General features: G+C 40.5%; 6 protein-coding genes and 1 pseudogene across 9 annotated transcripts in view; 3 read left to right on the plus strand and 4 right to left on the minus strand.

The window, feature by feature from the left end:
- TAF7L (TATA-box binding protein associated factor 7 like) overlaps positions 1 to 15696 on the minus strand; it is a 19518-nt gene extending 3822 nt beyond the window's left edge. The window contains exons 1-12 of one of the 2 annotated variants that reach the window (XM_036840215.1): positions 15441 to 15696; positions 11622 to 11689; positions 10709 to 10787; positions 9247 to 9380; positions 8476 to 8602; positions 8181 to 8236; positions 5518 to 5559; positions 4583 to 4655; positions 4134 to 4247; positions 3483 to 3704; positions 3174 to 3286; positions 1807 to 1866 (exon numbers count right to left, since the gene is read on the minus strand). In XM_036840215.1, coding sequence (XP_036696110.1) covers positions 1807 to 1866; positions 3174 to 3286; positions 3483 to 3704; positions 4134 to 4247; positions 4583 to 4655; positions 5518 to 5559; positions 8181 to 8236; positions 8476 to 8602; positions 9247 to 9380; positions 10709 to 10787; positions 11622 to 11689; positions 15441 to 15696 — 1344 coding nt within the window. Of the gene's footprint in view, positions 1 to 1806; positions 1867 to 3173; positions 3287 to 3482; positions 3705 to 4133; positions 4248 to 4582; positions 4728 to 5517; positions 5560 to 8180; positions 8237 to 8475; positions 8603 to 9246; positions 9381 to 10708; positions 10788 to 11621; positions 11690 to 14808; positions 14830 to 15440 lie in introns of those variants that run through there. The other variant, XM_036840216.1, reaches the window with a different exon arrangement.
- Positions 15697 to 40880: 25184 nt separating this feature from the next.
- Positions 40881 to 43643, minus strand: TIMM8A (translocase of inner mitochondrial membrane 8A). The gene is made up of 2 exons (XM_036841120.1): positions 43399 to 43643; positions 40881 to 41946 (listed from the first exon to the last, which is right to left on the minus strand). The coding sequence occupies exons 1-2, from the start codon at positions 43528 to 43530 to the stop codon at positions 41785 to 41787; spliced, it is 294 nt and encodes a 97-aa protein (XP_036697015.1). The 5' UTR covers positions 43531 to 43643; the 3' UTR covers positions 40881 to 41784.
- A 660-nt stretch (positions 43644 to 44303) lies between these two features.
- On the minus strand, positions 44304 to 72747 carry BTK (Bruton tyrosine kinase). 2 transcript variants are annotated; one of them, XM_036839874.1, is made up of 19 exons: positions 72617 to 72747; positions 64046 to 64215; positions 63400 to 63498; positions 61417 to 61485; positions 59838 to 59919; positions 54649 to 54777; positions 54267 to 54334; positions 53204 to 53391; positions 52723 to 52785; positions 52077 to 52131; positions 51707 to 51786; positions 51400 to 51527; positions 50508 to 50582; positions 49837 to 50008; positions 49118 to 49334; positions 47993 to 48057; positions 47266 to 47384; positions 46601 to 46758; positions 44304 to 44809 (listed from the first exon to the last, which is right to left on the minus strand). In XM_036839874.1, the coding sequence occupies exons 2-19, from the start codon at positions 64184 to 64186 to the stop codon at positions 44738 to 44740; spliced, it is 1980 nt and encodes a 659-aa protein (XP_036695769.1). In that variant the 5' UTR covers positions 64187 to 64215; positions 72617 to 72747; the 3' UTR covers positions 44304 to 44737. The 2 variants fall into 2 exon arrangements, with proteins under 2 accessions (XP_036695769.1, XP_036695770.1); XM_036839875.1 differs by lacking the exon at positions 72617 to 72747 and adding an exon at positions 66081 to 66144.
- Positions 72748 to 75912: 3165 nt separating this feature from the next.
- LOC118889246 (60S ribosomal protein L36a-like) lies at positions 75913 to 79027 on the plus strand. The gene is made up of 5 exons (XM_036841074.1): positions 75913 to 76023; positions 76439 to 76544; positions 76750 to 76817; positions 78443 to 78565; positions 78873 to 79027. Exons 1-5 carry the CDS (start codon positions 75913 to 75915, stop codon positions 78891 to 78893), a joined length of 429 nt encoding a protein of 142 aa, XP_036696969.1. The 3' UTR covers positions 78894 to 79027.
- A 1480-nt stretch (positions 79028 to 80507) lies between these two features.
- GLA (galactosidase alpha) lies at positions 80508 to 89152 on the minus strand. The gene is made up of 7 exons (XM_036841013.1): positions 88781 to 89152; positions 85869 to 86043; positions 84556 to 84733; positions 83894 to 83985; positions 82298 to 82459; positions 81655 to 81852; positions 80508 to 81298 (listed from the first exon to the last, which is right to left on the minus strand). The coding sequence occupies exons 1-7, from the start codon at positions 88984 to 88986 to the stop codon at positions 81032 to 81034; spliced, it is 1278 nt and encodes a 425-aa protein (XP_036696908.1). The 5' UTR covers positions 88987 to 89152; the 3' UTR covers positions 80508 to 81031.
- Positions 89153 to 89305: 153 nt separating this feature from the next.
- Positions 89306 to 95163, plus strand: HNRNPH2 (heterogeneous nuclear ribonucleoprotein H2). Of its 2 annotated transcripts, none has more exons than XM_036840685.1 (2): positions 89306 to 89432; positions 92871 to 95163. In XM_036840685.1, the coding sequence occupies exon 2, from the start codon at positions 92924 to 92926 to the stop codon at positions 94271 to 94273; it is 1350 nt and encodes a 449-aa protein (XP_036696580.1). In that variant the 5' UTR covers positions 89306 to 89432; positions 92871 to 92923; the 3' UTR covers positions 94274 to 95163. The 2 variants fall into 2 exon arrangements, with proteins under 2 accessions (XP_036696580.1, XP_036696581.1); XM_036840686.1 differs by having other exon boundaries at positions 89317 to 89420.
- An 8561-nt stretch (positions 95164 to 103724) lies between these two features.
- Positions 103725 to 118618, plus strand: LOC118888327 (annotated as a pseudogene).
- Positions 118619 to 123113: the final 4495 nt, after the last annotated feature.

Below are 123113 nucleotides of genomic sequence, written 5' to 3' on the forward strand. Positions count from 1 at the left end.
TGAATTGTACAATTTAAATGGGTGAATTGTATGGTATATGAATTATATCCCAATAAAGCCGTTATAAAACACTTTTATTGCAGTTAAATATATATATATTCTTTCCAAATGAAATAATGCCATTTGCAGCAACATGGATGGACCTAGAGATTATCATATTAAGTGCAGTAAGTCAGAGAAAAACAAATATCATGATATCACTTACATATGGAATCTAAAAAAATGATACAAATGAACTTATTTACAAAACAGAAATAGACTCACAGACATAGAAAACAAACTTATGGTTACCAAAGGGGATAGCAGGAGGGTGGAGGGGAGATAAATTAGGAGTTTGGGATTAATATATATACACTACTATATATAAAATAGATAAAAAATAAACAACATGGACCAACTGTATAGCACAGGGAAGTATACTCAATATCTTGTAGTAACCTATAATGGAAAAGAATCTGAAAAAGAATATACACACACACACACACACACATACATATATATATAACTGAATCACTTTGCTGTACACTTGAAACTAACACAACATTGTAAATTAACGATATTTCAATAAAAAAAGAAAAAATATTTATTCTTTCCATCTCCATTGCCACCTCCTTATTTCAAGTTACCATCACCTTTTATTAGACGACCCCACAGCCTCCTAACTGGCCTCCCTGCTACTAGTCTTGCCCTCTCACAATCCATTCTCCAGATAATAATTAAAGTGATCTTTAAAACTTCTAAATTAGGGGCTTCCCTGGTGGCGCAGTGGTTAAGAATCCGCCTGCCAATGCAGGGGACACGGGTTCGAGCCCTGGTCCGGGAAGATCCCACATGCTGAGGAGCAACTAAGCCCGCACGCCACAACTACTGAGCCTGTGCTCTAGAGCCCGCAAGCCACAACTACTGAGCCCACGTGCCACAATTACTGAAGCCCGCGCACCTAGAGCCCGTGCTCTGCAACAAGAGAAGCCACTGCAATGAGAAGCCCGTGCACCGCAACGAAGAGTAGCCCCTGCTCGCCACAACTAGAGAAAGCCCGCATGCAGCAACGAAGACCCAATGCAATTAAAAATAAATAAATTAAATAAATATATATTAAAAAAAACTTCTAAATTAAATGTGACTCTCCTGCTTAAAGCTCTCCAAGGGCTCCCCATTGCACTTAAGACTAAAACCCATCCTCCTTATCATGGACTGCAAGGGACCATACAATATGGCCTCCGCCTACTTCTCCAACCTTACGTTAAGTCACTCTCTTCCTCGCTTTAAATACTGCAGAGGTTCTCAAAGAGGCCAAGCTCTTTTCCGATGTGGGACCTGGCATACGCTCCACCCAAGAAGCTCTCCATACACTTTTTGCCTGGACTTTTCCTTCAGGTCTCTTAAGTATCATTTCCTTAGAAAGGCTGATTATGATCTCCCCAATTTAATTCAGGACTCTATTCAGATAGCACCACTGACTCTTTCTCCTTCACAGCACTTCTTTATGATTTGCACCTTTATATTTGTATGATAATTTGTTTGCTGTTGATCTTCCCTGCTAGACTGTTAGCTCTATGAGGACAAGTATTGTATGTGTCGTCTTATTCAACACTGTGTGTACATCCAGTGCTTTCCACTTAATAGACATTCAATATCTGCTGAATGAACGAATTTTCACAAAGACTTTGTTCCAACCTGCTACCCTCATTTACAAGATTTGGCCACTACTGTTCCTGTGAAAAGAACAGCCAGAAATGAGATTGGGGTGGGGTGGGGTTCTTTGCATCAAATGTTTTCTGGTTGATGTGAAAACACACTTCTCACCTGCTCATTTTTTTGTTTTTCCTGTAGCTTAAGCTGCTCCAGCACAGACTGTAAATGACTCTGGAAAACAAATTATATAAAAGATGAATGCTGAGTCTCAAAGGAAAAGAGAACCAAGAGAGACAAAGAGTTTGGCAAATAATTTGATAAGTAAGAAAACTGTCAGTCGTAACAAAAGAGTACTTTTAAAAAAGGATTTAGAAAAAGAATGTCTCTATGTGTATAACTGAGTCACTTTGCACAGCAGAGATTGGCACAACATTGTATATCAACTCTACTTCAATAAAAACACATTTTAAAAAGGATTTAGAGTATAAAAACTACACTCTCCAACTGCAGGGCCATTTGATTTGATTTTATACACCCTACACGGCATTTTTTTTTCTTGCCCTAAAACAAAGAATTAGAATGCCTTCATGTTACCTTTTTCTAGTTTAGCACAAATCCTTTGACTGTGGTGACCTACTTAAAGAGCTGGCTTGGAATCTGGTGCTGACTCCTTCATTTCCCTGCTCTAGGTCAGAATATTACCATTCTTAACTAGTACTGCACACGACAACAGTCATAATACCATATATCTGTATCTTTCAAAGTATGTCCACATCTATTATCTAACTTGGTTATTCTGAAGGACAACACTCTAAATAAGTATAGTTCTGTGTCAAGTTGCTCCCCTTCGATGACAACAGCTCTACAGAAAAAGAAATCTGGCAAGGAATTCTCCAGATGCTTCAGAATTTCCCTCACTATAAAAAGGGAAGCAAACATGGCCTAAACATACATTTTCCTTTTGCTGATATGTGTAGTAATAAAATATGTATTAGTGTGTATTAATAAAAATAAAGCATGATATTAATTTTTGTTCAAGCAGGCATCATAAAATTTTTAAATTAATTTAGTTTCTCTTTCATTGTAATGAATACATTTTGGTACAGAGCAACAGGGTTCAATCTATGCCCTACCACTTACTGTGGTCCTTGGCAAGTTACTTAATCTCTTTGAATTTCAATTTCTTATCTATAAAACGGGAATAGTGACAGCACCTATATTTCAGGGATGTCAGGATGAAATGAGATAATACACGTAAAATGCTTAGCTCTGTACATGCCTTTCACATAGTTAAATGTTCAATATTGGCAATTATTATCTCAAGTCTCCTGGACCCCTCCCAAAAATGCTTATATAGATGATCAAAATTACTCAGGTAAAAGGAAATAGGGCTATCTTTTATTAGGGGTACCTAAGAGGTTGTTCAGGTTCATGAATGAACCAGAATGCTGCACAGAGATGACATGAGTGGAAACACAAAGATGGGATTTTGAAAGTAAGATATCCGGATATATTTATACCAGCCAACAAGAATTTACCTTGAGCGTTAGGTTTTCCACTTTCATAATGAGCTCCTTCTGTCTTTGTGCTTTGTGCTGAATCTCTTGGAGCTTTTTCTCCATGTAATGAGTCTGCTTCTGAATGTCCATGACTAACAGAGATAGACAAAAACTTCATGTATCTAAACATGGCCTAAACTAGTGGACCAAGATCCAAATCAACTAAAACTCCACTACGCATCTGAGCAATAATTTCTCAAACTTAACTTTGCAACTAACACGTGTTTAGAGTCAGTCTTTAGTACTGCCACCCACTCTGTCCCACCCCTTTGTTTTTCCCTAACTTACCCATTGGGATGGTTTCCTCCTTTGCCTCATACTGGCCAGATTCAATGAACTTGGCCTGTGGCTCACTTTCCATATACACTTCATAACGATCTTCCTCCTCTTTCTTGTCTTCATCCTCATCATCATAGTCATCCTCTCCCTCTTCATCTTCCTCCTTATCATCCTCAACTTCATCACTGTTACTGCCAGAGTCATTGACCATCTCCCGAAATGCACCATATTCTATGGGTTTTAAGCAAAAGGAAGGTGGAACCATCTGAAGCTTTTCAAATGACTCCCACTCCAGCTGCAATTATATTCCCCCTCAAGTTTACTGGGCAACCAATGAATTTTAAAAATAATTTTTCTCACAGGAAGATTATTCCCTTTATAAAACAAGGACAGGAAAGGCAAAACACTGTAACATTCATTCATGTATTCAATGATCAAAATATTCAGAGAATCCAAGGGCCCACAGGAATTTAGAATAGCAGGGATGGATGGGATATTAGAACCCCAATCTAAAACCCCTAAACTTGTGGGACCAATACGAGAAGAGAAGGGCAAAGGCATCCTTTTTCTGTGATTGGCCTGTGAGTTTACGGAGAATGGTCCTACACACAGTCAACACCTGCCCTCTCTGAAGCTCCTGCTTTGCCTTTATTAATGCACCTGGTGAGGTATGACGCTGCTTATAGCCACTCATTTCTGAGGCTATCTCAAAGCCTGGAATGAAGCCTTGACTTTCTATTTCCTCGGTTTCACCTTCAGCAACGACCTCCCATCCTGAAAGGAGAGGCAGTCAAGGAAAAAGCAGAAAGAAAGCAGAAGGCAAACTTGAAAGAGAAGAGGCTCTCTGGCTGAAAGTGCTATTTAATTTAGTCCAACTTCAGGCCATTTGTATCTGGATTCCTAGTATAGAAAAGTGCCATATACTGAATTATGCAAGTAAATAATTTCTATTACATGAATGTACTGTTCCTAGCTAGAAAGTAACATTTCCAAAAATCATAAGTTCTGTACATTAACATCAGCACACAAATATCAGAAATGAGAGCTTGTCACCAAGTGCATTTGGGGTGTAACAGACTACACAGAAAATATTTAGTATAAAAGGATACGGACACTGACAGCTTCAGTATCTGAGCACAGCAGTCTTTTCACTTGCCTCTCCACATCAGGAGAGTCAACGTGCTGAACCAAAGTTGGAGAAGGAATACCAGTAACATCACTTAACACCCTGTGTCTTGCAGAAATGTCCTCTTCCTACATACAAATGAATTCAAATAATTAGGCCTCTTTAAGATACATCCAATCAAATTTCTACTTTAAACAATGCTATTTATGAAGGAAACTTTGATCAGTGTCTATATTTTTATACAGTAAGCTTATTTTTTCCCAATCGAATTACTTGAGACATTTAATCTTTTCAATCTGCAACTCTATATTAAAGACCTCCTCAGAGGCACGACCCTTAAGCCTCAGTTGTTAATTATTTGCGCTGACCCACACTGGCAAAGAACTATAATTTTTTTGTTACTTGGAAGTAATTTGGTTTAAAGATCCAAATTCCCAGATTCCACTTCTCCACATCTTTATTATTAGACAGTTTCCTATAAAAACTGTGTCTTAGCCACATATTCTCCCTTAAATCCAGTTTTAGACAATTATCTCCACAGCAACCAATTCATCATGCCACAAATAGAAATTAGAACTTTGAGGGGGAATAAGTAATTGCAAACAACTGCTGGTAAGAGTGAACCCTGGCTTCCAAGAAATGGTTTTTAAAAATAAATATCACAGAAAAGAAGCAGATTAAAATACACAGGGTCACTGATCAAATTGTATCTTTTGCTCTAGGAGTCGTCAGACATTAAACAATGAATTCATTTTTCAGTGAATCAAATTCAGTGTATGTGTATGGGAGCGGGGGTTACAGGTGAGAAGGAAGGCTTGAAAGTAATCTTTATGATTTTTTTGATTTGTTTGAAATTAAAGAGCTGTGAAATAAAACACAGCATAGGTTAACAATAAAGTTATATTACGATTCGTCTACCTCAGGAGAGCTGACTTTTTCAATTTGTTTGAAATCAGGGACCTATGAAATAAAACACAACAAACAATGAAGTTATATTATAATTGTTCTACTTTACTAAAGCTTAAAGAGTTCTAGAATCATTCTTAATGTAGTTTTATATTTAGTAGGCACTCAATGAATGCTGTTGACTGACAGTATAAAGCCAAAGCAACCATGTTCATAGATTAAACATAGTAAAGCTATTGATCTATAGGTTTAATGCAATTCCTATCAAAATTCCAACAAGGTTTTCTACAGACATAGACAAACTTACTCTAAAATGTATATGGAAAGTTACAGACTCTAGAATGGCTACAACAATCTTGAATAAAAAATAAAGTGAGATCAGTCTTCCTGATTTCAAGGCTTATTACAAAGCTACACTGTGGAATCGGTGATCAACACAGATTAATGGAACCCAGAAAAAAAACTCACACAAATACGCCCAACTTATTTTTTACAAAGGTGCAGAAGCAATACAATGGACAAAGGGTTGCCTTTTTAACAAATGGTGCTGGAACAATTGGACATGCAAAGGGGAAAAAAAAAAGAACAACCTTGAACTAACCCTCAAACCTTTTACAAAAATTAACTCAAAAATGGATTGCAGACTTAAATTAAATGTAAAACTTTAAAAAGATAGTTAGGAGAAGTCTTCAGAATCTGGGCTAGGCAAACAGTTCTTATACTTGACATGAAAAACAAGATCCTTAAAAGGAGAAATCAATAAATTGGACTTCATCAAACAAAAAAAAAAACTTTTGCTCTTTGACAGACCCCGTGAAGAACATAAAAAGACAAGTTACAGACTGGGAGAAAATATTTGCAAACCACATATCTGAAAACTAGTATTTGGAATATAAAAAAGAACTCTCGGGCTTCCCAGGTGGCGCAGTGGTTGAGAATCTGCCTGCCAATGCAGGGGACATGGGTTCGAGCCCTGGTCTGGGAAGATCCCACATGCCGCGGAGCGGCTAGGCCCGTGAGCCACAACTACTGAGCCTGCGCATCTGGAGCCTGTGCTCCGCAGCCAGAGAGGCCGCGATAGTGAGAGGCCCGCGCACCGCGATGAAGAGTGGCCCCCACTTGCCGCAACTAGAGAAAGCCCTCGCACAGCAACGCAGACCCAACACAGCAAAAATAAATAAATAAATAAATAAATTAAAAATTAAAAAAAAAAAAGAACTCTCAAAACTCAACAATAAAAACAATCCATTTAGAAAATGGGCAAAAGGTATGAACAGACACTTCACTGAACTGGACATATAGATGGCAAACAAGCACATGAGAAGATGCTCAACATCTTTAGCCATCAGGGAAATGCAAATTAATACCACAATGAGATCACTACACATCTATCAGAATGGCTAAAATAAAAAATAGTGACAACACCTAATGCTGGTGAAAATGTAGAGAAATTGGATCACACGTACATTTCTGGGGCAAATGTAAAATGGTGCAGCCACTTGGAAAACACTATGGGTAGCTTCTTATAAAACTAAACATGCAACATACCTAGTAATTGCACTCCTGGGCATTTATGTCAAGGAAATGAATACTTACGTTCACACAAAAACCTGCTGGCAGCTTTATTTATAATAGTCAAAAAATGGAAACAGCCAAGATGTCCTTCTATGAGTGAACAATTAAGCAAACTGTGGTACATTCAGAACAGGGCATACCACTCAGCAATACAAAGGAAGGAACTATTGATACATGCAACAATCCACATGGACCTTAAAGGAATTAATCTGAGTGAAAAAAAAGCCAGTCTCAAGTGTTATACTTTGTATCATTCCATTTATACCACATTCTCAAAATAACAAAATTATAGAGATGAAGAACAAATTAGTGATTAGCAGGGGTTAGAGCCTGGTGGTTTGGGGTGAGGAGGAGATGGGTGTGGCTTTAAAAGGGCAAGATGAGGGATCCTGGTGGTGACAATACTGTTCAGTATCTTGACTGCGTGGGTGGATACACCAACGTACACATGGGATAAAATTGCATAGAACTAAACACACGCACACACATACACAGGAGTAAGTAAAACTGGAGCAATTTGAATAAGATTAGTGAATAGTAACAATGTCAATTTCCTATTTGTGATATTGTACTATAGTTTTGCAAATGTTACAGTGGGAAGAACTGGGTAAAGGGTATACAGTATCTCTTTTCTATTGCTTACAGCTGCATGTAAATCTACAATTATTTCAAAATAAAAAATTTAATTAAAAAAGAAGCCAAGGCATAGTACTCCTGTAGTTTGCCCAGGGTTCTACAAGTCTGAGGTAAGGTTAGAAATACAACCACAATTCCCAATTCTCAGGTTCTGGATGGGTTCACTTTAAAACAAGATTTTGCAGTTGGAAATTTTTAAAAGCGTTAGCAGAAGTTTCAAGTTCATGACACATCTAGATCCCTAAGTGACTACCTTATAACTTCAAGGGTCAAGTCTGTTTTTGTTCGTTACATATTTCCAATTGTTAGCACACAGCGCCTGGCATACTGCTCATACTCAACAAATGTTTATTGGACATATAAATGTCTGAACAAATGAATACCCAACGGACTGTCTCCCTTCCCCCCCATTCATAATCCTCTTCCAATCCAACCAGTAGACACAGAAATAGCATGCCACTAACCTTTTTTGTTGCTTTGCAGAACCTTCTCTTCCTGACATTCCTAAGTGGTGGAGTAACTAAAATAAATTCAACATGGTGAAATATATATATGACTGATGGTAGTCACGTATCTATCTGAATTTGATAAGGTCATGCTCTAAGCCACTGGCTCATGACACGACTCGTTCCTTTAAGAGTGTCTGGATGCCTACTGAACCAAATACCTAAGTGTGGTAACAGATCCCTGGCTCACAAGTAATTAGGATCCAGCAGATAAATGTAGTTAGACAGAATGAGCAAGGGACTGATGACTTACTGCCATGCTTCCAGACATATTTTTTCTGTCTCTCCTTTTCACTTTTCCTGATTGCTTTATGATCAGTAGAGGTAACCAGTTCTTCAGGATGAGAGTGGACACCACCATCAGCAGTGCACACAAGCATCTGCATTTAACAAAGACAAAGAAGTTGACTGTGGCCACAAATCTTGGGTTAGTAATGGATGATGATCATTCTTACCACCAGAAATCCTGGAGCACAAAAGTAAGGAGAATGCTACTTGGCATTTCCAGAAAACCAAGTATTACATACACTCATATGCATTCTCTCTCTATCTCGGCAGCACAGCATATGGACTCTGAGGTTGTTGTTGTTTTTTTAGCTCCAGTGCTTACCACTGCAGAAGGAATGTGTTGAAAACAAGATATATCTTAGCATTTTGATTTATAAAGGAAACAAAAAATCAACAGTAGAGATGATGAGTAAGAACCAATGTAAACCTCCAGAGTTAACAGCACACTGCTTTAACAGGAATTTCAGACAAAGATCCCAGATGCTCATATTTTTCAAATAATGAAAGGCACTATAAATGGCAAACAGGAGGCTCTGAAAGCTATTTGGATAAAATAAAGTAGTGAAAAGTGATGGATCAAACACCAAACCAGAACATGACATTGTATTCCTGTGCAATTGAGCTGGAAATTAGAAATGACAAGCAGGTGAAAGGAGAATTGAAAGAAAGAAAAGGAGGGAGAAAGGAAATCCTTGAAGGATGTGTGGGCGAGTAGATTAAGAAAACTTGTCCATACCTGGGAAATATCTGCCGTTTTATAAAAGGTTTTTTTATCCAGAGTTTTCAGGCTTTCAATAACACAAGGGAAATCAACCAGCTTAGCAGGTAGTGAGACACCTTCAACCCCAACAACTGCATGACGTCCACCAGCTGAACAGAAGTAGAAAAGATTAAAGCTGACATCTTCCCAATGTACTCTCAAGACTCCTGGGGTTTGAATAATGAAGACTTATGGGGGACAGATGAGTCTTTCATTGAAACTTACTATTTCTCACAATGCCAGAATTGTGTACACAATTAGTAACTTCCCACAGCAAAGAAGGCAGAGTATATGAAGCTCTTTTTTTTCTAGTTTATGTCATTCCATCAAAAGTAGCTAAGTTTCTTGGTCATGGTTGTGAACTAAAGTGAATGAAGTGGTAACTGTTTCATTCTCATCTTGAAAGGCCAACTCCATTCATTCAAACCCATTCGTTTGGACACCATTAGGAGCATTCGATCATGTCATTGTACATGGGTGTTTTCAAAGGGTTGGGTAAGGGGAGGGTTGATTCTAGAATAGTACTAATAAGTCTCAAGTTATAATCTCTAGTTAGTTTCACAAAGATAAAATTCTACACAATAGCCAGAGAGAGAGAGAGAGAGAGAGAGAGAGCGAGTCAGCCATATACTGACAACTCTGAATCCTGCCCAGATGTCTCAAACATGAATGTCTCTTGATACAAAAGGATTCAAGTGTAATCTTCTAATATTAAGTGAAAAAATAAAGATGCAGAACTATGTTTGACATGATCCTTTTTGTGTAAATTATCTTTAAAAATATAGAGAGATTATTTATATGTTGGTATTATGCATAAAAGTTTTGTCTATAAGGAAACACAAGGAGAAAAGGCCAATATTAGTTATCTTTGGCATTGAGATTGAGGCACTGTGAAGGAGAGTTTCACTTCTCCTTTTGAACCTTTCTGTTTTATTTGAATTTTCTAGCCATGCATTTGTATTCCTTTTTTTTAAAGTGTCAATAAGGGCTACCGGAGTGCTGGGATTATGGGCCATTTAAAATTTTATTCTTCATATACTTCTCTGTATTTAAAAATCTAATAAGTATTATTTAAAAGAGATAAAGATATGTCACTTTTGTAAACAAAGAATAGTACATCCACCTGTCATTCCCCTGGACAGTCAGAAATCACAAAAGTTTCATATAGGAGACAATCAGCAGTATGCAAATCTCACAGTTGACCTCCAAGTTCTTCCTTATACACACCATGATAATTACCTCAAGTTGTATAAGTTCTACTTCCTTTCCTCTTAAAAGGAAGAGATGGAAGTGACTGAAGCCTCTCTTTGAGTCCATCAAGACGGAGACCACATTCTATTCTTTGTCACATCCTTGGTATCTAGTATTGTGCCTGGCACATAGCAATCCCTTAATAAATTACTGTTCGATGTACAGTGAATGGATATTAACTACTTACAAAGTAAGTCAATTTTCAGTTTATCCTTCATGGCAGCACTTCCAGAACGTACTATCTTCCTGACAGTAGAAACATGTTCCTAAAAAGGAGGTAGATTGAAAAATCAGAAGGATGAATTGTCTACTTAGCAGCTAATAGAACAGATATGTCAGAGACAGTCCTCCCTTAAATAGAACCTTAAACTTCCCAAACGTTAGGAACAATGCCGTGTACCATGAGATACTGTGCACTGGGTAAGTCAAATTAGGATGAGGTTGACTCTAATCTCATTGTTGTCTTTCAGTAGCTACAGATAATGCCTTCTCCTAGCTGTACATTCCTGTTTCTCACTGTTACCCTTCAAGTTGTAGTTGCTAACGGAAGGCTTAGCTGCAGTTTACTGGCTATATTAATTAACCTTAATTGGGGAAATACCTTTCTGAAGCCCATCCTTAATATACCTTTCTTAGACTAAATAATACTTAAATATAGGTATCAATAGGGGAAGAGACCCTAACACAATGCTGAAATGAGCTTCAACAGCCTTGCATGATGATGAATTTGAGGAGACAGTGCTAACCCCTCCATTGCCCCTTTTGAGGTGACAGAAAGGAACTCTCTTTTAGAAGAGTCTTTTCTTGGCTGTCCAGTGAGCAAGGCTGTTGGCATCTGTGATAAGTGACTGAATCCATCATTGTCCCACCTGTTTGCCAGGAAATCAACCCACACAGTAGGTGGCATGTGCAGGACAAAAGAAATGCTGCTTAAAAGAGTACACGCTAGGATAGGATTGCTAAATAGAACACAACTCCTGGGAAACAAATGTTCTTGGTTTTTATAGCCTACCTTAAATAAACAGAAATGCTACAGAATACAAGCAGAGCTAATACTTACGCACTGAAGATATTTGGCCTCAGATACAAGGGTTTCTTACCAGAGGCAGACGCAATATAAACTGGTCCTCAAGTTCGCAAGGAGGTTCATCCTGGCTTCTACTCATCTCTTGTTTTTGAATTCACGAAAACAAAAACAAAACCAACAGAAAGTTACCAAAAACTGCTCTTGGTCCCTCTACTGACCACTTCTGGTAGTACTGGTTAAATTATACAATATCTTGCTGATAACCCTCACTGGAATGATATGTGTACAGCTTCAAAACATTTTTTTTGACATAACTTGATTATTTATAAAGTCACCTTACCTCCCCTCCCATATGTGCAGATTTTCCAACGTTAATACTAATTACATGATAACAAATGAAGTAAGAGCTGTTACACATGATTTAGTCTTCTTGATATTCTTAGACTCTCCGGTAAAGGATTAACTCATCAATACAGTGGTGACTACCAAAGAAAGCAAGCTACATACCTCTGCAGAGAAGACTGCCAACCAAAGGCCAAAATCAACCCAAAAAACCACTGGCAGAAATGCTCTATGATAATTTGAAGGAAACAGAGCTTAATTTTCAGTATTTCACCTTAATGATCAATAAAATGGTAGGAATTAAACAGTCTGTGTGAGAGCAGGCAGCTTTTCATGACTCTAAAGCCAACATCAACAGCTCCAAGCTACCTCGGGGAAAAGTTAGGAGTCCCAGTCTTATGGCTGGGCTATCTATATAAGTACATCTAACTTCATGGAATAGACTTATTTCTGAAGGGATGATAATGAAAAAACGTAAAATCTAATTTGATTTATTCATCACTAACATTTACTACATGCATTCCATGTGCCAGGCTCTACATTGAGGTCTATTATTTCATTTAATCCTCACAACCACCACTTATGTGAAATACCTCTAAAAGCCATTTGAAGGAATCCTACGATGAATCCATATATATACATACATATATATATATATATGTATGTATATGCACACACACATACATATACACACATATATATATAAAATGCACCTTCTGTAAAGTGAATAATCTCCAAGTTGATCTTCATTTTTTCACCTTATTTTCCATCTATTAGGGATATATCTGTAGTGGCTTGCATTTTGAGTTTTAGGGCCCACACTACTTCTAAGGAAAGTTTTTCTCAAAAATGGAAAAAAGGGCACTTCGCTGGTGGTGCAGTGGTTAAGAATCTGCCTGCCAATGTGGAGGATGTGAGTTTAAGCCCTGGTCCAGGAAGATCCCACATGCCGTGGAGCAACTAAGCCCATGTGCCACAACTACTGAGCCTGCGCTCTAGAGCCCGCGAGCCACAACTACTGAGGCCCACGCACCTGGAGCCTGTGCTCCTCAACAGGAGAGGCCACCATAATGAGAGGACTTCGCGCTGCAGCGAGGAGTGGTCCCCACTCGCCGTAACTAAAAAGAAGGCCCGCGTGCAGCAGTGAAGACCCAGAGCAGCTATAAATAAATAAATAAATAAACAAATAAACAAATAAATGGAAAAAAGCAGTGTACATATATGAAAACTGACAAAGTTTTTTTATGTTCTAAGGACACTATGCTATACACCAAGTTATAAAATCTTATAATTTAAGTTAGATGAAAAGCTCCAGATAATGTATAGCTCCTAATACTCTGTAAACCATTAATTGAGTTCTGAGTTTTGAACTCGAATCTCACTTAAAAGCAGTGGAGCCTTTTTTAAAAACACATACAAGTGAATATAACAAAAAAGAAGCAGACTCACAGATATACAGAACAAACTAGTGGTTACCAGTGGAGAGAGGGAAGGGAGAGGGGAAATGTAGGGGTAGAGGATTAAGAGGTACAAACTATTAGGTATAAAATAAGCTACAAGGATATACAACATGGGGAATATAGCCAATATTTTATAATAACAATAAACAGAGCATAACCTTTAAAATTGTGAATCACTGTATTGTACACCTGTAACTTATATAATATTGTACATCAACTATACTTCAATAAAAAAATTGGAAAAAGTGGGGGGAGGACAAAGAATATTTAGCACTACCAGTTAAAATAGAGAAAAGGAAAAACAAACAAACAAAACCTCATACAAGTGAGTCTGAGACCCTATTACAGGTAAATCATTCATCAGTTATGATTTCAGTCCTTTAGGCTGACTTCAGAAACTACCAGAAAGGCATAGAAAGCACAAGAGAAATCAGGAGTGAAAAATCAGACACCCAGGATGGGAGGGCGGGGCGGGGGGGGGGGAGGAGAGAAAGAGAGAAAAAGAGAAAGGGAGAAAAAGAGACAGACTGATTATTTGTGATAGCCATTTCTCTCCTTTTCCTGCTTCATACAGTTATACACACACACACACACACACACACACACACACACACACACACAAATACAAAAACTAAATGTAAAGGTAAGGGGGAAAGTTAATTAAAATAAAGTAAATTGAATAAAAAATCTTGGGACTGGGTACATTGCCTAACATAAGAGTAACAAACATTTAAGGTTGGGAGCAGAAATACAGATTTGAAGAACTAGCTGCTAAGCAAGATTTTATCAGATCAGTAGTAACTTTTAGATTTCTCAGCAGAATTAAGACTAAGGCATTTTGTTCATTTCAGTGCCTTTCTGGCAACTCCTCTCTTATGAAAGAAAGAATGTAAGAACTGGAACCATTTCAGAGAAGGTAGACACCCCTGGTAGAAATGAGTTTTAATGATTTTTTAGATTTGCTATCTGCATTTATACAATGAACTGGTTGCATCATATTTCTTTTAAGAAAAGCCATCCACATTTTTCCAGCAAGCACTCTTTGATACCTAATTAAATTAACAGGACCGCTCTCCACCATTCACCGCCCCCACCCAGCCAGCTCCATCTCACTTCATCGGAATTAGAATTGGAATCAGAATTATAACTAAATGGAGGGCGCCTGACCGCAAGCTCCCAGCAGCACAAGTCAGCACAAAACTAAACTGGTAGTTTCTCAATTTCATAGCCGCTAGCTGCAGTTTGGAGGCAATGACCACTCCCTCCTTATCCCAGGTGCACTAAGCTCCCAAGGGAAGACCGCAGCCCTAGGCTTTGATCCCATTTCCCTAGAAAACCTCCTACCAGGCCAAGGGGCCCTAAGCCTTTGCGCCACCCCAGGTGGGCTGGGAAGGGAAGAGCAGCGCGCAGCCCTTGGCGCCAACGAGGCGCCAAGAGCCCTCTGACCGCCGGACTCACATGCTCCTCAGCCGACTCGCGCCGGGACGGCCTCTCTGTACAGGGTGGTTCCAGAGGGAGCGAGTGCGCTCCGGGCGGCGGACGGACTGTGTGGCGACAAGTAGGAGCCTCCCGCGCTACCCCTCCCCACGCTTCCGCCACCGCGGATAGGCGGATGGCCTCGGGGCGGCGGCCAGCTCGCCACGTGCCCGGGCGGTAGACTCGAAGGGTGCTGATTGTGGCCGCTCAAGGACCTCGCGGAGCAAGGCTTCAGAACAAATACCCTTTACACAGGAACGACCCTTGGGACGGCCACGGGAGTTTTACCAGCACACAGTGATAACTGTAAAAGGAGTGGCAGAATCGGTTGCTCCGCAAATCGTTTAGGTTGGACCGATTTGTTCCTTGGTGTAGTTGTCACCTCACCTGATGACAACTACACCACCGCGCAAACCCATTAAATAACTAGAATCCGCGCCCAAACTAATTAGCTGATCCCTTCGAAACAAAGTCACTATTTTACATCTTTTGGACAGAGATACAGCATACTCCACTTATTTCTCTTAAATGGGCATCACGGTTCAAATAAACTTCTAGCAGTTCGCTTCTCCCACAGATCCTTAACTTACGGGAAAAATCTTAAAACCACTTACCTTCCCCTTCTCGTAAGTTTTCCAGAGGGGTTCTGGCAGCAGCCTGGTTGCCGATGGCGGCACGAGCTTGGGCGCCATAGCTGGCAGGAGTTTGGGCGCCAAGACAAATGGCAGTTTGGACGCCAAGACCGCCGGCAGTTTGAGCTCTACGGTCAACGGCAGTTTGGGAATATCGGAGGCTCGTTACTTCTGATGTTGAAGTTGGTGTTAAATCATTTCCTGAGGAACCGCGGCGCCGTCCCTTAGGGCGCTGCATGGTCTCTCGCTGAGGTAATAAAATGGCTTCCTATTTAGTCATGTGACCTAAAAGTTTCCAGAACGTTCCTAAAATGGTCTTCTTAAAGACACAGGGGTAATATTAGAGACATTAAGTGGTACCTCTTAGAGATTATAGACTTGAAGTCTCTGTTGCCTTCACTTATCTAAACTTCATGGTAAGGAATAAATATTTTTATAAGACTAATTGTTGTACAGTCATTTCTTCTGGATACGTGATATTTTTTTTCCCTTCAGTGGAGCTAAATTGCCAGAGCTTCAGACCGAGACAAAACCGTTTTTCGTCCCTTTGAGAGTTCATCCACTGATCTTTACTTTAGCATAATGTGGTGAGGTATGTTGAAGATTATAATACAAAATGGACCAATGAAACTCGTTTTTCATGTACTGTAGAAAATTCTTGATGGCATTTATATCAAAAATAATAATAACTCAAAGGAAAATTTCTATTCTCAGTAACTGAAATACCCGAGTAATTGTGTGTTTTGAATCATTGGACAATGTGAATTATGTAATTAACTTTCCTTTTGATGGCTGCTAGGAAGCTCAGAACCAATTTTGCAACCCACCTCTAACAACTGTGAACCTCACTGGCATATGTTGATCTCTTGTTTTGAATCATCACATTGTCTCCCAATCCCTAATTATTTTTATCTGGTGTGGTAAATAACATTGAAAACTGCTTCAAAAGTTTTTGTGAAGAGAATCAGATATAAATAATAGATAAATAAAAATAGTGCTCTGACAGAAGTGTCACAGGGAGTATCCCTATGGGTGAAGGAGGGGAGCATAGTAAGTAACTGCTTACTTATAAATTAAATCATCCAACAAATGTTAATTGATAATCTAATATGCCAGACTTGATTTGAAATATTTATTAAATGCTTAAACTATGGTAAGACTTTCATGAAAGGAGGCAAAAATTAAGGCACAAACATACATATATGTAATTTTTTCCTTTACTGCCAGATTTCCAGCCCCTTCTTGAGGAAGAATGGAATGAAAAGTGAAAAAAAGGAAAAGGTACGAATTATGGTTTCTCTTGGTAGGGGAGAGCAGATCCAAGAAGTAGCTCTGATGTACAGGTAAAAACCTGTCATATACATACTGTCATATTGTCAGAATATTTTTCTGGGTTTTGTCCTGTCATGTTGCCGTCTTTCTGATATGTTCTTCTGAACCCCCATCCCCTCCAAAGCCTTCCTCCCTCTCCCTTAACTATGGCTTCAGTCAATTTCATCATTATAGCAAATATGCAGTTGCATGTATTCCTTCAAAAGAAGTTTGAGTTATGTGCCAGGAACTGTTCTAAGGTTAATAATCATTAAGCACTTATTAGGTGCTAAGCTCTTTACTAAGTGTTTTTCATGCATTATCTCATTTAATGCTCACAACTGCTTTGTGAGTTTGATGTTACTATGATCCTGTTCTTGTTTTTGTTTTTGCTTTTTTCAGATGAGTAAACTGAGATTTTAAAAGGTTATCTTGACTCATGTCACACATCTAGTAAATGGCAGAGCCAATATTTAATTTAAGCTCAGTTCTATTTGACTCTGTGTCTATGTCTACATATTCAGACTTCCCCTAAACAGTTGTACAGTTATTCTCCATTCCCCCACGCCCCCCAGCTCCTGGTAACTTCTACTTTCTGTGTCTATGAATTTGCCTATTCCAGGTACCTCATATAAGTGAAATTGTGCAATATTTGTCTTTCTGTATCTGGTTTCTTTCACTTAGCATAATATTCTCAAGGTGCATCCCTGTTGTAGCATGCATCAGAGCTCATTCCTTTTAAAGGCTGAATAATATTTCATTGTATGGATATACCACATTTTCTTTATCCATTTATCTGCCAATGGACATTTCGGATGTTACTACCTTTGGCTACTGTGAATAATGCTGCTATGAACATTGGTGTACAAGTATCTGAGCCCCTGCTTGCAATTGTTCAGGTTGTATACCTAGAAGTTGAATTGCTGGATCATATGGTAAATCAATGTTTAAGATTTTGAGGAACCACCAAGCTGTTTTCCATAGTGGCTGCACCATTTCACAACCCACTAACAATGCACAAGGTTCCAATTTCTCCACATCCTCACCTACTCACCAACACTTATTATTTTCCATATTTTAAAAACAACAGCTATCCTAATGGGTATGTAGTGGTATCTCACTGTGGGTTTTTTTTTTTAGCACTCGTATTCATCTTTATTAGATGTATTGTTGAACAAATCCCTAGAACATTACAAAAGAGCAATCACATCCATTCCTTGAAGAAACAGTCTTGTCAAAGTAGCTTGCACAGAACACATATAGCCATCATTTTCATTGTGGTTTTTTTTAATTTTTGAATTTTATTTTAATTACTTTTTTATACAGCAGGTTCTTATTAGTTATCAATTTTATACACATCAGTTTATACATGTCAATCCCAATCGCCCAATTCATCACACCACCACCACCACCCCCCCCCCACTTGGCTTTCCCCCCTTGGTGTCCATACATTTGTTCTCTACATCTGTGTCTCAATTTCTTCCCTGCAAACCGGTTCATCTGTACCATTTTTCTAGGTTCCACATATATGCATTAATATACGATATTTGTTTTTCTTTTTCTGACTTACTTCACTCTGTATGACAGTCTCTAGATCCATCCACGTCTCAACAAATGACCCAATTTCGTTCCTTTTTATGGCTGAGTAATATTCCATTGTATATATGTACCACAACTTCTTTATCCATTCATCTGTCGATGGGCATTTAGGTTGCTTCCATGACCTGGCTATTGTAAATAGTGCTGCAATGAACATTGGGGTGCATGTGTCTTTTTGAATTATGGTTTTCTCAGGGTATATGCCCAGTAGTGAGATTGCTGGATCATATGGTAATTCTAGTTTTAGTTTTTTAAGGAACCTCCATACTGTTCTCCACAGTGGCTGTATAAATTTACATTCCCACCAACAGGGCAAGAGGGTTCCGTTTTCTCCACACCCTCTCCAGCATTTGTTGTTTGTAGATTTTCTAATGATGCCCATTCTAACTGGTGTGAGGTGATACCTCATTGTATTTTTGATTTGCATTTCTCTAATAATTAGTGATGTTGAGCAGCTTTTCATGTGCTTCTTGGCCATCTGTATGTCTTCTTTGGAGAAATGTCTATTTAGGCCTTCTGCCCAGTTTTGGATTGGGTTGTTTGTTTTTTTAATATTGAGCTGCATGAGCTGTTTATATATTTTAGAGATTAATCCTTTGTCCGTTGATTCGTTTGCAAATATTTTCTCCCATTCTGAGGGTTGTCTTTTCGTCTTGTTTATGGTTTCCTTTGCTGTGCAAAAGCTTTGAAGTTTCATTAGGTCCCATTTCTTTATTTTTGTTTTTATTTCCATTACTCTAGGAGGTGGATCAAAAAAGATCTTGCTGTGATTTATGTCAAAGAGTGTTCTTCCTATGTTTTCCTCTAAGAGTTTTAGAGTGTCCGGTCTTACATTTAGGTCTCGAATCCATTTGGAGTTTATTTTTGTGTGTGATGTTAGGGAGTGTTCTAATTTCATTCTTTTACATGTAGCTGTCCAGTTTTCCCAGCACCACTTATTAAAGAGACTGTCTTTTCTCCATTGTATATCCTTGCCTCCTTTGTCATAGATTAGTTGACCATAGGTGCGTGGGTTTATCTCTGGGCTTTCTATCTTGTTCCATTGACCTATGTTTCTGGTTTTGTGCCAGTACCATATTGTCTTGATTACTGTAGCTTTGTAGTATAGTCTGAAGTCAGGGAGTCGGATTCCTCCAGCTCCATTTTTTTCCCTCAAGACTGCTTTGTCTATTCGGGGTCTTTTGTGTCTCCATACAAATTTTAAGATTTTTTGTTCTAGTTCTGCAAAAAATGCCATTGGTAATTTGATAGGGATTGCATTGAATCTGTAGATTGCCTTGGGTAGTATAGTCATTCTCACAATATTGATTCTTCCAATCCAAGAACATGGTATATCTCTCCATCTGTTGATATCATCTTTAATTTCTTTCATCAGTGTCTTACAGTATTCTGCATACAGGTCTTTTGTCTCCCTAGGTAGGTTTATTCTTAGGTATTTTGTTCTTTTTGTTGCAGTGGTAAATGGGAGTGTTTCCTTAATTTCTCTTTCAGATTTTTCATCATTAGTGTATAAGAATGCAAGGCATTTCTGTGCATTAATTTTGTATCCTGCAATTTTACCAAATTCGTTGATTAGCTCTAGTAGTTTTCTGGTGGCATCTTTAGGATTCTCTATGTATAGTATCATGTCATCTGCAAACAGTGACAGCTTTACTTCTTCTTTTCCAGTTTGGATTCCTTTTATTTCTTTCTCTTCTTTGATTGCCGTGGCTAAAACTTCCAAAACTATGTTGAATAATAGTGGTGAGAGTGGGCAACCTTGTCTTCTTCCTGATCTTAGAGGAAATGCTTTCAGTTTTTCACCATTGAGAATGATGTTTGCTGTGGGTTTGTCGTATATGGCCTTTATTATGTTGAGGTAGGTTCCCTCTATGCCCACTTTCTAGAGAATTTTTATCATAAATGGGTGTTGAATTTTGTCAAAAGCTTTTTCTGCATCTATTGAGATGATCATATGGTTTTTCTTCTTCAGTTTGTTAATATGGTGTATCACATTGATTGATTTGTGTATATTGAAGAATCCTTGCATCTCTGGGATAAATCCCACTTGATAATGGTGTATGATCCTTTCAATGTGTTGTTGGATTCTGTTTGCTAGTACTTTGTTGAGGATTTTTGCATCTATATTCATCAGTGATATTGGTCTGTAATTTTCTTCTTTTGTGGTATCTTTGTTGGGTTTTGGTATCAGGGTGATGGTGGCCTCTTAGAATGAGTTTGGGAGTGTTCCTTCCTCTGCAATTTTTTGGAAGAGTTTGAGAAGGATGGGTGTTAGCTCTTCTCTAAATGCTTGATAGGATTCACCTGTGAAGCCATCTGGTCCTGGACTTTCGTTTGTTGGAAGATTTTTAATCACAGTTTCAATTTCATTACTTGTGATTGGTCTGTTCATATTTTCTGTTTCTTCCTGGTTCAGTCTTGGAAGGTTATACCTTTCTAAGAATTTGTCCATTTCTTCCAGGTTGTCCATTTTATTGGCATAGAGTTGCTTGTAGGAGTCTCTTAGGATGCTTTGTATTTTTGCAGTGTCTGTTGTAACGTCTCCTTTTTCATTTCTAATTTTATTGATTTGAGTCCTCTCCCTCTTTTTCTTGATGAGTCTGGCTAATGGTTTAACAATTTTGTTTATCTTCTCAGAGAACCAGCTTTTAGTTTTATTGATCTTTGTTATTGTTTTCTTTGTTTCTATTTCATTTATTTCTGCTCTGATCTTTATAATTTCTTTCTTTCTGCAAACTTTGTGTTTTGTTTGTTCTTCTTTCTCAAGTTCCTTTAGGTGTAAGGTTAGATTGTTTATTTGAGATTTTTCTTGTTTCTTGAGGTAGGCTTGTATAGCTATAAACTTCCCTCTTAGAACTGCTTTTGCTGCATCCCATAGGTTTTGGATCATCGTGTTTTCATTGTCTTTTGTCTCTAGGTATTTTTTGATTTCCTCTTTGATTTCTTCAGTGATCTCTTGGTTATTTAGTAATGTATTGTTTAGCCTCCATGTGTTTGTAGTTTTTACGGTTTTTTTCCCTGTAGTTCATTTCTAATCTCATAACGTTGTGGTCAGAAAAGATGCTTGGTATGATTTCAATTTTCTTAAATTTACTGAGGCTTGATTTGTGACCCAAGATGTGATCTATCCTGGAGAATGTTCTGTGCGCACTTGAGAGGAAAGTGTAATCTGCTGTTTTTGGATGGACTGTCCTATAAATATCAGTTAACTCTATCTGGTCTATTGTGTCATTTAAATCTTCTGTTTCCTTATTTATTTTCATTTCGGATGATCTTTCCATTGGTGTAAGTGAGGTGTTAAAGTCCCCCACTATTATTGTGTTACTGTCGATTTCCTCTTTTATAGCTGTTAGCAGTTGCCTTATGTATTGAGGTGCTCCTATGTTGGGTGCATATATATTTATAATTGTTACATCTTCTTCTTGGATTGATCCCTTGATCGTTAGGTAGTGTCCTTCCTTGTCTCTTGTAACATTCTTTATTTTAAAGTCTATTTTATCTGATATGAGTATTGCTACTCCAGCTTTCTTTTGATTTCCATTTGCATGGAATATCTTTTTCCATCCCTCACTTTCAGTCTGTATGTGTCCCTAGGTCTGAAGTGGGTCTCTTGTAGACAGCATATATATGGGTCTTGTTTTTGTATCCATTCAGCGAGCCTGTGTCTTTTGGCTGGAGCATTTAATCCATCACGTTTAAGGTTATTATCAATATGTATGTTCCTATGACCATTTTCTTAATTGTTTTGGGTTTGTTTTTGTAGGTCCTTTTCTTCTCTTGTGTTTCCCACTTAGAGAAGTTCCTTTAGCATTTGTTGTAGAGCTGGTTTGGTGTTGGTGAATTCTCTTAGCTTTTGCTTGTCTGTAAAGCTTTTGATTTCTCCATCAAATCTGAATGAGATCCTTGCCGGGTAGAGTAATCTTGGTTGTAGTTTCTTCTCTTTCATCACTTTAAGTATATCATGCCACTCCCTTCTGGCTTGTAGAGTTTCTGCTGAGAAATCAGCTGTTAACCTTATGGGAGTTCCCTTGTATGTTATTTGCCGTTTTTCCCTTGCTGCTTTCAATAATTTTTCTTTGTCTTTAATTTTTGCCAATTTGAATACTATGTGTCTCGGCATGTTTCTCCTTGGGTTTATCCTGTATGGGACTTGCTGCGCTTCCTGGACTTAGGTGACTATTTCTTTTCCCATGTTAGGGAAGTTTTTGACTATAATCTCTTCCAGTATTTTCTCTGGTCCTTTCTCTCTCTCTTCTCCTTCTGGGACCCCTATAATGCGAATGTTGTTGCATTTAATGTTGTCCCAGAGGTCTCTTAGGCTGTCTTCATTTCTTTTCATTCTTTTTTCTTTATTCTGTTCTGCGGCAGTGAATTCCACCATTCTGTCTTCCAGGTCACTTATCCATTCTTCTGCCTCAGTTCTTCTGCTATTCATTCCTTCTAGTGTAGTTTTCATTTCAATTATTGTATTGTTCATCTCTGTTTTGTTGTTCTTTAATTCTTCTAGGTCTTTGTTAAACATTTCTTGCATCTTCTCGATCTTTGCCTCCATTCTTTTTCTGAGGTCCTGGATCATCTTCACTATCATTATTCTGAATTCTTTTTCTGGAAGGTTGCCTATCTCCACTTCATTTAGTTGTTTTTCTGGGGTTTTATCTTGTTCCTTCATCTGGTACATAGCCCTCTGCCTTTTCATATTGTCTATATTTCTGTGAATGTGGTTTTTGTTCCACAGGCTGCAGGATTGTAGTTCTTGCTTCTGCTGTCTGCCCTCTGGTGGATGAGGGTATCTAAGAGGCTTGCGCAAGTTTCCTGATGGGAGGGACTGGCGGTGGGCAGAGCTGACTGTTGCTCTGGTGGACAGAGCTCAGTAAAACCTTAATCCGCTTGACTGCTGATGGGTGGGGCTGGGTTTCCTGACTCTTGGTTGTTTGGCCTGAGGCAACCCAACACTGGAGCCTACCTGGGCTCTTTGGTGGGGCTAATGGCAGACTCTGGGAGGGCTCACACCAAAGAGTACTTCCCAGAACTTCTGGTGCCAGTGTCCTTGTCCCCACGGTGAGCCACAGCCACCCCCCGCCTCTGCGGGACACCCTCCAACACTAGCAGGTAGATCTGGTACCTGTTCTGATGGTACCTATTATGATGATAGATAGAAAATCTATCATCATAATCCATTATACCACCAAGTTAAAGGAAAAAGCCCTATGATCACATAAATAAATAGTAAAAGTAATTTGATAAAATTCAGCAGGAATTCCTAATAAAAACTCTAAGTAAAATAGGAATAGAAAAAAGCCCTAAATATAACAGCCTGTTTACCAAAAACCAAGACAAAGAGTATCCTAAGTAGCAAAAGTTAAAACCATTTTGATTAAAAGCAGGGACTATAAAGACATTCCTACTATTGTTATTATTTAACATTATTTTAGATAATATAGACCTGTGCTGTTCGATATGGTAGCTACTAGTCACATGTAGCTATTTACATTTAAGTTAATTAAGATTAAATAAAAACTAAAAATTAAATAAATGTAGTTAATCTTAAGTGTTCTCACACACACACAAAAATAATAACTATGTGAAATGAGGGATATGTTAATTAGTTTAATTGTGGTAATAATTTAACGATATATAGGTATATCAAAACATCACATTGTACACCTTAAATATATACAATTTTTATTTGTCAAGTATATATACCTCAATAAAGCTGGAAAAAAACTTTTTCAAGAACCTATAAAATACTCTGGAATATATTTAGCCAGAAAGTCACAGGATCTATATGAAGAAACCTATAAAATTTCATTATAAATATTTTATAAATATAAGACAATCTAGTGAGCTAATGAAAAGGCACATTCTTGAATGGGGAGACCTAATGGAAAAATGTCAGTTATCCCAGAATTAATATATAAATGTAATGCAATTCCAAATAGAATCCCAACAAGATTTTTTAGGGAGAATTGGATAAAATGAGTAGTCAAGAAAAGTCTGAAAAATAAGAACACTGAAGGAGGATTTGTCTTGCCAGGTATTAGGAAATGCTATTAAGCCATTGTGATCAAATCAACATAATATTAATATAAGATTAGACAAAAAGATCAGTGTAACAGAATAGTAAATCCAAAATGAGACACCAGGATATGTGAAAAGTTAATGTATGACCAAGACAATATAGTTCAGTTCAGTGGGAAAAGTATAGATTATTTGATAATTGATACTGGCACAATTGGCTATCCATTTGCAAGAAAATTAAAATGTATTCTTATCTTACACATTTTTTTTAAAGGAATTCCTTTATTTTTATTATTTATTTATTTAGTTTTGGCTGTGTTGGGTCTTCGTTTCTGTGCGAGGGCTTTCTCTAGTTGCGGCAAGCGGGGGCCACTCTTCATCGCGGTGCGCGGGCCTCTCACTATCTCGGCCTCTCTTGTTGCGGAGCACAGGCTCCAGACGCGCAGGCTCAGCAGTTGTGGCTCACGGGCCCAGTTGCTCCACGGCATGTGGGATCTTCCCAGACCAGGGCTCGAACCCGTGTCCCCTGCATTGGCAGGCAGATTCTCAACCACTGCGCCACCAGGGAAGCCCTCTTACACATTTTTGAAAAATAAATTCCAGATAGTTTAATACTTAATATAAAAGTAAAATGGTAAACATGGAAAGTCTGGTAGACTGTGGGTACAGTGCAGGGGCAGAAGAAATCTTTCTAATAAAGGCTGTATATCTGGAAGTTATGTAAAAGAAGAGATAGATGTATTCAACTATAAAAACATTAAAAGTATATTTTTAGAAAGAGAAAAATAAATCAGTTCATTCTGATATTTTCAGCTCAAAATTGAAATTATAGAATTTGTTCTCAACTGCTTTGATTTTATATTTGTGTCCCTTTTCTCATGCTGAAATCTCAGTTGCTAATGACATTGACATAATTATTTATTTACTCTATTCTACAATACATATCTTATAGTTTTGTTTTTTTTTTATCTTATAGTTTTAAAATAACAATTCCAGTACTATTGCTAACAAATACGGTTATTGAAAGTAATTTGATTTCTTTGTGATTTTTTTTCTCTTCGGGGTCTATCCCACCAGTTGAGTCAAATTACTGTGCCTTAAAGAAACATGGAATAATTCTGTGTTGCTCTGCCAACAACTGATATATATGTAATTTGTTGTATTTATTTTGTTTTAAAATTTTAGCGAGTTTTTTGTTTAATTTTTGTTATAATTGTGAAAAACATTTACATGATTCCAAAGTCAAAACTAGAGGCACATTCAGAGAAGTCTAGCTTTCATTCCTGACCCCCAATAGACTGTTCCTTCTTCTTCTTAGAGGTAACAATTTTTATTAGCTCTTAGTTTATACTTCCATTGTTTATTTTTGAAAACATAAACAAACTTGTATATGTTCTTATTTTCCCACTTTCTTTCATAATACTGTTGTGCGCCTTGCTTTTTCACTTAATGGAGATCACTCCATAGCAGTATATAGAAACTTTCTAATTTCTTTTTACAGCTGCATGGTATTCCATTGTTCCAGTGTGCCATCTTTTACCCAGCAAATCTCCTATGATGGACATTTGGGTGGTTTAGGAGCGGCAAAAATTTATTGCTGGTGGATATCTGGGAAAAAGAATACTGTGAAATAATAGAAAAATATATATATTGGTCTCTGCCCCCAGTTCCTGGCACAGAGCTCCTGAAACCCTTGTAAATTTCCTAAGTGATAAGAGCACCAGTAGCATCTTTTGTTCTAATATTTGGTCTTTGCCCCTGGTTCCTGGCACAGAGCTCCTAAATCCCCTGTAATTTCCTGGGCAATAGGAATGTCTTTTGTTCTAATGAGGCAACTCTTAGTGGGCTCCTGAATAACTTCAGGATGGGAATTCGTCACCAGAAAGACCAAACCATGATTAGAAGTTTGGGAGGGTGCCGCATCCCAAATCCATGAGGACAGAAGCCCCTGTGCTCAGTGCCCTTCTAGACCTCGCCCTATGTATCTCTTCATCTGGCTGTACATTCATATCCTTTATTATATCCTTTATCATAAACTGGTAAACATAAAATTATCGATATTAAACCCAAGGAGGGGTCATCAGAATCCCGATTTTTAGCTGGTCAGTGAGAAGTACAGGTGACAAGCTGGGACTTTCAACTGGTGTCTGAAGTAGGGGGAGTCTTGTGGGACTGAACCCTTAATTTGTGAGATCTGACACTAAGTAGATAGCGTTAGGACTAAATTGAATTGTAGGACACCCATCTGGTCAGAGAATTGCTTGATGTGTGGAAAAACCACACATCTGGTGTCAGAGATATTGTGTGGTAGTAGTATGAGAGTAAAGGAGAAACACAGGAGAAAGAGTGCTTTTTCCCATACAGGTGTTCTTACACATTGATGGCAGAAATATTTAGTGTTATAGCCATGGTAAACAATCTGGAAATATCTACTGATGCATATAATATGATTCCATTTTAAAAAATCAATGACTGCTGCATAGCACAGGGAGATCAGCTCGATGCCTTGTGACCACCTAGAGGGGTGGGATAGGGAGGGTGGGAGAGAGGCTCAAGAGGAAGGGGATATGGGGATATATGTATACATATAGCTGATTCACTTTGTTATACAGCAGCAACTAACACAACATTGTAAAGCAATTATACTCCAATAAAGATGTTAAAAATAAATAAAAGTACACAAAAAAATCAATGACCAAAAAACATATTTACCTATCTATCATCTATCTATCTATCTATCTATCTATCTATCTATCTATCTATCTATCTATCTATCTTCTATCATCTATCTATATCTATCTGTATAGATTTCTCTAAGTATGGGGAAAACAGAAAGATACATATTAGGTTATTAACATGTGTGGCAGGGGTAGAAGTGGAGAAGAGTTGGGGTAGCCAAGCAAAAAACAAAAGAAAAAAAAGGCTGTGGTTATTAAATAAAGCATGTGTATAATTCACATTTATGCATTTAGGTAAAATTCTGTGGATATACATAAAAATATTTTTAAAATTATTTAGAAAATATAATGGAGGAAAAAAGATCCCATTTAATATAGCAGTGTAAGATTTTAGCTTGCCTAGGAATTAAATGTATGTAAGGGCCTATAGGAAAAGAACTTTGAATCTTTGATGAGAAACATGAAAGAAGACTTGAAAGAGGCATTCCATATTGCATGAGAAGACTCAATATTGCAAAAATGTCTGTCCTCAAATTATTTGTAACTGTAACGCAATCCCACTAGAATTTTTATTTTGGGATTTGGTAAAATATTCTGAATTTCATCTAGAAGGAGAAACAATCAATTTTTGGAGAGAACAGTGACAGGTACTTGCTCTATTAGATATTAAGATGTATTATAAAGCAACAGTAAATAAGAGAGCATAGCAATGGCACAAGAAAAGACAGTGGATACGTTGACCAACCACGCTATCCAATGGGGGGTTTGCCCAGGACTGAGGGGTTGCCCAGGACATGGGACTTTTGGTGCTAAAACTGAGACGGTCCTGAGCAAACTGGGATGATTGGTCATCCTAACAGTGGAAAAGAATAGACAGCCCAGAAACAAACCTTAATAGGTAATAGAGAATCACAAATCAGTGGGAAAAGGAAGGAATTCATAAGATGGTGCTCAGAGAAATGGTAACTATTTGGGAAAAAGTAAATTAGACTGCCTCCTTCATACCATATACCAAAATAAATTCCATGTGGACTAGTGAGTTAGATATAAACATAAAAGTGAAAATATGAAACAATAAGAAATTATATAGGTAAACATTTTCCTCAATCTGATATGGGGAAGAACTTCCTAAGTATAAATACAGGAGAAGATATCACAGAAGAAAATACAATTTACTTTTTATATGCATCAGAAAAAAAACACATACATGAGAAAGGCAAATTATAAATTGGAAGTAAAAGATTTGCAAAAAATAGTATAACAGGCAAAAACAGCCACAGCAAAAGGAGCCTAAGGAGACATGATGACTAAATGTACTGTGGTATCCTGGATGATAAAGGACATTAGGCTAAAAAAAAAATAAGGAAACCTGAATAAAGTATGAACTTTAGTTAATAATGTATTGGTTCATTAGTTGTGACAACTGTACCATACTAATGTAAGGTGTAACAATAGAGGAAACTGGGTGTGGAGTATATGAAAACTCTGTACTGTCTTCACAACTTTTCTGAAAGTCTAAAGCTATTCTAAAATAAAAAGTTTATTAAAAATTTATATGATAAAACTGGCTAATATCCATACTATATAACTATAAAACATATAACTTAATATATATTATATATAACATGCAAATATATACATATAACATATAATGTATATACCATAACATAATATATAACTATTTAGCATACAAACAAATTAGAAAAATGAACGTCTTTGAAGAAACATGGTCAAAGCATGAAATATTAAATATGAAAAAATATTTAACCTTATTCTCATAAACTACCAAAGTTCTGGAAAGCAGTTTGCCAGCTTATATTAAGAGCCTTAAAATGTTCATACTTAGTCTAAGTCCACTTCAGAATAACTACCCTAAGGGGTTTATCTGAAGTGCACACAACATTTTATGGGCAAAGATGTTCTTCACTGGGTTATTTGTAATAGGAAATAAGTGGAAAAGATCTAAATGTGCAACATTTGGGGAATATTGTGATGAGCTTTATGATCTCTACATACTATGAAGCCATTCAAACATATTGAAGAAGAGTGTAGCATGACAATCAAGAGTATAGGTTTTGGAGACATCTGAATTCAAGTTGAAGCACCATCACTGGCTATGTGATTTTGGGCAAATCACTTAGTCTTTCTAAGCCCCACTTTTCTCATCTGTAAAATAGGGGCAATAACAGTTTTAACCCACAGGGATTTTGTGAGGATTAAATGAGATTATTCATGCGTCTAGCACAGTGCCTGGCAGATAGCTTAGTTAATAGTAACTCGCAATAACTCTAGGATGTAGGTTCTTACAGATGAGAAAATGGGACCAGAGAGAGGACGAGTCACTTACCCAAGGTCATACAGCTAGTAAGTGGTGAGCTGGGATTAAAACACAGAAAGTTTGGCTTCAAAACCCATGTTCATAACCACGACACTAAAATGTTAGCTGTTATTTGTGCCTTTGTTGCTGCTGCTGCTGCTTAATGACATAGGAAAATGATTATGGAAAGATGTTGAGTAAAAAAATAGAATACAAAATTATATGTGTAGTATTATTCTTATTTGTCTTCGAAATTTTTGTATATGTACATAAACATGCATGGATAAAAGACTGGAAGAAAAATATGCCAATATATTAAAATGATTGTCTTTTGAGTAAAGTGTTGAGAACAATCCTGGCACACAGGAAATGTTAAGTATTATCATTATGATCATTTGTTTTGATGTTCTGAAGATACACCAAAATGGTCTAAATGTGAATTTAGTTTGTATTTTTCCTGCTCAGGACTCATACTTCCTGAATCTGAGAATTCACATCTTTAATTCTTCAGTTCTGTAACACTCTCAGCCATTACTTCTTTGAATATTACTTTTTTTTCCATTTGTCCTCTATGTCTCTTTACCTCTCTTTCATATTTTTAATTATTTATCTATTTCTCTGTGTTATATTTTGTAGATGTGTTCCAGTTTACCACTTTTTAGCTGTGCCCAATCTATGGTTTAATCTATCCATTGAGTTTTTAATATTAAAACTTTCTTTTTTAATTTCTAGAATTCTCTTTCAAAACTACTTGGTCTTTTTTAAAAAAATAGCGTCTTGTTTTTTTCTCATGTTTCACTTATGTCTTTAATCTTAAGCATAGTTATTTTACAGTGTGCATTAGATGATTCTATTATCTGAAGATTTGGGGTCTAATCCTGCTGTTGTATCTTGAGACATTGGCTTATGGCGGGGTGTTTCTTCATGTGTTTTATAGTTTTTTATTGTAAGTCATGTTCAGTGTAGCTTTACCTGTGCGGATCTTGTGGAGGATTTGTCCCTTTAGAGCTGTTTTATGTTGCTTCTGCCAAGTAGTTTGAGGGATATCAACAGCTAGGACCCACTTTGTGCTACTTTTTGGATCTGGAGGATTCTTGGACTGTGCAAGAAGTATACATTTTGAATCTCAAACCCATGCGAAAGAAGGCTTGAGGATACAAATCCTCGTGGGAAGACCTTTTTTCCACCTTCCCAGATCCCAGGTTGTTTCTCGATACTAGTGAATGGATTTTTTTGTCTAGTTCACCCTTACTGAAGATGTAGTCCTTTGAAAGTTCCAACTTTCTACAGGTGTCCCAGCTCCAACTCTCTGCCTTACTTAGGCCCAAGGCTCTGTCTCCTGCCTCTACATGGGCATCAGAATCTAAGCACCCTACTCTGTGAGATAACCAAGCCACTTGCACCACACCATCAGAGCGGCTAAAACTTCAACATTCACTAAATGTTCTTTTTTTTTTTTTAATAAATTTATTTATTTATTTTTGGCTGCGTTGGGTCTTTGTTGCTGCACGCGGGCTTTCTCTAGTTGCGGGGAGCGGGGGCTACTCTTTGTTGCGGTGTGCGGGCTTCTCATTGCGGTGGCTTCTCTTGTGGAGCACGGGCTCTAGGGTGCGCAGGCTTCAGTAGTTGTGGCACACGGGCTCAGTAGTTGTGGCTCGCGGGCTCTAGAGCACAGGCTCAGTAGTTGTGGCGCACGGGCTTAGTTGCTCCGCGGCATGTGGGATCTTCCCGGACCAGGGCTCGAACCCGTGTCCCCCGCATTGGCAGGCGGATTCTTAACCACTGCGACACCAGGGAAGTCCCTAAATGTTCTTGTGTTCGGTTTTCCACTATGTGTTTCAACCCCTAGTGATTTCCTTTACTTACCTGTAAACTCAGCTATACATTTAAAAGGATGTTATATTTTATTCTGTATTTCCAAGTGTTTTGTAACGTGGTTGGACTTTCAGGTTATTTTGGCCACCGCATTACTGAAAATGGATATCAAAGATTATTTTTAAAGGTAAGTAATCCTAGGATGGCAGGCAGCATTGTCTTAGATGTTAGATACAAACTACTATGCATAAAATAGATAAGCAGCAAGGATATATTGTACCACACAGGGAATTACAGCCATTATCTTGTACTAACTTTTAATGGAGTATAATCTGTAAAAATACTGAATCACTGTGCTGTACACCTGAAACTAGTATAATATTGTAAATCAACTATACTTCAATTTTAAAAATTCTTATTTAGAAGGTCATCCTCCTTTCTTTCATGGAAGAATGTAAATGGATTTTTCTGCCCTATTTCATCATCTTTAAATATTTCTGCTTGCCTAAAAAAGAAAACAAAACTGTCAACCTACCAGTTATCTGAGGCCTGCTGCCTTTTTTCTTTTATCCTAATCTTGGCATATTTGGTAGAATACCAGATTTTGTGCCAGTTTCTTGAAAAGAACTTTGTTGAAAAGGACTATAGTGAGGGTGAGAAGGATACATTTCACATATGTCATATATATATATTATGGATGGGTCTTATTTATTTATTTATTTTATGGATGGGTCTTATTTATTTATTTATTTATTTATTTATTTTATGGGTGGGATTTATTTATTTATTTATTTATTTATTTATTTATTTATTTATGTATGTATGGCTGTGTTGGGTCTTCGTTTCTGTGCGAGGGCTTTCTCTAGTTGCGGCAAGCGGGGGCCACTCTTCATTGCGGTGCGCGGGCCTCTCACTATCGCGGCCTCTCTTGTTGCAGAGCACAGGCTCCAGACGCGCAGGCTCAGCAATTGTGGCTCACGGGCCTAGTCGCTCCGCGGCATGTGGGATCTTCCCAGACCAGGGCTCGAACCCGTGTCCCCTGAATTGGCAGGCAGATTCTCAACCACTGCACCACCAGGGAAGCCCAGGTCATTTTTAATATGAGAAAATTGACCAGATTAACGATCCTCAACTTTTTTAGTGAGTTCAGCTACAAAAATAAAAGGTGCTTGGCATGCTTCTTAGAAAGGAGAGAGTAATATATTTCCTTTCACACATTTCAAGAACAAATGTGTAATACGGATACACAACAGGTGGTAAATGGGCGAATCTTGAATGGTGGGTCATCCTCATTTTTTCCCTTTTTTTTTTTGACCGCACTGCGTGGCTTGCAGGATCTTAGTTCCCCGACCAGGGATCAAACCCACGCCCCCTGCAGTGGAAGCGCGGAGTCTTAACCACTGGACCACCAGGGAAGTCCCTTGCTCCTCTTATTTAGTCATCAAAACTTACCCTATCTACCTTGGAATTACATTTCTGACTTAAAAATCTATCAGGTCCCTACTTCCAGTATTGTCCTTTTTCAGCCCTTGGCACTGGTGTGAGTGTAATCTTCCTAAAACATGTGCTTGAAATACTTTAGAGGTTCACCATCACCTTCAAAATAAAATCTAAACTCCTTAACATGGCATAACTAAATAGTACATGTCTACCTTGTGATCCTTATTTCCAGAGATTCTCCAATATCCACCTTGCATTATTTATTTATTTATTTTTATAAATTTATTTTGTTTATTTAAAAACATTTTTTGGCTGCGTTGGGTCTTCGTTGCTGCGCGCGGGTTTTCTCTAGTTGCAGCAAGCGGAGGCTACTCTTTGTTGCTGTGCGCGGGCTTCTCATTGAGGTGGCTTCTCTTGTTGCAGAGCATGCGCTCTAGGCACGCGGGCTTCAGTAGCTGTGGCACACGGGCTCAGCAGTTGTGGCTCGCGGGCTCCAGAGCGCAGGCTCAGCAGCCGTGGCGCACGGGCCCAGTTGCTCCACGGCACGTGGGATCTTCCCCGACCAGGGCTCGAACCCGTGTCCCCTGAACTGGCAGGCGGATTCCCAACCACTGTGCCAGGGAAGCCCCTACATTGCATTTAAATCCCACTAGATTACTAGCACTTCCCCCAAATTCTATATATTCTTATTAGGCCTAAGAAAATATTTAATGAGACTATTATTGGTTTTAATGAAAATATTATTGATGAATTTGCTTCCATTAAAGGCAGGAAAGTAAAATTTAACTCTGCTTTTAGTGTTGATAAAATATTTATACTTAATGCTGTGACTTGTAATGTATCTACTTTTCAATTTTTCCAACATTTTTTCAACTGCTTTAATGTTCTGGAAAAAATTAACCATTCAAGAATACACAAAAACACGTATATGGGGCCCACATTTTTCCTTTTTCCTCACACTCCAGTATGGCTCAGTATGGCATTGTGTTTATTTAAAATTTTGACGTTTTGTTCATCATGAATTTTTGCACTAATTTTGATTTTTAAAATATTGCATTAAAGTATTTATCTTGATCACTGAGTTTTTTGGCATCCCCTTAAATTTTGCACACAAGGTGAATGCCTTACTCACCTCCCCCCTTATCCCATCCCTACTTGAGCTCCTTAGATACATAAATAATCTATTTGCAACTAGTGGGCATCTGAAATTACTGTAGCTGAGATATAGGATTTTTATCCCTGGAAGTGGTTTCCATCACCTCTCCGCTTCTTAGTACAGAGCTCAGAGTTCTGAAGTGGGGAGAAATTTTATTTTTAACATAATATTAATTTTTTAGAAGAGCAAATAGAAGAGTCAGGAAAATGACAAGGATGCTGACCAGCACTGCTTCTACTCACTATTGTACTGGAAGCCCGTGAATAAAGCAAAACAAACCAAAAAGTGTAAGGCTTAGAAAGAAACAAAAGCAATGTTGTTACAGATGGTATGTGTTTTTAATTTTCTACTAGAAAAATCCAAGAGGATCTACAAACTACTGGGTACAAGGATATATAAAAATGAGAGTTTGATTTTTCTTCCAAAAAAATAATATTAATTTTTGAATAAGTAATATAGTCACATGATTCAAAATTCAAAAGGCATAGAGAAAAGATATATAGTAAAAAGCCTCCCTCTCACTCCTACTCTCTAACCACCCAGTTCCTCTCCCTGCAATCAATGTTAACAATATCCTTCAAGAGATAATTTATGCTTATTCAAGCAAATGTGTACATGTATTTTAATCCCCCCCTTTTGTACAAATGGTAGCATATTGTGTCTTAAATACTGCTGTTTTAATTTAACAATATGTATTGGAGCTCATTCCATCTCGGTATATAAAGAGGTTCCTCATTTTGTACATGTGAGTATATCTGCAGGATGAGTTCCTAGAAGTCAGATTTCTGGAATAGGTTTATACATCTATCAATTTGGTAGATATTGCTAAACTGCTGTCCATGGAGGTGGTACCAATTTACATTCTGACCAGTAAAGAGTACCTGCTTCCTTGCACCCACAAAGATGATATCTCAGTGCAGGTTTTAAAAATTTCTCTTAAATATAAACATCTTTTCACATGTTCAAGAGCCATTTGCATTTCTATTTCTTTGTGCTGTCTCTTTATATCCTTTGCCCATCTATCGAGTGATTGTTCTTTTATTATTAACTTGTAGGAGCCCTTTATATAAGAAGTAAATTAGGTCCTTTGTAGAAAAGTTTCAAATATTTGTTCCCCATTTGTTTTTCTTTTAACTTTGCTTATGGAAGTTTTTGCTGTTCATAATTTTTTATGTAGACAAAATTAATAACCCTTTCTTTTTTCGCTTCTGAGTTGTGTGAAGTGGGGAAGCTGAAAGCCCACTAAAGAATAAAGACCGAAGGAGATCTTGGTAATCACTATATCAGTAAGGAAGGGAATATGAATCAGAGTTGACTGTTAGAAATTTGTAAAATTCTGTAACCTTTGTAACTTCCCTGTATTTATTCTGCATATTGTCCCATGTCCATTCTCCCATGGTGATTCAAAGCAAAACCCTTACTATGCTAAGAGCCTATATGCTTGCCTTGTGGAGAATGGAGTGATTAGGAATTATAGTTAATCTGATGGGAAGAACCTCAAAGTGTTGGCAGCTTCAAGAAAAAAAGAAGAAAATGAAGCATCCCTGGGACCTGCCTAAGGGAAAGAAAAAAAAGAAAGTGCTTGAAAAATGGGGATCAGCTCTTTCAACCTGGTGGTGTATGCTGCCACATAATGATGGAGAGCTGTTGAGAAAAACAACTAAGCCGTGTTGATAATGTTTCCTTTGTAGTGACAAGGTACATCTAGCAATATCATGACCACCTGAGATTTTTAATTTGAACAATACTGGTTTAGTACACAGGTCAGTCATGTTATGTAGCAAATGGTTTAAGCTTTAAGGAAATAACTATAGGTCTGAAGGACAGTTTAACAAATACAGTAGGCCCTCTGTATCCACAGGTTCCACATCTGTGGATTTAACCAACCGCAGATTGAAAATATTCGGAAAAAAATCCAGAAAGTGCCAAAGAGCAAAACTTTTAATTTCCTGAACTTTGGCAACTATTTACATGGCACTTACATTGTATTTTATTGGGCATTATACGTAATCTAGAGGTGATTTAAAATATACATACAGCAGGATGTGTGTAAGTTATATGCAAATACTACATTTTATATAAGGGACTCGAGCACCTGAATATTTTGGTATCTGCAGAGGTGGGGGGGTGTCCTGGAACCAATCCCCCTGTAGGGATGACTGTACTGCTGACTCCCTGCCTCCCCACTTTTCCTTTTTCCTTTTTGTCTTTCTACTCATTCCTCCTTACCTTATCAGAATACAGTTTAAAACTCAAATGATATTTTATCTTTTTTTTCCTCTTGGCTTGTTTCTAACTTTTCCCGTGAAAAGTTTATAGAACATTGTGTGTAATCTTGTGACTTTGGCGATATGCTTATGTTCCTCAAATTGGAGGGCAGCAATAAATTCCAGGGGTTACCCATGGGGATGGCCATTTGTGTAACTTCCTCTCTGAAGCCTGTTCAACGTGATCAGTTGTGTTATCTCCCTCTCTTCCCGGTCACTTTTGCTGCCCTTTGAATCCCAAGGCATGGTCTCACTGGCACATTATTCTATCCCCTACCTCTTTCCCTATAATCTGTTTTACTCCCTCTCCACTTTACTCCAGATTTCTCTCACAGCTCCCTCATATTCCTAACATGTCCCCTCCTGTCCATCCCCACTTCCACTATCTGAATTCAATCCTCCACAGTCTCTTGCCTGAACTAACGAAATACCCTTACTATTCTCCTAGTCTTAATCCAACTACCATATAGCTGTGAAAATGATCTTTCTAAATGCATATATGAGGGTAAGGGGAGGACTTTCATTTATCGTAAGCAATTCTATATTGTTTGAAAGTTTTAAAACATGCAGGTAGTACTTTTGTCATGAAACAAGTACAAATATTATATTATTCCACTTTAAAATTCTCCAACAGCTATCCATTGATTGCAACATAAAACTCAAACTTAACATTACTTGCTCCTTTAGCTCTGCCACTTTATCAACTAGTTAGCTTCATGAAGTGACTTCTTGCTTTTTTCTTGTTCTCCCAGACAACAACTCTGCCAGGATGATCAAAGTTGCTCAGTTCTGAATAATAATAAATAATAGCTACATTAAAGTACTTACAGTGTGCCAAGCACTTTACATGCAACCTCATTTTTCAACCCTGTGAGGTAGGCATTACCATCTATGCTTTTTATAAAGAAACTGAGGATCAGAGGTTAAGTGACTTCCCTAATGTCACGCAGGTACTGGCCGAGTCAAGATTTGAACCCAGTTCTGCCTAACTCTAAAACTTCGGCTCTTTCCACTCTATGATGGCATCTCTAGAATGAAATGTTCCCGTCATTCTGGCCCCACCTTCTAGAGAAACATTACTTCCTATCTTTAAACACTTTAGGAGGAAGTTTAGTATAGTATTTCGGTCCATGAGCTCTGGAGTCAAACTGCCTGGGCTCAAATCCTATTCCTAACCTTGAATAATTTCTCCGAGCTTCAGCTTCTCCATCTGTAAAATGAATATGATAATAGCTCCTCTCACACAGAATTGTTAATTTTTAAAAAGATGATCCAATGTAAAATACTTAGTACACTGTGTGGCAAGCAGTATGCATACCCTCAATAAAGCATAGCTATTATTATTATATTGCAGATACATCTCAAAATTCTGTTGGCCCTTTTGCTCATCTGGAGTTCCTGGTCAGTACCTCTGAATCCTGGTTTGCCATATCCTAATTATCCCTTCTATGTATTTCTGTGTAGCATAATTATATTGTATAGGCTTTGCCTTTTTGAGGGATTTTTCCAAGACAGCTTTAGATATACAACTTTTAATTCATAGATTAAACAGCTAATTGCTCAATTGCTGCTCACTTGTTAAGGTGTTAAGAATGTAATGATTTAATTGTCAAATAGCTTTAGCATTTCTTATATAAGTGCTAAAAATAGTAATTCAATTCTTTTATTGCAGGATTCATCTTTTTTGCCCTGTGTATTGTGATCAGTTCCACTTACTTGTCTTCATAGTGGGACCTCGGGATGACCAGAGTAACCTAGGGTGTATAGTCTCATCTGCTCTTCTGTTGGTTCACTTTCTGTGTCAGGTATCAAGTTTGGACGTTGCCTTGAGCAGCTGTTTTAGGGAAGCCAATCACAAAACCAGCCCTGGGCTGGATACTCTTGATTTGCCTTGTGATCTGTGTAAGCATTCAGATAAACTATCTGAACAGGGCCTTGGATATTTTCAGTACTTATGCAGTCATTCCCATGTAGTATTTCCTTTTCCCTACTGCTGTCATGACCTGCTCTGCCATTCTTTTCAAGAAATGGCAGCATATGGCCCTCAACAATTTTAGTGGCACCTCCTGTGGTTTCCTTTCCATAGCTCTTGGCCATTTTTCCTCTATAGCTTTTGAGATATCCCTTTTGGTCCATACCTACTGTCATTTAACTTAAGATCAATAAATGTAAACAATACCCTTACTCCTCCATGGAGTGAAAATGAAGGTTACCAGACTTTTCTCTATCAACCTCTTTTGAGTCCAGAAGATGCCAACAACAAAAAAATGAGGCTGAGAGGGAGCATGAGGAGTCTTACAAGAAGCCCTATTGGGAGGACTCTGGGCTAAAATCTCCCTAGGCCAAAATTTTGCACTAAGGTACTGATACAAGGAAAAATTGGTTTAAAAAGGACCATCAATTGTTTTCCATGTAAAGGCTATTTTACATGGGGTTTATTGACTTATGTTTTTTAATTCACACTCCTCTTGGAGATTTGTTAGCATAAATAAATATCAAGTTCTTGCTTGATTTCCTTGTATCCGTTATCCCTAATGTTCATTCATGGGCGGGGGCCTTAGGGATAGTCTGGTTCCAGTTTTCACAGTATGCTTGCATAAACCCTAGAGGTCCTGAGACAGTGCCTTAGGAACCAGGGGGAGGTGGTGCATAGGGATGGGGAGGCGGTGCATAGGGATGGGCAGGAGAGAAGAGCAAGCAGGCCTCCAGACACCTCCACCACCAGAGCAGCTTTGTATTTATATTTTATATCTTAGGCTTCTTTTCATTTCAGGAAGAGTCTGCTAATCCAATCCTTTTGTTTTATATTGAGTCTTGAATTTTCTACCCTGAATATTTGAAATGAGGACTTTGAATGTCATTAGGGCTGACAGTACCCTTTCTATCAAGGTTCTGAAAATAAATTTCTTAGGCTGACAAGACAAACAAGAGCTCAAATTGTTGCTCTGGTACGTAATCTCCAAGAGGATGCAGGCAAATGGTCTACCTTTTCGTTCCCCTTGTCCTGTGTCTAGTAGCATCGAAAATATACTTGGTGCTCAAGCGTATTGCATGAATCTGACAGACCCTCTTTCTCATTATGTATGTTAGCTAAGCAAGCAATAATACTTTGTAAAACAGACATATCAGTTTGTGTCTAAAGGTAATGAGAATACTTTAACAGGTAATGAAGAATAAGAAATAATGATACAGTAAAAAAATATAATAAGTAATATATAATAAAAAGGAAGAAGTAAGAATATGGAAAAGACTAAAGGATCCTTCCTTTATGACTTGAGGTGTTACATGAACACTTAAATTTTATAGGGGAGGAAAATCAACACGGGCATATAGATACAAGGTATACACCAGATACCCATCCTAAAAGCCTGATTTCTCCTGGACTTCAAATGCCATTATTCCTACTACTCTGCTGCTGCTACTACTACTTCTTTACCATGTACATGTTATCCAAACAGCAGCCAGGCACTGTTAAAACTTAAGTTATATCACGTCATATCACATCACTGTCTGCTAAAAACCCTCAAATGGCTCCCCATCTTGCTTGGTAAAAGCCAAGTCCTCACAATGGCCTATAACGCCCTACATGATCAGCACATCCCCACCCGCCGTCCCCCCATCTGTCTCTGACCATATTTCTTACTATTCTCCTACTCATTTTACTCCAGCCACACTGACCTTCGACTTCTCTTCTACACTGGTGTCACAGCATGCAGTCCCACCTTAGGGCCTTTGGACTTGGCGTCACCCCTACCTGAAACGTTCTTCTTTCAGATACCAACATGGCTTGGTCACTTAGTTCTTTCGGGTCTCTGCTGAAATGCCACCTCCCCAAAGAGACCTTCTCCAATCGTCTTTAGCTAAAATAACAATGCCCCACAAACATACCCTGACACCCTTACTCTGCTGCTTCTCCTCGGCACTCATTATATTGACATATGGATGTGTTTGTTGCCTGTCTCCCCATACTAAAACAGAAGCTCCACACAGGCAGGGACTGTTTCTGTGTACTGCTGAAATCCTGGCATCAAAAACAGTGTCCAGGGGCTTCCCTGGTGGTGCAGTGGTTGAGAATCTGCCTGCCAATGCAGGGGACGCGGGTTCGAGCCCTGGTCTGGGAAGATCCCACATGCCGCGGAGCAACTAGGCCCGTGAGCCACAATTACTGAGCCTGCGCATCTGGAGCCTGTGCTCCGCAACAAGAGAGGCCGCGATGGTGAGAGGCCCGCGCACCGCGATGAAGAGTGGCCCCCGCTTGCCACAACTAGAGAAAGCCCTCACACAGAAACGAAGACCCAACACAGCCATAAATAAATAAATAAACAAATACTTTAAAAAAAAAAAAAAACAGTGTCCGGCATAGTAGGTACTTAAATGCTTGGTGAATTGCGTTTTCATCAGGAGTTTAAAAAATTTCCTTGTAGTGCCTATATGGTGGGAAGTTAAACAGGGACTTGAGGCTTCTAGAAATGTGTACTTCTCAACTTTCATGGATTTGCACTAGAGGCTCCCAACAAGTAGTTCCACTTTAGGTCTATACTCCAGTCCACTAGGATTTGAAGTAAGAGGAGGGGAATCCAGTCACTATAATCTCTTCTACTACACTCAGGGAACTAACCATCAGCACTGAATTCCTTCCCTCTCCATCTCATCTCTAGGTTCTTTTTTCTAACAAAAAGGTCAGGGGTCCCTGGAATACTGTGCCATAATTTGCACAGAACAGGTACTCAGGCTGACTACATTTCAGCCTTGGAACCAGCCCACACCAAATCTCTCCTGGGTGTAGGTGATAACCAGAATAGAAAGCCTTCTCAATCAGACTTGAATCTTGTAGAAGCTTTTATTTCAGTGATTAAAAGAACGCAGTAAATGGAAACTATGCTGGTTTACATTAGGCATGCACCTCTACCTGAAACTGCTGTTAGTTTTTGACTGGCCTAAATCTTTATAACTTATTTTTTCATTTAGGCACATCTTTAAATTTTTTTGGACCCTGACATACAGGGTAAGTTAACTTCTTCCTTGTGGCAGTTTAGTATGAGAATTATGTTCGCTGGCTAGATTCCTTTAACTAAAGGCCTCTAGACTCTCAGGCTACCTGTACTAGCTCAAGACTGTACTTTATATATAGATATTTAAGTGAATCACAGTATAAGGGAGGGAGATAATCTAGAAAGGTGAAATGTACTGTATGAATACTCCATACATTTTTTTTCCAGCACTGATAATCAAACACTAGATAAGGAGGCCTACAGTCAAGTACCAAATTACTCTTTCCCCCACTGCTGCCCTTTCTGAGAGACACAAAGATGTATATCGATCTCTCCAGAAATCTGAAAGGAATCCACACAAATAACAGATTATCACCTATGTGGTCCCACTGTCAAATTATAGAGCAGCTCCACTATTAAAATTATAGGAAGCAGTTAATGGGACTATGAGGAAAGCATCGTCCCACATACAGTAACATACATCTAGCAGAGTTTTCCATTCATCTGTCAATTGTTTCCCCAAGATTAGCATTAAAAAACACAACCCCAAACACATTTGACCCTCAAACCACCCACACACACAAAAATTGGTCTTTGTTCATTCTCAGATGACAGGATGTCCCAAGAGTGACAAAGGTGGGAGCCGATCCCCCCACAGCCTTTTCTTCAACCATCCCATCAACTGCTCTTCATTTCTTGAACTACCTTCCTTTTCCAGAGAGGTAATACTCAGGTCAGTCAGAAAGGCTTTCTGAGAAGACTGGCTTGGATTTCTGGGTCTGTTCCAGTCGATTCAAGATGAATTGGCTTGTATCAATGAAGCGCTCAACGCAGTTCACAAAACAGGCCTCAGCCCGACTGTCCAACTTTGGCCCAGGCTTGTCCATGCACTTTTCCTGCTCAGGACAAGATACAGAATCACAAAGGGAACTTGGAAAAAAAAGGAAGGGGAGCTTCTTGTTGCTTAGAGGAAAAACTTCACCTAAAAACAGTATCTGATATGTTAATAATAGTTCACATTTGGCAGCTTACTTTGTGGCAATTTTCTACAGGCTTACATTAAATTCTCACAACAACCCTACGGAATAGATACTATTATTAATCTTCATTTTACAAAGACGGAAGTTGTGGCACAGAGATACTTTGTCCTAAGTCATGGGGCCAGAAAATGGTGGAGCTGAGATATTACAAAGCAAGATAGGTAGCAAAATACAAGGGAAGTTAACCCTTCGCTGAATTTGATTCGAACTCTACAATGCTGCTTGCATTAAATGCCTTTAAGACACACTAAAACCTACCAAAGGAAAAAAAGAATATCTATGACTGGAGATTCTGTAATGTCTACGTAAGCCAGAGGCTCTTGAATCCTCTCTCAAGACAAATGGAAAATTGTATGAATTTTCCTAAAGGGCCCAGAGCTTTCAGATTCTTAAAGGAGTCCTTAACCACACCACCTGCTGGTCCAAATGTAATGAATCAGATTTTAAAAAAGAATCAAAGCACTCTGGTTCAAGGAAGACAGGAGTTGAGTAAGCATTTTTTTAAGGGTCAGAGTCCAGCAATACCATAAGTTTATGGTTCAAATGAATTTCGTTCATTATTCTCTGTTGTGTACACAAGCATCAGACTCTCCACATCCAAGGAAAATTATCCTTGGCCTCTGAATTCTGTGAATTTTGTATGTCAAGGTAGGGCAGTTATGCTGTCTTTGGCTGCCAGAGAACACTTTGATCCCAAGCTGCAAATAAATGCCTTCTACCCTTTTGCCAAAGTCCCCTCACAGGGCATACTCAATTCCTCAACCTTCAGACCTGAAACGGCTTAGTATTACACAACAATCCAACAAGAAGGCAAAAAAGTGTGTATGTTGGTAGAGATTACCCCACATTTATAGTTAGTGGGCTAGAGCCACTCACTTCTCACGAGGGACGCTTAGAGCAACTGAGTAATCAAGGCAAACTCTGAAGAGTGCAGGGACAGGAGATTCACTGATTCTCTGGGACTCAGGGTGCCAAAAATGAAATCCCAGTACTGGGGGCTCTCCTCAGTCTTGGTGACCAGCACTGGCAGCTTCAAACTTAGGTGCCTAAAGTGCTGGTTGGGACAATGGCATAAGTCTTCTACGATCTCCAATCCTCTGCACTAACAAAGCCGAGGTCCGGCGTGACAGCCCTCTGAGAAGCGGAGTCACTCTTTTTCCCTTCCGGCTCGACCTGAGGAACCTAAGGAAACCAAGGGGTGCTGCTGGGTCCTCTCCCTTCCCCGAATCCCAGGCGTCGTGGCGAGTTGCGCGAGGCAAGGGCAGGAAAGTAGGTACAGTGGCCAGGTCCCAGCCCCAGGCTCCTCACCCAACAAAGTTCCGTCATCTGGTGCACCAGCTGCTGGAAGCGCTGCTTCTGAGTCTCTACCTCGATGAAATGCTGCAGCTGCGGGTCGACCGAGCCCAAACCCGCTGCGGAGGAAGACGAGGAAGACTCCATCCCAGCGCGGCCACGCGTGCCGAGACAAACTCCGCACCAACTCGCCGACCTTCACGTGTCTCCGCGGCGGAACCGGAACCACAATCCACTGCCTCCGGGACTGCCCGGGGAGCGCACTGCGCCGGCGCACGGCCCTACGCGCGGGCCCGCCCCCCGCTCTGGGCGTTCCTCCCAGCCGCCCGCGCGCCTCGCACTTGCCCGCGCGCGGCCCCGCGGCGGCGCCGCACCTGCGCCCTGAGGTTTCAGGACTCGTCGCCCAGCGCCGTGGCGCTGTTGAGACCTTACTTCAAAAAGACAAGAAAGAAAGAAGGTAAAAAAAGGAAGTTACTTCAGACCATGTGGCCCATTCCTGGCCGGCCCAATAGCCCCGCCCCTGCCGGCTTCCAAATTGACCCGCGCTTTCCCCACTGCCAAGCTAGTGCTCGGTCCGGACTGCTGGGCCCGTCACTTAGCTGTCCTGGGCCCCTAGCTCTAGTTCTTTAATGGAGTTTACCCCGCCTGAGGTAGGGAAAAGAGGATCTGGCAGTATTTGTCTCCAACTGTCAGATTCATTCCAATAGCATCTAATGCCTACTGCGTGTCAGGCAGTGTGCTTTGGTTTGTGATCACTGTCTCTGATTCAGAAGCAGAATTTTCCAAGAGCCAGAGGGGTTAAATGCGGAGAATCCTGTGGAGTTCTCCAAGTAGGAATATGACAAACCAGTGCCACACAGCAGTTTTATAGGGCGCTTCAGAGAGGCTGCATGATTAATCGAAATAGCAAGAAACTTTCATGCTTTCCAGTAATTTTATTTTATCAAAACACCCTCCCCTCCCATTTTTATGACACCATTTTATTCCTGCCAAATTCTGCCTCCCTCCCCGCAAGCTCTATTGCCTACCCAAAGAGCAGTTGGACCCATTGTGAGGCTATTTACATTCCCTCCCTCCCCAAAAAAGTTTCCATCCCAATTTCAGTCTGTTTTAATACTCTTGGGAAATTTCCTCTCTGGGGGAAAATACCAGGTACAATAATTCCTTGGCCTTTGCTCAGAAGGTACTATCCAAGGGAAGAGATAGAAAGGCATTCCTAGATGTGGAGAGGGGCCTTTGTGTATTCAGCAAGAGCACAAAGGCTCCAGGGCCAGTAAGCCTGGGATTTCCTCAAAGAAAGTGAAATTGGGGCTTGTGGAGTAGAGGAGTAGAACCAAGAAGCTTATTGGTGAGCTCAGGATTCTTCATCCATGACATCTAGAATGTTGCTCAGAAGAATTTTGAAGGTGGGACGTTCATCTGCTTTCTAAAACCAAAGAAAAAATAGTGTTATAGTGGACTAGAGTCCAAAATTCAAGGGAAACACAGTGAGTAAACAGCAAATGTTTATGAAGTTTATGCTATGTGCCCAGTAGCATACCCTGTGGATTACCAAAAGAAAAAAAGGGGTGGGGGGAGAAATAGAAGTGCTCCATAAAGTCCTTGTGCGCTTTAAATCTTTAGTAACTCGGCTTATTAATGTGGTGAGGACACTGTGAAAATTCCACTGACAAACACTGATTAAAACTAAGGGCAAAATTCATTACATAATTGTGCACCAATGCATTCTTATTTTGGAACCTCAAGTGGCTACCAAAGAAGTTTAAGTGGTTGACAGAGCTGAAATCCTATAAGCTGTGATAATTTTTAGTTTGGTTTCAAACACTTGTTTCTACCATCCTGTAGCCAAAGTTAACAAAGGAATTAACATTTCAAGACCATGGGCTGCATCACTGGGTAGGGATCCTAAGCATCTGGGACCTCTTATTACCACCGTCTGGCCTCCAGACTAAGGCCCTTTGTGATAGCCATTGGTCCATAAGTCCCTGCGGTATTTAGTGATTCAGGGCATATTCATGCAAGAAAGGTCTCAATCCATCAGAACTAAAAAGTCATCAATTTCTTGTTCCTTTGAATCAGTGATTCTCAAACCTAGCTGAGTATCAGAATTTCCTGGGAAGTTTAAAAAGACGTACCCGAGTCCCACTCTAGACATACCTAATCAGATAAGGCCCAGTCATTTGCAGTTTTAAGAGTTTCCCAGGGATTCTGATGTGAATCCAGTTTCATGACTACTGCTTTAAACAGGCTGTGGAGAAAGTGCCTGTCTGAAATACTTAACTAGCAGAGTGAGCATGTCCTAGTTGGGAGGGAGCATAGTCAATCACCCTTAATCCTGCTTGGCATGGGAGAGAGAAGGGAAATGGCTCCTAGGGGTTCTCCCTTTCTCCACACTTTCTTTGTGACCTCAGTGATTTGTTGAAGGGAAAGGAGCCGTGTTCTGATCCAAATGCCCACTTTTCACCCCACAGAGATGGCTCCAGGTTCACATATATGCTTGTTGGACACTGTCTCTTTCCCTGTTTCTAGTGGGGCAGAACTAAGAGCTGAGCACTCATTTCCTACTAGACATTTAGGTTGCCAAATTAAGGTTGCCAGGGATCTACTGAAAGTGGAGAAGGCACCCCTGGAAGAACCCAAGGTGAGAGCAGCAAAGCATTTTAATAGTGGGACAGGCTCTTTATTTTCAAAATACCATATCTACCCACATATCCCGTAATGCACTGCATTTAAAAAAAAAAAAACCATGAGCACTACCTATTTTAGTTTCCTTTCAGGCCTTAGGGTTTTAAAAGAAATCTCATTTAGGACCACAGCCAGAAAAGGTGTGCAGTTAGTAAAGTAGAAGAAAGGGCCAATGACTCCCAAAGGAATGAACACAGATTTTAATGACTTTTCTTTTTTAATGTCCGTACGCTTGTCTGAGTGCCTTTGGCTGCCTGCTTATGCTAGGTGACATGGCCCCACAACACCTCTCTCCCTAAAGCCGAGTTGGTATTGGGGTCTGCTAATGATACTCTAGTGAGAATTGGAACGGGCCTGGAAAAACTTCTGGCCGTGAAAGGATTGGGATGTAGGCCAGGATCCAAGAATGTGCACAGCTATCTGTCTGTGCCCAGCTGCTATGTGGCCCGGGAGAGTGGGGCCGGGGTGCTTGGCCAGCTAAATGGGAAAGCAGGTTCAAGGAAATAATTTGAGGTCCCAATAAAATACTTACCTCATGCCAGCAGCTATACATGATGGTATATACCCTCTCTGAAGCGAGATGAGGCCGGTAGAGACGTAGGCCTTGGGCAATGTGTTCAGCTGTTTCACTGTTAGTAAATCTTTCATATGGCATCTTCCCCAGAGAGTAAATTTCCCACATCAGCACCCCTAGGAAATGAAAAAAAATGTGTTGTTTCTGGATAGTAGGGATCCTAGTCTCCCTAAATCAACCTCAAACATTACATTCATCTGGTTCTCCCCTCTGTGCTTTTTTTCATTTTGTTCAGACTTCTGCTATAGTACTGAGTACACTGGAGCGTAATCAGGGTTGCCCTTGACTATTAGTCCTTTAGGAGAGAGACAGCATCTTATTTGTCTTTATAGTTATAGGGTCTGGCAGAGTCCCTGGTACATAATCAGTATTCAGAAGCTGTGGCATACTGAATGAATTGTGTGTTTCCCTCAATATATTCTAAGTTCTAAGAAGGCAGGGATCGTGTCTAGTTTACTGTTTTTAATCCCCAGAAACCTCTGTGGTGCCTGACTCCCTAAGAATTAGATGAATGAAAGCAAGAACAAATAACAGTGTCTCTGTGCAGGTTGCAGAGTGTGAATTTCCCCCACTGCGTTCCTTTTCCTTTGAGCTGTATAATCCATGTGATCTTATTCACTCACCAAAAGCCCAAATGTCAGATTTGCTGCTGAACTTGCTATACATAAGAACTTCTGGTGGAGACCACCGGACTGGAAATTTGGAGCCTACTGAGCTTGTGTATTCATCATCCAGAACATACCTGCAAAGGATTCAGGACTTGTTACTGTTAGAATTTGGAGAGCTTGATATTTGCTTAAATTTTCTTGGCACAGCCACAAGAGTTGCACAAATATACGCCTACAGGCCAACCAGTGTCTTTTACAAATGTTATTTCTAACAGATTCCTGTTTTCATATCCGATTTAGCTTTCCTGGTTGACAATATGGTTACAGCAAGGATGAAGTGAAATAAGATCTAATAGGTACTCCCTTCCTCTTCTCTAGCCTTCTTTCCTTTCTCTTTTCGCGTCCTTCCCTTCCTTCTATTCTGCAGTTGTCAGTGGGAATTAGACTGCTTAGGAAAGAATGAGACATGGAGTAAAGTCAACAGGATTAACAGATCAACATAAAGTATTGGAGAAATTAGCTTTTAAAAAAAGAGCAAAGGAGAAAGGAGAAGAGAGGGATATAACAATAAAACGAGGTGAAAAGTGACTTAAACCATTCAGAGAAAGAAAAGGTATAGAAAGATGGTGGAAAAGACTAGAATTAGGGGGAAAAGGGAGAGGATTAAAAATTACAGTGTCACCTCATGTTTGTACTGTGCCATTTTTACTTTGAGAGGGAAAGATGAAAAAGGCACACTCACCTGGACAGGCCGAAGTCAGATACTTTAACAACTCCTTGATTGTTTACCAAACAGTTTCGAGCCGCCTGTAGTGCAACACATACCAGTGAGACTCTGTCCCTGGCACACAGGTTAAAGGCACAAAACTTCTGCCCACCAGGGGAGTGAGGCCAGGGAAGCCTCATCTTCACATAGAGACACCTTCCCACCTAACAGGAGTCAGTTGATGCCACTGAGAAATTTTGATGCACTTCCACCACATATAGAGCAACCCCCGTAGTCGTAAGTAAAGCACTGAGGACTTGCAGAATGACTTCACTCATATTGGCAATTCCACGACAACCCTTCCTGCATTGAAATGCCGAGAGAATTAAGGGAGAGCAGAAGGCAAGTGTGTTTTGTTTTCTGCTTTTCTACCAGTGGGACTAGGGCGATTTGAGCCTTGGCCTGGCTGAAATAAACAGGGGCCCAAACTCGGATGCCTCCAGAGGCCAGGCAGGTGAAGTGACAGAGTGAAGTGGGTGGGTGGAGGTGTCAGGAAAGTGTCTGGTCTAAAGAAGGCCAGCCACTTTCCTGTAATCAGCTAGACCATATTGTAACACCAGGCCCACATTTTCCTAGGTGTCAGCTCCAGCCAACTGTTAGCATGGCCTATGAGAATGTGGGCCTGGTGTTACAAGATGGTCTAGATTTTCAAGAGAAGCTGGAAATTCAGTTCTTTAATGTGAAATGTTTTTAAGTGTTTGCTAACTAATATATAACATTTAAAAAAAAGAACCCAAATGCTCCAACAGACCCCCAGTTTGTGACTCTGATATAACCAAAATGATGGTTCTGTGCTAAGAGCAGTCCCATCAGGAAGCAGGGCTTCCCTTCTGCCACTGAAGGACCCCACCATTTCCTTGTCATGGTAGGGGGCTGGGAGTGAGTGCTCTAGCTCCCACCATGGCAGAACTTGTGGTGTTGAGGCTGGAGATCTTTGACTGGCTGACCACTGGGGCAGAGGCTCACCAAACTTATAGTGTTTTCTAGATAAAACTGAAATGATGGCTCCTGCCACCCTCCTCAGCCATGTATTATAGGTCTTCCTTTGCTACTTCCACCCCCTCAGCCCTCAGACCCAGGCCAATCCTTCTGAGGTCCTACCAGGTCTCGGTGGAGGAACTGCTTTGACTCCAGGTATTCCATGGCTTCACAGACATCCTTGCACATCTCCAGCAGCTGCTGAGTCTGGAAGCGGTGGCGCATCTCCCTCAGGTAGTTCAGGAGGCAGCCATTGGCCATGTACTCAGTGATGATGAAGATGGGGCGCTGTTTAGTGCAGACGCCGTACAACTGCACCAGTTTCTCATGGGACAGATTCCTACAGGAAAGGCAGTGAACCAGTCCTCCCTTTCTGGCTCTGAATACTATTCAGAAAGGAGCTGAGGAGGAAAGGAGTTGGCCTGGGAGTAGAGTGTCAGATGAGGGACCAAAATAACAAGTTGACGCTCCTCCTTCCTACCCTAAACTCCAAAGTGCCTAATATATGAGGGTGAGCCAGGATTTGGAGTCCATCAGTAGAACAGGAAACAAGCCCAGGGCTGAATGAACACTAAGGCTACATCAGAATGTCTTCCTTTTGAAAGTCTCATTTTCTACATTTACCCCCAAATGCTGCTGAGATGGTACACGCCCTTGATCAATACTACTCTCCACCAATATCTAAGAGAAATGACTACCTTAGCAGTTACTCCCGCTAATCAAAGTTTGAGCTCAGGCCGTGGTCCCAAATCTCTCTTACTATAAATCACCTTAAACCCCAGTGGGAACCATCCTGGTAATTCCTAGACTGGATGGAGAGTTGAGTTTGGACTGTAACTCACATCATGACTTTGGCTTCTTCAATGAACTCATCCTCAGACATGGAGCCTTCTTTTATCATCTTGACGGCCACGTCATACTGGCCCCTCCATTTCCCATACTTCACTACTCCAAATTGTCCAGTCCCCAGCTCCTTCAAGAAGGTCAGGTCCTTTGGATCGATTTCCCATGATCCTATAACAACAAAGCCTTGATGTGATTATTTGGGAGTCATGTATGTATAATTTCTACAATAGATAAGAATCCCTGCTGGGGGTAGAAATAGACAAGCAGTAAAAGGGAAATTCTCAGGGGTACTAATCCATCTTTGCTCAGGTAAATCTCAGGGACAGGGGATTACTGATTGGAGGAGTCTGGGAATTTAGGTACAAGTCAGGCATAGAGCAAGAAGATAAACTAGACATCCTCTTGAAATCCCTTTATGATTTTTTTCCCCACAATTAAAAAAAAAATCCCTTTATGAATCTATGTTTTTGCAGTCCCAGTAGGAGCCACCAGAGGGAGAAAAATCATTAGATAACTTTGGTTTGGCTCCTTCTTAACCTTCCTTGGCAGCAGCTGGGATAGAACAGTGTGCTGCAAGGATGACTGAGAGGCAAGGTCTGGTTGGGTCTGCCAGACGTAGTCCTTCCAACTGGCCAGTCCACCCTACCCTAGAGAAATAATCAGTTACCATAGCCCAGGCCTGCAGTGGAAGGCGCATTCTTGTTTTGTTGAGACACTGGATATTTGAGCCTAGATATGAGTCCTGAAACATACAAAGAGAGTCATGCTGCTGGTGCGGAGCAGGGGTGAGATGCCTCACACACCCTCACTTAAAGCCTCACGCTTCCAGTGGTCATCTTTCTAGTACATTTTGAATCCCAGAAGATCTCCATGAACCCGAATTTTTCTGGAAGTTTCTCCTCTTACAGATGTTTTTCAGGGACAAGAAAGAGAGAATGCTAACTGAAATATACATCCCAGCTAAATATATCCCCACCTCCCAGCCTAGCCTTAACTCACATCCTACTTCTGCTTTTGATACTGAAAAGTGTAATTGGGACCACATAAAATGACAGCCTTGATACTGCCTTGCCTGGACATGGTGGATAGCAGCAAGCCTTCTTGATGAAGTTTTTCCCATGTATTCGTGCTCTCACCCATCTCCCAGTTTTTAGAATGTCTACACTGCTTAGAAACTCTCTTCTGATGTTTTTGAGCCTGTATGTCCTTTGGGGGCAAGGACTTCAACTAATAGTTTTCGTGTGTTCTCTAGTAACAAGAAAATTGCTGAGTATACACCAGGAACACAATGAATATTGCTGATTGATTAATTACCAGTCTCCTTTATGTCTTTCCTTAGCACTGAGCATCAATCACCAAATAAGAAGTCAGTCCCTACTGGGCATAAGGTCTGCCTTTGACCACCTCTTCACTTGACCTCGACCCAGCATCACAGGGGTTTATTTTCACAGCTAATTCCCACTACCTTGTGAGGCTTATTCTTCCCCTAACCACCTTGTCCCAAATTGCTTCTCCTGGTACTTGTCACACGCTTCTTCTCTGGTTCCCCTGGTACTTACCTGCAGAGTTATGCTGATGGTAGTTAATGAGCTCAGGGATGGTGCTGAAAAGGTGCTTCTCAGCCAGGTAATACTGGCTCTGAGGTGTGGAACACACAACATAATGGCGTATCACCCCTTGAGGTTCCCTGAAGAAGTGGACGCTGAGTCAGCAACTTGGGAACAAGGGTCCAAAGGACCCAAGAAGTGAAGTGAGATGAGTTTTGAGTTTAAGTGACAGAGGATGTGAGAGGAGCACTTCATTAAGGAACTGTTGGTTGGGCACCCCTGTCCTTTGTCCCCAGGGCCTTGAAACAGTAACACTTACCCTGTAGATTTGGCAAACACAGACACAGTATATTTTCCAGCTTTGCTGGAGTCTCTAACAATGAAGCCTCCTTCTTTCCCCTGAAACGATGAAAAAGCAGCTGACCGTCAGGAGGAAGTGGTGCTCACACCTGGATCCCACCTGCCCAAACCCGAGAGAAAATATTATAGGAGCCTTGATTTCACTGCCAAGTTCCATGTTTGAGCTGCAGCCTCATTGCTTTTGACAGTGAAAAGTATAATTGGGACCCCATAAAATGACAGCGTTGACACTGCTTTGCCTGGAGATGGCGGACAGCAGCAAGCCCGCAATTCAGGATCCTTGCTTGCTGTGCAAGGAGAATGCCATTTGCTTGTGGTCACATACTTACCTCTTGCTTTAGCAGTTGCTCAGCTTGACTCCGAGTCATGTGTTTGGAATACCACCTGTAAAGGGAGAGTGCTTGTGTGGCTCCCAGGCCATGGTGTAAGTAGCTCAGAGATTAGAGTGCTATCTGTGGCTCCTCCATGCCAGTGAGTCAGTCAATTCACTCAACCTCTGTTTACTGAGTGTCTTATCACGTGCATAGCATACTACATCCCTTTCCCAAAGCTTGCTTGGCACTGAAGAATCATGGAAATGGAGAGTAGAGGGCAAAGGCAGGTGGCAGAAGGTTGCAGGGAAGGGATCAGGGACAGGGCCTTCAAGGACAACCCACTTCCATGATTAGGGAGAAAGCACATCCACAGAAGTTTGCCATTTTCACCTTTTCAAATGTTTCCTATCAGGTTGTCGTAGTGTGGTTCTTCTGGATTTGGGGGAAGGAGGGGGTGTGGTGACCTCTCCAGCTTTCATCAACAGGGTGTTTGGGATGAGGGTAAGACAGAGGCACTAACTTGAGTGGCATCATTTGACCCAGTTGACACTGATTTTAATAGGTATCTTGAAATCAAAATTTTGTTGAAAGTATAAAAAAAGTTTATACTATAGTTAGTTCCTCTGGGAAGATTGTGCGCTAGGAACATAAGCATACTCACTCATACATTTCTATGGAGTCCTCTGCTTCGGTTACATAGTTACTAGGGATGTAGCCTTCCTGCCTGTAGAGGAGACAACGTGATCGATCATCCAGCACTTCCCATCCTGGGTGATAGACAGATTTGGATGCCCTGTATCCTTGGGCTCATAACCAATCTCGAATGGAGGTATATAAAATGCCCCTCCTTCAAAGAGAATCATGTTGCCAATGCATGGCTAGGCCAGTGAAGTGTGTAGCTTCTGCACATGCGGCATTGATTACATGTGCTCGACAACATGTGGGCCAGACTGTACAGGCTCAGAGAGGTGGCCACGTGTAGAGCTGCCCTCTGAGAAGTACTTGGAGGGAGAGCATATTCCTTTTGGTGTGGGAAGAACAATTTCTGATCAGGATACTGAGTAGAGGAATTATGCTGCAGGACTTTGTGTGTGTATAGAGTAGGTGGGCACAAGGCTCAGGAAGGGCAGGCGTGGACTCACCCATTTTTATCCTGGGCTCGCCACCAGGGTAAGTTGCTCTCCTCCAGGATAAAATACTCGTTGCCCTTCCGCAGCTGTAGATCATTTGCATTCATTGGCATGTAGTCATAAAGGGCTACAACTTTTTTCAGCTCACTTGTCGAGACAGGTGCTGCTGTTGGCTCAGGGGGCAGTGGCTTTTTTAAGATCTGTGTTGTTAAGAGGAAAAAGTAGGGGTGGGGTTGGCTAGATGTTGGCTAGATATGAAGCACTCTCCTGTTCTTCCCCAGCTCTCTGGCTTACTGGAGACACTGTTCTAACCCAAATCAGGCAAAATAAAAGGTTTATTCAGCATTCATTCAACAACCAGTTTTAAGCACCCATGCAGGGGCTCTCAGCCTGGAATGCACATCAGAACCATCTAGCAGGCGGTTAACAATCCTGACACCTAAGCAGTTTCAAAGACCAATTATGTCAAAATCTCTGAGGGCTGGACCCAGGTATCAGTATTTTTAAACTTCCTGGACAAAAACCATGTACAGCCGTAATCGGGAAAGCTTCTTGGCACTACTAAGAAGCCAAGAAGTACATGGACTTCTACTAAGTACATGGACCTACTAAGTGGCTCTGAATCTTCTTTTCTTAGTTTGTAAAATGAGTATAATAATTCCTGCCTTGCTTACTTACAATATATGAGAAAGGGCTTTCTAGACCTCAAAAAGTAACCCCCAAAATCAAGTTTTAAAGTAATATAATAGTGATAAAATCAAGATATTGGGTATATGGATATTCACTGTTAAAAATTTTCAACTTTATGTTTGAAAATATTTTTCATTTAAAAAAATCAAGCTTTGTTTTGTTTTAAACAGGTGATTGGATTAAATGGTTGCCAAGAGCTTCCTACTAGCCCTCTATCTCTCCACTGAAGAGGAAGTCCTAATTAGAAGGACAAAGCCCCTGTCTCAGCAAGAATACCAATTTACACTGCCAAATCCCAGGGAGAATTCTAAGACTTTGGTCTGTTTTCAGGGTGTGATTGTAAGTTTCAATTTAAACAGTAGCAGCACCCAATTTCCCTGTATACCTGGTCCTCCTCAGGCGTGGGAGGAAGAGGCTTTTTCGTCTTTCGGTGCGAACTCCCAGGTTTTAAGCCTGCAAAGTGAGAAACCAGTGACGATAGATACAGAGTGCATCTTCAGAAAGGGCCCAGGGACAGGTTTGGTCAGGAAATTTACTCTTGTACTCATTGACTTTACATAAGTTAGGAAAAGTCTGGAATGATACAGCCCAATGCTAGGTCGCCCAGCTGGAAGAGCAGAGCACCAGCTGAATTTTGGCCCCCACTGATCCCCTCTCCCACCCTCCTTTGTGCACTGGCCAAAATGTACAAACCTGGGTTTGATAGAGCCCTGAGAAAGTGATGGATAGTCAAAGGAGGGAGAAATTATATTGATCACATCTCTTACTTCCATTCCTGTTCTCCAAAATTTGGCAGCCCATAGCATTTTTGGCTGTCTGAGAGCAGCAGAGATACTGCCCATCGATCCAGAAGCAAGGGTGGTATTTCTGTACCAGATCACTGTTGTACCGGATTACTGTAACAGGAGAGAAGAGAGAGAGAAAGAGGTCACATCTGACATGTGGGAGAAGCCACCATAGGCATGTTTTCCTCCTTGAGTTTAGTAGTGAGCTTCAAACAACTGCCCCTTCCTCAGCCACCCTGAAGGGAAGCAGACACAGGACCAGTTGGCTCACATGCTTGGCCCCAGAGAGTTCCTGTGCAGTTCTCTTCAGTGGTCTGTTATGATGACTATCTCCTAACCGGTGACCAAAGTGATAAGAATATCTGATTCTCCAGAGCCCCAGAACAAAAATATGTTGTCTATGTTTTTCCAGTAGCCATTACAATCTTCCTGTAAGGCAGGTGTTGACTGTGGTGGTCTTTTCCAGATAAGGGAAACAACGTGACAAGCCAGACTCTCACTCCGTCTCTCAGTATACCAATGTCCCAGCTCCTGGAGTGATCTTTTAGAGATATTTGTCTTTGTGAGAACTTCTGCCTCACGCTTTCTGTGTTCATAAAACAGTCAACAGAGCAGAGCTCAGGATCAAATGAAGGTGATTCTGCCTCTAGAATAAACATAGTTCAGTCTTCCTAGGGCCACTGAGGTAGATTGAGCTCATTTTGGGAGACAAACACAGCAGTTCCATTTCCCTCACAGGGTTGTGAGGCCCCAAAGATCTCTCAGGATGAGAGATTTGCAGATAAGAGGAATTAGTTTTACAGTTTTTAATACTGTGGCACTGCAAGAATCTTAACCGGAAGTCAATTAGACAAGTCATCCTGGGATCATGTTGCCAGATAACAGAAAAGCAAAGACAAATGAAATAATTGACAATAGCTAGCACTGGGGCAAAGACCTAGGCTGGTCTAAGAATATGCATATTTGAGGACATACACATTTCAGCATTGATGCTAAAAAGAAGCTCTGCATAACTTTTTTTTAAAGATTAAAAACAAGAACAAAATAAAACCTTCCTGTGTAGAGACCAACTTAAGTCCTTAAGAGCTTGCTAGTCACACTCCACTCACTTAAGACCTTGGGGGAGGCCTAGAAGCTACTGGTGGCCAGATGCATTTTATAGGCAAATGAACAAAAAGTGCCATCTTTTTTTTAAAGTGCTATCTTGATGCTTTTCTAAACATGGATTTGAAGGCTTCTAACCAGTCTACCCTGCCCACCCTCACCCCTCGCTTTTTCAGCATACCACTTCACCATTGCACCAAATGCAGGGTGGTGGGAGCTGTTCAGATGGGGTGCAGGCTATAGGGGGCTACGTCGTCTGTAGAGAACTTTAAAATAATAAAACCAAGCAAAAGTCTGTCTGACTTTTATTATTACCAGGCACTGGCAGTTCTGAACAATGTTCCAGGTACTCCTCCCGGCCAGGACTGATTGCTCCCACCCTCTGCCCTTCCCCCGCATGCCACTACCATCACCCAGGGATTTGAAGATTCTTAGGTGCAGGCTTGGGCACCAGTAGACATTTCAAAAATTCTTAATCAACAACTAGCTGCTCTGATAAATTAAGCTATGCTAATATGCTAATGAGAGGCTATAGGGCTTCCTGCCCTCCTACCTCCAGCACACTCATTATGAACCCACCCTACATTCCCAAATAATTCAGAGGTCCCTCGAAGATGGCACTCCTTCTTTTGTTGGTTAACGCAGCGCTGGTATTTCCAGCTACTTAGGAGAGAATTGCAAAATCAGAGTGTTACAAACTGAATGTTTGTGTCCCCCCAAATTCATATAATGAAGCCCCCCCAGTGCAATGATATTAGGAGGTGGGGCCTTAGGGAGGTAATTAGGTCATGAGAGTGGAGCCCTCATGATGGGATTAGTGCCCTTAGAAGAAGAGACTGGAGAGAAATTCTTTCTCTGCCATGTGAGAACACAGTGAGAAAGTGACCGGTCTGCAAGCCAGGTAGAGAGTTCTCACCAGGAACTAAACTGGCCAACACCTTGATCTTGGACTCCCCAGCTTCCAGAACTGTGAGAAATAAATGTTTGTTGTTTAAGTCACCTGGTCTATGATGTTTTGTTATGGTAGCCCAAGCTGACTATGACAGCGTCCTAGTGGGAGGACTAGGAGAAAACTGCTTACTTCACCAATGCATGGGGCCAGCCCTATCTGGGAAGCACTAATGGTTAATGCACATTCCAAGTACTTGATGGGTTGATCTCTCATATTCATTTTTTTCAGGATAATGGCTAAAATTCTGTTTGGGGAATGAATGAATGATTACTCCCCATATATGTCATTGGAGTTTCACGAATGCCACTCTTTCATTCATTTTGGTGAGGTCAGGTCATTTGCTTATTTTTGAAGCTGCAGTTAGGATAGGCTCTATTGAGCTTGACCAAATGAAGAGTCTAGGGTGAATGTAGACAAATATCTGTGGTGCTGTAACATTAAAGTGCCCACTGCCATGTTCAACGAAGTGGAAGGAGAGAGCCCAGGGCTAAGTCCTCAGGAATATAAACTTTGCATGGAAAGTACCACTGAAAAAAGATGGCAGCTCAATATGAGGTACCTGAGGCCCTACTTTTTAAATTGAAGTATAACTTACATATAATAAAATGTACAATCTAAGATATCCAGCTAACCACATTTGTGTACAACCATTTAACCACCTCAGATCCAGCACCTCAAAGGCTCCCTCATGCCTCTTCACAGCCAATACCACTACAGAGGTAGCCAGTATACCATGAGGTCCCCTTTTCATGTTAGTGATTACCAATTGGTTCATTTTACCTCAGAGTGGGATAACTTATCACTAGAGTGGGCACTCAATAAATATTTGTTGGGCTAACCTACAACTGGTTTCTCCCTCAGCTAGTATGTCCCACCTTCCCCTATTTCCAAACTAAATCCTAGCTGTCCATCAATGTGGATCCCAAGTTGGTGGTAGTTGTTTACTCTTGGAGAAAAATCAATTAACACACCTATTTGTTGGTCCCTTTCTCTGTGCAAGGCAATTTATGAGACACTGTGGAGAGAACCAAAGAAGTACAAATATATATGCCCTCTGGAGCTCTGTGTGTACTTCTCTGCCTTGGAGGTAGCATCTTGGTTTAGAGCACAGACTCTAGAGCCTGAGTTCAAAGCCTGACCCTGCCACTTACTAACTGAGTGCCTTTGGGCCAGTTATTTAACCTCTCTATACCTCTGTTTTCTCATCTCTAAAATGGGGATGGTGAAAATAACTGCCTCATATGGTTGATATGAAGAAGAAATGAGTTAATATATGTAAAGAATTTAGAGAAGATCCTGGATCATAATAAGCATTACTGAAGTGCTCATTTTGTACCCCCAGGGCTAAAGCCGACCTCTTACTTCAAAACATGTCAAGAACTGAACTGTGTGGTGCAAGATAGGACCTATTTGTAATCTTCACATGGCCTTACTCTAAAATATCTTGCAGCCAACTACAGGTGCAATTTCTGGGCTTGAGAACCAAGCAGCACAAAAATATGCAATGAGCTTAGGCTTTGGAGTCAAACAGACCTAGGGGTGTAGTAAGAACCCAGGCTCCACCACTCACTAGCTATGTGCCCTTGAGCAACTTACTTAACCTCTTTGAGCTTCAGTTCCCTCATCTGTAAATAGGGGAGTAATACATACTTAATAAGCTTATTGTAAGGATTAAATGTGCTAGTCCTGTTTGAAGCACTTGGCACAGAGCCTGGTACAGAGTTAGTGCTCATTAAGTGTTAGTTGATGTTTTTAGCCCAAGGTTGCTGTGAGAATTAAATGAGATAATAAATACAAGGTGTCTAGCTTGGTGTCTGGCACATAGAAAGAACTAAGTAAATGACACTTCTCTTTCTTTCTCCTCTCCTCTTTCAGCTTGAAAGATTTGATGATTTTTATGTTAGCCAGACTTACATTCAAGGGAGTGAACAAAGCTGGTGTAGTCAGCCACTGCATATCAGAGTCTAAGTGTTTATTAAGACAAAGGGCTGTCACGCAATAACCCAACCATGCCGTTATCAGTCTGCCATCCTTCCTGTTTCTCTAGGCAGCCTTTCCTGATGTCAACTCAACCAGTTAATCTCTCAGTCACTTGACATGTGGCTATATATACACACAAATATGTGTGCATGCATCCTGTGCTGTAAGCATTTACAGTCAAGTTTATCTGAGCACACTGTATGGTCTATGTGAAATACTGAACTATATTCAAGTTGAGGTCCTCACAAAGCAAGGAACATGAAATAGTTCCTTGGAAAATATTTATCCACAATGAAAAGATGTACAGTGCTTTCTTGTACAGTGCTTTACAGTTTTCCATGTGCTTTCACATACATTACCTCATTTGATCCTTAGGACAACCCTGGAGGTAGGTACTGTAGGCATCATTATTATTCCTCTTTCAGAAGAAAAACCTGAGCCTCAACGAAGCTTGTTGGCCTACTTGCCAGAGGTCACCCAGCTTATTAGTGGTAGAAGAGGACTTGGAACCAGGTTCTTTACTCTGACCCCAAGCACTCTCATAATCATGTATTTAATTTTTTTGGAACTAGATATTTCATACCTAGGGTTCAAAATATTGAAATAACCATTGAACGCCACACCATACCACCCTTGTAATTGGTGTAAAGAACAAGACCTTTTTTATAAATAGGGAAATGGAAGGGCCTACAATTACAAAATTGCATTAGAGAGACAGTGGTAGAACAGAGTTGAAACTCTTAGTCTATCATGTGATCTTTTATTCATATGATGGAATATTAAACTCAATTGTATCACTAATATGGAAGAAAATGCAATATTTCTCCCCCCATTCTCTCTCTCTCCTCCCTTCTCTCTCTCCCTCCTTCCCTTCTCCCTCTCTTTCTTCTTTCTTTCACCTCCCTTCTTCCATCCATTCTTTTTTCCTCTCTCCCTTTCTTCTTCTCTCCTTCCCTCCCTGTTCCCTTTTTCTTTCCTTCTTTCTTTCCTTTTTCTTTCTTTCTTTCTTTCTTTCTCTTTTCTTTCTCTCTCCTTTCTCTTTTTCTCCCTCTCTCCCAACTTTTCTCTTTCCTTCCTCCCTTCCTTCCTTTCCTTCTTTCTTTGGAAACTAGTTTATTTTCCAAATAATTCTCACCATTTTTGAGCTGGTGAATCCATCGCTTCCTCAGTTCTTCAGTTGGGGAGAAGACATAGAGAGGCCCTTCATCATATACAACCTGGGGCAATGGACACACAGACTTCAGCAGTTAGGAGTCAGAAAAAAAAAAGACCTTGAAGGAACTAATCTTAAGCTACAACTTTGTATAATGATACTGGAAAACAAAAAAAAGGCAGGGTCTTCAGTGAGCCATGGAGCTGGGGTCATGTGAACCATCTGAAGAATTCCTGAACAATTCATATCCAGGGATGTAGGACTTAGAAACTCTTTGCTTTGTGAATACTCCTGGGTCCTCTTGACTTGTATTTCAATTTGTGTGTAAACTTAGTTCATAATCTTCAGCCCTTGGTGGAGTCAAGATTTTTGTTTATCCAATGAAGGATGTTTTATGATCTTATTAAACCTTGAGTTTGTATAGAAGATAATTGAAGTAATGATTTATGTAACAAATCTTGATTAGTATAAGTGGATTATACACTTCATCAATATGGAGCAAATTTTTAACTCTTGGCTGATTTTCCCCCCACTGCCTAGTGGCCTCCCCTTGCCAATATTAGCCAAAATAAACCACGTTTGGAACTACATACCTACTTCAAAAAGAGTGAAGTATATATTAAGCATTGTCATCAAATCAGTCAGTAGTTTTTGAACACCACACATGTACAGGGCATTGTGCTAGGTGTTATGGAGATGTACAAAACATGTAAGATGTGGTTCCAACCCTCACAGACTTGATAGACATCACAGTGGATTCTAAAGTCAAATGTAAGTTAATTTTGAATTATCTGCTATTTACCAGTATCCACTAGCCCAGTCAAACATCAACTTATTGAAAGACAATGGTAGTGAAAACTGTGTCTAAAACACCCCTCCTTCACAGGTTTTGTAAACTTTGTTACAGTCAGGGACATGAACAAGATCCTTTTACATTTTTCTTTTTGCTTGTTAGTCTTGCTGTGCTCATAAATCCATGACAGAAAGCCCCCTCCCCTGAGACTTTCCACTTCCTTTTCTGGCTTTCACTGTTGCAGAGGCTGCTATATTCATGACATGTGGCCTCAGGGTTCTCAGGACATCATAAGCAAACCAAATCAGAGATTGAATCTGAAGCTCTTGAATCTGAAGCTCTTGCTCTCTTTTATGGCTTACATTGCATCTACCAAACAGACGTCTATGTGGCTCTTCAGTTATTCCAGACTAGAATTAAGTTTATACGTAAGTCTAATAAGCCTTCCCTACACCGAACTTCCTAATACTACTCCTTCCCTCCCCTCTTCTGTCTTTTCAACCCACATGACCACCATTAGACAGATAGGCAGAACCAGAAGGAAGTGAAATGCTCACTTAACAAACAGAGCATCTTTCTCAATGCCATTACCATAGACAAGACACACCATAATAGAGTTAGTGCCATTATGGATTCTCTTTGAGGTGTAGAGACTAAAAGAAACTATGTTTGATTAGAAAAATAGAAAAGCAAACACTCACAGCCCATGCCATCCCTAACGATTATATTACAGGTCCCTTTGTGAGCTAGTGAGAGAAAATACCTTACCTGGAAGGGGTAAGGGAACCTTTCAATAATTGAAATCTGCTCCATTTCACTGCACTCTTCTCCCCTTCTCTGCAGTGACAGAAGAAATCATAGTTATTGGTTGATGCATTGCTCTTTTCTGGATTTCCCTAGGTACTGGGAGTCTTTTGCAGTGGTTCCAGAAGGCTCTCCTGCATGGACAATGCTAATCCTTAGTGATTGCTTCCTATATCCCAGTAGGGAAACATATCCATAGGATCCAGCACATACTCATTCAAAAAAAAATCTGAGGTATCTCAAACTATTGAGGAAAGGGAGGTTAATCAATAAATGATGCTGGGACAAACACTTAACCACTAATATTGTCAGAGGTGGGGGGCGGGTGGTTAAGGTAGCTATTTCACACCATACACCAACGTAAATTCTGGATGGATTCAAGAGCTTTATATAAAAAAATGAAACTATGACTAACAGAAAAAAACATAACTGACTATTTACATAATTTTGTGAGAGGCAAGGCCTTTCTAATATAATGCTAAAAGTTAGAACCATTAAGAGAAAAATGAGCTAATTTGATGACATAGACTTTAAAACCCACTATGGTTAAAAAAAAACAAGTATAAACAAAATTCAAAGATAAATGAAAAACTGGAAAATATTTTCAACATATAGTTAAAGTTAACATATCTAGATCTCTTAAAAAGTACTAGGAATAAGGTAAACATTTCAATAGAAAAACTGGCCAAAAAAATTAACAGGAATTCACAAATGGAAAAATATAAATGAGCTGTAGACGTATAATTGTCCAACCTTATGAGTAACAAAAAAATTGCAAAATAAGTCAGCAATGAAGTATCACTTTTCTTGGCTTTCAAATTAACAAATATTTAAAATATATGGCGTTGGAAAGAATGTAGAGGAATAGATACTGCCACACAGAGCTTGTAGGTGTATATGATATTCAAATTCTACTTCTACAAAATTAAATAGAATAAAACTATAAAAATAACCAAAGCATACAGATTTCATAAAGAACAAAATATTACTCCTAGGAAGTTATTATAAAGAAAAGAATAACAAAAGTACATAAAGATGTATGCAAGAATGTTCCTTTCAACATGATTTATGGTATCAAATAAATTGGAAACAACTTAAATGTCTAGTAATAGGAGATTGGTTAAACAAATTACAATATATCCATGATAGGGTATACTATACAGTCATTAAAATCATTTTATTAAAGAGTATCTATTGTTATGGGGAAAAGTTTATATTGTTAAATTGAAAATGTAGGTGGCAAAGTAAGATGTGTAGTATAATATGATTCTATGTTTTAAATGTATAACATATATATTAGTGTGAGTGTATGTGTTGTTAATGGAGAAAAACATCTGTAAGTCCATACACGAACATGTTAATAGTTGTTTTAGCTGAATAATGAGACTATGCATGATTTTATCTTCTTTTTTGTGCTTTTTTTGTATCTTGCAAAGTTTCTATAATAAATACGCATTACTCTTGACATCAGGAAAAAAATGATATTTAAAACAATCAACTAGGAAATCAGTAGACGTTATGTCCTCGAGAGGCTCTGGGAAATGAGAGAAGAAACAGTGAGCTACTAAAGAATCTCATGACTCAGAGCCCTAGAGTTCTGGCTTTCAGACTAACTCAAGCTTGTAAATCTGATCCTGGTGACCGAGGGAGTAAAACCAATCATCTCTGATCAGTTTGAAAACTTGATGTGATATCATCTTAAGATTGGCGTTACAAGTTTTCCAGATTAAGTGAGTTGTTCTGCATCTGGGGAAAAGACGCTGAGACTCAGCATAACCAATATGTGGCAGAGTGAGTGAAGAACATATAAGGGAGCTTTATGTGTCCCACACTGCACAGCATCACAGGTTTATTTACAGAGAATTGAAGTGTTCCAAGTTTCTTAACTGCAACCCTCCTGCCCACCCCCCCACCCCATGCCCAGTTCTAACCATGGCCTCTTCTCACCGGAATCTGTCTTTCAGGGGGAGGATTTTTCTCAGGAACCACTGTTTCAACACAGGTGATCTTCTCAACATCTATTGAACCCTTCTTACTGCCTCTTCTCTGAGAAAGAGAATGAGGAAGAAAATGGAGAAAGATTAAGAGCAATTAAGCAACCAGATGATTAGATTTTGCTATCTCATCATTCAACACAGTGAGGTGACACCCACACTCTATATCAGGACCTGTCATTTTGAAAAAACGAACAAACAAACAAAACCCAAACAACTTCCAGATCTATTAACCTAACCTTTTTTGACTACCAGATGGAGGGCAAACACTATAGAAGAGTGGATGACTTTGTGTGCCTTTAACATAAAAAATAAGGAAGCAATTTCCAAGTCTTGGATTTCATTCTCAACAATCATTTAATGAGTGCTCACCAACTGCAAGAATCCATGGTGAGATTTTCCCCATAGCTTCTTAGCACCTTTGAATTTTTGCTCCAGTATGTCTGTAGCTAGTTCTGGGCTAGGAAACATTTTGCTGAGTTTGAAATGTACTTGGGTCCCTTCCACCTACCCCCTCCAACCAAAAAGGATCTACCTCCCCGCAAGGCAGATCTAAGGCCAAGTCCTTAAAACTCAGGTTTCACAGCAGAGAAACTCACCCCACGTTCAAAGTCATACTCATAGTAGGAAAGCTTTTGCACGGTCAAGAGAAAGAGGCGCTTCTTGAAGTTTAAAGGTGATGTTTTCTTTTTCTGCTGGGATCGCTTCAGAAAGATGCTCTCCAATATCACTGCAGCCATAGCTTCTTCTTTCTGGAGCTCACTGGGTGCTGTTGATAATGAAAGTTCTTGAGGACCCAACACATTGAACCTCATCCCTCCTGGTTCCCCCTCAGCCTAGCCACCTAGTTTCAAATGGAACAGAAACGTTCGAAGCTAACCAAGAACCTTCTTACTTTGACGTCCTCCTTCCATAGCCCCCATTTCTGTCAGTTTTCAGGTATAATGGATGCACATCGAAGTGGGGTGATTGATTATACATCACGAGTTCATATAAACTGGGTTCTTGTATAAGGCAATGGAATGCTCTGGATATCAAGTGACATGTACCCATGTGCTTGGTAATGTCTAGAGGCAGATCTACACTAACCACCCTTTTATGATACGTGCAGAATCTGTGAACAGTAAAAGTCTCTGTGCAGCTGTTGACCCTTATATCCCCAGAAGGGATAATGCAGGTGCCAGAACTCCACTGAGGCAGATATTGGACTTTCAGTTCCCAGTTTCCTAGACAGTGAGTGTAATTTTTCATACATTGTCCCACTGGGGTCTGTAACCAAGGGGTCTAATAAGGATACGGAGGCTGCACCTGCAGTTATGGACATATACTAACTGCCACCCAACTGATTTTGCCCATCACCCTCTGGCTGAGCTACAAAGGATAGAAGCTTTGTTCTAAAATTGAAAAACAATTTTTGAGAGGTAGTTGTTTTGTTTTGTTTTTGATTTTCCCTTCCTTTTTGCTTAGATTAGTTCTTTCAGACAGCTGATGCAACTGTCTTAATCTTATAGATGCTCTCTCTGATCATTTATGAAAAGTAACTTGTTTAGCCTCTCCAAACTTACAGTACTTCAGAAAGATTCAGTTTAGGTAACTGAAATACAGAAAGGCAAAGAAAATTACAAAAAGTCACCGTTGGTTTTTTTATTCACACAAAACACGCAGTTATTCACTTAAATGCACTATCTTTTATTACCAACCCAAACCTTCGTTAGAAAGATAAAGTGAAAATATAAATACTGCCACAAAAATAGAGCACTAAAAAAAATACCGAAAAATATCACCAAATCACCAGCCCCTTCTCCCTCAAGTTTTGTTGGAGGTAAGTTTTTTCCTGAAGGGTGTAGGTTGTTTTTTTTTTTAAACTAAACTCCTTATGATTTTGGTGGCACCATGGAAGCAGAATAAAGTCAGTAGTTTTTTGTACTTGTCAAGCATAGGTTACTTCTCACACCAGGAAAGCAAGGGAATGGTTTCTTATCGAAGCCTGAGGCTATCCACACCATTATTTTGCTCTTTCCTCTGGTGTAAAATGTTCTATTATTGTACTGAGGAGACAAAAATAGGTTACAGGAACACCAGGGATATTCAGAATGATCACTTTGTTATTTATTCATCATGTGGATGCCACTGTTTTCTGGTGGTAGACTTGTTCAATTTTTTATAAATGATCTTTTGAGAAAATTGGACAAAGGAGCAAACCTTTCCCTACATCCTCCACACAGCTCTCTTCCCTGACTCCTCGGTTTAAATCGTCTCTCCCAGGAGTGACAAACTGATAAGAGTTTGCAACCAACTAGAGTTCTATCTAGCATTCAGATTCAGCTCAAACCCCAAAAAGATTTCTTTTAACATTAAGGTTTTTCATTTACTCAGAAGTAGTGGTAACCAAGTAATAATAGTCTATTCTCAGGAACTGCCAACTCATCGAGATCCCTGTACTAATATCACATTTGTTCCCATGGTGAATTCCAATTAAGTACCTATTCACAACCAAAGACTCAACTTAGAGAAGACAAAATAATACCCTAAAGAAATTGAGTAGCATGACCAGTAAATTGGATCAGAAGCATCCGAACAAACCACGTCCAGTTGTTCCTCTTTTAGCTGAGTAAAGCACACCCATCATTTTACCTTTAGTTTTGTTGCAAGCTCTTGGTGGATACACTCCCTGTTCAGACCCAGCATCTGCTTCAGTCTTGGCCTCTGCTCTTGTTTCCTATAAGACAGGTCCTTCTGGAAGCTGCCTCTGTTCTTTTTCTTTTTTAGAACAAATCCAGTTTGTACAGGAGGAAGCCTTCCTCTCTTTTAAGTGTCTGTGTTGGGGTAGGGTTTAGTGCTGGTCTAAGTATGAGGAAGTAAGTAAGCCTCTCACTAGCCATCGCCCCTCTGAGCATGGGGTGAAATGGCCTCTACTTCTAGATCATTGAGCTGGAGGACTGCTGGGATTTCCATGGCCTGGTTGCTCCCTCTTTGATTGCTTTCCCCCACTCCTTGTGATCCACTCCAGGCACACACAGCCTGAAAATGTGGTAGTTCTTCCTGAGTCACCATTAGTCCATCCACCACTAATGTGAAAGGAGAGGCATCTGCTTTTATGTCTTCCTGAAGGTTGGTGTGTAATGGACACTCTGCTTTAGAGGATAGTTGCAGCTTCTTTGGGTACTTATTGTGAAAGGTCCTAATTTTTTTCTAACAATTTCAGCAGCCCACAGAGTCAATTTGACCACAAAAGATGCACAGTGAGGGCTGACCCTGCACCTCACTCAAGTGGTGGGGTTGGGGGTGGAAACGGAAGTGACATGAATATTACACACACACACACACACACACACACACACTTCACATAGAGAAAGAAAGAGGAGGAGAAAAAAGAATAGAAAGACACACACAGAGCTCTTCATTTAAAATATAAAGTTCCAGTGTTATAATGTTCTCTTTATTAAACTACAAATGCAAAGATTTTCACACGGCCACCTTTTGCCTCGCAGCTCTTTATGGAGCAGTAGAATTCCAAAAGAGAATGCTTAGTAGTAAGAGTTCAGCCACTTTACAAACTGTGCTATGCCAGGGAATTAATGTAAATAGCACTTGTAGAATCGGTAAACTAAACCACCTTTGGCTCCTATCTTTGCTCATGCTAAGGTAAAACACTATTAGGGGGACTTCCCTGGTGGTGCAGTGGTTAAGAATCCTCCTGCCAATGCAGGGGACACAGGTTCGAGCCCTGGTCCGGGAAGATCCCACATGTCGCGGAGCAACTAAGCCCGTGCGCCACAACTACAGAGCCTGCGAGCCACAACTACTGAGCCCGCATGCCACAACTACTGAAGCCTGTGCGCCTAGAGCCTGTGCTTTACAACAAGGGAAGCCACCACAATGAGAAGCCCATGTACCGCAACAAAGAGTAGCCCCCGCTCACCGCAACTAAAGAAAGCCCGCGTGCAGCAACAAAGACCCAACACAGCCATAAATAAATAAATTTATTTTTTTTTAAATTGGCTATTATTAAAAAAACAAAACTAAACTAAACACTATTAGGGACAACACCAGAGAAAAAGACACAGCCTGTCTATGACTGGGAAGGGTCCAGGAGAAGCTAGTTAGAAATAGTCAGTCATGGTTCAAACAACTATTAAGCCAAAATATCCAATAAGCTGTGTTTTGTGTTTATTTCTCCTTTAAAGCATTACTTAATTGTCCAGCAAGATTCTAGCCATTCCCTTTTCTCCCCAGGGGAATTGAAGGGAACTCATGCTTCTCCCAGTGCAGTCCATCCATCAGACATTTTACACACATTCTTTCATTTATTCCTCAAGGCAAACAGATGAGGAAAATGAGACTCATGGAGGTTATGTGACTGGCCCAACCTTATCCATTTGTGACTCCACACCCTTGTTGTTTCTGTTGTACCTCATTGCCTCCCAGAGGGATTTTTTTTTTTTTTTGCCTTCAAGGAAGTGTGATGCCATCCACCTCAGCACCCTGTTATTCCCCATGGCTATCAGCAAAGAGCACTGGGGACAGACCCCTCTCCATCTTCTAAGAACATTTGGCAAAGGAGGAAATGGTGGTTAAGTACAGGGGATAAGTAAGAGAGAATTCAGGATCCAGGGGCACTTTCCTCTGCAATATTCCTCTAGGCTAGAAAGGATGATATGTCCCTCTTAACTGACAACAGTACTTTTTCCCACATGAGGATTCTTCTCAGTTCCGCCAAGGTTTTCTTACATTTTCCTTTAAATCCTCTATAAGGAGATCTTGTTTAACTGGTCGATTTCTAGAGTTGCCAGCTGTTTTTTCCTTCAGGATTTTTCGTTGTTAATGGGATGATAGCACAGGGTTTAGGCAGAACACCAACTCTTTATTCTAGGGTTGTTATTGCTTACTGTGAATATAAAAGTTTGCTTGAATGTACTGTCTTTTATATTGTGAAATATTGCAAATAGGCAGAAAGTAAAGAGAATAACATTACACTCATGTGCTCACCACTTAGCTCTATAGAATCCTAACATTGTGCCATTTTGTTTCTGGTGTTTTGTTAGAAATGAAATACTGTCCATACAGTCAAAACACCCTTGTGTACTCTTCCACAATCTTAGTTCCCTCCCTCCATAGAGGTTACCAATATCTGGAATTTGGCATTTATCATTCCTAGGCATGTTTTTATATAATTACTACATATGTAAGTATCCAAAAAAGACATTTAGTATTGGTTTACATGTTTCACATTTTAATATAAGTGTTACATAGTCTTCAGCAACTTACTTTTTTTCTCAATGTAATGTTTTATGATTTATATATCTTGGCACCTCTAGTTCATACATTTTAATTCATTTTGATATGTATCAGTATTCTATATGATGAATACATCACAATTTGTTTATCCATTCTCCTACTGATGGTTATTTAGGTTGTTTGTTTTCAATTATAAATAATGCTACCATGAACAATCTTGTACATGTGGTCATAGTTTTCCACTCTCAGAATGAATTCTCAGTTACTTAGACAATGTGGCAAACCCAGGTCCTGCTTATGTGTTGGACTATGCACTTCATGTAATCCCTTGTTCCTTTTTTAGTCCCATCTTCCTGAGGCTTTACTATGAAATCTGGTAGACTTATCAATGGTCTCTCATCAGAGTAGAGTATAACTGATAGGCTTACTAAAAATCTCTTCTCAAGCCCAAGAAGCATCTCTCAGGTTTTGATTGAGATTTTGATTGAGAATTCCCCAGTCTTGGAACCAGAAGAGAAGTCGTCATTAAAATATCGTACCCATAGCAACAAAGAGCCATAATTACTCTTGCTAAGTTCCCAAGAAGCTCTGTTCAAGCCCTAGTGAAAGCTAATTATTTCATGATAAGTTTCAGGGTCAGTGCTACAGGTGACCAAATTTGTGGTGAAGACTTCCAGCAAAATCAGTTTTCTGGCTGCTGGCTAACCAGGGAAATTCTCATCTACTGTAATCATTTCTAAGAGGTCTCGGTGCTCTGGTCTTCTTCAGCATTTCATGTTGTTAACATTTTACAGTTTTCTTCTGTGGTTTTGGAAACTTCTGGGTCTGTCATCTCTTCTGCCCTGCACTAGAGACAATAGATTCTGGCCAAGTAATGATGAAAGGAGAGCCAGATAGCGAATCTGCAAGTTTACACTGAGCATCAGGTTGGTGGTAATACTTTCAGCATTGCTCCTCTGCTCTGAGGGTGACTGCTGGGTTGTCCGTCTTTCACTCTGGACTTGTGTGACCCTTTGACCTTCTTTTTCAATTTAGTTTTCGTTTTCCCTGGTTTAAACATTTTATTTTTTCCGTCAATATCACAATAACACATGTTCATTATAGAAAATGTTTTAAGTACAGGGATATTAAAAAGAAAACATCAATTATAAGCTCATTATCCAGAGACATTAATATTTAGGCATATTTCCTTCCATTCTTTTTCTCTGCATTTTTCTGACTATAGTTGAGATCATATTGCACATACTATTTGTAGTTTGCTTATTTTTCTTAACATTATCTGTCTAAGTATCCATCTATCTATCCATCCATCCATCCACCCAACACATATTGTCCTCAAAATATCTAAAGTTCTTGTTTAACGTTACTCCTGATTATTTTCCCATGATATTAGGATCTCTATATAAGCATCATTTACCAAGTCAAAAAGTTTGTACATTTTGCATTTTGAAATATATTGACAAAATAGTTTCCAGAAACCTTGTAACCAATTTCCATTCCAAATAGCAGTTTTGGAGAGCCTGCTTTTCCCACACTTTTGTCTCTTTTCTGCTCCACTTCTAATCAGTTTTTTTTTTTTTTTTTACTGTTTCTATTACAGACAGATATGTAAGGATGAGTTAATAGACTATAGTTCATTTTCATGTCTGGGAGTCAAGGCAGTGAAGTAGAGCTTCTCCTTGAAGTTCAGCTAACTGATGCTAACCCTAAGGCATGTGGCGATGGCTCTCCGAGAGGGAGGTGGAAAGCCTGGGATCAAGGCTTTTGTGTTTCGAATGCTCTCCCAACACCCTCAGTCAGTGCACATGAACCTCCAGAGAAACTGAAAGTCACACGTGGCCCATTTGTTTCAGGGTCCTCAGAGGAGTTCTCTCTCCCCCTCCCCTGATGGCTTCATTTGCATAACCCAGCAGCTTTGGAGTGAATTAGGTCAAGGTCTGTCTCTAGCTTCTTGCTGAGCACTGCCTCACTGAAAATTCTAGCTCTCCCTTATTCCCAGGAGCTAGAAATCGGATATCGGCATGGCATCCATGGGCAAAAAGCAGCAGGCATCTGATGACTCTTTGGAGAACACCCAAACTGGTTTTCAAAAGCCATATCTTCCCCTTATACCTAAGTCACTTCCTGGTATGGGTCTAGTCCACTGAAAGGAAACTCTCTATAGGAAATTTGCTCGAATGGAAATAGTAAATCATACTGATGATAATTTTAAATTGCACCAAGACCTAGAAGTGGATGGAAAGTTGCACTAGTTCTCAACATGAGGAGTTTACAAAAGATTCTAAACAAACACATCACTAGCCATAAGCCACAGGAATTTGGACTTTAATGAAAGCAGATAGTTTAAATATTCTGAATATAAAAGGGGTCAGAATAGACCAGATAGGGCTAACACTAAGGGATCCTGTTTCAGTAGAATGCATTAGATTATTTAGGGTATTTGCATTTTGTGGCTTATTTGGTAGGTGACATTGTTTTATCAAATAACTGAGGCTCCAAGCGGCTGTAGCACCCTTGGTCAGGGGCTTGGCATGCAAAATGAGGGAAGGAGCAGAACCAGCACACAGCTAACAGCACACAAGATAACCCCTGAGCTGTGTAGACCCCTGCCTCTGGGCTTTGCTGCTGCCCTGCCTCTGGAAACAAACAGCATGAGATAGAGACTTTGAGCTTGGAGAGCTGGGTGGCCAGGAAACTGGACAAGGATTCCATTTGGAGGTCCAGCAGCTCACCCAAGGATGTCTTGGTCAGGCCCAGCAATCCCTTTTATTTTAAATGCCACACTATTTGTTCTAGGCAGGTCCTCTGGGGACCTTGGCAGGTCTCAGGCAGAATAAAAATAATAGCAAACAGTGAGATAGGCGCACTGACTATTGCTGGACCCTATTTTAACTACTTTACAGAGATTAACACACTTACTGCTCACAACAATACTATGGGGAAGGCACTAGGCAAACAGGGGGAAAGGGAAAAGGGAAAACAGGAGGGGAAGAGAGGGGCAAGAATAATTCAATGCAATTCCACAATTATTTATTAAGCACTGACTCTGTTTCAGGGATGGTAATGAACAAAATAAAGGAGGGGATAAAGAAGAGGGGATACAGGTAGAGGAAGGAGAAGGAGGAAGAGGAGGAGAAAGAGGAGGACGATGGAGAGGAGGAGAGGAGAGCAAAGGAGAGAAGAAAATGATGAAGCCTAGAGAAAAGAGAGCCGTGCACATGGCAGGCAATGGTAATAGGAAAAAGCTTCCCCGCGACCTCAGGGGTTGGCCACACTGTCTGGGCTGAGGCTGAGGCTGCTTTTTTCTGGCCCAGCCTCTTACCCACTGTTACCACGAGGTTGGCGTACACAGTCCTTCCAACAAGCCAGCTCTGATCCCAGCAATGTTGGCTCGATGCAGTCTGAGGCTTTACACCCTGGTTTCGCCTTTCCTTAGCTTACAGAGCTCAAAAGCCTATTGTGGCATGTGAGCTTTGACCATTTTCTCAGACAATCTGCCTCTTAAAAATTCCTTCTTCTAAGGGTCTCATTGACACACATATCCATTTTGGGTCTTCCGGCAATATTTGACCAAAGGGCTTATTTTTATCCTGGCTTATTTTGCCACCGGCAATAAATCTTACTTTTCTGCCAAATTGTGCAGAGGTGCCTCTTTCCAACATCTGCTACCTGTTCAGATGGTCACCTCATATCGCTTTTTTCTCTTCTTGTTCCCCCCACAACCTCCTCAGAAAGGACCCTTCCAGCCCCTTCTGATCATCTGAAGAGACTGTCAGGGCCTTGTGCTGATGACACTCCCACCCTCTGTCAGCCTCCTCCGCCAGCAGACTACATGGCACCAGCCACGCTTTCTATCTGGCCTTCAAGGGACCCGAGGTCCCACGAAAGGTACTTGCTGCTGTTGCCCAGCCCTTGCCATGCCCCAGACCCACCTCAGTCCTGACTTTAATGCAGGTAGCTTCCCGGATGCATTGAGATGCCAGGACTTTGAAGGTGGGACTCGATCTCAGAAGACACTGGCCCTGGAGACATATTCTTACAGTCCAGAGAGGAAGGACAGTCTGAGCAAACCCCACCCTTTCACAGCCACTCAGTTCCCTTTTTTTGTTTCCTGACTTAAACCAATGTCTTTTTTTTTCTTCTTCTCAGCAGCATGGTATCTGGTTCCCTGCTGCTGTCCCTATTCCACTCCCCGCCCCAGCTGTCTCCGCCCTTCATTTGCTTGGGACCTGTTGAGTCTGCTCTGAAAGAACCCTTCTCAACATTACTGGGGCCACTGAGACTCTAGACTGGGCTGGGTTGAGCAGACACGTCCTCAGGCCAACCTCCCCGAGGTAAAGGACCATGGGGGTGGTCAGCACAGGGAGTGGAGACTTACAGAAAAGAGGAGAAATGCAGACATGTGGAGACAAAACAAAGGGACTGGCGAGGAAGGGCGTCTTTAGCTTCTCATATCCTCTAAGGCAGAGACTCAAGGCCACATGGTTAAACTTGCTAGTGAAGGATGGAGAGTGTTCACGAAGGGACCCCAAAGTACAGATCCTGACAGAGGTAGAGACAAGACTTCCCCCTGCTGAGTCATTTTCTAAGAAAGCATTTTTTTTCTACAGATAAAAATGTCCGAATGTAAGCCCACATACTGACTTGTGTCCTTCCCATTTTCTGTGGATGTTGATTTTCTCCATTTTAGATTCGGCCTCAAGGATTAACTCTTAATTTACAACTTTCTCTTTAATCTTGTAAAACAATAAACCAGACTAGATGTGTTACCTGAAACCTGAATGTTTCATTAGCCACCTCCTAGCCTATGTTCTAGCAGCGATCTTCTCCTGGAGGACTCTCCTAGGAAATGCAGACAGTACTGGCTGTAGACCAGGATGGCCACAGAGCCCCTGGTGACTGATCTGCTTGCCCATCTTGACACATCAGCCACTGCCATATTTACTTGCTCCAGGCACTGTATGTAGGAACAGATCATAAATCCCACTAGAAGAAGTCCGTCAGAATTTTTAAGGGAACAGGATATATTTTTTTAAAGTATTTGTAGGGTAGTAGACTAGTTAATCCTCACGTCCACACAAGATAAAGGGGCAGCAAGTGTTGTATGATCTCTCTATTTTATTGACGATTTATATCCTTTCACTAGTCACCTCTGAATAGCTGCTCCAGTGGCCTCCCTGAGAGTTGGTCACAGACATTCGCCTTCCCTCCCCTGTTCTTCAGTCAGATGCTACTTGTTGTCACATGCCCTGTCCCTTCTCAAGGTCCTTCTGGGGGTGGAGACTGGGCGTTGATGGGGGATCTAGACAAGGGAGAGCAGGACAAGGGAGAGGGGAAAGTAAAACTAGGCGAGTCTTCACCCTCTGCCCATGTGCACTCTCCTCACAGACTTGTCTATGTGATGGAAGGACTGCACCCAAATAGTGCCAATATCTAGACATAGGAAAGTGAACAACCACCTACTCTGCGAGGCCAGGCCACATCTAGAGTCCTGTGTTCAATTCTGAGTTCCTCACCTTAGGGGAAATCAATAAGCAGGAGCATGTCCAAACCAGAGACCAGGATTGGTGAAGGAATCTAAACCAAAGCCATGCCACATAAAGGTGTGATAGAAAGAACTAAGGTTGATTAGACTAAGAGGGGCCATGTTCACTGTCTTCATATTTCCATGTTACTAACATCAAAAACCTCTAGAAACTCCTCAAAGCCCAGTAAGATGGCGTAACAGCCTGGAGAGAAGGAAATGCTCTGAGCCTACAGGCTGGCTGTTTGGCAAAGAAACTTTTAGGAAATGTAGCAGGCAGTGGTAATGTTTTTATTATCTCATTCCCAGAGAACGTCCAACAAAATAGAGCTGATCAGAGAGCCAGTTCTGAACCTATGGGTGTTTCTGGAGGGTTATGCAAGCAGGAGAACCCAAGCTCTCATGGTTCCTTAGCCCTAATCCACTGACACCTCCTCCTGCGTCCCTGCCCAATTCTGACTCCTTATCATCCTCTACCCTGCAGATGCTCCTGCTTCCCCTGTGTGATTTGTGGTTAAGTGCAAGGCTGTGGTGTTAAACTACCTGGGATCAAATTCCAGCTCCATAAAATAACCACTGGTGTGACTTTGGGTAAGCGAATTTAAGGCCTCTCGTGCCTCAGTTTTCTTGCCTGTTAAACACTAATAAATGTACATACCACCTGGGTTGTTAGGATTAAAAGAGGTAGCATGTAAGGTAGTTAGGAAAATGCCTGGCATATAATAACTGTTCAATAATTGTTAGCTATTATAATTACCAGGCCACACAATCATATCATATAATGGTAAAGGAACCCAAGCTCTGGAGTCAGATCACCCGTGTTTGTATCCTGACTCCACTAAATACTATCAGCATTGGGCAAATCGTTTAATACCCTATGGCCTCAATTTCCTCATCTGTAAAATGGGAATAATAGTATCACCTACCTCTTAGAATTACTGTGAGAATTTTATGGGACAATTCATTTTAAATGCTCAATACCCCACAGTCTTTCTCTGCTGGACTCTCTTGAAACCTAGCACATGCCTTCTGCCAGGTATGCTGGGAAGTGAAGAAATGCTGGATACTTTCTATCTTTTGGCCTGGTTATTGCTATTGTTGGAGCTGAACAATTTCATCCTCACTTTTCAGAACCTAGGTCAGCCAACTTGCTCCCTCAACAAAAGGGGACTGTTTAATGCCGAGCATTGTTCCTTTCTTACAAAGTATTTAGTCTGTAATTGTACATTTATGACATTGATTATTCGATTACTGTGTCCCTCCCCTAGAACAGTGCCCAACACAGAATAGGCATTCAATAAACATCTGATGAACTAGAGCACTGGTTCCCTCCAAGCCTTCAGTGAACCAGCAGTTCACTGTGAAAGATGTTGTTCCCAGTGTCCTTGAAGTGGAACGGGAATGGGACATGGAGGTGGAGGGCTCCTCCACTTGACCGGCCCTAGTCCTGGCTTCCCTCGGGGATAGGCACACGGAGGCCAGATGGTCTGGGAAGAGCACTGCTTCCTTCACTTAACGGTGCTACGCAGCAGTATCCACCAAAAGTGATGAAGTGAGGAAAAGTTGCAAAGCTGGAGGGAGGCGGGTGGAAGTTGAAGAGAGTGGATCAGCCTCAGCCGGAGCCCTTCCTTAAGCTCGCGCCCGCGACTCTGAATCGAGTCCTCTTAGCCGCCAGAGGGCGCGACGCACAGAGCCTTAAACTCTATGGTCTTTCCCTCCGACTCCCATGAGGAAGCGCGACCAGAAACCTCCTATATACTTCCGTTTCCGGCCAGGCCTCTCTCTTTCCGTGCCGATAGCGCTCTCGCAAACATGGTAGGACCTTTGGGTGGGGGCCAGGCAACATCCAGTTTAATCTTTCCTTCCCGGTTGATGGTGCTTTCCCGGGATGCGTCCAGGCTCCTACGTGGACTCGTTGTACCAAAGAAACCCAATGTTGCCGCGATCGAGCCCAAAGGGACCGGGCTTCGGGGCCAGGAACTGAAGTGATGGGGTCAAAGCGGTAGACTTAGACAGCGGTAGAGTGAATATGTTCTCGTTTTAGTTTGGGCTCGGCGGAGGCCGCTGTATTTGAAGCACATGGGGCCGGACCGCCTTCAACTCAGCGTTGTGTGTTAGCGAGTTTGAGAGTTTAGTCCTCGTGGGATGCCTTAGCTTTAGCTGGGTCGGGTCGGGCGTTTTGTGCGGCTGGTCTGATAACACTGCGCGTTCTGAACGGTTTATTTACTAGGTGAACGTTCCTAAAACCCGCCGGACTTTCTGTAAGAAGTGTGGCAAGCACCAACCCCACAAAGTGACACAGTACAAGAAGGGCAAGGATTCGCTGTATGCCCAGGGTAAGACGGGCATACGTGATTTGGTTTTAATGCGGCATTTGTTTTGTTATAGAATACACGAGCCCAGTCCCCCCTCCCTTCCCCACTTGGGCATTGATATTTCTGCTGGAAAGCCCAAGATAAAACCGCTGAGAGGACTTTTCCACTCGTCTGTTGTGATTTGTTATGTTTGATAAACCCTGACAAATAACTTTCATTCTCCCAGGAAAGCGGCGGTATGACAGGAAGCAGAGTGGCTATGGTGGGCAGACTAAGCCGATTTTCCGGAAAAAGGTTTGTAGTGGTCACTGTGTGATATGCTTCCCACTTAATGTGGCAGAGACTTTCCATTTGTTTTTAGCCCACACATCTCTACAATATAGGTATGTGTTTTCATAGTTTCAGTGAAGTTATCTCAATTACCTGCAGAGACATACATCTAGTAGGCAGTGGAGCTGGAAGTGCAATCCAGGTCTCACTCCAGTCTACAAATACTGCACTGCCTCAGTGTTTTATATTTTTTGTCCTCTTTTTGAAGAGGCAAACATCAAGGAATGTGCCCTGCCTTCCTCAGGACTGAAGTTTGAGGACACCCGTAAATCCTTTTCTTCGCCCTCTTCCTTATCCGTTGCCATGTCCTAATGAATCCTTAGCTCATGCTTGCAGTAAGAATTGTTCTCTTATTTTGCTTCTCAGTTCAGAAGCCTGCAGTCAGTCTGCTACCTAACTCATGAAGTCTTAAAGCTCTTTAAAATAGCTATTTAGGGGGGCTTTCCTGGTGGTGCAGTGGTTGAGAATCCACCTGCCAATGCAGGGGACACGGGTTCGAGCCCTGGTCTGGAACGATCCCACATGCCGCGGAGCAACTAAGTCCGTGAGCCACGGCTACTGAGCCCGTGTGCTGCAACTACTGAAGCCCACGTGCCTAGAGCCCGTGCTCCTCAACAAGAGGAGCCACCACAGTGAGAAGCCCGCTTATCACAACAAAGAGTAGCCCCCGCTTGCCGCAATTAGAGAAAGCCCGTGCGCAGCAACAACGAAGACCCGACACAGCCAAAATTAAAATTTAAAAAAATAGCTATTTAGGTCTTCCACTGGCTTCCTGAATTCCCTGTTGGTCTCAGGCTGAATTTCGGAGTTTCTGTTCTACCTCAGGTGATTTGTCTACCCCCTAAAGTATACAGTGCTTGGAGCATAGCCTTCCCAGGAACATAGCATTTCTTTTGGCACTTAGGTCCTCATTCAGCCTGGTTCCAGAAAGTATTCAGGAATGATTTTAGTGTTCATTTAGGTGCAATAAATGGTTTGATCTCTAGGTGGTGATATGCCTTTTCACATTTGGGTAACTTGTTTAGGAGATAGGGACATTGTACTCAGGTTTCTGCTCTTTTGAGAACTTTTAAGAATAGAATTCTAACTACAGGAGCAGGCTTTAGAAGTTGAGTATTTGTGGGGAGTTAAATAATACAGTTGAATGCACATAAAACCTAGATGTAATTGTTGGTAGTCTCCAGAGAGTAGATACTAAGTAGTACTTACTCTTACTTAAATGGGTTGCGAAAGTTGTGTTTATTTCATGGTTGCACGGACTCAGTTGACCCATTTTTGGGTGTGTGGATACTTAACTACCTAGAGCTGAAAGGCCAGGGTGGTGTGATGAATGCCTATTTAAGAAGCCCTCTAGGATGTTTGGTATGAGTGGAGAACTTGATGTCAACTAGATAATCTGCCACCATTTTCTCTTAAATACACTGATTTTCACATTTCTGTTTTCTCCCTATAGCTGAAAACAAATTGTCACAACTCTTAAACTTTGCAAAGCTTTGCTTTAAGTAGTACTTGACCCAACAGAGTCATACTTTTGAAGAAAGATTTTCTGTAGTGATTTATGAAGGCTTTGACTTAATTTTATTTTCCAGGCTAAAACTACAAAGAAGATTGTGCTGAGGCTTGAATGTGTTGAGCCGAACTGCAGATCTAAGAGAATGCTGGCTATTAAGAGATGCAAGCATTTTGAGCTGGGAGGAGATAAGAAGAGAAAGGTAGATAATTACGGGGTAGAAGGTGCAATCTTTTCTTTACGGCTTTATTATATTGAGAGAGGTGAACATTTCTGCCTACTCATTTTTGTGGCATCAAGATCAGGGGCAATCCTCTCAAAATAACTAAACTAGATCCATAGCTCAAAGTATTTTGGTGTTGGTTTTGACATGAGTAGGAAGGGGAGAATGAGAAGACTGGCCTTAATAAAGGATGGTGATCCCTTTAGGAATAGACACTGTTCTTGATGGAGTAAAGGTTCTTTGCAAAATACAAAAACTCACCTTTTTTCTTCCTGTTCTTTTACAGGGCCAAGTGATCCAGTTCTGAGCTTCATATTTTGTTTTGTTATGAAGACAATAAACATTTGAGATTGTTTACTTCGTTTAGTTTCAATTGTTTATTTATTTTTTTGGAAGGGAAATAAACTAGTGCCATCAATAAAATTCTCCTTGGGAAATTTATGCTTGATGGTTCTGGATACTTATTAGGGGTTGAATCTGACTGGTTGAACTCACATCAGATGCTATGATGGGACTTCATGGGATTCCTTTTGTTATAACCAAAAAAGCAAAGGCTGTTATTGGTTATAATGGGACATAAGTAGAGACCTGAACTCAGGGCAAATAGAATGAGATCAGTAACAATTACATCCATAGTGAATATGAGGTTCACCAGGAGTGAAATAATTTGTCTCAAACAATGTTTACTACTAAAGTCACTGAATGAGGAATTTCAACCCGGTTCTCTAGGCACAGCATACTATATTATATATGTCATTAGACTTATTTTCATGCCCCCTAAACATTTTTATATACTTCCTCACATTTTAAAGTAGATATAAATTATTTTCATCATGTTGAAATAATTGCAAAGGATAGAATTTCTAGTGAAACTCCCCAATGGAACCTATGGGGGATAACTGTCCATTTTGTGAAATGCCTAATAGTTGGAATCCTCTTTGTATGCTATTGTATGCTTCATTCTTGTGCTGCAAAACTCTGGATGTGAAGCAAATAAGCTACACATTTTGGTGACTGGAAGCACATCTCAAAATGAGAGCAGTTTTCTTCCAAGTTAGTTTCTGTGGTTGAATTGTCTGGATTTACCAATTCTATTCCAATTTTTATTAACTGACAATGCTTAGTCCTCCAATTTTATTGAAAATAATTGGTAATCACCTGACAGGCAAAGGGATTGTTACAACAACATGCACTTTGTATTTTGAGTGGGCTTTTGTGCCCTGTTAGCTTTTGTACTGTCCTGCATTCTGGATGGGTGAGATGAATACACCTTTGTTTGCTTATGTGGGAGAAGGGTGATAGTAAAAGGGGAGGTGGGGAAGGAGCAGGCCAGAGGTTTAGTATTTTAGGTCATAATGTATCAACTATTGTTGGTGAAAGTAAGCCAATTGCATTTGTTGGATCTAGACTGCAAACAACTTGGACTTGGAAACCTAGGTGGTGCCTTTCTTGGCATTCTTCCATAAAAATTCAGTAATGTCTGTTGGGTTGCCTCTAAATTGTCCATTTATGAAGGTTATTCCTGTTGGGGTATTTTTTTGCCCTTCAACTGAGGAAGTAGTTTTTATCTTCCCTTTAGGCCAAGGTTATAATCAGTGCCATCCAAGTATTAGTACCTCAGTAGGTGGCAGTGTAAGGGTTAAAAGCCTGGGTTTAAATCCTGGCTGTAATTTACAGTGATTAAGTACCTACATCAAGGTTGTTGGGAGGATAAAAATGAGTCACTACACCTTATGCATCTAGAATAGTGCCTGGCACATAGTTCCAATACAGGCAACAGATATTGCAGGTCTGGTTCCAATAAAGGTAGTCACCAATTTTTTGGTTTTCCAGTACATATAAAACTTATGTTCAAACTATACTGTAATCTATTAAAGTTTGCAATAGCATTATGTCTTAAAAAAACAATGTATACACCTTAATTTAAAAATACTTTATTGCTAGCCATCATCTAAGCCTTCAGAGAAACAATTTTTTTTGCAGTAGTAACATCGCGATCACCATGATAAATATAATAATAATGAAAAAGTTTGAAATATTGCAGGAATTACCAAAATGTGACACAGAGACGAAATGAACAAATGCTGTTGGAAAAATAGGGCCAATAGACTTGTGATACACGCAGGGTTGCCACAAACCTTCAATTCGTAAAAAACCCCCAAAACCAAAAAAAACCCCACAGTATTTGTGAAGTGCAATGACATGAGGTATGTCTGTAAATTATTATTTTACTTATTATATTATTAAGCTATTATTTCTCAGCAGTTTACATTAGGTTCAGAGGCTTTTCCCCAAAATGTTCTCCAGATAGCTTTAGAAGTAGTAATCAAAAAGCTCAAGTGTAGAAACTTACTCAAGGAAATAAGAACAGCTGAAGGTGGATAAAAGTGCCTAGTCATTTTGGCAACAAAATAATACATTTTAAAGGAAGCTTTTTAATGCAGTCTAGCTTGCTCTTTCTAGCCTAAGCAAAACAGTGCCTGTGGGATTTATTTGAGTTTTTAAACTTGAAGTCCATTCATAAAACCCAAGCTTCCTCTTCACAGGGAGGAGCTGCGTGATCAGGCAGTCAGGATTACAGGCCAGTCCTTGACCCAGGGAAGTAAGAGAGATGGTGTAAGAACGAGGTCCACCAATCTCCTGCAGGTTTACCATAGCCACAGCCCAGGCTAAGTTAGAGAGAGGGCGTTCCCACACCTCAAAGTTGTCCTCCTGAAAAGTAAGCCAAGAAAATAGGTGTGATAGCTTGATAAACTAGCAATAAGCTGCCTTGTTAGTTGTGGCATTAAGTCTTATAATCAGAACTATCGAGCACTTCTAGGAAAAATTAGCACAAGGGAGCCTCATTACTGATTATGATATCAAGATTAAAAAATACATTCTCAAAATATCAGTGCAGATCCTCCAATGTAACAGATTTAGGTGCAAGACAAACTTGGTACTTGGATGTTAAACCATCTTAAAATACACACCCCAAATAAACATTTGGATGAACTGTAAACTAGAAGGCAGGAGAAGATGTTCCTGGCCAATTCCTAGTTTTCCCCATAGAACATTATTTATTGTACCTTTCTAAGCCGGTACCCCTGCTTGCCCAAGGGGTCCTGGTTGATGGCAATTACATCCTTATCCTGAAGAAGGGCTTTGGCTTCAAGGCTGATGTGTCGGAGATCATTGGACATGAGTAATGGAGCTGCCATGATAGCCCAGAGGGCCATCTGAGTTATTTGTTGATCCCGGCTGAGGCCAAAGTTGCCAATCACCAACTGGGACAAAGAATGAAGAATTCAAGTGAGGGACTTCCCTGGTGGCGCAGTGGTTAAGACTCCACACTCCCAACGCAGGGGGCCTGGGTTCGATCCCTGGTCAGGGAACTAGATCCCACATGCATGCCACAACTAAGGAGCCAGGCTGCCACAACTAAGGAGCCTGCAAGCCGCAACTAAGGAGCCCACCTGCTGCAACTAAGACCTGGCGCAACCAAATAATAAATAAATAAATAGATTTTTAAAAAAAGAATTCAAGTGAGATAAGACAAAACATTCTTAAAGTTGCCTAGACATACAGACAAGTCACCTTCCAGGGCACCCTGCTCTGAGTACTCTCACATAAAGCCTGCTCCCAGGAACTTCTCCCTTCTGATTTATCTTGAGTGTCAAGTAGGAAACAGGTCCACTGCAGGGGCTTGAACAGGAGGGCTCAGGTTCTTACCATATCTGGATCATTCCAACCTCCTGGTCCTGCGACAGGAACAATCCTCTCCTGGTTAGAAGTTGTCCAGTCCAAGATACTCCTTATACTTTGCCAAGAATCATAAACATCAGCAAAGTTTCTCCAGTGATTGCAGTACTCTCGGATTTCTGTGTAATTGGGCTGTGAAAACAGAGATAACTCTTCTGTTTACTTTCTACTAATATTCTTGTGATATGAAAACAATCATGTTTAAAAAAGGCTCTCGTAGCCTCTTTAGTTTACAGATTAAAGGTCTCCATGAGGAGAGCTAAATCCTTATTATAATGGAGTTTCGTTGTAAGAAGTTTGCTTCAGAAGTAGGCTATATAACTTAAAATCTTACTTAAAATGGCTTTAACACTGTTCTTGCTGGAAATTTACCAAACGGTAACTAGGTACAGTAGTCCCCCCTTATCTGCGGGAGATACATTCCAAGACCCCCAGTGGATGCCTGAAACCACAGATAGTACCAAACTGTATATATACTACATTTTTTCCTATACAGGTACTAACGGGTGGGTAGCGTACACAGCATGCATACGCTGGACAAAAGGATGATTCATGTCCCAGGCGGGACGGAGTGGGATGGTGCGAGATTTTATCACGCTACTCAGAATGGTGTGCAATTTAAAACTTATGAATTGTTTATTTATGGAATTTTCCATTTAATATTTTCATATTGTACTTGACAGTGGGTAACTGAAACTGCAGAAAGCAACACCATGGATGGGGGGACCACTGTACTGGGATTATGGAAGATTTTAATTTTTTTCACACTTCACTGTATTTTCAAACTTTTCCAAAATGAACATGTATTACTTTTATAATCAGAAATAAATACAACGATCTCCTAATATAATATTGTAAATCAACTATACTTCAATAAAAAATAACTACAATGATTTTAATAAGTAAAAGCTGCAAATTACACAGGACTCGGCAAGCATATGATAAGGCAATTTGAATCCTAGGCATATAATTTGTTGAAGGAATGAATAAAAGTTTGTAGATAGGCAGGTGGGATATCTGAGGTTTAAGATGTTGAGAAAGAGGTGAGAGAATTTTGCAGAGATTAGAAGGAGACAACAGGGATTCATTCCATAAATAATTATTCAACACTTACCATATGGTAGGGATATAGTGATAAAGTCAGACAAGGTCCCTGCCCTCCTGGAGCTTACATTCTAATGGGGGAGACAGACAATAGGCAAATCAACAAATAATTCCATATAGTGCTAAGCCCTTAGAAGGAAATTGAATAGGTTAACATGATAAAGAATGAAGTGGGCTGATTCAGGATATAGTTTGTAGATAGTACTAAGAGGATTGCTGGTGGATAGGTTGGGAACCGTGAGACAAAAGGAAGAATCAAAGATGACTGGCTTCCCAATTGATGGTAGCTTAGTCTCCAATTATAGCAGTGGGGATGGTGAGAAGTGGGTGGATCCTGGGAGAGATGGTAGGATGAGAGTGTTAAGTAAGGTTGGACTTTGACAGGGACCTTCGTCTCCTTTGTTCTTGAGTTCTGAATATCTATCAGCAAGGCCCTGTTGGACTCTGCGCTCACTAGCTCACCTTAAAAATGGGCCACATATAAAGGGGCCACTCACAGGAGTACACAATGCTTCTGCCAGTCCTGTTCAGGGCCAAGGACATGTGCTTATAACCTGTATGAGAAAACAACGTGTAAAATAAGGGAAAGAAGGGAATTTCCAGCTGGGGCTGTATATTTTTAAAAGAGGCTGCCTGGAAGGGCCATGTTTATATTTTAAACCAGCAGCAGAGACAGGTGACTGCTCTGTGCTTACACTGTGTGTAGTACTGCACAGACTGCTGGGATTGTTCCAAGGAGACAGTGTGGGATGGTGCATATATTGAGGAGAGGCAGGAATGAATATGCTCCTCTCTCTGTGACTGTTTGACATTCTGGATGCTTTTCCAAGTGATGGATGGAGAGTTACAATTACTATTTGTAATGAACTCAGAGCCCTCTTGAATTAAAAGTGCACGGTATTAGCTGTGGTTAGGCACACATGGATTTTACATGCGTGAATGAACAAATGCATGGACAAACTGCAAGAAGAGAAGAGGCAGGAGCTCTGGCACATTGAGAATAATTATTTCCAGTATTGTGACTGGGTATTTCCAACGTGAGGATTAGTTCTTTGGATGCTCAGCTACCTTGGCCTCAAAGTTCTGCCCTTTGCTCATGGCTAAATCTTTTGAATGAAACATACCATCTGCCAAATGTTTTATACTGTCACAGTAACAACCGTCAAATTTTAGCAGATCTACTCCCCAGTCAGCAAAGGTCTCGGCATCAATGTCATAGTATCCAAAACTCCCAGGGAAGCCTGCGCAGGTTTTATTTCCAACATCTGCATAAATCCCTAGCTTCAGTCCTTTGCTATGGACCTGAAATGAGAGAAAAGAGTCACCTCAGTAGAAGGCAGAGACCAGTACACTTCACCAGGTACTGGCGGGCTTTGCCCCCATCCCAAAACCCCCAAAATTATCCAGATGAGTTTGTTGGAAGATAAAGAGCAAAGTCTCCAATTCTGCTGAGTTCAAACTATACATGTAACTATAGCATAGAACTGAAGGGAAAGTTGTCAGTTGCTCTAATCTTCCTCTGATGGGATCTTTTTTTTTTATAAATTTATTTATTTATTTTTGGCTGTGTTGGGTCTTTGTTGCTGCGCATGGGCTTTCCCTAGTTGTGGCGAGCAGGGGCTACTCTTTGTTGCGCTGCGTGGGCTCTGATGGGATCTTAAAAGTTACCTTTTCAGGTCAATGATAGATTTATCTGGACAAAGACTCTCTCCTTGACCAAACCTTAGGCCCCTCTGAAACCTCTTCTCACGTAGGCCTCTACCTTGGTCTTCCGTGTCCAGTTTTAGCAAGAATCCTGCGAAGTCATCTCCCCACCTTTTGATATCTGATCAAATTCCTTATGCCCCACCCTTGATGTCTAAGTCCTCAGCCTGCCTTTAGCAAGAATTCCCCTCCTCCTGATGTCTCATCGTAGTAATTTTCCATCCACTGACCCCCACAATCTGCTCGTTGGCTATAAAACCCCACTCCTCTTTGGTGGATTTGGGACTGAGCTTGGCTCTTCCCCCCACTGCAGTAGTACTGAATTGTACTCAGTATCTCTCTTCACTGCCTTTAACTAGTGTCCAGCTCTATTACTCTTTAACAATCTCCAGAATATATCCCTTCTATCTTCTAAAACTCTAGTTTATAGTACAACTGTGATAGCTGCTCAAAGCTTATATGGAAATACATGCACACATGTCAAGAACCAAGTTCCTTTTTCCTCCTAGAGAATTCACCGGTTTCTGCAAAAGGAGAACTTCTTCAAGATGGGCCTCAAGAACTATTGCAAAACACAGATCTGCTGATGGGATGAAAGTTCCACCTGATAAGCCTTAGAATTCATTGTTGGGATAACAGCAGCTATTTTACTTTCTAAGTGTTTCTGAGCAAGCTTAGGTACAGAAGTGCTTATAGTCTCCTGAATGAAAAAGAGAAATATCTATAAACTCACATAATTAGCGAGGCGGCGGATCCCACCAGGAAAGCGTTTAGAGTCTGCCTGAAGTCTGCCTTCTGAATCTCTTTTGGGAGCCATCCAACAGTCATCAATGCAGAGGTACTCATAGCCTACGTCCTTCCAGCCATCTGAGGCCATGATCTCAGCTATCTGCAGAAAGAGCTTCTCACTGAAAGAGAAATTCCAAGAATCATTACAATTCATTAAACAAATGCTTGGGTACTCCTATTTGTTAAGCATCTTGGGGTTTTGCAATTTATTTTTCAACCCAGTAATAATTTGGTAGTAATCACAACCAATGCAAGGTAAAATGGACTAGGCCCTTTTTCTTCTCACTCCTTTCCCCTCTACCCTAAGAACGCCAAACAATTAAAAGAGGAATGAGAAATACGTGAAATTGAAAAGGCTATTAGAATTAAGAAGACAGTTCACTAAAGTAAAACTACAAAGTTAACATAATCAACAGCTTCTTTAGATATCAGCAATGACCTATTCGGAGAAAAAGACACCATTCACAAGAGAAACCAAAAAAGCAACAGATAAAACCTAAAATACCTAGAGGTAATTTTAAAATTATGTGCAGGGCTCATCTGAATAAAACTGTGATGTTCCCAAATTATTTGAATAAATGGAGAGACATTATTTTGCTCTTGAATAGGAAAACTCAATACTAAAAAAAAGGTAATTCTCCCTATACACTTCTAGACATTTAATAAAACCCTGGACAAATCCCCAAAGGACTTTTTAAGGAACTTCGCAACATGACTCAAAAAGTTCACCTCAAAGATTAAACAGGTGAACAGTCTACAAAAGATAAATGAAGCTAGTGTAGTACCATTAGCATTAGAATACACAGATCAATGTATAGAGAAAGTTCAGAAAGAGATCCTTCCAGCCATTTGATACCATGAAATTTAGTATATATTAAATGTAGTATTGCTTACAGGAGAATAAAGTCCAGATGGATTAAAGATTTAAATACTTTAAAAACACATAAAAATACTAGTACAAAATATACATGACTATGTTATCTTCAGGTAGGAAAGAACTTTCTCTGCATGATGCTGGAGCCAGAAACAATAAAGGAAAAACCTGATGTTTGATACATAAATATCAAAACCAAAGTACAGCAAGAACCACTGTATTGGGAATTCCCTGGTGGTCCAGTGGTTAGGACCCCGTGCTTTCACTGCTGAGGGCCCAGGTTCGATCCCTGGTCAGGGAACTAAGATCCCACAAGCCGTGCAGCGTGGCTTTAAAAAAAAAAAAAAAAAAAAAAAAAACCACTGTATTCACAACATATGATAGACCAAAAACAAAGAAAAACCAAAACGTAAACAAACATACCAGATGGAAAATAGGGAACTAACAAAGTGCAGAAAAGAAACCACGCAAAGAGCCAATTTAACTTTTAAAGCTCTTATTCTGTGCCAGGCACTCACTCTTTAATTTAGAAAGGGTAATTAGTTTGCCCAAGATCACCTGGCTAAGTAATAATAAGCTAGAATTTGAACCCAGGCAGGCAGACTTCAGAGTCTTGCGGTTAACTGCTCACAACATAAACGTGATCTCATTTTTATTGAAAATCACTTTAAAAAGAAATCTGTTTTTATTTACATAGAAAAAAATTGAAAGGTCGTATATTAACATTTTAACCATGATTATTTCTGGGTGGTGGAATGAGGGGAATCTTTATTTTTATTATACTCTTCTTTACCATCTACAATTTTTGCCATGATCATGCATTAATTTTACAATCAGATACAAAAATAAGACAACCACCACTTAGGAAACAAGGAAGAGACAAAGAAAGAAATATGTGATGGCCATAATTTACCCCAGGGTCACGATGGATGGATTTAGTCTGAAACTTAGCAAGCCAATTAATTCTGTCATGTTTGACCAACATCCTGACTTCATCTGTAAAGACATTCATAGGAATAACTTATGGCCACTGGGATGTTACCATGACCGCTGCTTACAGAGGGATCTTTGCACCAAAGGTGTCTTTATTATGTTTTAAACAATATCTATCAGTGATTCTTAACCGTTTCTAGGTCACGGATCCCTTTGAGAATGTGGACAAAGCTCAAGATCCTCTCTTCAGAAAAACATACACACTCATATTTGCAGATTTGCATTAATTTTCCCATGGATTCCAGGTTAAGAACATTTCTTCTATATGCCTAATTGAGGAGTCTGGTACTGCATTGTACTTTCTCCTTTAAATGGGTTATCTAATTGAAAGTCAACCTGTGTGAGATAAGAACTATTTTACCTATCCTCAGAGTTGTTCCCTGAGATGAGCTGTTTTCCCAATTTACAGACGAGGGATGTGTGAGTCAGAAAGGATCAATACCTGTCTTATCCACCTTCCACAGATAAAGATCCTCCACTTCAACCTTCCAAGCACACGCCATACCCAAGGGCTACGGGGTGGGGAGATCTCAGAGACTCCATGGTCACTCTAAATTCCCTCCAGTTACAGCCAAGGAACCCGTGACCCCAAAAGGAGAAGAAACGGCACGCGTCTTAGTCCTCTGTCTCTCCTATTCACCACAGCTGTCCTCACTGCTAGTACCCATCAGAGACAGAGCAGCAGCTCTCAATAAGGGTCTGAACGGAACTGGATGGTAAATGGAGAAAGTCCTTAGTTGGATGATCAATCAGAGAGAGGCGGAGAAGCAGAGGTCGCTGGCCGGACTCCCACGCCAAGAGGGGTCACATGGAGAGAATTTAGGACTAGTCCCCATCCAGGGCAGTCTGCTGGGGATAAAAAAGCAGCAGCAACAGGGGAGCTCTCCCTCGGGCTCAAATTTTCTCGCTGAGACCCCCCACCCCTCCAAACACAGCCAGACAAATACACGTTCAGGCGAAGGGAAGCGGGTACCCAATATCGCTGATACCTGACACAGGAATCCGGCTCTTCTTGGCAGTTCACGTTGCACATGAAGCGCTCCCAGTGCAGCCAGCCCATGGTAGGGGTCATCGCCAAGCCATTGTCGAGGGCCCGGGCCACAGGGAGCCCCCAGAGAAACAGGGCCAGGAAGCAAAAGGCCAGCACGCAGCCCAGCCGCCGGACTCTGCTCACCAGCTTCATCGTCGCTGTCATCACGCAGCACAGATTTCCACGAGTCACCTGGGCTTTTAAATTTAACCTTAAGAGCTAAAAAGGCAGAGGCGGCCCGGGGAACCCGCTTTCGTCCTCATCACCAATCACCGGTGAGTTATTAAGCCCTGACCCGATTGTTTCTCCGGCAACTGGGACGGTTATTCCCAGAGGCGGACCAATGACCAGTCATAGAAGACGCGCCGCCACCAACCACTCTCTCTCTTTGCGGATATCGACCCGCCCTATTTTCGTACCAGAAGGAAGTGCGGCACTTTAATAATCCCGAGTTAGAGCAGCGCGGTGCTCACGTGACCCAGATCTCACATGACGTAGATCCTCACGTGACCAAACGCTTACGTGAGCAGAAGTAGTTCTGGTCGTCGTCTACCGTCTCGCTATAAGCCGTTTGAGGGAAGAAAGAGGAAAATTATCCGGTATCGTTAGAGGTTGGTGTGTGGGTGGGAAACGGGGACCCGGGGGTGGTGATGATGCAGACCAAAGCGGGGTCCGCGGGCCGCCTCCGCCTTTTTCGTTCCCTGCTTTCCCCTCCCCCGCACCCCCCTCCCCCCATCTCAGTGCCGGGAAGCCGCCTTTGCTGCGCCTGGTGGGGAAATGGTGGACGCTCGTGACTGTGTCTGTGTTTTTTGTATATCTATCTGTCTGGGCGGGTCTCAAAGGACCCTTAAGAGAAACCGTAAGCTGGAAAGCATTTGAAAACCACGTCCCTGGATTAGGAAAAACAGATTTTGAGTCCAGTGGCCTGAATGCTGGTCCGTCCATTCAGGCACCCAGTCTCCAGTGCCTGATTGTCTGTCTGTCTGTCTGTCTGTAGGGGGAGGCACATCTAGGCAAATGCTGCGTGCCTGACCGAGGCGCCCAATGAATTTTTTTACTGAATTAAATATTTAAATAACGTTTATTTTTCGGCTTATAACAATCTACGTGTTCAGTTTTGGAGTTTGGAAAAATAATAGTATGCTATAAATTTTAAAAAATACACGTAATTCATCACTCGGAGATAACTACTCAGCATTTTGGTCTGTAAAACGTCTGTATATAACACACACATAAATGCACAAATTCTTAACTCACAAGTGGAATCCTGGTTCCTACTTCAGGCAACAGAGTCCTCGTGGCCTTCCCAGGAGACACAGTGATGAAGCAGAACCTCCCTGCCACCACAGAGGGGATGTTAAGGCCTAGAGGGCTGCAGGGACATTAAATGGGATGGGTCGTCCAAGAGATAAGGCAAGCAAAAACCAGGGCGTTAATCTGTCACTCAGACCTAGAGATGGTCTACAGGAAGACTGTTATCACTGCACGTGCAGTGTTCCAGGCACATAATAGGCAATTAGTGAATGTTGACTTGAATCCTCAGTGTAGTTTTAGGGCAGTTAGTACACTTTGTACTTACTTTCCAAGAGGCCCAGTGTTCCCAGACCATGTCAGATAAGCCATGCACATACAAAATTAGAAAGTTTTATCAAATTTGCTATACTAAATCCCAGAAAAGTAAACATTTAAACTTGTTTTCTGTTATTTTTTTGCTGAAATAAAAGTGATTGCTCTCTATAGAAAATTAAGAATGCACAAAAAATTGAAAAAGAAAGTTGAGAAAGCTATAAACCTACCACCTAGAGTAGCCACTATTAACATGTGACATATTCCCCATGCATGTACTTTTGTAACATTGTTTTTTAAATTCCAATTACAGTGATTTTTAAAAATTAAAACTATTTAGAAGTATATAGGGTAAAAAGTGAAATTCCACTACACTCTTCCTACCCGCCAGTGCTCATTTTCTCAGAAAACAACTTAAATGCTTCCAGAACTTCTGTGAATTTGTATACATATATATGTGCCTGCTTATATTTTAAAATAAGCAGGATCATACTCTACATGTTCCTTCATTTAATATATTTTGGAAATCTTCCTAGGTCAGGGCAGATTTTTTTTAAAACAGCTGCACAGCATTCTGTTTTAAGGATAAAATATAATTCACTCAGCCACCCCCCTATTAATGGATAATTAGGTTTCTAATTTTCTGCCATTACTAACTGTGGCAGTGAACATTTGTGAGTATTTCTGTTGACCAGGTTCCTGGAAGGAATTCTAGCATGATCGAAGGATATGTGAACATATATCTTTTTCATAGTTGAGATTATAAAACAGTTATGATCTTGGGTCACTTAAGATTATAGCATAAGTAATTTCTCATGTTATTAGATATTTTTTATAATTTTTAAAGTGTGTAATATCTTATCTTTCTTAGTAAAATACCTTTCAAAGACTATATAGCTCCATAAATCTTTGTCTGAATTTCAGATCCTCTCCTTAGGGCACATAACTGGAAGTGGGTTTACTGTATCAAAAGGCGTGATACATATTTCCAAATTGCTTTCCAGAGATACTGTATGAACTTTCACTCCTCTGGGAGTATATTAGTTTGTGAACCCTGAATATCAGTATTGACTTATCCTCCCTGCTTAACTTCACTATGTTGATGGGTGAAAAATGGCAGTTAATTCTGGTTTTAACTTGTATTTCTGATGACTGATGAGGTTTGAACATTTCCCAGACTCTTCTCCTGTATCTTCACATCTGTATTGCCGGTATATTTAATCTGTTACCAAGTCCCACAGAGTCCACTGCTTTGAATGTGTAGATCATATCTTTCCTCCCCCCTTTTTTTAAACTGCTGTTGCCTTAGGTGGATCCCTTAACATATCTCTAAGAGACAGAGTTCTAACTGCTCTTGCTAGTGTCAGCCCAATCCCCTCTGTGACTGCCGCACTGTTGCCATGGTGACCTTTCTGAAAGGTTCTGATTACTTCACTCTCCTCCCCTCACTTTCCTTCTTCTCTTTCCTCCCCTCTCTCCCCTCCCCTCAGTCCCCTGTTTAAAACCCTTAAAACGTCCTTAGCCTTTGTCTGTCTCAAAAGACCTCCTGGATCGATCTCTACCTAGCCAGCCTTATCTCTTGCCTTGCCTCCTTCTATTTTATGCTCCATCATAATTTTAAGAATTTGTGGATCCCTGAGCCGGTTAGTCCTTTCATTTAACCATTCTACACTGATAGAATTGACCAACCAGTCCCTGCTTTATAACACCCTTTCACCCTGCACAGAATTATGTCATAGCAGGGATAATGTTTATTTGCCCTTTTTGTCTTTAGTAAAGATGTACAGTGCCTCTGTAGGACCATAAGCCCTTTCTGGGCTTATTGAGCCTTGTATGCCAGAGCCAAGTACTGGACCTGGCAACTGAAAAATGTAAAGTGAAGGTGTGAATGCTCTATAATGTCTTTTTTCCAGTTATCTCTTTGGCCTTAATATTTCCGTGATTTTATTAATTTGTATGAGTTTTTTTATATAATAAGGATAGTATTTGTTGTAGGTATCTTCTGAAGTGTATTATTTGTCTTTTATGTTTAATCTTACTTTTGATGTAACGAAGTTTTTCATTTTTATGTAATCAGATATAACCATATTTTATTTGTTGACCTCTTCCACTGTTTTTGTTGCCATTCACTTTGTATATCTTTTCATCTTTTGTATATCTGTTCTGACTATGTGTTTATATATGATCAACGTGGAAAACTTAGAACATACAGAAATGGCCAAAGAAAACATTCTCTGAAACAGAAAGCTCCCATAATCTTACCACCCAGAAATAGCCACCATTAATGGTATCCAGCACATAATAGGTATCAAATAAATAGTTGTTGAATGAATGACTTAGAAATTTGGTGAAGTCTTTTTGTTTATACAAATGCCTTTACAAAAAAGCTATCAGCGTAATTGAGTTTTCTATTAATAGCTTGCTTTTTTCCCTTACTGTATTGTGAACATTTTTCCATGACAATTAGTCTTAATTTTTTTCAGCTACACCGAAATTACACTGAACCGAGCCTGCCAGCAAGAGCCCAACAGTCACCATGATGCTGAGCACAGAAGGCAGGGAGGGGTTCGTGGTGAAGGTCAGGGGCCTGCCCTGGTCCTGCTCAGCTGATGAAGTGATGCGCTTCTTCTCCGATTGCAAAATCCAAAATGGCACATCAGGTATTCGTTTCATCTACACCAGAGAAGGCAGACCAAGTGGTGAAGCGTTTGTCGAACTTGAGTCCGAAGATGAAGTGAAGTTGGCTCTGAAGAAGGACAGAGAAACCATGGGACACAGATACGTTGAAGTGTTCAAGTCCAACAGTGTTGAAATGGATTGGGTGTTGAAGCATACAGGTCCAAATAGTCCTGACACGGCCAATGATGGCTTCGTCCGGCTTAGAGGACTCCCATTTGGCTGTAGCAAGGAAGAGATTGTTCAGTTCTTTTCTGGGTTGGAAATTGTGCCAAATGGGATGACACTGCCGGTGGACTTTCAGGGGCGGAGCACAGGGGAGGCCTTTGTGCAATTTGCTTCACAGGAGATAGCTGAAAAGGCCTTAAAGAAACACAAGGAAAGAATAGGGCACAGGTACATTGAAATCTTCAAGAGTAGCCGAGCTGAAGTGCGAACCCACTACGATCCCCCTCGAAAGCTCATGGCTATGCAGCGGCCGGGTCCCTATGATAGGCCAGGGGCTGGCAGGGGGTATAATAGCATTGGCAGAGGGGCTGGGTTTGAAAGGATGAGGCGGGGTGCCTATGGTGGAGGGTATGGAGGCTATGATGACTATGGTGGCTATAATGATGGGTATGGCTTTGGGTCTGATAGATTTGGAAGAGACCTCAATTACTGTTTTTCAGGAATGTCTGATCATAGATATGGAGATGGTGGGTCCAGTTTTCAGAGCACCACAGGGCACTGTGTACACATGAGGGGATTACCTTACAGAGCCACTGAGAATGATATTTACAATTTTTTCTCACCTCTTAACCCCATGAGAGTACACATTGAAATTGGACCCGATGGCAGAGTTACTGGTGAGGCAGATGTTGAATTTGCTACTCATGAAGATGCTGTGGCAGCTATGGCAAAAGACAAAGCTAACATGCAACACAGATACGTGGAGCTCTTCTTGAATTCTACCGCAGGCACAAGTGGGGGTGCTTATGATCACAGCTACGTAGAGCTCTTTTTGAATTCTACAGCAGGGGCAAGTGGTGGTGCTTATGGTAGCCAAATGATGGGAGGGATGGGCATATCCAACCAGTCTAGTTACGGAGGTCCTGCTAGCCAGCAGCTGAGTGGTGGTTACGGAGGTGGTTATGGTGGTCAGAGCAGTATGAGTGGATATGACCAAGTTCTGCAGGAAAACTCCAGTGACTATCAATCAAACCTCGCTTAGAGAAGGAGTACTAAACAACAGCAACAAATAACAGCCGTGCATTTATGGGAGTTGACTAGAATGGGAATGATGTTAGGCATATCCAGTATGATTGGTAAATGGGAAATATTGATTCTGATCACTCTTGGTCAGCTAGCTTCCTTTTCTTTTTCCTCCCTCCCTCCCTCTCTCCCTCTCTCTCCCTCCCTCCCTTTCTTTTTCTTTTTCTTTCTTTCTTTCTTTCTCTTTCTTTCTTCCTTTTGCTTTCTCCTTTTTTTTTAAGAAAACAAACAAAAATTAAGTTTAACGGTTTCGCATTACAGGCTTGTGATTCATGCTTACTGTAAAGTGGAAGTCAAGATTGTTTTAAAACTTCAAGCTCAGTAATTTTGAACACTGAAACATTCACCTAGGATGTAATAACAAAGTTCAGTATTGACCATAACTGTTAAAACAACTTTCAGCTTTCCTCAAGTTAGTTATGTTGTAGGAGTGTACCTAAGCAGTAAGCGTATTTAGGTTAAAGCAATTTCACTTATGTTAAATGTTGCTCTTATACCACAATACATTGAAAACTTTGGATGCATGTTGAGAAACATGCTTTTCTGTAAAACTCAAATATAGGAGCTGTGTCTACGATTTAAAGTGAAAACATTTGGCATGTTTGTTAATTCTAGCTTTTCGGTTTAATATCCTATAAGGCACGTGAGTGTACACTTTTACTTTTTTTTTAAAAAAACGCTCTGGGACAATTTTGAGATGTAATACCAATACTTCAGGAGTTTGGTCATGTCGTTTGTATGAAATTCTGAGGCTTTGGTTTAAATCTTTCCTTGTATTGTGATTTCCATTAGATGTATTGTACTAAGTGAAACTTGTTAAATAAATCTTCCTTTTGAAAACTGGAAAAATCTTGTATAGCTTGATTTTTATTATGTTCCATCATATGAGCCACTTCTTTTATACAGTCCTGTGCTAATGAAATTTAAATTGTTTTTAATTTTTTAATTATTATAAATGTACCTTAGCATCTTTATAATACATTATTGCACATATCATTAATTATTTCTAAGATATATTCCTAGAGGTGGAATTGCTTAGTCAAAGGTCCACACATTTTTAAGGCTTCTGATTTGTATTGCCAGAAAGATTATGGTACTTTGTGTTTCCACTAGGAGTGTATTTTAAAAAAAATTTTCCCCCATAGCCTGCTCAATGAAACACATTATTCTGCTTGATCTTGGCCAGTTTGTTAGTTGAAAAGTGGTATCCCGTTATTATTTTAATTTGTGTTCCTTAGCTTAATATTAAGATGGAGCATTTTTCTGTTTTTTTCTACGTTTATCCTCACCACATCCACAGGACTATTGAGCTACTCTGGAGACATTGTACTTTATCAAGACAGCACGCTCCAAAATCCAAAGAACTAAAGGCAAATAAATAATCCTCTTCCTTTCATTTAACCATAAATTAGAAGATCTAAGACACCTTTATATGTTTAAAAGAAGTAGGCCTATGTTATCATAGAAATAATTCAGTTTCCTTCATGAATTCATTAATAGTCTCAACACTATTCAAGGTTTTTCAGGGGGCATTTAAAGCTTGTTTTAAACCAATGGTTCTCAGACTTTAGTGTGCACCAGAGTCATCTATGGGGCTTGTTAAAACATTGATTACTGGGGCCCACTCCTAGAGTTTCTGAAATTCAGTAGTGGGGTGGTGCTTGAGAATCTGATGATCCTGCAGGTCTCAAGACCATGTTTTGTGATCCATCATAGTTCTCTAATGGCTACAGGCCTATAAACCCTGAAATGGCAACTCTAAGAAACCGCTTCCTTCATGATTCCCGATTGCCTCTTACTTTCCTGTAACAAGTAGTTTAAGCTTTCTATGAAAGTATAAATTGCATTTGACTATTTATAATACCTTGCACCTCCCATGAGAACTTTGAAAACATGTGACATCTGGGATTATCTTACACTTCCGCCCATATCATAGTGGCCATTAACAACACCTCTCAATGACCTTCAGGTCTGGACGCCCTCAGGTCAGTACCAGATGCACCTGAACTTCAATAGATCTTTTTGTAGATCTCGTGACTAGCCTGGAAATCCTTGGTCTGTTCAGAGCTTGAGGCCCAGAGAAACGCTCTGAGAAGGGAAGCAAATACCAAATTGGTAGTACCTGACTCCATTTTATTCAAGGACACTTTTTATTGAAAACCATTCATGCTGAGGATACAGTGGGTGGTGATTTGAGATTCTTTGATGACTTCTAATTTCTGTCACAGCTGCCAATAGAGCAAGATACCCATTTCAACTCATGTCATACTGAGCCAGTCATTTACCTTGCCCTCCTAAGGCCTTCAGGAGGGCTTTTGCAGAGGGTTCACAAGTAGGTGATTTTGCCTTCCAGGCTGCTCAGTTAATTTTCCAGAACATTCTCTTACTGTAAGCAAAGATTCTCCAGTTAGCCACTAGATGTCACCAAACCCCAGGAAAGGATTGGCTGAGCCTGGCCATCAATGGTGTTTGCTTCCTCTGTGCTGGAGAACAAAACTCAGAAAGGTTCAGGGAAGCAGTTAAAAGACAGAGACCCTGGGGAAGGCCAGCGGGCAGCACTAGAGGTGTGAAAAGGGATAGCAGTACCTGTGGGGACAGCAGCACAGATGCTCGTGTACACACACACACATACACACACACACACATGCACAAAACACCTCTAACTCTCTTAAATCTAACACTAACACTACCCGGGAGAGTTTGCTGGGAGGTAAAGTGGGCAACCCACCCATACCCTGCAACCAAGTCAGGATTCATTTTAGACTGCCCCCTTGGGCTACTTGGCAGAATCAGGCCGAAAGTTTGCAGTGACAACAATCATGGCCTAAGGGAGTCTCCACTGATAGCTTATACCAGTGGTTCTCCGAGTGCCGCTCCTGGACCAGCAATCAGCAGACCTGGGAACTTGTTAGAAATGCAAGTTCTCTGGCCCCATCCCAGACGGAATCAGAAACTCCGGGGGTGGGTCCCAAAATCTGTGTTTTAACAAGCCCTACGGGTGATTCTGATGCTCAGAACCACTGGTTTATGTATGGATTTCCTTATTCACCCATTCATTTATTTCTACATTTATTCATCCAACCATAAAGGAGGTCAGTAAGCCAGAGACAATCCTATCTGTAAACACGGCACATCTTTTGTACCTTGACAGTCCTGTACCCTCCACCCCGCGAATTGATATGAAAATGCATTGCAAGTTCACTTACAAATCAAGGTCCTTTTCCTTCAGTGAAAATGCCTAATCTGTCAGCAAAAATGAAGATTTCTCCAAGCTGGGCCTTGAGCACTGTTGCAAAACAGCTGCTGATGGAATGAAATTCCACTTGCTGTGCCTGATACAGGCTGGGACTGTCACAAGGGCCATTTCACAACCTGCTCCCACACTGACCAAAATTCAGTCTTGTGAATACAAAACACGCACGTCTATGGGGTCACCAGCTTAGCGTGGTGCAAGACCCCATTTGGGAGGTGAGGGGGTTAGGTTGTGCCTGGAGCCTGTCTGTGGAAGGACTTTTTCCAAGAGTCCTTTTTCTCCCTCCCTCTCTGCCTCCCTCCCTCCTTCGCACAGGGCTCGTTTCTCATGCACGCATGTCATTACTTCAGAGATGAGGAAACTGAGTCTCAGGAAGGGTAGGAATCAACCTTGCCTTTGGGAAAGAAGCAGGATGCTGGAGAGTGGAGGAAATGACGTCTGGCCAGGGAAAGAGAAGGAAATGTCTCAGATCCTCAGGGGATAGTGGAAGGGTACCCGTGCCCTGATACATGAGGGAGGAGGGTGGCGCAGACCAGCGCTGGGTCGAGCTCTTCTATCGCTCCCCAGACCGAAGTTCCCTTTCCCCACTGCTAGCCCGCGAGTGGCGGGGAGAGGGTCAGGTAGGGGCGCCTCAGGAGGACGGAGAAAGAATTTGATAAGAATTCATTATTCCCTCTCCCCTCCCGCTTTCCAGCGACCCTCGATCCCCCCAATCTCCGCCCCCAGTATATTTCCTTTCCCAGGCAGGATGGGGAAGAAGCCTGGCAATGGCCAACCTGGGACAGGCCGCGGCTGAGGGGGCGTGGTTAGCGTGGTGACTGATGCCCGTGGCTTCCGGGAGGAAGGGGCTTCCGGAGTCCCTGCCCAGCTCGGAGAGGGGAGATACCTACTTTGGTAACCACCCAGGGCGTGCTAAGTCTGGCCCCTGTAGGTGAAAAAAAATTAATCAATAGTCAGTAAGAAAGAAATGGAAATTTTTATTCAAGCCAACCTGAGGATTATAACCTGGGCGACCCGCCTCTCAGAGTTTTGAGCACTGTTCCAAAGAGGTGAAGGGGGAGATTTTAGAGAAATGAAAAGTGAGAGCTGTGAGTTTCAGGTTTATTTGGGGACTAACTGAGGACTATAGCTCTGGAAACAGCTTCTCAGAGAGCTCTGAAGAACTGCTCCCAAGACGTAAGGGGAGAGGTCAGCACGTACGATTTTGGCAGAGGGGGTACCTGCAACCAAGCACACATCTTGGTAGAAGGTTGCAGCTAGTCCCAAGGAATGGACATCTTGGTTAATGGTTACAGCGCTTTTCTAAGTAGGGCAAGATGAAAGAATTCAGGTTCATAAAACATTTCTCCTGAAAAAATCTAACTATGTGAAGCTCTGTTCTGCTAGTTTTCCCAGAGCACAGAGTTCCTCATTCCTGATCTCTACCCTGACCTCCTTTTAGAGTGTGTTAAAGGTCGGTGACTTCAGTGGCTAATGACTCAATCCTTGTAGAAGTGGATGGTGAGTGACCTTCTTCAGTTGGCAGTGCCCCCTTTTTGTCATAAATGTGACCAAAGTTTGGGAGGAGTTTTATGACCATTTTGTCCCACAGTGTTAGGAATGCTAATTCCCAGGTCAGGCCAGGATTTCATTGATAGGCCATTCAATGTGCTATTACTAGACTAGGCCCTTTTAACAGTAGCCAAAAGTCTCTGGACCACCTGTATTACTAGTCTGTTATGGTCCAGGAAATGATTCCCTCTTGTTGCTTCTTCCCATATCTAGAGTTACACTATTATAATCATTGATTTTATAGAACTATATTTGGTCAGATGTTTCAAGTCGCCTAGTCGTCATCATTTTATCAGAGGCTCAGTCATACTTTGGTAATGCAAAAAACAATTGTCTTGTAAAATAGGCAGAATACAAGTAATATAGCTAATAACTGTTTTTTTTTTTTTTTGGCCACGCCGTGCAGCTTGTGGGATCTTAGTTCCCTGACCAGGGATTGAACCTGCAACCTCGGCAGTGAAAGCATGGAGTCCTAACCACTGGACCACCAGGGAATTCCCAGCTAGTAACATTAATAGGGTTATAAGTAAATACTTATGCTAAGAACTTCCATTAGGTTCGGCCCAGTATATCCCCAGGGCATCTGACCTGGTCTGTTCCATACCAATCTCTATCTTTAAGGTAATTATATATTGTCATTATTCATAAGGCACCCAGCTCAATTACCTACTGTTTTTAGGCTGATTATCCTTAGTATGTTATTAGGCTGATTATCCTTAGTTATTAGGCTGATTATTAGGCTGATTATCCTTAGTATGATTCAGTTGTTCCCAACATTAGGGGGCTTTAAACTTAGATGACTGTAGCCTGATGTTAGTCATATTAATCTATCCCATAGCTGAGGAAGGTTATATTCTTTGACTGAAATTTAGCTCATTGCTCTGACTGAGCTTGCATAACTTTAAAAGAAAAGTCATATTTATGGTCATGGTCAGAGCAAGTATGACTGATTGGCCAAGTGAGGGGGTCCCAGCTAGTACTATCAATAGTGGCCCAAACAGAGCTATAACTTCTTTCTTCTAGAATAAATTTCCTAAGGGCCATCCAATTAGAGCCTTGGAGAGGAGAAATCCACCAAGGTAACCCAGAAGTACTGGATGTAGGTAATTGACCATAAACCCAAAAATTGGATTAATTTTTAAACTCTGCATAGGATTTGTGCCCATGATAGGAAAACATTGATTTATGCAAAAGTCCAAGAAATTAAGAAAGCACTGTAAATAATAATACGGCTCAGGTCCAGTACCTTGGGATAGCTTTCTGCTTCTGATGTCATCTTCTTCTCATCCTGGTATGGGTGTAGTTTCTCCTCAGTTTGAGCATTGTTTTAAGGTGATTTTGAGGTCAGCAGTCCTCTCTATAGACCAGTCCAATGCAGGAACACTTTCTAAGTGAGAAATATGAATCCAAGAGTCAATTCCCTTCAGTTTTTCTGTGTATGAGCTAGTTAAGAGAACCTGATAAGGGTTCTTCCATCTAGGTTGGAGATAGCCCTTTAAATGATGTCTTTTCCAGTATGCATAATCTCCTAGTTGCAGGTCATGGGACATCTGATCTTCATCCAAAGATAGATTACTGTGATAAGCTTCAGAAACAAACTTAGAATGTCCTTTTAATAATTTGTAGTGAGGTGGATGGGCCTAGAGACTGTCATACAGAGTGAAGTAAGTCAGAAAGAGAAACACAAATACCGTATGCTAACACATATATATGGAATCTAAAAAAAAAATGGTCAGAAGAACCTAGGGGCAAGACGGGAATTAAGATGCAGACCTACTAGAGAATGGACTTGAGGATACGGGGAGGGGGAAGGGTAAGCTGGGACAAAGTGAGAGAGTGGCATGTACATATATACACTACCAAATGTAAAATAATTTTGACCAAGGTTTGGGAAGCATTTCATGACCATTTTGTCCAACGGTGCTAGGAATGCTCATTCTTAGGTCAGCAAGATTTCATTGATAGGCCACTCAATGTGCTACTATTGAACTAGGCCCTGTTAACAGTAGCCAAAAGTCTCTGGACCACCTGTCTTACTAGACAGCTATGGTCCAGGAAAAGATTCCTTCTTGTTGCTTCTTCACATATCTAGAGTTACATATTACAATCATTGATCTTACAGGACTATATTTGGTCAATTGTTTCAAGTAGCCTAGTCATCATTATTTTTTATCGGAGGCTCAGTCATACATTTGGTAACGCAAGAAACATTAGTTTTGTAAAATAGGCAGAATACAAGTAATATAGCTAGTAACATTAATAAGGTAATAAGTAAGTATTTAAGTTAATTTCCACTGGGTGTGGCCCAGTAGCGCTCCAGCTCATATGACCAGTCTGTTCTGTACTATCTTTCAGGGAAATGATATACTGGCATATATGTTGTACATAAAGTTCAGCAAAGATGTCTACACATACAAGGTGAGTGGTGGATCATTGTGACCCCTTACAGGATTGATAAAGGAATGTTACCTTCTAAGGAGCTACGTGGCTGGCGCCAGAAGTAGAAAAATTGATCTTTATGATTGAGGAGGTATTTCTGCCATTGGGGAGGTCTGGTTAATGCATAAAGCAGATACACACTAGAGGGGAGGAAGGAGGCCAAAGGGCAGAGAAAAGGTTTTATGTGTAAATTTTTCTTGTCTTAACTTAAAATGTGAATTTTTATTTTGTTACCTGGGAACCTCGCTTGCCCTCCCAAGCCCCTCTGGCTCCCTTCAGTCCAGCTGGGCACTAGGAGTAGGAGGCCCAAGGCCAAACCAGGCTACAGGCCAGGGAAGGAATGGCCCTATAACCTCCCTGGGTGCCCCCTCTGTGGGTCATCTTGGGCTGGCCCCCCAGGGAGTTGTGCTTCTCGTGCCCAGCGCTCCCCCACCCCAGGGAAGCCCAGAGAGCAGGTGGGATGGGACCTCTTGTGAGCTGTGGTGATCGGTTTTTCTCTATGCAGAGCCCCTTGCCTGGGACACAGTGAGTGCTCAATATATGTTTATTTTCAGTTGAGTGTTGATTCAACTTTTATGGCTTGTGATTAATCCTTTTTCTTCTGTTATAGAAGCTCCCATTGTTGACTAGCCAACTGTCACAACACCATATTGGAACTTAAAAAGTTCTGAAAACATCTTGGATCTTTTGTTTGCTTGAGTATTTATAAACTCATATTATTATCCTTTTTTTTGCATTTTTTTCCTTGTAGCAAAGCCTTAAAATATTCTACATCTTCCTTGAAACTTTCTCTCGTTCCTCAGTTCACACTGATTTGTCCTCTCCTAAATCTTTTTAAGCAAATAATCAGACTGTACAGTTCTTACTTGGTGGTTCTCAAATTATTCACATGTGGTAGTTTTGATTTTTGTTTGATGGTTAGGCTGTATCTTTTATCCTTAAGCAAATATGAGGGTCTTCAAAAGTGCCTATGGGGTGGGGATGGGGGAGTGACTGCAAATGGGCATGAAAGATCTTTTAGAGGTAAATGTCCTAAACTTAGACTATGGTGATGGTTTGTACAACTCTGTAAATTTACTAAAAACCATTGAATTGTAGACTTAAAATGGGTGAACTTTATGAATATAAATTATACCTCAAAGAAATACTTTAAATGCCTATGGAGTAATAAGTAAAGAATAGTGGAGATATGATATATTTTGTGGGAAGACTAAAAGGAAAGGTAGGTCATAATGATAAAAATACAACAGCCTGAGGAATTGACAAAGACTCTCTCCTTGACCAAACTTTAGACAGGCTCTTCTAAGCCCCCTTTACAATTAGGCCTTGTTCTGGGACCCTGTCCTGTGATCGTGTCCTCGGCATGCCTAGCCAAGTTTTAGCAAGACTCCTGCGAAGTCATCCCCCACCCTTGATATCTGATCACCTTGGCCTGCCTCTAGCAAAAATTCTGTTGTCAATTTAGCAAGAATCTCCCTCCCCTTGATGTCTCCTCTTAGTAATTTTTCCATCTGCTGACTCTCTCACTCTGTTCTTTGGCTATAAATCCCCACTTGTCCTTGTTGTATTCATAATTGAGCCCAGTTCTGTACTGAAGTCTCTCTTCCCGTATTGCAAAAAATCTGTCTTTACTGCTTTTATCTGGTGTCTGGCTCTGTTTCTCTTTGACAGAAGGCATTCTCAGACAGTGCTTCTAGTAGTATATATCAGTCTGGCCTGCTGGGGGGAGGGCAATTTTTTTAAAGACCACCTAAAAATGCCTACTCATTCATTCACGAAATACATATTGAGGGCCTACTTTTTGCCAGGCACTGTGCTAGATGCTGAGGAAACAGATGTGAGCAAAAATCATCTACAAGGTCTCTGTCTTCATGGAGCTCACAATCTAGTAGGGGAGCCAAATAGCATGCAGATATCTATACAAGAGTGCACTTGCCAGTGAGGACAAGTACCAGGAAGAAGGGGTCCATTATGCTATGAGGGCCTATAAAATAGGGAGATTTGACTAGTCAAGGTGGTCAGGAATGTTGCTCTGAGAACGGATTATTGAGCTGAGAGGTAACAGAAGAAGAGACTAATTAGGTTGGAGCTGGGGGTTGGGGAGAAGGCTTAAGGCTATGTGTTCAGAGAGAGCATGGTGAGTAAAAGGGACTGAAAGAATGCCAGTATGGCTGGAGGTAAGAGGCAGCGGGAGAGCAGTGTGGCCAAATTTCCATTTACCTATCCATCCATTGTTCATTCATTCAAAAAATATCTATTGAGCACTGATCATGTGCTAAGTCTCATGTGAGGTGTGACTGTTAACCCCAAAATGGAACCATTTATTTTCCACAAATAAAGCATGACCCCCCATAGGGGCCTGTGTCAGGAGTGAACAGCTTTAGGGTTAGGGTAACGAGTGGGGATAGAGTCTCAGAAGGAAAGAAAGTCATATTTACTGAGCACAGGTGGTGTCAGTTCCGTGGGATCCTGGGAAGCTCATTAAACCCCAAGAGGATTCCTGAAGCTGGTTGTGATCTCATTACTCAGACACTCTCAGAGGCGTCCCACTGCCTATCAATAGAAGGACATACTGCTTACCCTGGCTGTCACTTCCCTCCATCTCCCAAGGTCTTGGAATAACATTGTTGTCAGAAAGTTGTGAGTAAAATACAAATGTTATATATGTATACAGCTTCATTTGAGATGAAATTTAGGAGTTAAGATTCTAGAAAATAAGACATGTTGCATATTAACCACAATAAATAAGATCTTGAAATACGTGGCAAGAGATAAAAGATAACATTCGTATGCCATTATCACTTGAAATAATATTATTATTCTTATGCCAAAGTATTCTCACCCCTGCCCCAACCAACACATTATCCAGGCTGGATTTTCTGACATTATTTGTAGAGTCCTGAGCTGGCGTTCAATGCTCCCCACTCCATGGATCCAAACTACATTTCTAGTCCTCTCTTCCAACCCATCTGTGCTCTTGGCAAACTACACCATTGTTTGTTCCCTCAAGAGACTCCTGCATTCTCCACACCCCTTTAACATGCTAGAGTTCAATTTTCACAGGGTTTGGCTCTCACACACACATGATGTCATTACATCCTCAGATCAACCCCATGAGGGAGCATAGTTACTCTCATTTCAGAGACGAATAAACCAAGTCTCAAGGAGGGGGGAGGACCAGCCTTATTTTGGTAAAAATGCAGATTGCTGGAAATTAGAGAGGAGTGGAGAAAATGCAGTAGTTTTTAGATTAAATGGCAAAATGAATATAATCTTTAGTTTATACTCATGTTACATGTTTATTATGAAGTCTCATTAGTGGCAGTGACAGGAATTTGCCCCTCCCCTTCTAGCTCTATTGCTAGATTCCTTGCCCCTACTCTTATCTATTTTGTGGAGGAAGAGTATCAAGGAGGGCGAAAAGGAGGGGTGCCAACCCTGGGGAGAAGAGTCTGTACTTGGGCTGCAGCTACCAAGTAGGGGTGGTTAAGGCAAGCCACCTTTCCCCATGCAGAGTCCCTTGCCTGGCACACAGTAGGTGCTCAATATATGTTTATTTCCAGTTGACAGTTGGCTTTATTGTTTATGGACTGTGATGACGCACTTTCCTTCTGTTCTAGGAGGTCTCACTTCTGACTAGATCAAGGACAAATAGTTCCCAAACTGTTACAGCATTATCTTCAAATTTACAGAAGTGTATGTGAGCTGGATAGGAAAATTTGCTATACATAATATTGGTTCTTCGACTTGTTCCCAATTCAGTATTTCCCAATTGATATTAGTTTACTTTTTTGGTTAGAAAAACAATTTTATTCTCTACAGAATATACTGAAAATGTTTTACCTCTTCTTTGAAACCACTTTTTACTTCTCCAGCCACCCCGATTTCTTATCTCTTGGTTCTTTTTGAGCAGATTTTAAATCCCCCTTGGTTGGTCTCTTATAGTTTCAGGTGTACTCACCTTGTTCATTCAGTGTTACCCCTAAACAAATACTATGGCTTCCACAAAAGCTGATTGAGTAATACAAGAAGAAGAGCAGACATGTGATGTCTCTTATGGGGAGAATTGTTAAACAAAACCAGGGGACAGAGAATGGCAACTTTATACATTGTTTCCAGTAGTATATATAAGTCTGCCTTTTGAGGGGAGCAAATTATTTGAAGTCTCTTATTAGCTATCTATGGCTGCATAACTACTTACCCCCAAATGTAGCAGCTTAAAACAACAAACATTTATTATCTCACATATTTCTGAGGGTCAGGAATCCGGGAGTGGCTAAGTTGGCTCCGGTCTCTCATGAGGTTGCAGTCAAGATGTCAGCCAGGGGGGGCTTCCCTGGTGGTGCAGTGGTTAAGAATCCGCCTGCCAATGCAGGGGACACGGGTTCGAGCCCTGGTCTGGGAAGATCCCACATGCCGCGGAGCAACTAAGCCCATACTCCACAACTACTGAGCCTGCACTCTAGAGCCCACGAGCCACAACCACTGAGCACGCGTGCCACAACTGCTGAAGCCCGTGCACCTAGAGCCCATGCTCCGCAACAAGAGAAACCACCGTAATGAGAAGCCCATGCACCGCAAGGAAGAGTAGCCCCCACTCGCTGCAACTAGAGAAAGCCCACACACAGCAATGAAGACCCAACGCAGCCAAAAATAAATAAATAAAATAAATAAATTTATATTAAAAAAAGAATATACCTATTAAAAAAAAGATGTCAGCCAGGACTGCAGCCATTTGAAGGTTTGACTGGAGTTGAAGTAGCCACTTCCAAGATGGGCTCATGGGGCTCACAAGATGTCTCAGTTCCTCACCATGTAGATCTCTTCATAGGGTTGGTTGAGAGTCCTTATGACACAATTACTGACCTCCTCCAGAGTGAATGACCTGAGAGAGATCGAGCAGAAAGCTGTGAGACCTGTGACCTAGACACACACCCTTGCTTATGCCATATTCTTTCGGTTGGAAGTGAGTCCAGCCCACATTTAAGGGGAGGGGAAGCTGCTGCTGTCACTATCGTGTTGTTTCCTTACAGCAGAAGCAACAACAAAACCCTGAAAAACTTGCTTCTGGTATTCATAGAGCATGATGGGAGGGGGGAACAGGGATATCAGAGAACAATCAGATGATGAAACAGATGTAAAGAGAAGAAGCTTTAATGGTGGTGGCCCTGGATTGGGAAAGACTGTGTGGGACCTGGGCTGCCCACCCAGTACTCAGTATTTACTCTCTCCTGTCTGTCTAGGCTTGTGTCTCTGTTTTGATAGGTAAAGACACCAGGCCAAAATATGCTTCCCAGAGAGCATGGAAGAATACAACATGCATCTCTGATAGTAACCTAGGAAATCCAAAAACTAAAAGGAAATCCCACCAATTGATTTGAAAAGAATGTAACGGTCTTTCTTTCAACCCAGGTTCTATCAAACCAATTCGTTGCACCACACAGAAATGGTATTGAATTTACCACATCATGTACAAAATAGAACTTATTTTCCTTTTGGCTGTTAAATTTCCAAAGGCTCTCCATGGCATGATTGGGCGGTTTGTTTTATTCTAAATTTAATTTCTTTTCAGAAAGGAGGTTGCAGGAAGGGAGGGAACTTACATTTAATGAGTAACTACCATATGCCAGACATTTTATATATATTTTTGCATTTAATTCTCACCACCACTCTGAAAATAAAATACTATTACTATCTCCATTTTACAGATGAAGAAATGGATATTTAGAAAAGTTAAGTAGTTCTTTCAAGATCATTCTACAAGTGAATGAAATAAGCAGGACTCAAATCCAGGCTTTGTTTAACTCCCAAGCCTGTGGTGTTTATTAGGGTGCTTCTTTTTCAGATGGTGAGCTTTCAAGCTTCAGCGTCATGTTGATTTTAATTGACTAAGTAGTAGAGTTATTTTTTCATTCAATGACAGACGAATGTAAATACCTTCATGGTACATAAATAGTATTTATTATTATGAAGCGTCATTAGCATTAACATCCTAAACTCCATGGCTCTAACTGCTTGGTTACAGAAAATTCGATGTTCTATAGATCAGTGCCTTTCAAACTTAAATATGCATTCAGATCACCTGGAGGAATCTGCTGAAAATGCAGACTCTAATCCAATAGGTCCAGAGTGGAGCCTAAGATTCTACTTTTCTTTCTTTTATAAATTTATTTATTTATTTATTTAATTTATTGGCTGTGTTGGGTCTTTGTTGCTGCGTGCGGGCTTTCTCTAGTTGCGGCGAGCGGGAGCTACTCCTCCTTGCGGTGCACGGGCTTCTCATTGCAGTGGCTTCTCTTGCTGCAGAGCACGGGCTCTAGGCACACGGGCTTCAGTAGTTGTAGCACGCGCACTCAGTAGTTGTGGGCCACGGGCTTAGCGGCACGTGATATCTTCCCGGACCAGGGATCGAACCTGTGTCCCCTGCATTGGCAGGCGGATTCTTAACCACTGCGCCACCAAGGAAGTCCCAGATTCTGCTTTTCTAACAATCTCTCAGGTGGTGCTGATGCTGTTTGATCTCAGATCATACTTTGAGTAGCAGGACTATGGAGTATTCCGCCATAACTATTTTTGGAATCCCCAGGGGTGCTTCTAGCTATCCAGGAGTTTGTAGTCACAGATCAAGGATGTCTAGCTGAGTTACAACTCTCAAGCTTCTGGCCGTAGCTATTTTAGAGAGGTTCTCCTCTACACCAGAGCTCTGCTTATGGTACCATTTCTATCTCCTTATATGAGTGGATTTGGAAATCTGCTATGCCAGATATTACTGGATCTGCATGCTATTGTAGTCCCTTGATGTTAACCGTAAATGCTGGCTGATGAACAATAGCAGCCAAGAAGAGGGTGAATCAGACAGGCAAACACTAGTCTTTTCTGCTGCTTGAGAGGGAAGAGAGAGAGGGAGCCCTGGACCATGGTTAGCATGGTTCATTCTGTAGGACAAACATATACCTGTGGTGTAGATGAAATATCTGCATCAAATCACAGCTTGATGGCACAGGCCATGGAAAGTATCCAGCTCAGTCCCCTTGCTCTGATTCCATGCTTTTCAGGCAAATAAGTGATCACTGAAGATGGTAGTCAAGAACCATCATCTCTGCTAATGGTTCTCCCAGGGTTGGCAAGTGTTTAACAAGCATGCATTCTAGTCATTCATTCAGATAAACAATCTGTCAAAGACTACTAACACTAATTAGTAACTTACGTGAACCAAGTACCAGCTAAGATTCTAGAAATATAGTATCTCTACTCTCAAGAAAATTTCAGTATGGAGGGAGACACAGACAAGTAACCTACAGTACATAGTGATGGGTGTTAGGGTTATTATCAGAGCCCATAGCAGAGCCATCTAACCCAAATTTGGGATGGGTGGGGAGGAGGCAGGGCAGTGGTGTGCTGGTTAATGTTTAACAATCAGTTCTCTGAGAAAAATAAAAACCCTGATTTGTTAGCGTTTGCTGATTTTCATGGTGGAAATGCTCCCATCATGGCCAGTTTCAAGCCACCAAATTGATGTCACTGAACATGGAGTTGTGCATAATAGGCTCTTGAAAGTCAGGATAAGTTAATTCTAGCACACCACTGGGGTAGAGAAGACTTCCCAAAGTGAATTATGTCTAAGAAGAGATTTGAAGTAAAGCTAAAGTTAGTCCGTCAAATGTGGAGGACAGACAAAGGGATTCCAGTTAGAAGAAACAGCAAATACAAATAACTCAGCATGGTCATAGGAAACATGTTGCTTTGGCAGTAAGTGTTGACAGTCTGAATTAAATTGTAGGAGGGAATAGTGTTAAATTTCCCAGTAGGCAGACTAAGCATATATTGATATTTAGGGCACCAGAAGGGTGGAGGAACCAAGGAAAAGAAAAAATTAGTTCTGATGAAATTATTAAGTGTATAATCAATAAATTTGGAAGAAATGTCAAAGAAAAATTATTATAACACTTGTTAAAATGGTAAGGAAGACTCCATTCAAGATTATTGCAACAGGGGAGAGACTATTGCAGCAAGGGAGAGAGACTGAACTCTGAACTCAACTCCAAATACCACAATGACGGCTGGGGATTTATAGTCTATGAGAAGAGTGAGGGGGTCAGTGTATAGAAAATTACTAAGAGGAGACATCAAGGGTAGAGATATTCTTGCTAAACTGTCTTAACAGGATTCTTTGCTAAAGGTAGGCCAAGGTTGAGTCTTAGTCAAGAAGAGGGCTCAGAGAAGCCTAATTAAAGTTTGGTCAAGGAGGGAGTCTTTGTCAGAAGCTATTTTAACTTTAACATACATGTGAGTTTAGTACTATTGAATTAGAGCAGAAATGAGAGTACCACAATATTTTTAATTCATAGGGCTTCTGGTTCTGGGAATGGGGAAAAGATACTTGGAAAGAGTCAAAATATATTAATGCTGTAGAAATAGTAGAATTTCATGGCTGATTAGGGATAGAGGGGAAGAATAAATCAAGAATTACTCTGGTTTTCTAGCTTCTGCAAGTGATTGGATGGTAGTGCCCATGAGATAGGTAACATTGGAAGAGGAGCACATTTAAAATGAAGATGATGACTCTGCTATCAGACATGTTCAAATTTGAAGTACTCAAAGAACATCAAGTGGAGATGTCCAGTAGGCAGTCAGGTATATGAATTTGAAGCTCAGCAGAGAGGATTGGGCTGGAGTTATAGTTTTGGGAGTCACCAGTACATAGGCTGTAATTGTAATCATGAGAATGCCTCTTAAGGAAAGGGTATAGAGTGGGAAATGAGAAGAGGGTCAAGAAAAGATCCCTGAGGAACCCCAGCATATGGAAAAATCCAGCAAAGGAAACTGAGAAGGAGTGATTAGTGGAGTAAGAAGAAAATTAGTAGACAGTGGTACCCCAGGATTCAAGAGAGGAAACTGTTTCAAAAAAGGAATTCAACTGTTAAGGCATCAAACAAGAAGACAAGAGAGATGTGTCCACTGAATTTGGCACATGGAGGTCTTCAGTGCCCTTGACAAGAGCAGTTTCAGTGGTGTGATAGAGATTTCATTTCAGATAGAGAAGCCATTTCAGAGTACACTGAAGAGTGAATGGGAGATTAAGAAGAGGAGTCAATGAGAATAGATAATTCTTTAGAAAAATTTTACTCTCAAGAGCTGTTGAGAACTTGAGTGGTAGGTGGAGAGGAATATGGATCAAGTGAGGGCTTTTCAAAGATGAGTGATACTAGAGCAGGCTTAGATGCTACTATGATCTATTAGAATGATCTATAAAGAGAGATAAGGATGTAAGCAAAGTATCTGAAGATACTGGACAGGAATGGATGCAGAGTACAGGTGGAGAATTGACCTTAAACAGCAGGCACTCATAATGTATAAACTCATTCTTAGGCACAGGCCTTATTGATAGAATGTCTCACCGTCTGTGGATAGGCGGAACATCAGGACATGAAAATATTGTAACATTTAGACTCTTCTGATGTTTTTTAAACCAGTATTCATTAATAAACATTAATAAAACAGTTGTGTCACCTTCAGAACAGGGAAATCCTCAAAACAACAAGGGACTTATTTGTCTTTGATTTAACAACTATTTTTTGAGTAAATTGTGCCATGCAATGATCTAAATGCTGGAAATAAAATAGTGAACAAGTCATACCTGATTATTTCTCTTATAGAGCTTAGAGTCTACTGGGAGAGAAGTATATTAAACAAATAATTGTAATACAGTGTGATAAGGGCTATGATGGGAGAAGTACTCTGTCAACACTTTACCTTATCTGGGAGTGGAGGAGTTAGGGTCAGAGGACTTCTAGAAAGAGATATTAAGTTGGTATCTGAAAGATAAATAGGAGTTATCCAGAAGAATGGGGTCAAGAAGTAGGGTGTGAGGAAGAGTTCCAGGCAGAGGTAACCATATACATGAAGACCTTGACACCGAGGGAGTGTGATGCAGTTGAAGAACATAAGGTCAGTGTGACTGGACTGCAGAGAGTAGGAGGCAAAATGGTGGAAGATGAAGCTGGAGAGGTAACAGGGACCAGATTATGCAGGGCCTTATATACTATGTTTAGGATTCTGATATTTATCTCAAGACCCAGGGGAAGACACAGCAGGGATTTAGGCAGGGAAATGAGCCTGACAGGATTTACATTTTGAAAACATTCTAGCTGCACTTCTGAGAATTGATTGGAGGGGGCAAGAGTGGAGGGATGACTGAAAGAGTTGAGAGGCTATTGCAGTTGTTTGGGTGAGAAATTATGGTGACATTTGCTAGGATGGTAGAGGTAGAGATGGAGAGAAATAGAAGTATTTTAGAATTATTTGCAAATTAACAGCTCTTGGTAAAGAATTGGATGTGGAGAATGAGGGAGAGGAACGTGTCAATGATTCCTAGGTTTTTGGCTTGAACAACTGGTTGGATGAGGAGATGGCAGCTTTTACTGAGACAGAGAAGAAAGGCAGAAGAGGAGGCTGCAGATGATCAAAGTTTGGTTTTTTAGAAGAACTAACTCACTATCATCATTCTCTTACCAGATGCATCTGGTAAGACTCCAATCAAATACAATTCCAGGAATATCTGAAAAGCTCTAGTATTACTTTTATCTTCTTAATATCTTGAGTACCTATGGATGACTAAAGGGTTTAGCTTATGTTTTTTTGACTTACTGTGTTTGACCTTCATAATTCATTTAATTATACTTCTTTTTCTGACCTCATTATTGCTTTTTCTGAACCATTTCTACCAAACTAGACCAATGGTGCATTTATGTTCATGATGAGTTCAACTCTTAGTAGGGACATGAATTTATAGTAGGGACACTGTAGATGTATGCTTCTTATATTTTTAATATGGATTTTTTCAAACATATATACCTAAAAGTGGATAGTAATAGATTAACATATTCTCACCAACTAACTTCAATAATTATCAATTTATAGTCAATTGTATTTAATCCATCCAAACAGGATGGACTTTAAAGAAATCACTATTATTCATAAAACAATTAACAATATTTCTTAACATTATATTTCCATTTAGTGTTCTAATTTTCCTGAATACCTAATTTTCCTTTTACAGTTTCTTTGAAACGGGATTCAAATAAGTCCATACATTGTATTTTGTGGATGTCTCTTAAGTCTCTCAATTCATTGGTTCCCTGTCTCTGTTTTTATTTTAAAATTATTATTTCAATTTATTTGTTGAAGAAAACAGGTTGTTTATCCTGTAAAGTTTCTCACATTTTGGATTTTGCTGATCCCATCTCTGAAGTGTTGATTAACATATCCTTTTGTTCCTTATACTTCCTGTAAACTGGTAGATCTAGAGCCTTGATCTGATTCAAGATTGATTTTTTTGGGCAGGAATATTTCATAAAAGTTGTGTGTATTTCCATCAAGAGGTACAGAATATCTGGCTGAATCTCTTCTTTGTGATATTAGTGGTCATTGATAATCATTACCTAGATTCATTATTTCACTGGGGGTTTATAAGATGGTGATATTCCAATTCTATAATTCTTCCTTCATTTACTAGTTGCAATATGTCTATAAAGGAAAAATTCCTCTCAAAAGCTATTTCATCACTCTGAGGGGCAGCTTGGATTCCCTTAGCACTATCCTCCAAAGGTGACCAATATATTGGTCTGAATATAATAATGAATATATTTTTCAGAATCATTATTACTCATGGGTTTTTAACATTTTTGATGTGTTTCAATTCATGAGTTCATTGCAGTTATTATTCTTAATGATATTCAAATTGGCATTGTAGCTCTTTTCAAGATGGTTCCTGAGTGTTTTTGACACTACCCCAATCGTCTTTGCAAGAAAGATAGCTTTCTTGCTTTCTGATATGATAATTAATAAAACAATATGAATAAATAATTTAAAATATTTATGATATGTTAAGTGCATGATTGTGGCTCTAAATTACCATTTAGTTATGCTTTGTATAACAGGATATAAACACTACCCTCGTCTGCAGTCTACGGAATGCTAAGTTGACACACAAGGCAGTCAAAGCTTCCTTTCATTCAATATCTGACTGATTTATGGCTTTACAGAAAAATAAACAGCCAGCACATGATTTCACCTCCTAAAGAAAGCATTTACACTTATCTAAATATGTTTTTTAAATGAGGTGGAATTTCTTCCTTCTTAAAAATATGTTTCTGGAACTACTAAAAAATTTGCATTTTCTAAATAGCTGATAAAAAACATTCCTCCATATTGTTGAAGAAGGGAGGCACTGGGACCACCAGTAAGACTTGGTTTAAGTATGCCAGTCAGACTTGACTTCTTTCCGTCCTGCTGCATCAGAGGCCATGCTCTCCTTTTTTGTTTCTTCTTTTTTGCAGCCTTTAGTGTCTTGGTTAGTCACCCCAGTCCCAGTGGATTTCCCTTTTGCTCCTCCTTTCCCTCTTGTTTGCACATTTTTCCTGAAGGTTTATTCTTTCTTGTTGCCTTTTATTTTTGGCTTAGTCTCAACTTTGGAAGGAACAGGTTTGGCTACAACCTGTGAATCTCCTCTTGGGGTCTTTCTTTACTGCCTCTTTAGCTGAATTGACCTTCTTCTTAGAAATCTTGGTGGTGGCTTCAGTGAGGAAGATGCGTGCCTGGGTGCCTAGGAGTCTTCACAAAGCTGGGCTACTTTGCTGCTGCCAATCCCATAGCCTGAACTCCTGGGGCCCAAGACGGGAGTGGATCAGATGTCTGCCCATTATTTTGATTTAATATCAGGAATCTATCTCTCTATCTATCTATCTATCATCATCCTCTATCACTATCATCTATGTACTCATCCCTCTCTCTCCCTTTTTAGGTAAATGGTAGCATACTATACATGCTTTTCTCCATCTTGTCTTTTTCACCTTAACAATATACCAGGAGATCATTCCAAAGTAGTATACAGAGTATATATTCCTCATTCTTTTTACAGCTACATAATACTCCTTCATGTGGATGTATTGCAATTGATTCAAACAGTCCTTTATTGATGGACATTTGTTTTTTTTAACCTTCTGCTATTACATATAAAACTGCAGTGAATAATCTACTGCATATGCTTTACTGTATTTTTGCCAGTGTATCCTTGGGATACATTCCTAGAAGTGGGATTACAGGGTCAAAGGGAAAAAGCTTTATGTAATTTTGCAAGATTCGACAACTTCCCCTCCATTGGGGTGGTACTATTTTACATTCCCACCATCAAAGCATGAGAATGTCTGTTCAGAGCCTCACCAAAGACTATGTGGTCAAACCTTTTACTTTTTGCCAATCTGATAAGTGAGAAATTATATCTTATTTTAGTTTTAATTTATACTTCTCTTATGAGTAAGGTTGAATATTATTTCATATATTTCAGAGTCATTTATATATCTTTTTCTGAGAACTGTCTTGACAGTTTAAAAAACATGTTCAATGTGTTTCAATCTGTTATAGTCTTTTTTTTTTTGTTATAGCCTTTTTTTATGCTCAAGTTCTATCTTAGGCCAGTGGAAGACTCTTCAGGTTATCTCCTGTGTCCTTTGGACATGACCTCAGCATTCCTTTATTTTTTTACCCTAGTAATCTTTGACCGCTTCTTTGCTAAATGATATGACAAGATATTCTAGACTTATCTTGTACATTATATGCCTCAGAATTGGCATCAGCCATTTCTCTAAGCTGCTGGCAGAATAATAATTCTATTGCGAAGCCTCACATTCACATGCACATTCATAGTACTTATCATTACCTGACATTACAGTGTATATTGTCTGATTCTTCCTCTATATTCTAAGAATTTAGAATGTAAGCTGCATGGAGGACGAACACTTTGTTTTGTTCACTAATGTATCTCGAACACCTAGAACAAAACCTGATACACAGAGGTTCTCAAAACCTGCTTCTTTCCATTTATCAGAGATCATGATTGCAGCCCTCTACATGAGGAGATGGGTGATCATCCGGAGACTGAGCCCAGGAGTCACTATCATTCATTTGTTCATTCCCATGTACTGAGTGGCTGGTATGTTACAGACAGTGTTCTAGGCAAGTTGGTAATGTTTGCATTAGGCCTGAGGCTCAGGCAAAACCTCTAGCCACACTGATCAGGCAGAAATGATTCCTCTCCAATGTCAAACTTAAGCTAAACTAATAGGGTCCAGTAACCACCTGGAATAAAAGGAAATGGTGGATGGGACTTCCCTGATGGTGCAGTGGTTAAGAATCTGCCTGCTAATGCAGGGGACATGGGTTCGATCCCTGGTCCGGGAAGATCCCACATGCCGTGGAGCAACTAAGCCCATGTGCCACAATTACTGAGCCTGTGCTCTAGAGCCCACGAGCCACAACTACTGAGCCACATGCCACAACTACAGAAGCCTGCAACAAGAGAAGCCACCGCAATGAAGAGTAGCCCCTGCTCACCGCTACTAAAGAAAGCCCACGTACAGCAACGGAGACCCAACGCAGCCAAAAATTAAATAAATAAATAAATAAATCTTAAAAAAAGGACATGGTGGGAGTATTTTCTTCCGTCAGGACTCCTCCTTCATGCAATGAAGACATGGCACCAAAGCTTCATACATTACGCAAATATATGTGTATTTTACTTATTGCTTACATTTCCAGATGCTGTCTATGATAGCTGTATTCTATGTAGTTTACATCAAACTCATCTCTTTTATGTGAGAGGGAAATCAGGGTAGGCCAGGACTAACATTTGTTGAAGTCTTATTGTGTGCCAGACATTTAAAAATAGATTTTCTCACTATATTTTGTATTATAGTCTCCTGGAAGGTAAAGTAAGGAGGAAAAGAAAGTACATTTTTAAAAGACTTTATTTTTATTTTAGATCAGTTATAGCACTTTTTTTTAAAAAAAGGAAATAGTATAGGGATTTTCCATTCTTTTCCTAGCTCCAGGAGGTAATTCATCTGACAACACAGAAGTGTCAACAGATACCATTTGCAAAGGATTTCCCATTTATTCCTCACACCACTGTGGTAAAGTGAGGGATTTTGTCACATCCACTGAGAAGACTGAGGCTCGGAGAGGTGATAACATATAAAACTCTATCAGTCATTTCTAGATTAGAGCAGTGGTTCTCAAACTACCTTGTGTCATCTGTATGACGTGTAAACACTAATTGCTGGGCCCCATCTGGGTGAGGCCCAAGAATGTGCACTTCTAACAGGTTCCCAGGTGATGCTGATGCTGCTGGTTCAGGGACCACAGCTGGAGAACTACTGATGTGAATAACAAACAAAAATGACATTTACCTTTTACGAGCACCTAGAGAATCACTGTGAACTGAGAGGGCTGGTGGAGGTACATGGCCTGGGGTCAAAGCAAAGGGGATACAGAGTGCAGTGTGCCCAGGCCCATGCTTTGCGCCATTGACTCAGACAGTGGCTGACACTATGTCACTCTCCTAAAGCGTGAGGGGACCAGTCACTGGTCCACAGAACTGTTCATGTGACATTGTGATTTCATCGTGTCTCCCGCCCTGGGGAGCCCTGTGGGTGAGGGATTAAGCACCAGGCTCCCCAAATCTCCCTTGATCTTAAGAGCTATTCAGGTTACTTCTTATTAAATCCCTAATTCAGACCAGGCTATGGGAAGTTAGGAGAGGTGAAGTAAATCAGGGACACTGTCTTGTAAATGCCTGCTCAGTAGTGAAACCTGGAATTACCATAAAGCTTTCTCACTGTGTCCCGAAACTACCAGAGCTCTGAACGCTCTAATCTCCCTGTGCAGTCGATGGTGGCCAGGATATTACTTTTTGATCATTTTTTATAGTGAGCTGTATTACTTGTAAATGATTCTATTACTGAAAAATTTAAAACGCCCTATGGCAAATAACAAAAACAATAACATCCCAGCAAAGCTTGTCTGAAATGGTTACAGTAAATATTTGCAAATTAGGGCTAATTCTCATGATATATGAAAGCATTCTCAGCAACCAGTATAGAGAGATGGACAAATGATGCTGTGGTAAGCAGCCTCTAAGGCGGCTCCAATGAGCCGGAGCCTCCCTTCCTGAGCGGCGCCGGGAAGCCGGGGACCCCTTCCTGGAGCCGGGAGCCTGCGGCCCAAGCGCCCCCGGGGCCTTATTTGTACGCAGCGCGCCTTTGTACGGAGAGACTCTGGCGGAGGTGCTGAGCGGTTCAGCGAAGCCAGACCCTGTTCCACTCCCAGGAAGAGGAAATTTCCACCCCTGCAGCTGTCTTGTGACTCACGCTGCCACCCCAACCAGTCGGAAAGAGTGGGAGTATTGAGTGTGTACTGTACACTGAATGTACAGCAGTGGGTTAATCACACAAGCACATCATACACGAAAACGAACTTGTATTTGAACAGTGAAAAGACCCTTAAACAAAGGTTTGATCTTGCTCTTTTACCCAGGCTTTTATGGGTTCCTGGCTGCACTCTTCTCATTCACAATGTGGGCTATGTTTCAGAATCTGAACAATGAGGTTCCAAAATATCGTGACCAGATAGTCCAGGACTTATGGTTTTTCCAAAATCAGTGACTGCGGTGGAATATTCATTCAATCTGTCTGATCCAGATTCCTATAAAGGGTACATTGAAGACCTAAAGCCATATGACTTAGAAGAACAGAAGAATCTCACAGTCTGTCCTGATGAAGTGCCTTTTGAACAGAGAAGTCCAATTTATGTTGCATGTCAGTTTTTTACTGTCTTACTTAAAGCATGTGGTGGTGTGGATGATCCTGAGTTTGGTTATACCAGAGGAAAGCCTTGTATTCATGTGAAAACAAACAGAGTAATTGAATTAAAGCCTTAAGAAGAACCAACTATAGAATGTATTTCGAAGGATGAAAACACAGCTACTCTATCAACTTATCCTCCCAATGGAATTATAGGAATAAAACATTTTCCATATTCTGAGAAAAAACTGCATGTGAGGTATCTACAGCCATTAGTTGCCATCTAGGTCACCTTTGACCCTGCAGTACCATAAAAGAAGTAACAGTCAAGTGAAAGGTAGATGGATTACCCAACCGAAAACACCAAGATGTTCTTGACAAGTTTTTAGGACGAGTTGTGTTCAAAATCACAGTGTGTGCATAGTGATGAGTTAGGATATCTCCACAGACTAAATGTTATGTAGTCTGTCTTTATTTTGTATCAGCTGGACCTGCCATTCTAGAATTATGAGACCACCCTGGACAAAGGTAGGGTGGTACATGACACTGGGGTAACATCATAATGTGCTTCTAGATCATAGTGTTCAATGTCCTTTGAAGTAACTGCCTGTTGCCTCCGCTGCCTTTTGGATCAGTGGACAGTCACCAGATAGGGACTGTGAACACTTGATTCGAAACATGTGGAATGGGGGTCTTGTCCTATTTTTATGTGGTTTAATTGCCAAGTGTATAAACCTTAGTGTGCTGCCCTATATAAATATTTTATAGATTTAACACTGGTTAAGTGTCATATTTTCATGCCAGCAAAGTTTAGGCATAAAATGGTACCTGACCAACATCAAGTGACTTTATAGCTGCAAGACATGTGATGTATGGAGAAGTTCTGTGAGGAAGAAAAAGGAAAATAAAAGTGAGTTTGAAAGGTTTTCTTGGTGTTTTTGTAAAATTATTTTTTACATGCTGAATTAGTCTGTGGATCTTTTTGATTAAGAGCACAAACATTTTGTTGTAAAACATGTAAAAAATCTAGTGACGGGATTGTTTTTAGTGGTGGAACTAAATCTCTTATACATTATTTTAGACCATAGATGAAACATAGCATTTTTAAGGTAGCCAGTATGAATATGCACCTAATTTTTTTATGAAATTAAGTTCATAAGATTTAAATTGTATGATACTTTATGAAATATCTTATTACTGCTTTTATTTAGCAGACTGTGGACTCTAATAAAAAATATAAATTGTTAAGAACCTATTCAAAAATGAGCCCTGAGATGAGAGCAACTATAAAAAGATCATCATTTTGATTCTGTGTTTCATCTCTTTCTACGGACTTGATATGATTGTTTCTTTCAGTCTAGGTTATTTTTCAAAAAGCAAACCTGTGGGTTTTTTTTTAACTGAGTTATAATTAACATATAATGTTATATTAGTTTCAGGTGTACAACATAGTGATTCAATAGTTTATACATTATGAAGTGATCACCATAATAACTCCAGTTACCATCAGTCACCATACAAACTTATAACAATATTATTGACTATATTCCCTATGTGTACATTACATCCAGGTGGCTTATTTATTTTATAGCTACAAATTTGTACCTCTTAATCCCCTTCACCTATTTCGTCCAGTCCCCCACCCTCTTCTCCTCTGGCTTATGATGTCTGTAGAGGTGAAGCAATATATATCCACTAGTCCAGCACACAGAACCTAGGAAGAAGACATATTAAAGGGCCATGAATGTGAGAAAGAACCACTTACTTAGGTCATCCATTTTCAAAATAAAGCGAGATTTGACAGTGACTCTTGATAGAGACCCATTCCTTAAGTCTGTAATTGAGATAACTAAGTTAGAACATATGGGTAGATTAAGTATCCAAGTGAATGAAAAGAAGTAAAGGGAAAATATGTATATAAATTTTGGAAAAAAAGATGGCTTCAATGAGCCACGCTTCCTAGTATTCATGCACGTGCATGCGTAATCCTTATACTTGAGTGTGGGCTGGGTTAACAGAGATAAATAGTGAAGCCTTGAATTACTCTAAAGCTTTGTCCTTTGTGTCCTGAAGCCGCCTGGGCTCTGAGTGCTCTAATCTCTCTAGGGGCTGGCACTTGATGCCCCCCAGGGTATTGCTCAATTTCTATTACAATGGGCTGTATTATTTATTTATTTATAAAATATACATAATATTTACCATTATAATCTTTTTAAAGTGCACAGTTCAGTGGTATCCAGTGCATTCAAATTGTTGTACAACCATCACCACCGTCCATCTCCAGAACTCTTTTCATCTTGTTCCATGCTCATTAAACATTAATTTCCTGTTTCCATCAGCCCCTGGTAACCACTATTCTACTTTCTGTCTCTATGAATTTGACTACTCCAGGTGCCTCATGTAAGTGGAATCATACAGTATTTGGGGTGTGTGTGTGTGTGTGTGTCTTCTTTCATTTGGCATGTATCAGAATTTCATTTCTTTTTAAGGCTGAATGATATTCCACTGTATGGTAGTCATCCATTGGTGGACATTTGGGTTGTTTCCATCTTTTGGCTTCTGCTGTTAAAGAAAACCAGAGCTGTATAGTAGTTAAAGTGTTAAGAACAGATTTTATTCAGGAACTATTGTAATAAGAGTAAAGAAACCTCAGATTATAACTGAGCTCAGTTCTGAGTACATCATGGGCAAATACAGGTTCATAGCCCAGGAGCAGAGTGGGGAGTCAGTGGATGGAAAATTGAAGCAGAGGGGGGGATTCTGGTTAAACCAACCTGACCAGGGTTCTTGCTGAAGGCAGGCCATGGTGATCAGATATTGAGAGTGGGGATTCTTGCTAAGTTGACTTAGCAGGATTTTTGTTAAAATTGGGCTATGCAAGGATGAACACAAGAGTCCAAAGGTTGAGACCTAGTTGAGAAAAAGTTTCAGAGGAACCTGACTAAAATTTGGTGAAGGAGAAAGTCTTATCAGTGTGAATAATACTGCTATGAATATTGGTGCACAAATATTTGTTCGAATCCCTGCTTTCACTTCTTTTGGGTATATACCTATAAGTGGGATTGCTAGATCATATTGTAATTCTATTTTTAATTTTTTGAGGAACCTCCATACTGTTTGTCACAGCAGCTGTACCATTTTACACTCCCACCAGCAATGCACAAAATTCTAATTTCTCCACATTCTCACCAACACTTGTTATTTTCTGCTTTAAAAAATATAATAGCCATCCTAATGGGTATGACTTCTATTTATTTTAAAAATAATCTTTATTTTGAATAATTTTATATATAACTGTATAATTTTAGTCAATAATATTGAAAAATGTAAAACTTTGTATGGCAGGAAAAAAGTAAAAGTTATGTGAAAAGTAGAGAGAAAATATTTGCAAACTCCATGGGGTTTATGTTTCTGCTATGTTAGGCAGATTTACTAACCAACAGGTCAATGATGTCAACAGAAAATTCACTAGAGGACCAATATTTGTGGCTAATAAACATTAGCAAATAATAGAAATCATATTAGTGAAATCAGCAAGTTGCAGAAGAATATGTATAACATGATTATAATTTTGAAGAATATGTGCATTTTAGTATATTTTATGTAAATATCTGATTATATGTAATTATACATTAATAAATTACATACAGAGAAACACACCTGAAGAATAGACATCTGTCTATTTTCAGTGAATATCTTTGGGTCAAGGACTGAAGGTCAGGACTTCCCTGGTGGTCCAGTGGCAAAGAATCCACGCTCCCAATGCAGGGGGACTGGGTTCGATCTCTGGTCAGGGAACTAGGTCCCACATGCCACCACAACTAAGACCCGACACAGCCAAATAAATAAATAAATATTAAAAAAAAAGGACTGAGGGTCAGGCAGATGGGATTACAGGATAATTTCAATTTACACATATACATATTTGTCTTGTTTGAAATTTATACTCAGGAAAATTTATTAAGATAAAAATTACTAAAGAGCAAAAATATGTGACCCAACTGACAAAAATTATGTACTCATATGTTATGTTTCGGAAATGTGTTCACAATATACTTGTTTGTTGAGAAAAGAGTAGGTTAAAGCAACTGATTTGACAGTGTATCTGTGTATGTGTTTGTTTCTATGTCTCAAACGTCTTCACGCATGCAGCTTTCTCTTCAACTCAGGCAGGAGGTTGATGTCTAGTTTTAGGGCTTAGAGACCACTGAATGTCTTATATTCAGAGAGATTGCTGCCAGCGGGTGGCAAATTCTGCAAAGACCTGGCTGTGAGGCCAAGGCCAAGTCCCTTCTCCATTCTCTCCTCCACTTGCAAAGCCTCTGGTACTGAGACCTTCAGAATTGCAACTCTGATTCTGATCACTAGGCAGAATCTGTCTTCATATTTTTCTCTTTTCTAATGAAAAGCCTTTTTTTTAGAGTAAACAAAATGTTATTTTTAAAGTTGCTTGTTAAGCAGTACATATACTTATTGTATATGTGCTTGAAATTGTGCTTGAAAGAGTTTTTTTATATAAAAAGACTAAAAGGATATCTATCTAGTTTCATATATGCGTTATTCATAGATCTATCAACCTCTCTCTTGCCCCGCCCCTCCCCCCACCCCCAGTTTTCATCAAGGTCTGCTGACCTGTCCACACTGTAGAGAAGGTCCCCTGGAGAAAGCAGGTGGTTTAAGCCCCCAAGTATCATACCACTGTAATGGCTTCCCAAACCTTCCACCTGCCTCTCTCCAGGCCACTTTACACACAGCTGCCCATAGTAGTTTCCCTGAAGTGGACCCTGATATAATTACACAAACACTCTCAGAAGCAATCCACTACCTACCAAGAGAACTTCAAACTCCTTTCCCCAGCTTGCATTCTCTACCCCATGGATCCAGACTACGTTTCCAGTTTTGTCTCCCAAGTGCTCTGT

This window comes from Balaenoptera musculus, chromosome X (assembly GCF_009873245.2).
Source record: "Balaenoptera musculus isolate JJ_BM4_2016_0621 chromosome X, mBalMus1.pri.v3, whole genome shotgun sequence".
NCBI classification, from domain to species: domain Eukaryota; kingdom Metazoa; phylum Chordata; class Mammalia; order Artiodactyla; family Balaenopteridae; genus Balaenoptera; species Balaenoptera musculus.

Bases quoted from the DNA above. Each gene is read 5' to 3' on its own strand.
- TIMM8A (XM_036841120.1), bottom strand. From the start codon at position 43,530: ATGGAGTCTTCCTCGTCTTCCTCCGCAGCGGGTTTGGGCTCGGTCGAC. The intron at 41,947-43,398 runs GTGAGGAGCCTG...TGTCCTGAGCAG, and splicing joins AGATGACGGAACTTTGTTGG to GAAAAGTGCATGGACAAGCC.
- LOC118889246 (XM_036841074.1), top strand. From the start codon at position 75,913: ATGGTCTTTCCCTCCGACTCCCATGAGGAAGCGCGACCAGAAACCTCC. The intron at 76,024-76,438 runs GTAGGACCTTTG...TTTATTTACTAG, and splicing joins ATAGCGCTCTCGCAAACATG to GTGAACGTTCCTAAAACCCG. The intron at 76,545-76,749 runs GTAAGACGGGCA...TCATTCTCCCAG, and splicing joins GGATTCGCTGTATGCCCAGG to GAAAGCGGCGGTATGACAGG.
- BTK (XM_036839874.1), bottom strand. From the start codon at position 64,186: ATGGCTGCAGTGATATTGGAGAGCATCTTTCTGAAGCGATCCCAGCAG. The intron at 63,499-64,045 runs GTGAGTTTCTCT...TCTCTTTCTCAG, and splicing joins AGTATGACTTTGAACGTGGG to AGAAGAGGCAGTAAGAAGGG. The intron at 48,058-49,117 runs GTAGGACCTCAG...GTTGCACTACAG, and splicing joins AGTTCCTCCACCGAGACCTG to GCGGCTCGAAACTGTTTGGT.
- HNRNPH2 (XM_036840685.1), top strand. From the start codon at position 92,924: ATGATGCTGAGCACAGAAGGCAGGGAGGGGTTCGTGGTGAAGGTCAGG.
- GLA (XM_036841013.1), bottom strand. From the start codon at position 88,986: ATGACAGCGACGATGAAGCTGGTGAGCAGAGTCCGGCGGCTGGGCTGC. The intron at 83,986-84,555 runs GTATGTTTCATT...TTTCTCATACAG, and splicing joins TATAAAACATTTGGCAGATG to GTTATAAGCACATGTCCTTG. The intron at 82,460-83,893 runs GTGAGCTAGTGA...CTGTTTTCACAG, and splicing joins ATATGTGGCCCATTTTTAAG to CCCAATTACACAGAAATCCG.